Source organism: Aegilops tauschii, chromosome 7 (genome assembly GCF_002575655.3).
Source record: "Aegilops tauschii subsp. strangulata cultivar AL8/78 chromosome 7, Aet v6.0, whole genome shotgun sequence".
Taxonomy (NCBI): Eukaryota; Viridiplantae; Streptophyta; class Magnoliopsida; order Poales; family Poaceae; genus Aegilops; species Aegilops tauschii.
Genome location: NC_053041.3, coordinates 469,465,237 through 469,609,415, shown reverse-complemented (window position 1 = coordinate 469,609,415; position 144,179 = coordinate 469,465,237).

Here is a 144,179-nt window from a genome sequence, read left to right as displayed (position 1 = left end):
GGTGACCCCAGAAGTGCTTCGTCGCCTTTTGGAAACTCATTCCAACGGGATTTGGGCCAACAACCCCCAGGATGGTCATCACCATCTCCCCGACCCTGCAGCACCTCAGCCTCAACCAGCAAATCCCGACGGTGAGAACCGTGGAGAAGCATCGGCGTCCGCAAGGCCAGCCCACTTGGACATTAACGAAGTAGACTAAGTCGCTCAAAGTAGTATCGAGCCTTAGTTTTCCTACTCTTTGTAATGTGTGGCCTTGTATCGCTTTTGTTGCATGCTGTCTGTTTGAGCGCTCTTATTTTCTTGGAGTAGTAGCTATGCATGTGTACGTTGGCGTGCAGTTGCTTTTTTTTCGGGCGCAGCTGCCAAGACCAACCCCGTCGGCTCCCACAGTAATGCGTCCCATTTATGTGACGTGTATATCTGTGGCTTTGACCCGAGTACAGGATCGTCAGCCAGTCGCCTTTTACCCTGGTAGATATCCCAGCCCCGGTGCTATATAAAGGCCACTCCGTGACCTTGCCGAGCACCCCTCACCTTTGTGCACAGCGCTCACAGCCATTCCTTGCCATGTCGACCCCCAGCATTTATCTGAGAACCCCAGACGCAACCCCCGGCAGTTTTGTCAAATTATTGTGGGACTTTACCTGCAGTACTATGAGCGCCACCCGTCCACCCCAGTACGAGTTGCTCAAATCGAGGATCACTCCATCCACCTCGAAATATTGGGCAGTGGTGCACATCCCTCCCGCATACCCAAACCAAGATCCAACGGAAGTCTCCTTCATGGGGAAATCCATGCCGACTCCGCAGATGGCCATAGAAGCTGCTGCGTACGAGGCGCTCACCCGCCTTCGATTCGCGGTGCCCTACGCCAGTGAGCGAGGGTACTATTATTTTCCGAGCCGTGCAGCACCCGGAGAAGTTGCATCTTTTCCCGGTGGGCGCATCGAGAGAGATCCAGTACTGGCCAACCTTGCCCAGTACGTCATCGCTCAGGAGCGTTTAACTCAGCGAGTAATGGGTTATCTCCAGAGCCTCGCTGATTTAAATCCTCGGATCACCATTGGCAGACCACTAAGGCCTGACCAAGAAGGGCGCATTCATCGTCTGTTCAACCCGCTTCCCCCGATAGAAGAGGAGTGTGCCCCGGTGCCAGAGGCGTTTTCTCAGGACCCTGTCGCTTTACCGTTTTCCATGTAAACGCCTCCGATGTATTTATTGTCCCAGTACTTGTATTTATGTGTTGCAGCATGTTCGTAAAATCCTTGTGCGACGGATCCGATTTTTCTTTAGTTCCTGTTTTGTGAGCAGTGTTACTGCTGTTAGCTTTGTTTTAATTGCTTCTTCTCTCGCAACATATTTTCAAGGATATTTCTTTTCCCCGAGTTATTGCTGTGTATATATGCATTTTCCCGGCATAGATTTTTTTATTCGCGCATCATCGTTACAGCAAACTCTCAGCAGCCACCGCTCGACCTCGAGCACTGTTACAAATCCTTGAGCACATTTTTGCGCCTATCTAACCACACTCGAGGACACCACAGTCTCCGTAAGAGGGATTTCTGTGTGTCCATTCGAGCGCGAGCTGCCCCGGCACTCCGACAGCAGTCAGCCCCGGTGCCCGTCTAATCCAGATGATCGCCGCCACCGCGAAGAGCTAACACTCGTGTGGCAGCATCACGACGATCATCCAGGATCATCGCGCACAGGAGCACGGAGAACCCCAGTAGCACCGCCAAACCTCCACACACCAGGACCACATACCAGTCCGGCATTACCACCGCCATTAGAGCCTCGGCTCGAGCTCCTGCCAGCAGCTATGGAGAAGAAGCATGGAGAAGTGGAAGCGAGGCCGAGTGTGAGGGAGAAGAGAGGAGCTCCGCGAGCGTTTTATAGCCCGAGATCGGTGTACGGTGGGCGAGGTCCACCAGCACCACCCGTCGCTCGGCCGCCGGTGTTCGGAGGCGAGTCCGCGAGGTGAGTGCACGCTGCACCGGCAGCTCGCATGCCACGCACTACCTCGGTACGGCCTCGATACCCTACGAGCTAGGCATCGCCGGTGGAGGAAGCGCGGGAGAGTGCGCGCGAGAGAGAGAGAGCCAGAGGAAGGAGAAGAGGCCGACAGTGGGCCCTGGGCCCACCTGTCAGCCAGAGAGAGCACTGTGCTCTCGAGTGCGACCAGCGTATTTTAGTAATTTAGAATTTATTCTAAATTACTGTATCCTCGTAGAAATGTCTCGTTTTCCCTAACCGTGGATTTTTCCACGCTACGCCAATGTACCACACTGTGGTTTTACACCACTTATTGCCCTCTCACTGTAACCATTTTGTTTTTGTGCATTTGAAGGATTTCTTTGTTAAAAACCATTTTGTTTCAAAACAATTCTTGTTCAAAACAACTTTTAACAAATCTCGAGGACGAGATTTTTCTTAAGGGGGGTAGTGTTGTAACACCCAAAGATTTTTTGGCCTTGTTTTATTTATTAAAATGTTTCCAGGAAATAAAAACTTTTCCAATTGTCAAGCTTTACCCTTTTGTGATTTTGGATTTATGCCTCTTGTGGGAAAAATCTTCAAAGTGTATCTTTGACTTGTGTGCCCTCTTTATAAAATCAATCCTTTATCAGTGGGTTTATTTGCATAATTGTTTTTCATAAGTTTTAATTCTTTTAAAGTGATCTTTCTTAAATTTGGAGCTCCTTTTTGCACTATAACCATTTGATAAATGCTTCTAAAAATTCCACCAAAATTTGGGGATGTCATGTGATGGTTCCACATCACTTTTATGCAAAAATACCTTCTGGCCACTGGAGATTTTGAGCTTTTCACCAACTTTTCCAATCTGGTCCAGTAGGCACTTTTGCACTACAACCCATTTAAATATTCTTCTAAAAATTCTTCCAAGTGTTTGGAGATGTCAATGGATGTATACAATTCATCTTCAAGCAAAAACCCAGTGATGTTCCTTGAAAAATTTGAGTGAATCAACCTCTTTTGCTTTCTGGTCCAAATTGGTGATTTGTACCGCAAACATGTTTTCCTTTGCTTTAATAACCCTGAGCTTTCTCCTACTTGTAGCCCCCCCTACCAAACTCTTAAGTCCAGGAGATTGGGCTCATTGGAGATTTTGAAGTGCATGTTCTAAACCCCTTTTCTTTCTGCCCAAAACTGGAGTTTTGCAAAACTTGCACTATCAACTTTCTGTTTTTGCCAAACTGACCCTACCACCATCTCCTGTGTCTAAGGAGGCACTGATCTGGAGTTTTTGGCCACTCCAAGAGTTGCCTATGTGCATCTGGCATTCTGTCGAACACCTGGTGTGCACAGCCACTTTTGGCAAGCTCTCTGGTTTGCACTATGGACTTGAACCCCTGACCTATCCACCTTGTCCACTAAGTGTCTTGCTTCCCCCACCGTCATCTTGTGCAGTGCCAGCTCCACCCTCGAGCTCTAGAGCGCGCTGACATTGCGTCGAACAGGTGCCGTGCGTGCTCTGGGCGCGCCCAGAGCGCACGTTTTGCACGCGCGCGCACTACGCCGACACGCCGCACTGCCGCACGCGACGCGACCCGACCCTGGCCCCCTCTGCATCGCTGAGCCGCGCACTAGTCGACCCCTGCTCCATGATCTCTCTGGCGCCCTGCTACGCCGCTGGCCGCGCCCTTGGCGGCACGCCGGCGTCGGCAGCGGATTCCGCCGCGGACGGCGCCGCCCAAGCCACCAGCGCACGACAGCTGCCCCGGAGCACAGGCCGTGCTTATCCTCCCGCTCGTCGGAACGCGTTCGTCGCCGCCACGATGCCCTGCAACTAGAGGAAAGCGGTCGCCGGCGATCTTATCTGCTGCCACCGCAGAGCCAGCCTTGTCACGCTATATAAAGGGTCCCCGAGCCCCTCCGAGCACTCACGCGACTTCAGACACTCCTCGTAGAGCTTCCCGCGTAGTGAATCGAACTATAGTGGCCGTCTCCCTCAACTCCGGCCAGCCCGGCCGCCGCCAAGCTCCGGTGCGATTCGTCGCAACCGGCCACCCTCTTGCCCAACCAGCAGCACCAGTCGCTCCCTCTGGTCCTTGCGGAGCTGCCCAGCTACTCATCTTCGATCAGAGACCACCGGAGCACAAAAAGCACTTCACCACCGTAGCTTTCCCCCGCCGCAGAGCTCGCCGCCGGCGATTCCTTCCACCTCCAACGACCCTTCAACCACCCAAAGGTCCGCCTCGGTCTAGCCGTTCCATCCCCACCCGCAGATGCCCTCGAGGAGCCGCCGTCCGTCGCCGGCGATCGCCGGAGCCCCGCTCCCGTCGGGCAGAAGAGAAGAGAAAGAGGGAGACCAGTCAAACCCGACTAGTGGGCCCTCTGGACCCACTGTCAGTGACCCGCACAGCGCCCTCTCTCTGTTTAAGTGGAGGCGCAAACTCCCGAGTGCGTTTCTCTGCCGCGTAAGCGTATTTCCCTCAAAACGTTTTCCTTTTTTCTGGTTTTATTTAAAAACAGAGTTGACCAAACTTTGACTCGCTATAACTTCTAAAATAAAACTCCAAATGAGTTGATTCTTTTTCCTACCTCTCTCAAATTTTATCTAGTTTATTTTAAGATTTATTTCAAAAATATTTGAGACAGGTTTTGGTACTGTGTTTGAAATATTTGTATTTGTGCGTTTTGCAAAATAGGATTTTTGGAGGAAAAGGAAAGCTTCCAATAAGTGCATCCTTTGCATACTCTTGAAGGCAAGCATTTTTGAACTCTGGCATAATATTTGTTGTGGTGTTTGGATACGATCACAGCACCTTTTGTCTTGGAGTATGTGATAGCTTTATGTATCGATATAGTCTCGTGCATGAGTGCACTTTGGAGTTGTTTTGGGGTCAGCAATGGATACACTAATGATTTGGATCAACCTCGTGCGCTTCTCTTGCACACCGGTAGGAAGCCGGGAAAGTCATGGTCTTGGGTAGACACGAGCTTGTCCCTAATCCCTCGTCGAGACGAGTATGCCCGGCATAGCATGGTGAGGCTCGAGGAGTGGTGATTTATTTCACTAGTGGTAATATTGTTGGTGGATACTTGGACCACCTGAGTCGGTTGTAGACCGAGTCTTCATCAATAGCTTCCTTCTTTGTCGGTACCACCACTTGTCCCTGCAGGGGACAGGGTATGGTCCAGTAGGTTGTCAACCCCTTTCCAAAGCACACACCGTACAGAGAGGCCGTGATGAGGGTCCCATGGCCATGGATTAAAGCCAGTCATCCGGTCCGGGGGCATGAGTGTTTCCGGTTGTAGCCGAAGGGGATAGCTTCCCCAGTTTGCGCGCGGTATAAATTTTGTGATCCCATGCTACGTCGAGGTTGTAGCCTCCCCACTTAGAGTTTTGCTTGGCAGGTGTCGTGGGTGATTCCAGGCACTGGTGAGTTAAGCTGGTGTGTGCAGGTCAGGCATGTTTTCAATCAAAAGACCGTAGACGGAATTAGTCCCGAGGGACTGAGTAATCCCGTTACTCGTGGAAAATGGTACTCCCTCTGTAGAGGATACATCCTGTTGGATAGTCATGTTCTTGAGTAAGGACCACAGTCTGGGTTAAATCTTGATAACGGTATTCGGATGGAGAACGATTTAACTAGAACTCTGCAACGGTATTCGGATGGAGATACGACTTGACTAATTTATCGGTTTTCGGATGGAGGAACGACTGTACTTTAATATTATTTATGAATGTGGCTCGTATTGGATTGTGATCTTTATTATTCTGGACTAACCTTTATTTTATGTATATGATTGAGTATCCCTGGGACGGTTCTACCCCCTGGATATTCACCGTGATTATTCTCTTATAAGCCCTTTCTGTGGTGTCGCTCAGACGCCCGACTGCGACATGCCTGTTGTTCTTTTATCTTTTATAAGCCCTTTATGTGATGTCGCCCCGACGCCCGACGGCGGCATTATTATATTCTGCATTTTCTGCTCGAGGAGTCTTTCAGACACTCGTTTGGCACCTGTATTACTATTCCGCATTTTCCGCTCGAGGAGTTTTTCAGACACTCGTTTGGTACCAGTATTACTATTCTGCAGTTTCCGCTCGAGGCGTCATTCAGACCCTCGCTTGGCACCCAGTATTTTACTTTGAATCATTTTAACCACATGTGTGCGTTATGGTTTTTGGTATCTTTTCGTGACAAACGTGTGATCACATAATATTCTGGAGCATGTTTGATATTTATTATACCCGTGTTCTTAATGTTTGCGAGTACATTCAAACGTACTCACTGGCTTGTCCCTGGCTATTGTCTTGGCCAGATTCCTTGCTTGGAGATAAGCATCGCGGTGACAACCTCGGAATCCACGCGTTGACGTTTGCAGCCTCACGAAGATAGGAGTTATCCTGGTCAGCTGTTCTTGTGGGAAATGGAGTCCCATAGACGCAGATGTACCATAGAACGCTTCCGCCATCAACCACTAGCAGCCAAATGTTGTACCCCTAGGCCTAAATGGTCTTGTACTACATATTTTAGTACTTGCTTGGAATTCTTGTATCAAGTTGGTACCTCATCAGCTAACAGTAATCATGGGGCTGATGAGCGCACAGGCCGTTTTTCAGGGAATTTATATCCCAAAAATCTGGTCGTGACAGCCAGGTACCCCATCCGGACGTGTGCTCCTCCGGGGTCTCGTGGGCCGAACTCTCGTGGGCCGAAGGCCAGTCGACCCGAGGCTCGTGGGCCCAAGACCCGTGGACCGGAGGCTCGTGGACCGGAGTCCGTGTAGCCTCCTCCTCGGACGAGTCCACCCTAGCAGTCACGTGCTCGGGTGAAATAGCTGGGGGTGGCGGCGAGGAAGGCGCCGTAGCGGTCACCCTACCTCCTCTCCCGCGACCACGTGCCCCACCTCCTCTCTTCCTACCTCGTCCCCTGCTGGGCACCGCGGTCGACGAAGAAGGGCCCGGCAGTGTGGACATACTGTCCAGCAACGCTCGGCGGAGAGGTGCGTCTGGAATCGAAGACCTCAGACCACGCGCCGACGAAGAAGGGGCCTTGGCGCGCTCCCGACCAGCGTCCACCATCTTTCAACACCTGCCATGACAAACAGTAAACGAAATTAGTACAACATAAAAAAAGACCGACATGAATAATAATATGTGTATCACTTAAGTGTATCATCATCAAGTACAACATTACAAAATTTAATACCTGACACTACTAATAATCTCGATCAGTATCATCATTAAATGCATAATCATCATCATCACTATAATCAATGACGGGCTCATAGGGTTCAGTGGCATCAACATGTGCAAGGCCACCTTGACGTAATCGGTCAAGCAATGACAGGTCATCCGCAGCAGTAACCTCTTCTTGTTCCGGCTCTTCTTGTTCCTCCTCTGGGGTGATGTCGGATTCACTGTCGCTGTCTACTTCAATGTTTTGGGGTGAAGTATAGCGGTTCTTGAAACGCTTATTGGAAAGACGTGTCTCTTGGAAGAATTCTCCTTCATATGTGTCTGGGTTAATGTGAGGTTCATAATCCTCTTCCTTTGGGGGAGATAGTCTAGCACGTGGCGGCACTTCATAAACGACATCCCAACCTTTCAGATTTGGATTAGTTTGGCAGGCCCACGGTAGATAGAATACTTGGGTCGCCTGTTGAGCCGTAATATAGACATCAGGAACATCTAAATGGGTGCTTTGGTTGATTTCAACTAGCCCTATATGTTCATGAGTCCTTCTAGTCTCCTTCGGCTGAAACCAATAACATTTGAAGACTACGACATTCGGTGGGTTTTCACCATAGAATAGAAGTTCATAAATTGCTTCAACTTTCCCATAATACTCGGTACCTCCTTCGCCGATAGCAGATACACAACAATTTGTAGACTTTCGGTCGGCCATAGATAGCTCTTTGCCATAGGTACGAAAGCGATACCCGTTGATGTCGTATTTGTCAAATGAACGGACCTTATAGTCAAAACCATTAGCGACTTGTCTCAATTCGGTGTCCATAGACTCTGAATTAGCCTACAAGTTTAATATGAAAGGATTGTTGCATTACGCACAAATTAGCGAATGAAACCGGGATAGCCGCCTACAAATTAGCCTACAAGTCTAATAGAAATTACCGTTTGTTTGAACCAAGAGATGAAACCGGGATAGCCGGCTCCTTGCTTTGCGAGAAGCTCATACTCTTCGACAGAATCCTTTTGGATCACCGCTCCATATCAGAATAAGGCGACGTATCGACTGTATGAAATATCCAGGAATAAGAGCAGTTCAAAGGAAATAGAAGTTGCGAAACTATGTACCGAGAACTTACTCGATGTACGGCCGCACTTCTATCAGGTTGTTGAAGATATACAACGAAATGGTCCGCCATTGTTCGTTATCCAAAGATACTGGATTTGAAACACTGGCTGGTGCGAGATTCCCTTTGAATAGGCTGAGGTTGGATCCACCCTTTTTAGGGTCGTCAGCATTGTACCGAGGCTTCAGATTATGCAAATGACGATTTTTGGCTTCGTAGTGTGCTGTCACGAAGTTTGCCGCCTCCTCAGTGATGAATGCCTCAGCCATCGATGCTTCAATTCTACGTTTATTTTTACATTTTTGTCGAAGCGTCTTCTGCATCCTCTCAGTTGGGTAGCACCAACGATTTTGCACGGGCCCCCCCAATCTTGCCTCGGTCGGGAGATGCAAAATCAAATGTTGCATTGGATTAAAGAAGCCCGGTGGAAAGATCTTCTCTAACTTGCAGATCAACTCCGGCGCCAACTCTTCCATTTCTTCTAACACGCCAGGAGATAGTTCTTTCGCACAAAGAACACGGAAGAAATAGCTGAGTTCTGCCAGTACTAGCCATTCATCCTCAGGGATGAAGCCACGCAACATCACCGGCATTCCCCGCTCAATCCATATGTGCCAATCATGACTCTTGAGACCAAATATCTTCAATTTATCAAGACTGGCTCCCCTCTATAGATTCGCTGCATACCCATCGGGGAACATCAACTATAGGCATCGTATGTCTTGAACCCATTATCCCAGGCTTCTTGCAATTCGTCCTTAAGCGGTTGCATGTACACATTCATATTTTTCCCCGGATAGTTGGGCCCTGGAATTATCAACGTCAGGAAAATGTTCTTTCTTTGCATAATTTGTCCGGGGGGGAGATTGAGTGGAAAGACAAATACGGGCCAACAACTGTATTGGGCTGCCGTCATACCAAACACACTGAACCCATCCGTGCTGATGCCGACTCGAGGATGCCTCGGATCTGCCGCTTTGTCACCATGTAATTCATCAAACTTTTTCCACGCAACACCATCCGATGTGTGTACAATCATCAGATTCCCATCTGCATCTAGTTCGGTTCTTTTGCCCGTTTTGTGCCATGTCATCTGCCTGGCCGTCTCTTCGACCATGAAAAGACGTTGAAGTCTTGGTACGATTGGCATATACCGAAGAACACTAACGGGGATTTTGGTCTGTGTCTTCTCACCCATACCGTTGTCTACCACAACATACCTGGAAGACTTGCAAATGGGACAATAGTTCAAGTCCGCATAGTCATGCCTAAACAAGACACATCCTTTCTCACAGGCATGTATCTTATCATAGGGCATCTTCAGTGCACGGAGGATTTTGTCCGACTGGTACAGGTTTGCAGGCATTACATGGCCTTTGGGTAGAAAGCGTCCAAATACTGTCATCATTGCATCGTAGCATTCTCTGCCCAAGTTGAACTGAGCCTTCAGAGCCATTACTTGTGAGATGGCATCCAACTGACAAAGCTCAGTGTGCTCATGGAGCGGACGTTTTGAAGACTCCAACATTTCATTGAAGGCCTTTGCAGATTCCTCCATCTCCTCGTCCGAATCCCGAGCATCATCAAAGTCTTGCACCATGTTTTCCATCCCGGTACCATGCTCGTCGGTGCGACAACGATCCACCTCAGCTCGGTCACGTTGGGCAGACTCACCATGAAATGTCCACACCGTATAATCGGGCGTAAAACCACTCTTCTGCAGGTGTTTGCCCATTTCAGCCTCTGTCCTCTTTTCCCAATTGCCGCACCGTAAACAGGGGCACCAGGTTTTCCTCTGGCCATTTGCAAATGCGGCTCGCACAAACCCCTTGGTTTTTGTGAACCATTCAGTGCTCCATTTGTTCTGACCAGTGTGACCGGTGTACATCCACGCACGATCACTCATCTTGACTTTCAGAGCTACTAGACACACAACAAATATATATATATATATATAATTCACCATGTATATATTCATCAGTTGATCTACTTTGTCAATTTTATTACGTCCATGCAACCTACACTCTAATAGGTAATGATAGGTCCTAATCCCACCCGAGTATGTTTAGATTGGGTTCATTTTCCCATGCTATGCTCCGGATCCTACGCAAAATTTCGGCAGCACCTCCCCGCTGTTCTCCTGATACACGTCTCTGCAATAAACAGAGAGGATGTGTACCTGGAGAACAACAGGGGAGGCACTGACGAAATTTATGCGTCGGATCCGGAGCAAAGCATATGGGAAAACGAACCCAATCTAAACATACTCGGGCTGTCCATGGATAGCGTTGGACAATTCAAAAGAATCAAGGTTATAAATATGCAAATGCATGCATATTTATAACTATGACGCTTTCGAACGGGAGACACATATTGGTTACGCATACTGATGATTCAAGACACATATGTAGCTAGCTATCAAGTTTCATCGGAATAGATCAAATAATTAATGGGGGAGGAGGACATGTCATTTGTGCTCACCCACGAACGAAGGGGCAGAGCTCGTCAAACGCACGGCGAGGTCGTCGAACACCAAACCTCGCAGCGATGAAACAACTGCACATTTAAAACTACCCGATCAACACAATTATATATGATGTTTTTCATAACAAAATCGAAAGATATATGACCTAACTAATAATTCACAAATATATGACCCCGTCGGCTTCTGGAAGGCCAAAGAACACCTTTTCGGGAGGTGTCGGGGGTCTGGGTGTCGTGTCGGTCTCGGGGTGCCGTGTCGGGGTCGGGGTCGGGGTCGGGGTCTCGGGGTCGGGGTGTCGGGTCGGTGTCGGGGTCGGGGTGGCGGGTCAGGCTCGGGGTCGGGGTGTCGGGGTCAGGGTCGGGGTCGGGGTATCGGGGTCGGGGTGTCGGGTCGGGGTGCCGGGTCGGGGTCGGGGTGCCGTGTCGGTGTCGGGGTCGGGGTGTCGGGTCAGGCTCGGGGTCTCCGGGTCGAGGTCGGGGTCTCGGGGTAGGGGTGTCGGTTCGGGGTGCCGGGTCAGGGTCGGGGTGCCGTGTCGGTGTCGGGGTCGGGGTGTCGGGTCAAGCTCGGGGTCGGGGTATCGGGGTCGGGGTGTCGGGTCGGGGTGCCGGGTCGGGGTCGGGGTGCCGTGTCGGTGTCGGGGTCGGGGTGTCGGGTCAGGCTCGGGGTCTCGGGGTCGGGGTCTCGGGGTCGGGGTGTCGGGTCGGGGTGCCGGGTCGGGGTCGGGGTGCCGTGTCGGTGTCGGGGTCGGGGTGTCGGTGTCGGGGTCGGGGTGTCGGGTCAGGCTCGGGGTCTCGGGGTCGGGGTCTCGGGGTCGGGGTGTCGGGTCGGGGTGCCGGGTCGGGGTCGGGGTGCCGTGTCGGTGTCGGGGTCGGGGTGTCGGGTCAGGCTCGGGGTCGGGGTCTCGGGGTCGGGGTCGGGGTCGGGGTCGGGGTCTCGGGGTCGGGGTGCCGGGTCGGGGTCGGGGTGCCGTGTCGGTGTCGGGGTCGGGGTGTCGGGTCAGGCTCGGGGTCGGGGTCTCAGGGTCGGGGTGTCGGGTCGGGGTGCCGGGTCGGGGTCGGGGTGCCGTGTCGGTGTCGGGGTAAGGGTGGGTGTGGTGTCAGGGTGTCGGTGTCGGGGTGTCGTGTCGGGGTCGGGGTGTCGTGTCGTGTCGGGGTGTCGTGTCGGGGTGTCGTGCCGGGGTGTCGTGTCGGGGTGTCGCCTCCTCATCCTCCTCCTCCTCCTCTCCTCTTTCTTCTTCTTCTTCTTCTTCTTCTTCTTCTTCTTCTTCTTCTTCTTCTTCTTCTTCTTTCTTCTCCTCCTCCTCCTCTCCTCTTTCTTCTTCTTCTTCTTCTTCTTCTTCTTCTTCTTCTTCTTCTTCTTCTTCTTCTTCTTCTTCTTCTTCTTCTTCTTCTTCTTCTTCTTCTTCTTCTTTCTTCTCCTCCTCCTCCTCCTCCTCCTCCTCCTCCTCCTCCTCCTCCTCCTCCTCTTCTTCTTCTTCTTCTTCTTCTTCTTCTTCTTCTTCTTCTTCTTCTTCTTCTTCTTCTTCTTCTTCTTCTTCTTCTTCTTCTTCTTCTTCTTCTTCTTCTTCTTCTTCTTCTTCTTCTTCTTTCTTCTCCTCCTCCTCCTCCTCCTCCTCTTCTTCTTCTTCTTCTTCTTCTTCTTCTTCTTCTTCTTCTTCTTCTTCTCCTCCTTTTTCCACTTCTTAAACCTACCACTAAGTAACCTAAAACAAAACTAAAACTAAACTAAAAGTAATCTAAACTAAAAATATAAAACTAAACTAAACTAAAACTAAACTAAAAGTAATCTAAAACTAAAAATCTAAAACTAAAAAACTAAACTAAACTAAAAAAACAGAAAAAAAAGAAAAAAAAAGGAGAAGAGGGGTGGGGCTCACCTGCGGCAGGGGTGGGGCGCTCGCCGACGGAGGGGCGTCGGAGGGGCGCTCGCCGACGGAGGGGCGGCGGGGGCGCCGCCGACGGAGGGGCGGCGGGGGTGGCGCTGGCCGGGCGGAGGGGTGGGGGGCGACGGGGCGGAGGGGTGGGGGAGCGACGGGGCGGAGGGGGGCGACGGGGCGGCCGGGCGGCGGGTGGGGGGCGACGGGGCGGAGGGGGCGACGGGGCGGAGGGGTGGGGGGCGGCGGGTGGCGGGGCGACGGGGCGGCGGCGGGGGGGGCGGGATGTGCACGGTGGCGGGGCGCGTCGGGGAGGAGAGAGAGGAGAGAACAGAGAGTAACGGGCGGGGGGGGGTACGGGCCGTTAGGTAATCGGCTCTTTGCCATCCGCTAATCTTTGCCGTCCGCCTTTTTGCCTCTTTGCCGTCCGCTGGCGGACGGCAAAGAGGTGGGGCGTTAAGTTTTTTCAAACGGGCGGGGGTGGGGGCCACCTCCCTCTTTGCCGTCCGCCAGCGGATGGCAAAGATTCTTTGCCGTCTGCTAGCGGACGGCAAAGAGCTGGCTGATGGCAAAGAGCTTCTTTGCCGTCTGCCATTTCTTTGCCGTCCGCTTTTTGGTAGCTGATGGCAAAGAGCTTCTTTGCCGTCAGCTAGCAGACGGCAAAGAGCTGGCAGATGGCAAATTAGCTGATTCCAATAGTGAATATGTCATCCACATATAATATTAGAAATGGTACAAAGCTCCCACTCACTTTCTTGTAAATGCAGGCTTCTCCAAAAGTCTGTATAAAACCATATGCTTTGATCACACTATCAAAGCGTATATTCCAACTCCGAGAGGCTTGCACCAGTCCATAAATGGATCGCTGGAGCTTGCACACTTTTTTAGCACCTTTAGGATCGACAAAACCTTCTGGTTGCATCATATACAACTCTTCTTTAAGAAATCCATTAAGGAATGCAGTTTTGACATCCGTTTGCCAAATTTCATAATCATAAAATGCGGCAATTGCTAACATGATTCGGATAGACTTAAGCATCGCTACGGATGAAAAGGTCTCATCGTAGTCAACTCCTTGAGCTTGTCCAAAACCTTTTGCAACAAGTCAAGCTTTGTAGTCAGTAACATTACCATCAACGTCAGTCTTCTTCTTGAAGATCCATTTATTTTCTATGGCTTGCCGATCATCGGGCAAGTCAACCAATGTCCATACTTTGTTCTCATACATGGATCCCATCTCAGATTTCATGGCCTCAAGACATTTCGCGGAATCTGGGCTCATCATCGCTTCCTCATAGTTCATAGGTTCGTCATGGTCCAGTAACATGACTTCCAGAACAGGATTACCGTACCACTCTGGTGCGGAACGTACTCTGGTAGACCTACGAGGTTCGTTAGTAACTTGATCTGATCATCACCAGTAACTTCCTTAGTAATTGGTGTAGGCATCACTGGAACTGATTTCTATGATGAACCACTTTTCAACTCGAGAGAAGGTACAATTACCTCATCAAGTTCTACTTTCCACCCACTCACATCTTTCGAGAGAAATTCCTTCTCTAGAGAGGATCCATTCTTAGCAACAAATATCTTGCCTTTGGATCCATGATAGAAGGTGTACCCAACAGTTTCTTTTGGGTATCCTATGAAGACTCACTTCTCCGATTTGGGTTCGAGCTTATCAGGTTGAAGCTTTGATACGTCCATTTTGCATCATGTTTCCCTGCTGTTATTTATGATGTTTTTATCCATAATAATTATTTTTGGAGTAATTATAATGTCTTTTCTCTCATAATATGCAAGGTATACACAAAGAGGGAGAATTCCAGCAGCTGGAAATCTGGACCTGGAAAAGCTACGCCAGGCCACCTATTCTGCACTACTCCAAACAAGCTGAAACTTCATGGAGATTTTTTATCAAATATATGATGAATATTGGAGCAAATAACTACCAGAGCGGGCCCACCACGTGGGCACAATCCACCTGGGCGTGCCAGGGAGCCTAGGCGCGCCCTGGTTGGTTGTGCGAACCCAGGCCCACCTCCGGTGCCCATCTTCTGGTATATAGGTCATTTTGACCTAGAAAAAATAAGGAGAAGACTTTCGGGACGGAGCGCCGTCGTCTCGAGGCGGAACTTGCGCATGAGCACTTTTGCCTCCGGTGGAGCGATTCCGCCGGGGGAACTTCCCTCCCGGAGAGGGAAATCATCGTCATCATCATCACCAACAACTCTCCCATCTTGGGGAGGGCTATCTCCATCAACATATTCAACAGCACCATCTCATCTCAAACCCTAGTTCATCTCTTGTGTTCAGTCTTGTTACCGAAACTATAGATTGGTGCTTGTGGGTGACTAGTAGTGTTGATTACATCTTGTAGTTGATTACTATATGGTTTATTTGGTGAAATATTATATGTTCAGATCCAATATGCTATTTAATACCCCTCTGATCTTGAGCATGATTATCATTTGTGATTAGTTACTTTTGTTCTTGAGGTCACGGGAGAAATCATGTTGCAAGTAATCATGTGAACTTGATATGTGTTCGGCATTTTGGTAGTATGTATGTTGTGATTCCCTTAGTGGTGTCATGTGAACGTCGACTACATGACACTTCACAATATTTGGGCCTAAGGGAATGCATTTTGGAGTAGTAATTAGATGATGGGTTGCGAGAGTGACAGAAGCTTAAACCCCAGTTTATGCGCTATTCCGTAAGGGACCGATTGGATCCAAAAGTTTAATGCTATGGTTAGAATTTATTCTTAATAGTTTTCTCGTAGTTGCGGATGCTTGCGGGAGGGTTAATCATAAGTAGGAGGTTTGTTCAAGTAAGAACAGCACCTAAGCACCGGTCCACCCACATATCAAATTATCAAAGGAGCGAACACAAATCGAACCAACATGGTGAAAGTGACTAGATGAAATTCCCATGTACCCTGAAGAACGCTTTGCTTATTATAAGAGACCATTTTGGCCTGTCCTTTGCCTTAGAAGTATTTGGATACCTTACTACACTTTTGTTACTACTATCATTACTTGTTCATTACAAATTATCTTGCTATCAAACTACCCTGATACTTACAATTTCAGCACTTGTAGACATTACCTTGCTAAAAATCACTTGTCATTTCCTTCTGCTCCTCGTTGGGTTCGACACTCTTACTTATCTAAAAGAGCTACAATTGATCCCCTATACTTGTGGGTCATCAAGGCTATTTTCTGGCGCCGTTGCCGGGGAGTGAAGCGCCTTTGGTAAGGAAACATTTATATAGTGTACTGAAATTTATTGTCACCTTTTACTATGGAAAACAATCCTTTGAGGGGTTTGTTCGGGGTATCTTCACCTCGACCGGAACCACAATTAGCAACCCCTCAACCTACTGCACCTACCGAAAATATTGAATATGAAATTCCTTCGGGTATGATAGAACAACTGCTAGCTAATCCTTATGCAGGAGATGGAACTGAACATCCCGATATGCACTTGATGTATGTGGAACAAATTTGTGGATTGTTTAAGATTGCAGGTTTATCCGGAGATGAAGTTATGAAGAAGGTTTTCCCTTTATATTTGAAGGGAAAAGCATTGGCATGGTATAGGCTATGCGATGATATTGGATCCTGGAATTCGAATCGATTGAAATTGGAGTTCCATCAAAAAAATTATCCTATGCATCTAGTTCATCATGGTCGGAATTACATATATAATTTTTGGCCTCGTGAAGGAGAAAGTATCGCTCTAGCTTGGGGGAGGCTTAAGTCAATGTTATATTCATGCCCCAATCATGAGCTCTCAAGAGAAATTATTATTCAGAATTTTTATGCTTGGCTTTCTCGTAATGATCAAACCATCCTTGATACTTCTTGTGCTGGTTCTTTTATGACGACGACTATTGAATTCCGGTGGGATCTTTTGGAAAGAATTAAACGCAATTCTGAAGATTGGGAACTCGATGAAGGTAAATAGTCAGGTATTAAACATAAATATGATTGTGTTAAATCTTTTATGAATACCGATGCTTTTCAAAATTTTAGCACTAAATATGGACTTGACTCTGAGATAGTAGCCTCCTTTTGTGAATCATTTGCTACTCATGTTGATCTCCTTAAAGGGAAGTGGTTTAATTATCATCCACCTATTAAAGAAGAAATTAAAGAACCAGTACCAATTAAAGAAGAAACCATAATTTCTAATATTGATCCAGTTGTTCCTTCTGCTTATATTGAGAAACCACCTTCCCTGTTAGGATAAAGGAACATGCTAAAGTTTCAACTATGGTTAACAAAAGCTATATTAGAACACCTAAAACTGATGAACAAATCAAAGTAGAACCTAGTATTGCTATGGTTAAAGATCTCTTTGAAGAAGATAAGGATGGGCGTGTTATTTACTTCTGTGAAGAAGCTGCTAGAATTGCCAAACCTGATAAAAAGGATAAACACAGACTTGTTGTTGGCATGCCTGTTGTCTCAGTTAAAATAGGATATCAATGTTATCATGGTTTATGTGACATAGGTGCTAGCGTAAGTGCTATTCCTTATACCTTATATCAAGAAATTATGAATGACATAGCACCCGCAGAGATAGAAGACATAGATGTTACTATTAAACTTGCTAATAGAGACACTATATCACCAATTGGGATTGTTAGAGATGTTGAAGTCTTGTGTGGGAAAATAAAATACCCTACTGATTTTCTTGTTCTTGGTTCGCCACAAGATGAATTTTGTCCCATTATCTTTGGTAGACCTTTCTTGAACACCGTTAATGCTAGAATAGACTGTGAGAAACAAATTTTCGTTGTTGGTTTTGGTGATGAGTCTCATGAGTTTAATTTTTCCAAGTTTAGTAGAAAGCTTCATGAAAAAGAATTGCCTAGTAAGGATGAATTAATTGGTCTTGCTTTTATTGTTGTGCCACCTACTGATCCTTTAGAACAATATTTGCTAGACCATGAAAATGATTTACATATGCATGAAAGAAATGAAATAGATAAGATTTTCTTTGAACAACGTCCTGTGCTTAAACACAATTTGCCTATTGAATCTCTAGGAGGTCCTCCTCCACCTAAAGATGATCCCGTGTTTGAATTAAAACAATTGCCAGACACTTTGAAATATGCTTATCTTGATGAAAAGAAGATATATGCTGTTATTATTAGTGCTAACCTTTCAGAACATGAAGAAGAAAGATTATTGAAAGTTCTAAGGAAGCACCGAACTACTATTGGATATACTCTTGATGATTTAAAGGGAATTAGTCCCACTCTATGTCAGCACAAAATTAATATGGAAGCTGATGCTAAACACGTTGATGATCACCAACGTCGGTTAAGTCCGAAGATGAAAGAAGTGGTAAGAACGGAAATATTAAAACTTCTGGAAGCAGGTATAATATATCCCATACCTGATAGTAGATGGGTAAGTCCTGTTCATTGTGTCCCTAAGAAAGGAGGTATTAATGTTGTTCCTAATGATAAGAATGAACTTATCCCACAAAGAATTGTTACAGGCTATAGAATGGTAATTGATTTTAGAAAATTAAAAAAATCAACTAGAAAAGATCATTACCCACTGCCCTTTATTGATCAAATGCTAGAAATATTATCTAAAGCCCACACATTTTTAGTTCCTTGATGGATATTCTGGTTTTTCACAAATACCTGTTTCTCAACCTGATCAAGAAAAGACCACTTTTACTTGTCCCTTTGGAATTTATGCTTACACACGTATGCCTTTTGGTTTATGCAATGCACCTGCTACCTTTCAAATATGTATGACTGCTATATTCTCTGACTTTTGTGAAAAGATTGTTGAGGTTTTCATGGATGACTTCTCTGTTTATGGGAAGTCTTTTGATGATTGTTTAAGCAATCTTGATCGAGTTTTGCAGACATGCGAGCAAACAAATGTTGTCTTGAATTGGGAGAAGTGCCACTTTATGGTTAATGAAGGTATTGTCTTGGGTCATAAAATTTCTGAAAGAGGTATTGAAGTGGACAAAGCTAAGGTTGATGCAACTGAGAAAATGCCATGTCCTAAAGATATCAAAGGTATTCGTCGTTTCTTAGGTCATGCTGGTTTCTATAGGAGATTTATCAAAGACTTTTCTAAAATTTCTAGGCCTTTTGCGAGTCTTTTGCAAAAGGATATTCCTTTTGTTATTGATGATGATTGTTTAGGAGCCTATGAAACACTCAAGAAAACCTTAATTTATGCACCTATTGTTCAACCACCTGATTGGAACTTGCCTTTTGAAATTATGTGTGATGCTAGTGATTATGCTGTTGGTGCTGTTCTAGGACAAAGAGTTGATAAGAAACTGAATGCTATTCATTATGCTAGTAAAACTCTAGACAATGCTCAAAGAATCTGTGCAACTACTAAAAAACAATTCTTAGCAGTGGTGTTTGCTTGTGATAAATTTAGACCTTATATTGTTGATTCAAATGTAATTGTTCACACCGATCATGCTACTATTAAATATCTTATGGAAAAGAAGGATGCTAAACCTAGACTTATTCGATGGGTTCTCTTGCTACAAAATTTTTATTTACATATCACTGATAGAAAAGGAGATGAGAACCCAGTAGCTGATAACTTGTCTAGGCTTGAAAATGTGCCTAATGACCCACTACCTATTGATGATAGTTTTCCTCATGAGCAGTTAGCTGCAATAAATGTTGCTCATAATACTCGTTCGTATGCTGACTATCCTAATTACATTGTTGCTAAATATTTACCACCTAGCTTTACTTATCAGCAAAAGAAAAAATTCTTCTATGATTTAAGACACTACTTTTGGGATGACCCACATCTTTATAAAGGAGGAGTAGATGGTATTGTTAGACATTGTGTACCTGAGCATGAACAGGGACAAATCCTACAAAAATGTCACTCCGAAGCTTACGGAGGGCATCATGCTGGAGATAGAACTGCTCATAAGGTATTGCAGTCTGGATTTTATTAACCTACTCTCTTCAAGGATGCCCGTAAGTTCGTCTTATCTTGTGATGAATGCCAAAGAATAGGTAATATCGGTAAGCGTCAAGAAATGCCTATGAATTATTCACTTGCTGTTGAACCATTTGATGTTTTGGGATTTGATTACATGGGACTTTTCCTTCTTCTAATGGGTATACACATATTTTGGTTGTTGTTGATTATGTCACTAAGTGGGTAGAAGCTATTCCAACTAGTAGTGCTGATCACAACACCTCTATTAAAATGCTTATGGAAGTTATTTTCCCAAGGTTTGGAGTCCCTAGATATTTAATGACTGATGGTGGTTCACACTTTATTCATGGTGCTTTCCGTAAAATGCTTGCCAAGTATGATGTTAACCATAGAATTGCATCACCTTATCATCCTCACTCTAGTGGTCAAGTTGAACTTAGGAATAGAGAAATAAAATTAATCTTGCAAAAGACTGTTAATAGGTCCCGGAAGAATTGGTCTAAGAAATTAGATGATGCACTTTGGGCTTATAGAACAACATATAAAAATCCTATGGGTATGTCTCCTTATAAAATGGTTTATGGAAAAGCTTGTCATTTTCCTCTTGAGTTAGAAGATAAAGCATATTGGGCAATCAAAGAACTCCATTATGATTTCAAACTTGCTGGTGAAAAGAGGTTATTTGATATTAGCTCATTAGATGAATGGAGAACCCAAGCTTATGAAAATGCCAAATTGTTCAACGAAAAAGTTAAAAGATGGCATGATAAAAGAATCGAAAAGCGTGAGTTCAAAGTTGGAGAATATGTTCTTTTGTACAACTCTCATTTCAGATTCTTTGCAGGAAAACTCCTCTCAAAATGGGAAGGCCCATATGTTATCGAGGAGGTTTATCGGTCAGGGGCCATCAAAATAAATAATGCCGAAGGTACTAACCCGAAGGTTGTCAATGGGCAACGAATAAAACATTATTCCTCAGGTACGCCCATTAATGTTGAAAGTAATATTATCCAAACTTTGACACCGGGAGAACACATAAAAGTGTCCTTCCGGAACACTCCAAAATCGTGAAAATAAGGAGGTACATGATACGGTAAGTAAACGGACTCCGAAAAATCCGTAAAAATATTTTTTGTCAGTTTTGGAATATTTAGAAAAATAGGAAAATAAGAAACTTCCAGGAAGCGTACCCTGGTGGGCACAACCCACTTGGGAAACCTTCCGGACTCCCTTTTTCTATTGGTTGCTAGTTCTCCAAGATAAAAAATCTTTACATACTCCCCGAACCTATTGATCACCATATCACGGAGAAATCCTCTGTTTTTTTCCTTGCTGTTTTCTTTTAGATCCCATCTACCATGGCCGCCTCAAGCTCCTCCAAGGACAAGTTCTTCAAGAACGTCATCAACCCATATATGCGGGAGGTGGTGCAGCACCCTCAGGTCATCCAAATGCATGAGGGGGTGCTTCACCTCCGCGGTGTGCCATGTCCTAAGGGGACGGGAACCATGGAGGCCAGGCTTGAAGCCATGGAACAAGATGTCTTCCGCTGCAAGGGGATGGTGGAGCATGGACTCAATGCCAATCACCTCATGATCACAGACCTCTCCTGTGATCTCAAGGTGGATGGCAAGCCCTTTAAGGACATCGTCTTCACCCTCAATGAGCAAATCAACTTCCTTCAAAGCCAGATCTACGATTTCCAAAACCAAGTCTTTGAATATGAGGCGGTGTTTAAAGGTATGAGTTTGGCTGCTAGTTGCAGGACTCGTGAGACTCACTCCTCCTCTTATGATGGTGGACCTCTAGAAACCCGAGGACAAGATATCTTCATCACCACCACCATCTTCTTCTTCACCACCAAAGGAAAACTGAGTATCGGGTATGGGCACTCCCCTTGGCTTCCGCCCAGCTTGGGGGTGGTGCCCCGGTATCGTATCATCCCCACTATATTTTTGCCTTTACTTATTTTAGTTCGATCTTTTGCTTTAGATGAATAAAAGTTTAGTTCGATCATTTCTTCTTTGAGAGTTTGCTTAGTGATCCATCCTTGTAATCGTGCGCAAGATATATACTAAAGTTTAGTTTGAGTTTTTGCTTTCATTAATTTCTTGTTGCATTTAAAAGAAAAGAAATAAATAAAAGAAAAAGAAATAAACAAAAGAAGGGAAATGAATCAAGAAGATCATATACTAATCTTATGGTAGGTGATGGCACCACATAAGGAAAAGTATAAGTAGAAAATTTTATTAGAGATTGACAAACATAGCATTAGTCAATGATGCAACTCATGAAAGAATTAATAAGGGAAGAGAAGATTCACATATAAATATACTATCCTAGAAATCTTTTGTGATTGTGAGCCCCCATAAAAATATTATATGCCAAAATTGTTGCTGTTGGACAAGGAAGACAACTTAATGATTTATGTTTGTTCATATTCACATAGAATTAATATTGTTATAGATCCTTTAACATGTGGTGCTTTTCCCCTATCTTTGCTAGCCAAAAATTCCGCACTAAGTAGAGATACAACCTGTGCATCCAAAACCCTTAAACCCAAATCTTCTTTTCAAGAGTCCACCATACCTACCTAGGGATTGAGCAAGATCCCTCAAGTAAGTTGTCATTGGTGCAAAAAGGCAATAAAAATTGCTTCTAAATGTGTGAGATCATTTAGTGTAAGAGAAAATTGAGCGTTGCACGAACTTGTGATGGTGAAGAATAAAAGCGACAGACTGCATAATAAAGGTCGCTATCACAAGGGGCAATGCAACGTGACGTTCTTTTACACTAAGGGGTTGAGCATACAAACTAATAAGCAGATGGCAACCTCTGCTTCCCTCTGCGAAGGGCCTATCTTTTACTTTTATGTATTTACTTTTATGCAAAGAGTCAAAGTTTTCTCTCTACTCCTTTTCATTTTCTCCTTTGGCAAGTATCATGTGGTGAGGAAAGATCTTGGCACATATGTCCAGTTGAATATGGGTAGCATGAGTTATTATTGTTGACATCACCCTTGAGGTGAATACGTTGGGAGGCGAAACTATAAGCCCCTATCTTCTTTTGTGTCCGGTTGAAACGTTTTCTCATGTGTACGCGGTGAGTGTTAGCAATCATAGAAGACTATATGATGGTTGAGTTTGTGGACTTGACTAAAGGCTCCGATACATGACCCTTCCTAAAAAGATGATGAATTTTGGTTGCAAAGTTGACTAAGAACATAGTTTATTTGTTTCTAATAGAGTTTTTTGCTTTATTACTTCGATTGTGTGATGAATTGTTACTTATTCATGAGAAGTATATGATAAAACTTCTATGATAAGAGTCTTATGTTTAAGTTTGTTGTTGTTATAATAATGAACATGATGCTTCTATGTCTGTATTTTGTTTTTATCGACACCTCTCTCTCTAAGCATGTGGACATGTTTTTCGATTTCGGTTTTCGCCTGAGGACAAGCGAGGTCTAGCTTGGGGGAGTTGATACGTCCATTTTGCATCATGTTTTCCTACTATTATTTATGATGTTTTTATCCATAATAATGCTTTTTGGAGTAATTCTAATGCCTTTTCTCTCATAATATGCAAGGTATACACAAAGAGGGAGAATTCTGGCAGCTGGAAATCTGGACCAGGAAAAGCTACGTCACCTATTCTGCACAACTCCAAACAAGCTGACACTTCTCGGAGATTTTTTATCAAATATATGATGAATATTGGAGCAAATAACTACCAGAGGGGCCCACCAGGTGGGCACAACCCACCTGGGCACGCCAGGGAGCCGAGGCGTGCCCTGGTGGGTTGTGCTCACCCAGGCCCACCTCTGGTGCCCATCTTCTGGTATATTGGTCATTTTGACATAGAAGAAATAAGGAGAATACTTTCGGGACGGAGCGCTGACGGCTAGAGGCGGAACTTGGACAAGAGCACTTTTGCCCTCCGGTAGAGCGATTCCGCCGGGGGAACTTTCCTGCCAGAGGGGGAAATCATCGTCATCATCATGACCAACAATTCTCCCATCTTGGGGAGGAATATATCCATCAACATCACCATCTCATCTCAAACCCTAGTTCATCTCCTGTGTTCAATCTTGTTACCGGAACTATAGATTGGTGCTTGTGGGTGACTAGTAGTGTTGATTACATCTTGTAGTTGATTACTATATAGTTTATTTGGTGGAAGATAATTTGTTCAGATCCAATATGCTATTTAATACCTCTCTGATCTTGAGCATGATTATCATTTGTGACTAGTAACTTTTGTTCTTGAGGTCACAGGAGAAATCATGTTGCAAGTAATCATGTGAACTTGATATGTGTTTGATATTTTGATAGTATCTATGTTGTGATTCCCTTAGTGGTGTCATGTGAACATCGACTACATGACACTTCACCATATTTGGGCCTAAGGGAATGCATTGTGGAGTACTAATTAGATGATGGGTTGCGAGAGTGACAGAAGCTTAAACCCCAATTTATGTGCTATTCCGTAAGGGACCGATTGGATCCAAAAGTTTAATGCTATGGTTAGAATTTATTCTTAATAGTTTTCTCGTAGTTGCGGATGCTTGCGGGAGGGTTAATCATAAGTAGGAGGTTTGTTCAAGTAAGAACAGCACCTAAGCACCGGTCCACGCACATATCAAATTATCAAAGGAGCGAACACAAATCGAACCAACATGGTGAAAGTGACTAGATGAAATTCCCATGTAGCCTCAAGAACGCTTTGCTTATTATAAGAGACCATTTTGGCCTTTCCTTTGCCTCAAAAGGATTGAGCTACCTTGCTGCAGTTTTGTTACTACTATCGTTACTTGTTCATTACAAATTATCTTGCTATCAAACTACCCTGCTACTTACAATTTCAGCACTTGAAGACATTACCTTGCTGAAAACTACTTGTCATTTCCTTCTGCTCTCCTTGGGTTCGACACTCTTACTTATCTAAAAGAGCTACAATTGATCCCCTATACTTGTGGGTCATCAAGCTTTTTCACATAAGCATCGCAACCCCAAACTTTAAGAAACGATAGCTTAGGTTTCTTGCCAAACCACAATTCATATGGTGTCGTCTCAACGGATTTAGATGGTGCCCTATTTAACGTGAATGCAATTGTCTCTAATGCATAACCCGAAAACGATAGTGGTAAATTGGTAAGAGTCATCATAGGTCGCACCATATCTAATAAAGTACCATTACGACATTCGGACACACCATTACGCTGTGGTGTTCCAGGTGGCATGAGTTGCGAAACTATTCCACATTGTTTTAAATGAAGAACAAACTCATAACTCAAATATTCGCCTGTAACGCCCACGATGCGGCTATATCTCCCACGTGTCGAGGCATGACTTAGAGACATAACCGCATAGTGGTTTTGTCGCAAGAAGGGTCATCTTCACACAATCCCATGTAATGAACAAGAATGGGATAAAGAGTTGGCTTACAATCGCCACTTCACACAATACATAAATATAATTCATACATCATCCAAAATACACACATAGACCGACTACGGTCAAGATCCAAATGAAAATAAGATAACCCCAAATGCTAGATCCCCGATCGTCCCAACTGGGCTCCACTACTGATCATCAGGAAAAGACACATAGTAACGACCATGTTCCTCATCGAACTCCCACTTGAGATCGATCCCATCATCTGCACTGGCATCGTCGGCACCTGCAACTGTTTTGGTAGAATCTGTGAGTCACAAGGACTCAGCAATCTCACGCCCGCGAGATCAAGACTATTTAAGCTTATAGGAAAAGGTGGTGTAATGAGGTGGAGCTGCAGCAGGCAATAAGCATATATGGTGGCTACCATACGCAAAAGAGAGCGAGCAGAGAAGTAACGGAACGGTCGTCATCTAGCAATGACTAAGAAGTGATCCTGAACTCCTACTTACGTCATTCATAACTCAAACTGTGTTCACTTCCCGGACTCCGCCGAGAAGAGACCATCACGGCTACACACGCAGTTGATGCATTGTAATTGGGTCAAGTGACAAGTTCTCTACAACCGGACATTAACAAATTCCCATCTGCCTCATAACCGCGGGCACGGCTTTCGAAAGATAAAACCCTGCAGGGGTGTCCCAACTTAGCCCATCATAAGCTCTCACGGTCAACGAAGGATAAACCTTCTCCCGGAAAGACCCGATCAGTCTCGGAATCTCGGTTTACAAAACATTTCGACAATGGTAAAACAAGACCAGCAAAGCCGCCCGAATGTGCCGACAAATCCCGATAGGAGCTGCACATATCTCGTTCTCAGGGCACACCGGATTGTCCAAGCTTCCGGTAGGCCAGCCCAGAGTTGCCCCTGGTGGCCACCGGCAGCTGACAGGTTGGACCAACACTCGGAGGAGCACTGGCCCGGGGGTTGAAATAAAGATGACCCTCGGGCTCGCGAAAACCCGGGGGGGAAGGCTTAGGTGGCAAATGGTAAAACCAAGGTTGGGCCTTGCTGGAGGAGTTTTATTCAAGGCGAACTGTCAAGGGGGTCCCATAAATCACCCGACCGCGTAAGGAACGCAAACTCAAGGAACATAATACCGGTATGACAGAAACTAGGGCGGCAAAAGTGGAACAAAACACCAGGCATAAGGCCGAGCCTTCCACCCTTTACCAAATATATAGATGCATTAAATAAATAAGAGATATTGTGATATCCCAACATATCCATGTTCCAACATGGAACAAACTTCAACTTCACCTGCAACTAGCAACGCTATAAGAAGGGCTGAGCAAAAGCGGTAACTTAGCCAAACAACGGTTTGCTAGGAAAGGATGGTTAGAGGCTGACATGGCAATATGGGAGGCATGATATAGCAAGTGATAGGTAGCACAGCATGACAATAGAGCGAATAACTAGCAAAGCAAAGATAGAAGTGATTTCGAGGGGTGGTCATCTTGCCTGCAAGGTTCTCAGAATTGTCGAAAGCTTGATCCTCGTAAGCGTACTCAACAGGTTCCTCGTTCACGAACTCGTCTCCCGGCTCTACCCAAGACAAGAACACAAGCAACGGAACCGCAATCAATCACGAGAAATGCACAAGCAACATGATGCAAAACATGTATGATATGCAAGATATGATATGCGATGCATATGCGTGCTCCGGAAGGAAAATGATGAACAAGGCAGTAACTTGGCAAACCAAGCATGCCACTGGAAAGATGAGATGATTTCGGTCGAAATCGATATAAAGATCACCGGAAAGGATGCACGGTTTGCAAATGGCAAGCAAACCAAGAATGACACGAATCTGCGATTAACAGCATGATAGCACTTAAAATGCAAGAAGCAACAATGCTACAACACTCCAACATAGCAACAAAGCATATGGAAGTAATCTACAGGAGATGCTTGACAAAATATGAACACTGAGCTACGGCTAGATCAAAACATATCAAGCTCAAACAAGCATGACAAAAGTGCAAAAGATAACAGGTTCACAGACTTCGTGAAATTACTGGACATGGCAGAAAACAGCATCAGGTAGCAATGTTCAGAGCATGAAATCAACATGCTACAGGAACTTAACATGGCAAAACAAGGCATGACAGTAATCTACTAAATGCATACGACAAAAGTCCCTTACTGACCATAAGCCGAAAAGGAACAGAAGATATGATGGCAAGCATGTAAACATAGCAAGTTTCGTTATCAGGTTCCAGACTTGGCAGAAAACAGAGCATGGCAGAAATAATAATATGGAGGCATCTTGGTGAGCTTCATTCACTCACTACAGAGTAATGCATGACAAAACAAGCATACCTACATCAAGATGGCATGTTTATGAAGCTATCCATGGCAAGAACAAAAGCATACCATGTATGGATCAACTACAACAAGCTTGGCAAAATAGCATATCATGTTAAGAACCTGCCAGAAATATTTTATAGCAAAAGTAGAGCAAGATTGAGTCATGCTATGGCACTCCATAATTGCAAAAAAGGGCAGGAATGGATCAATTACAACAATATCTACAAAACATCCTTAATGAACATCTCCAAAATGTGCATGGAACTCTCTGTAGCATCAAGTTTACATGGCAACAAAATAACAGCAGACAAAGACAGAAATTACTAAGTCCCTGAAATCAGAAACATTACGGGGCCTAGTTTGCATGCTTGTGCTAGTCACCACAGAGATCACAAAAATACATGGCATACACCCTTGGAAAGATGGAATGGCAGACAACAAAACACATGTAGAGCTCATGCCCATAAGATGCACAGATTAAAAGATACAAAAATGACAAATCTCCAAGTTCTGCTAAGAACCAGTAGATAACAGCAACTAGCACTCTTGCACCAGAGATTTGGGCATCAAGATGACCTCTAATGAACATGGTGCAATTGAAAAAATGAAGAGCATCACGAGACTAACAATTTGACATATTACACGCGCAAAACGGAGCTATATGCAGAGAGTTATGGTGCTATGAACAAGGGCACATGCTGAAGAAAATTAAAGACAGATTTTCTGGGAAACGAGAAAGTCAACCTTCGCTCGTACAGTGGATCTGGATCGAGCCCGAGCCCTCGCCGGCGACGGGAGAGGAGAGGGAGGCGGCCGGAGGTCGGGCGCCGGAGGAGGAGGCCGGAGGGGAGGCGGCGCCGGCGGCGGGCGAGGCGGCGGGGACGGCGGCGAGTGCGGCGGCGGGGCACTGGTGCGGCGACGGCGGTGGCGTGCGCGGCGACGCAGCGAAGTCCGGCAGGCGGCGGGGCGGCGTGGAGGCGGCGGGGTGAGGCGATGGTCGGCGGCGGTGGCGGCGAAGGCGCGGTGGAGGCGGCGGCGCGGCGCGGGCGGCTCGGGGCCCGGTCGCGGCGCGGGCGGGCCGGCCTCGGGCCCAGGCGGGCCGCGGCGGCGCGGGCGTACGGGCAGCAGCCCGGGTGATGTGGCGGCGCGGGATTCGCTGAGGGCGGCAGCGCGATTTGTCCGGCGCGGCCGGACGTGTCCGGCGGCGGCGGGGAGAATTCTTAGGGTTTCGTCTGCGAATTCTCTCGAGAGGGTTGCAAATATATAGGTAGAGGGAGCTAGGAGAGTCCAAATGAGGTGCGGTTTTCGCCCACACGATCGTGATCGAACGAACTATAGCATGGAAGAGAGTTTGGTGGGTTTTGGGCTGTTTAGAGAGGGGGGTTTGCTGCAACACACAGATGGACTTAGCGGATGCCCGATTAACCGTTGGAGTACCAAACGACCTCCAAATGGAACGAAACTTGACCGGTGGCCTACTGGTGGTATACTAAGGCCACTTTACAAGCCTCGGTCCATTCCGAGAACGTTTGACACCCGCTCACGAAAGAAAACAAGAGGGGTGCGCCGGAGGAGATAGGAGCGCCGGATTGCAAAACGGACAACGGGGAAAATGCTCGGATGCATGAGACGAACACGTATGCAAATGCAATGCACATGATGACATGATATGAAATGCAAGACATGAAAAAATGCAAAATGAAAGACAAAGCCCGACCACGGAGGGAATATCATAGCACATAGCCGAAAATGGCAAGAGTTGGAGTTACAAATATGGAAAGTTACATGCGGGGTGTTACATCGCCCCCGCAATCAGATCGTAGAAACTTTATTTCCTTGTTACGATGATTTTCCACTTCACTCTGAAATTGTTTGAACTTTTCAAATGTTTCAGACTTATGTTTCATTAAGTAGATATACCCATATCTGCTCAAATCATCTGTGAAGGTCCGAAAATAACGATACCCGCCGCGAGCCTCAACACTCATCGGACCGCATACATCAGTATGTATTATTTCCAATAAGTCAGTGGCTCGCTCCATTGTTCCGGAGAACGGAGTTTTAGTCATCTTGCCCATGAGGCATGGTTCACAAGCATCAAGTAATTCATAATCAAGTGATTCCAAAAGACCATCTGCATGGAGTTTCTTCATGCGCTTTACACCAATGTGAGCTAAATGGCAGTGCCTCAAATATGTTGCACTATCATTATTAACTTTGCATCTTTTGGCATCGATATTATGAATATGTGTATCACCACGATCGAGATTCAACAAAAATAGACAACTCATCAAGGGTGCATGACCATAAAAGATATTACTCATATAAATAGAACAACCATTATTCTCTGATTTAAATGAATAACCGTCTCGCATCAAACAAGATCAAGATATATTGTTCATGCTCAACGCTGGCACCAAATAACAATTATTCAGGTCAAAAACTAATCCCGAAGGTAGATGTAGAGGTAGCGTGTCGATGGCGATCACATCGACCTTGGAACCATTTCCAACACGCATTGTCACCTCGTCCTTAGCCAATCTTTGTTTAATCCTTAGCCCCTATTATGAGTTGCAAATATGAGTAACAGAACCAGTATCAAATACCCATGCGCTACTACGAGCATTAGTAAGGTACATATCAATAACATGTATATCAAATATACCTTTCACTTTGCCATCCTTCTTATCCGCTAAATACTTGGGGCAGTTACGCTTCCAGTGACCAGTCCCTTTGTAGTAGAAGCACTCAGTTTCAGGCTTAGGTCCAGACTTGGGCTTCTTCCCGGGAGCAACAACTTGCTTGCTATTCTTCTTGAAGTTCCCCTTCTTTCCTTTGCCCTTTTTCTTGAAACTAGTGGTCTTGTTAACCATCAACAATTGATGCTCCTTCTTGATTTCTACCTTTGCAGCCTTGAGCATTGCAAAGAGCTCGGGAATCGCCTTATTCATCCCTTACATATTATAGTTCATCACAAAGCCTTTATAGCTTGGTGGTAGTGATTGAAGAACTCTGTCAATGACACTATCATTTGAAAGATTAACTCCTAGCTGAGTCAAGTGGTTATGGTACCCAGACATTCTGAGTATGTGTTCACTGACAGAATTGTTCTCCTCCATCTTGCAGCTATAGTACTTGTTGGAGACTTCATATTCTCAACTATGGCATTTGGTTGTAATATTAACTTCAACTCCTGGAACATCTCATATGCTCCATGAAGTTTAAAACGTCTTTGAAGTCCCGATTCTAAACCGTAAAGCATGGCACAGTGAACTATCGAGTAGTCATCAGATTTAGCTTGCCAGACGTTCATAACATCCGGTGTATCTCCTGCACCAGGCCTTGCACCTAGCAGTGCATCAAGGACGTAATTCTTCGGTGCAGCAATGAGCATAATCCTCAAGTTACGGACCTAGTCCGTGTAGTTTCTACCATCATCTTTCAACTTAGCTTTCTCTAGGAACGCATTAAAATTCAAGGGAACGGTAGCACGGGCCATTGATCTACAACATAGATATGCAAAAACTATCAGGACTAAGTTCATGATAAATTTAAGTTCAATTAATCATATTACTTAATAGACATCCCTCGAGTCATCTAAATGATCACGTGATCCATATCAACTAAACCATGTCTGATCACCACGTGAGATGGAGTAGTTTTCAATGGTGAACATCTCTATGTTGATCATATCTACTATATGATTCATGTTCGACCTTTCGGTCTCAGTGTTGCGAGGCCATGTCCGTACATGCTAGGCTTGTCAAGTTTAACCCAAGTATTCCGCACGTGCAAAACTGTCTTGCACCCATAGAGCTTATCACACCCAATCATCACGTGGTGTCTCGGCACGACAAACTGTCGCAACGGTGCATACTCAGGGAGAACACTTATACCTAGAAATTTATTGAGGGATCATCTTATAATGCTACCTTCGTACTAAGCAAAAAAAGATGCATAAAAGATAAACATCACATGCAAGCAAAATATGTGACATGATATGGCCAGCATCATCTTATGCCTTTGATCTCCATCTCCAAAGCACCATCATGATCTCCATCATCACCGGCTTGACACCTTGATCCCCATCGTAGCGTCATTGTCGTCTCGCCAACTATTTCTTCTACAACTATCGCTAATGCATAGTGATAAATTAAAGCAATTACATGGCGTTTGCATTTCATACAATAAAGTGACAACCATAAGGCTCCGGCCAGTTGCCGATAACGTTTTACAAAACATGATCATCATACAATAACGTATATCACATCATTTCTTGACCATATCACATCACAACATGCCCTGCAAAAACAAGTTAGACGTCCTCTACTTTGTTGTTGCAAGTTTTACGTGGCTGCTACGGGCTTCTAGTAAGAACCGTTCTTACCTACGCATCAAAACCACAATGATGTTTCGTCAAGTGTGTTGTTTTAACCTTCAACAAGGACCAGCCGTAGTCAAATTCGATTCAAGTAAAGTTAAAGAAACAGACACCCGCCAGCCACCTTTATGCAAAACAAGTTGCATGTCTGTCGGGGGAACCGGTCTCATGAACGTGGTCATGTAAGGTTGGTCTGGGCCGCTTCATCCAATAATACCGCTGAATCAAAATAAGACGTTGGTGGTAAGCAGTATGAATATGATCACCCACAACTCTTTGTGTTCTACTTGTGCATATCATCTACGCATAGATTTGGCTCGGATGCCACTGATGGGGAACGTAGCATGCAATTTAATTTTTTTCATATGATCAAGCAAGATCTATCTAGGAGTTGCATATCAACGAGAGGGGCAGAGTGTGTCCACGTAACCTCGTAGACTGAAAGCGGAAGCGTTAGCTTAACGCGGTTGATGTAGTCGAACGTCTTCGCGATCCAACCGATCAAGCACTGAACGTACGACACCTCCGAGTTCTGCACACGTTCAGCTCAATGACGTCCCTAGAACTCTTGATCCAACAAAGTGTCGAGGGAGAGTTTCGTTAGCAGGACGGTGTGGTGACAGTGATGGTGATGTGATCCGCGCAGGGCTTCGCCTAAGCACATCAACAATATGACCGGAGGAGTAAACGATGGAGGGGGGCACCGCACATGGCTAAGAAACAATTGATGTGCTTTGGGGTGCCCCCTGCTCCCGTATATAAAGGAGGAGAGGGGAGGAGGTCGTCCCCAGGAGGCGCGCCAAGTGGGGGCAAACCCACTAGGACTCCTAGTCCTAGTCGGTTTCCCCCTTCCTTCTTTCGGAGGGGGAAAGGAGGAAGGAGAGGAGAGGGAGAACGAAAGGGGGGCCGCGCCCCCTCCCCTTGTCCAATTCGGACTGCCCATGGGGGGGCGTGCGCCACCCCTTGTGGGCTTCCCTCTCTCTCCCCTTATGGCCCATGTGGCGTCCAAAGGGGTTGTCTTCATCCGGTTGTGCAAACTTGTTCCTTGAATCCGCCATCCTAAGAGTAGAAAATGGAGAGGAGTCAGAAATGAGTAGAGAAGAGTGACCTATGGGTTATCTTAGTGGTCGTGTCCTACACTCAGCGTGTGCTCTGATACCATCTTCTAGCGACCCAACCTCAAACGGTCAAGTCTCTGTGCTTCAGTGTCATCCCTGGATCGGTAATGCTGACACACACAGTACTCGAAGGATTTATAACAGAGTAGCAATCACACACTTATTACATCGAATGTCTCAAAAGAGAACTTATTACAATAAATATGGCTTAAGGCCACCTAATATGATAACAGTGGAAGGCTTGGAAGATAAAGTGAGTCCATCAACTCCAACGGCATAGCTGAGCTGCACGGCAACGACCTAACGAACCTTACTCCTCGTCTGAAAAGTCAGCAACATAATACGTTGCAGCCCGGAAACGGGTCAGCACATGGAATATGCTGGCAATATAGCACAGTAGAGCAAGAACAGAATAATGCTATCACTACATGCATATTTGGCTGGTGGAAAGCTCTATGGTTACAGTTTTGCGAAAAGCCAATTTTTTCCTACAACAAAGGAATAAGTTTTATTTTAACTATCATGGTAGTTGAAACATCATTGAGAAGGTTCCTCCAACTCAATCCCAATTGAAGTAATTATCAACCCAACAATATTAATTTAGAGTGATGAGATACTTAGGATACTCCAAATACTAGATACTCAAGATTGTCCATAACCGGGGACACGGCTAACCATGATTAGATTGTACACTCTGCAGAGGTTTGCGCACTTTTCCCCACAATACTCGATCTCCTCCGTTGGATTTTCTCGCACTATAGGGTGTTTGAGAAACGGATGACCGAGACACAGTCTTTCAGAAACATTAACTCTTTACTCCGGGCAGACCATACCAACCTACATCCCTCTAACTGCAACTTACTCAACTATTCTAGAGCCCATAATAGCTTGTGGCTGCACATGGAAGTTTCTACCATGAAAATATCTCAGTTCCCTTTGACCCTGGGTGGCGGACCTTAGGATGATCACACGGGTACTCCGGGATATCCTAGGACAACACTGGATTCTCTAGGTGCCCGACAAGCAATCCAGCCAGATGTGTATTAAAGTTGCCACCTTAAGTTGAACCATTAATTAACAATCTCACATCTGTCATGGATTCAATCACCCAAACCACGTCTACGAGCATAGCATAGCAATATAAGCAATACGTAGAAGTAACTCCCAAGGGTTTGAATATAACAGGGCAATAGGTTCTACCTCATCAACTACTTCCCAATACCCACAAGTTAATCATATCCTAATCATGTAGTGTTTGAGGATTGTAGCTAATGCATAAAAACTAGGTATGAAAAGAGTATGCTCAATGTGTTACTTGCCTTGCTGACGATCCGCAAAACCTAGGGACTCGTAGTAGCACGCTTCGCACTCCGGGAATTCTATCCCAAACAAACAATAGCATACATAAACAATCAAGAAAAGAAGCATGTGTAAATCTCAAATAAGAAGAACTAACCAGAAAGTTCAACTTAAGAACTCCGGTTTGCAAAATGAATCAAATCAAATAGAGCAACGAAACTCAAACTGCGAAAGAAACAAGATCCGTTTACTAATCTGGACTAAATTCAAATTTAACAGTACCAAAATCTTCTTCAAGTTGGCTAAACAGAAATAGGGTTTCGAGACGAAGATCTAGGCGCTTGAATTGCCTGATTCCGATAAACGAGCGAAAAGATAAACTGAAACGAAAATCGGATCAGAAATCGCGATCGAAAATAATCGCCAAAAATCCGAGAAAAAGAAAAACTGACGAACAAGCTAACAAACGAACGTTCGCTGTCTACGGCTAACGAGTGAACACCATTCGTTAAAACGAACGTACGGACAAACGTCCGCTAACTAAACTAAACCGGGAAAAAACCGATCTATTAAAAAAACGAAAACTATGGTTTTCTAAAAAAACCGAATCAGTTTAAAAATAAAACCGAACGGCGGCTTATACCTCCGGCGAGGTCTTGCGAGGCGGGGTGGCTCCGGCGAGGTCCGGCTATGGCGGCGGGTGGCGCGGGGCAGCGGCGGCAGGCGGCGGCGCGACGTTGGGCGGCGACGGCAGCGGCGGCGCGGGCGGAGGGTTCGGCGGGCGGCGGGGTTCGGGTCGTGGTGGAGTTGGGGGCGGCGTATATATAGGAGGGGGGCTAGCTTGGGGGAGGGGGCAAGGCGTCGCGGGGCAAGAGTCCCGGCCGAACTCGGCGTCGGGCGGCGGCGCTCGCGGTCTCCTGGAGGGAGATGAGGCGTGGGGCGGTTGGGCCGGCTCAGCTGGGCTTCGGCCCAGTCGGGCGCTGGAGATTTTTTTTAAATAATTTCGCCGAAACTTAAAAAAATCCTAGAAAATAAAATAAAAAACTAAAAATACCAAAACAAATTTTCACCGTCTAAATAAAATATTTAGAACATGATGAACATTTTCTTGGCCCTAAAATGCAACTTTGAAAAACATGCAACTTTTCTAATTCAAATAAAATAGCAATAAACTCCGAATAAAAATCCAGTATTTGATTTTAATATTTTTGCTCCAATATTTCAATTACTTTGGAGAAGTCATATTATCTCCTCTCATATATTTAATATGAAATATTTTCGGAGAGAAAAACTATTAAAACCAAAATCCTCGTTTCAATATTTGATAGAATTCAAATATGAAAACAGTGAAATCCCCAACTCTCTCCGAGGGTCCTTGAGTTGCTTAGGATTTCGAGGATCGCGGAACGAAATGCAGCAAAATATGATATGCAGGAATGATCTATGTATAACATTCCAAATTGAGAATTTGAGATGTTACAAACCTACCCCCCTTAAGATGAATCTCGCCCTCGAGATTCGGGTTGGCTAGAAAATAGGTGTGGGTGGTCTTTGCGAAGATCATCCTCTCATTCCCAGGTGGCTTCATCCTCGGTATGGTGGCTCCACTGAACTTTGGAAAACTTGATAACCTTGTTCGGGTGACTCGGCTGGCAAATTCAAGAATCCTGACTAGCTTCTCCTCATAGGTCAGATCACTGTCCAACTGAATCGCATCCAAGGGCACTGTATCTCGTAATGGTATATCGGCCATCTCAGCATGACACTTCTTCAACTGTGAAACGTGAAACACATCATGAACTCCTGACAGTCCTTCAGGTAACTCCAACTTGTAGGCAACTTCTCCCATACATTCCAAAACACGATACGGTCCTACAAATCTTGGGGCTAACTTTCCCTTGACTCCAAAACGTTTCACCCCTCGCAGATATGCTCTGTCTCCAATTTCATAGGTTACCTCCTTGCGTTTCGAATCTGCATAACTCTTCTGCCTGGACTGAGCTACATTTAGTCTATCGCGAATCAACTTAACCTTCTCTTCAGACTCCTTGATCAAGTCTGGTCCAAACAAATGTCGATCTCCAACTTCATCCCACATCAACGGTGTTCTGCACCTTCGTCCATACAGGGCTTCGAACGGTGCCATCTTGAAACTGGCCTGGTAACTATTGTTGTATGAGAACTCTGCGTAGGGCAAATTGTCATCCCAACTAGATCCATAATCCAGCGCACAAGCTCTCAACATATCCTCCAGAATCTGGTTGACTCTCTTGGTCTGTCCATCTGTCTGCGGGTGGAATGCTGTACTGAACTCCAACCTTGTCCCCAAAGTCTGGTGCAGCTGATGCCAAAACTTTGAAGTAAACTGTGTTCCTCTATCTGATACGATGGTCCTCGGAACTCCATGCAGACATACGATCCTGGTCATATATATCTTGGCCAACTTCGCACTTGTATAGGTGGTTTTCACTGGGATAAAGTGAGCCACTTTGGTCAAGCGATCAACTACTACCCCATATAGAATCATATCCTGATTTGGTCCTGGGCAATCCGGTGATAAAATCCATGCCAAGTGTATCCCATTTCTATTCGGCTATCGGCATAGGCTGTAATAATCCAGCTGGCTTTTGATGCTCTGCCTTCACTCTCTGAGATACATCACATACAGCTACATACTCGGCAATATCCTTCTTCAAACCAGTCCACCAGAAACGTTCCTTCAAATCCAAATACATCTTGGTGTTTCCGGGGTGTATCGAGTATGGTGAGTCATGAGCCTCCTGAAGTATTAACTTCCTGATCTCTGTGTTATTGGGCACATAAACACGGTCCTCAAACCATAAGGTGTCGTGCTCATCCTCACGAAAACCTTTGGCCTTTCCTTTGCTCATTCTCTCTTTCATCTCGGCAATCTCTTTGTCATCCTTCTGAGCTTCTCGAATCTTTCCTAACAATGTAGACTGAACCTCCATTGTTGCAACAAAACCTCTAGGAACAATCTCCAATCAAAGTTCCCTGAGATCCTCTGCTAACTCCTTTGGCAATCCCGTGCTTACTAGGGTGTTAGCATAACTCTTCCGACTCAAAGCGTCTGCTACGACATTGGCCTTGCCTGGATGATAGTGAAGCTTCATGTCATAATCCTTTATAAGCTCCAACAATCTCCTCTGCCTAAGGTTCAACTCCTTCTGTGTGAAAATGTATTTCAAACTCTTATGCTCCGTGTACACATCACAACGGTTTCCAATAAGGTAATGTCTCCAAGTCTTCAGCGCATGCACTACGGCAGCCAACTCCAAATCATGCGTGGCATAATTCAATTCGTGCGGTTTTAGTTGTCGTGAGACATATGAAACAACTCTTCCGTCCTGCATAAGCACACATCCAAGTCCTACGCGAGAGGCGTCGCAATACACTTGCAAATCCTTGCGTATATCCGGCAGAATCAGCACTAGGGCTGTAGTCAAACGTTTCTTTAACTCCTGAAAAACCGCCTCACATTCTTCCGTCCATTTAAATTTGGTATCCTTCTTCAATAACTCTGTCATTGGTTTCGCAATCTTGGAAAAATTCTCAATGAATCTCCGGTAGTACCTGCGAGTCCAAGAAAACTGCGGATCTCGCTAACTGAAGTGGGTGCCAACCATTCAGTGACTGACTGAACCTTGGTGGGATCTACCGCTATACCTTCTCCTGATATAACATGTCCAAGGAATCCGACTTCCTTCAACCAAAACTCACATTTGCTGAACTTGGCATACAACTGGTGTTCCCTGAGTTTCTCGAGAACTAAACGTAAATGATCCTTGTGGTCCTCCTCATTCTTCGAGTATACCATTATATCATCAATGAACACCACAACAAACTTATCCAAATATTCCATGAACACCTTGTTCATCATGCTCATGAAGTAAGCAGGGGCGTTAGTCAGTCCAAATGACATGACCGTATATTCATACAACCCGTACCGTGTGGTGAATGTTGTCTTTGGTATATACTTCTCACGAATCTTCAGCTGGTGATATCCTGATCGCAGATCAATCTTTGAAAACACTTTAGCTCCTTGCAGCTGGTCAAACAAATCATTGATCATCGGCAGTGGGTATTTGTTCTTGATCGTCACCTCATTCAACGCACGATAATCAACAGCCATTCTTAGAGACTTATCCTTCTTCTCAACCAAAAGCACTGGGGCTCCCCATGGGGATGAGCTCCGTCGAATGTAACCTTTCTCCAATAACTCCTTGATCTGCTTCTTAATCTCCTCCAGATCATTTGCGGGAATCCGGTAGGGTCTCTTTGATATTGGCCCTGTGCCTGGCAATAGCTCTATCAAAAACTCGATGTCTCGATCCGGTGGCATGCCTGGTAATTCCTCTGGAAAAACATGTGGGTAATCATGTACTACAGGCACTTCCTCCTGAACGACTCCCGTGAGGGTATTTACTTGGCTCCTCCTTGGCGCATCCCTAGATACATACTTCATCCTTTTTCCCTCAGGGGTGGTGAGATAAATTGACTTACTAGCACAGTCAATGCTTCCTCCATACTTTGACATCCAGTCCATGCCTAATATCCCATCCAATCCTTGTGACTCCAAAATTATTAGGTCTGACGGGAAAACATGGCTACCAATGGTTAAGGGTATCTGGTCGCACCATCGGCTAGCCATATACTCTGCTCCAGGTGAACTCACTAACAGAGGGGTCCTAAGGATTTGGGTTGGTAGTTTAAACTTATCCACGACTCCCCTTGATATGTATGAATGCGATGCACCGGTGTCAAAAAGAACAAGGGCGGTAAAAGACTTAACCAAAAACTTACCGATAACCGCGTCTGGCTGCTCTTCAACCTCCTCCACGTGAACGTGGTTCACTTGTCCTTTGTTGAATGGATAGGGTTTCTTCCCAGCGCTCCCATTACCGTTTCCATTCTTCGCTTCAGGGCACTCCGTGGCGTAGTGTCCAGTCTTTCCGCACTTGAAGCAAGTAATGTGACTTAGGTCTCTCTTGGCGGGTGTGGCTGGATTGGGGCGGTTCTGATTGTTGCTTGTTGTTGTTGTTGTTGTTGCCTTGGTTCTGGACTAACAATTGCATCAAGGCATTCTGCTACTGGATCAACTGAGTGTGTTCTGGCGGGAAGGCAAATCCGGTGTCACGTCTCGGAGGCATGTGGCGGGTTTAGAGGGGAGAGATTAGAATAGAAAAGGGGTCTAGTGAGAAAGCACTACCCATATGCACATGAGACAAACACAATCATTTCACTCAATCAATCAAGCAAGGGCATACAAACGGTCTAGAACTATCGTAAAAAGTGCTCAACTACTACTATATACATGGGGAAATACTACTAATCATTTGGTGGTCATCTAGAAATTTTGATCGGTGGAAGACTCCATGATGTCTGCTCCAGCTTCGTCTTCATAGTCATCTTCACTGGGGTCGAAGTCGGTGTCGTCGATGATGATGTAGTTCTCCGGGCAAGTGGAATTGACGTCCTCTTCTCCCGGCGCGGGGTCTCCCATGAATAGTCCGATCTTCTTTATCAAGTCGTCATTCTTCTCCAATAGTGTTGCAATTTCCTCCTCATATCCATCGCGTGTAGACTTAAGTTCTTCTTCCATCTCGATGATCCTTGTCTTCGCCTTCTTCAAATCTATCATATCTGCGCACATCTGGTTCTCCTCGCGTCAAATGTGTTGGTTTACCTCCTGGATGAAAGCTGCAATGGATCTGTCCTTCTTGGTGCTGATCATCTCCCATTGCTCATCTCGGCGCCCACATATCTGATAGATAGTGTCCTTAAGATCCTTGTTGTAGACTTCTCCAATGCGTCCCATGGTAATGTGGGCTGCCATCCTCTTGCCTAGGCTCCAGGTGGGTGCTTCAAAAGAAAACTCTATGGGCTTAGTGGTTGGCGAGAACGTCCTTCCTGGTACTTGAACTTGAATCATCCAACGCTCCTCTTCTGGTAAAGTGGCGTTGTAAGTCCCGGTGAAGCTTGGTATTCCGATGTTCAGGTACCTAGTGACTTCCTTCAAGTGGCGTCCAAAGGGGCTGTCTTCATCCGGTTGTGCAAACTTGTTCCTTGAATCCGCCATCCTAAGAGTAGAAAATGGAGAGGAGTCAGAAATGAGTAGAGAAGAGTGACCTATGGGTTATCTTAGTGGTCGTGTCCTACACTCAGCGTGTGCTCTGATACCATCTTGTAGCGACCCGACCTCAAACGGTCAAGTCTCTGTGCTTCAGTGTCATCCCTGGATCGGTAATGCTGACACACACAGTACTCGAAGGATTTATAACAGAGTAGCAATCACACACTTATTACATCGAATGTCTCAAAAGAGAACTTATTACAATAAATATGGCTTAAGGCCATCTAATACGATAACAGCAGAAGGCTTGGAAGATAAAGTGAGTCCATCAACTCCAACGGCATAGCTGGGCTGCACGGCAATGACCTAACGAACCTTACTCCTCGTCTAAAAAGTCTGCAACATAATACGTTGCAGCCCGGAAACGAGTCAGCACATGGAATATGCTGGCAATATAGTATAGTAGAGCAAGAACAGAATAATGCTATCACTACATGCATATTTGGCTGGTGGAAAGCTCTATGGTTACAGTTTTGCGAAAAGCCAATTTTTCCCTACAACAAAGGAATAAGTTTTATTTTAACTATCATGGTAGTTGAAACATCATTGAGAATGTTCCTCCAACTCAATCCCAATTAAAGTAATTATCAACCCAACAATATTAATTTAGAGTGATAAGATACTTAGGATACTCCATATACTAGATACTCAAGATTGTCCATAACCGGGGACACGGCTAACCATGATTAGATTGTACACTCTGCAGAGGTTTGCGCACTTTTCCCCACAAGACTCGATCTCCTCCATTGGATTTTCTCGCACTACAGGTTGTTTGAGAAACGGATGACCGAGATACAGTCTTTCAGAAACATTAACTCTTTACTCCGGGCAGACCATACCAACCTACATCCCTCTACCTGCTGATCCACCTCTTCAAGAGCTCATGCAACTTACTCAACTATGCTAGAGCCCATAATAGCTTGTGGCTGCACACGGAAGTTTCTAGCATGAAAATATCTCAGTTCCCTTTGACCCTGGGTGGCAAACCTTAGGATGATCACACGGGTACTCCGGGATATCCTAGGACAACACTGGATTCTCTAGGTGCCCGACAAGCAATCCACCGAGATGTGTATTAAAGTTGCCACCTTAAGTTGAACCATTAATTGACAATCTCACATCTGTCATGGATTCACTCACCCAAACCACGTCTATGAGCATAGCATAGCAATATAAGCAATACGTAGAAGTAACTCCCAAGGGTTTGAATATAACAGGGCAATAGGTTCTACCTCATCAACTACTTCCCAATACCCACAAGTTAATCATATCCTAATCATGCAGTGTTTGAGGATTGGAGCTAATGCATAAAAACTGGGTATGAAAAGAGTATGATCAATGTGTTACTTGCCTTGCTGACGATCCGCAAAACCTAGGGACTCGTAGTAGCACGCTTCGCACTCCGGGAATTCTATCGCAAAAAAACAATAGCATACATAAGCAATCAAGCAAAGAAGCACGGGTAAATCTCAAATAAGAAGAACTAACCAGAAAGTTCACTTGAGAACTCTGGTTTGCAAAAAGAATCAAATCAAACGGAGCAACGAAACTCAAACTGCGAAAGAAACAAGATCCGTTTACTAATCTGGACTAAAGTCAAATTTTACAGTACCAAAATCTTGTTCAAACGAGTGAACACCGGCTAACGAGTGAACACCGGCTACCCGAACTCTGGTAGGCGGCGGCGCGGCGCTGGGCGGCGGGGCGGCGACGGCAGCGGCGGCGGGGTTCGGCGGGCGGCGGGGTTCGGGTGGTGGTGGAGTCGGGGGCGGGGGCGGCGTATATAAAGCAGGGGGCTAGCTTGGGGGAGGGGGCAAGGCGGCGCGGGGCAAGAGTCCCGGCCGGACTCGGCGTCGGGCGACGGCGCTCGCGGTCTCCTAGAGGGAGACGAGGCGCGGGGCGGTTGGGCCGGCTCAACTGGGCTTCAGCCCTGTCGGGCGCTGGAGATTTTTTTTAAATAATTTCGCCGAAACTTCAATAAATCCTAGAAAATAAAATAAAAAACTAAAAATACCAAAACAAATTTTCACCGTCTAAATAAAATATTTAGAACGAGATGAACATTTTCTTGGCCCTAAAATGCAACTTTGAAAAACATGCAATTTTTCTAATTCAAATAAAATAGCAATAAACTCCGAATAAAAATCCAATATTTGATTTTAATATTTTTCCTCCAATATTTCAATTACTTTGGAGAAGTCATATTATCTCCTCTCATATATTTTAATATGAAATATTTTTGGAGAGAAAAATAATTAAAACCAAAATCCTCGTTTCAATATTTGATAGAATTCAAATATGAAAACAGTGAAATCCCCAACTCTCTCTGAGGGTCCTTGAGTTGCTTAGGAATTCGAGGATCGCGAAACGAAATGCAGCAAAATATGATATACAGGAATGATCTATGTATAACAGTCCAAATTGAAAATTTGGGATGTTACACGGACCCTACGGGTTCGAGAACTATGTAGACATGACCGAGACACATCTCCGATCAATAACCAACAGCGGAACCTGGATGCTCGTATTGGTTCCTACATATTCTACGAAGATCTTTATCGGTCAAACCACAATGACAACATACGTCATTCCCTTTGTCATCAGTATGTTACTTGCCCGAGATTCGATCATCGGTATCCTCATACCTAGTTCAATCTCGTTACCGGAAAGTCTGTTTACTCATTCCGTAATGCATCATCCCCCAATTAACTCATTAGTCACATTGCTTACAAGGCTTATCGTGATGTGCATTACCGAGAGGGCCCAGAGATACCTCTCCGATACTTGGAGTGACAAATACTAATCTCGATCTATGCCAACCCAACACACACCTTCGGAGACACCTGTAGAGCATTTTTATAATCACCCAGTTACGTCACTACTGCAGGATGCCGCTAACGCGACACTATGATCAAAGACCCTTCGACGAAACTGTGTGCAATGCCATAATCGCAAACGGTGGTATAAAATAACCGTAAAAAGGTGCAAAACGTTTGCGATGGAGGATGCATCAAACACGGTTCAGATTTTAGTTGCATGTGCGATGCATGGCATACGGTTCTGCTCAATTATCTATTTGCAATGAGGAGGAACAAAAGAAACGGGCAGCCAGATGAAGGTCTGTGCGATGTACAACATACGGTTCACTCGGATAAACTGTTTGTGATTAGGCAACACAAAAGAAACGGTCAGCCAGATCAAGGTGTGTGCGATATACAGCATGCGGTTCACTTGGATGAACTATTTGCATTGAGACAAGAGAACAGAAATGGTTCAACTTAACAAGATACGTGTGATACGCGGCAAACAGGTCTATAATCAGAAATGTGTGCGAAGACCGATAATAACGCAGACGATTGCTTCCAATAAGACGTATGTGTTGTGAGCAAACGATTGATGGTATACAATTTTGAGTGCTTGATGAAATCATCACCGACGGGTTCCATTGTTTAGTCTGTGTGCGATGTGATTTTCTTTGTCCGCGCAACATCTACGCTCTGTCTACAGAGCATCATCATATATACTTGAAAAGACAGCATTGCATAACCAAATTAAGCATACAATTACATAAGTGACTACACACATAACATTTCCACACACCAAAGAAAGCAATTACATGCATACTAAAGTAAGTGAAACGAGGATCTAATCATCTACTTATTGTTGCGATGACTCTTGCCATTGCTCTGCTTCCGGCTGGATCCCTGGCCGTTTTGGGGAAGGAGGGACTTCCTCATGTCAACGATCCGCCTGTACATGTTGATGTCTACTACACAACCGTCTTCTTGTAGACGTTGTAGGGCCTCCAAGTGCAGAGGTTTGTAGGGCAGTAGCACATTTTCCTCAAGTGGATGACCTAAGGTTTATCAATCTGTGTGAGGCATAGGATGAAGATGGTCTCTCTCAAACAACCCTGCAACCAAATAACAAAGAGTCTCTTGTGTCCCCAACACACCCAATACAATGGTAAATTGTATAGGTGCACTAGTTCGGCGAAGAGATGGTGATACAAGTGCAATATGGATGGTAGATATAGGTTTTTGTAATCTGAAATTATAAAAACAGCAAGGTAACAAGCGATAAAAGTGAGCGTAAATGGTATTGCAATGCTAGGAAACAAAGCCTAGGGTTCATACTTTCACTAGTGCAAGTTCTCTCAACAATAATAACATAATTGGATCATATAACTATCCCTCAACGTGCAACAAAGAGTCACTCCAAAGTCACTAATAGCAGAGAACAAACGAAGAGATTATTGTAGGGTACGAAACCACCTCAAAGTCATCCTTTCTGATCGATCTATTCAAGAGTCCGTAGTGAAATAACATGAAGCTATTCTTTCCGTTCGATCTATCCTAGAGTTCGTACTAGAATAACACCTTAAGACACAAATCAATCAAAACCCTAATGTCACCTAGATACTCCAATGTCACCTCAAGTATCCGTGGGTATGATTATACGATATGCATCACACAATCTCAGATTCATCTATTCAACCAACACAAAGAACTTCAAAGAGTGCCCAAAGTTTCTACCGGAGAGTCAAGATGAGAACGTTTGCCAACCCCTATGCATAAGTTCACAAGGTCACTGAACCCGCAAGTTGATCACCAAAACATACATCAAGTAGATCACATGAATATCCCATTGTCACCACAGATAAGCACATGCAAGACATACATCAAGTGTTCTCAAATCCTTAAAGACTCAATTCGATAAGATAACTTCAAAGGGAAAACTTAGTCCATTACAAGAGAGTAGAGGGGGAGAAACATCATAAGATCCAACTTTAATAGCCAAGCTCGCGATACATCAAGATCGTGCCGAATCAAGAACACGAGTGAGAGAGATCAAACACATAGCTACTGGTACATACCCTCAGCCCCGAGGGTGAACTACTCCCTCCTCGTCATGGAGAGCGCCGGGATGATGAAGATGGCCACCGGTGAGGGATCCCCCTCCGGCAGGGTGCCGAAACAGGGTCCCGATTGGTTTTTGGTGGCTACAGAGGCTTGCGGCGGTGGAACTCCCGATCTAGGTTTCTTTTCGGGTGTTTCTATATTTATAGGGATTTTTGGCGTCGGGAACAAGTCAGGGGGGGTCTCCGAGGCGGCCACAAGGTAGGGGGCGCGCCCCACCCTTGTGGGTGCCTCAGGACTCTTCTGGCCCATCTCCGATACTCCGTGGGCTTCTTCTGGTCCAAAAATAATCTCCGTGAAATTTCAGGTCAATTGGACTCCGTTTGGTTTTCCTTTTCTGCGATACTCAAAAACAAGGAAAAAACAGAAACTGGCACTGGGCTCTGGGTTAATAGGTTAGTCCCAAAAATCATATAAAATAGCATATAAATGGATATAAAACATCCACGATTGATAATATAATAGCATGGAACAACCAAAAATTATAGATACGTTGGAGACGTATCACATGTCATAGCTCGTGTATGCCTCCTTGGCCGCGTACACGATGTGAGCTTTGTCGAGTTTCTCCATCCAGGTCGAGTGTCAGGCACGCTTGTCCTTGTTGCACGAATCCTTCATGTCTATATAGTAGGGCTCGATGCTGGCCTCGGCGAGGTGAACCAGTGAGTCCGTCTCATGCTCCTTGCTGCCCCTGATCTTGTATTAGCCCTGGATGTCGACACGATTCTGGCAGGCGATGCCCGAATTCTCGAGCGCCTTTACATCCTTGGTGATGTCCACTGTAGCGAACATGTAGTGGGGGCTTTTGACAAACCTAGCGAAACGCTCGCAAGGCCTTGTGGCCAGGTAGTAGTGGTAGACAAGGACATGGTGGCGCACGCACATCTGGGCGACGGCGACCTTGCACTACAAAAAAAAGACACATCCGTGACATTTTGGGCCGAACGAAAAAAATTCTGTCATACTTATGACAGTTCTATGACGATAATTGTGACAAAACCCGGTATCATCATAGATGTGGTGGGGTCCTACTTCTATGACAAAAAATCATGACAGAAAATGGGCTTTTCGTCCTGGGCGGGCCGGAGACGCAACTGCATGACATTCTTTGGGTCGTCCATGACGAAAAAAACGTGGTAGAAGCGAGGGCGAGCAAAATATTGGGGGTGTTCCCGGTTATGGTGGGTGGTCGGGGCCGAGCGATGCACGTTTCTCTTGTACACGCACGTGCGTGGTTGCGAGGCGTTGGGCTCTAACTGAACCCGAGCGAGGCGTTGGGCTCTAACTAAACCCGAGCGATTGCACTATTGTCGGATCTGGGGTTCCGGCAAAACCCTTAAGGTTCGAACTCTGGGGTGCGCGCGAAGTCTTTCCCTCCTTCCGATCTACACCCTAGCTCGCTAAGATCTCGTGGACGAACTCGACGAACTCGCCACACTGAAAGACACGAGATTTATACTGGTTCGGGCCACCGTTGTGGTGTAATACCCTACTCCAGTGTGGTGGTGGTGGATTGCCTCTTGGGCTGATGATGAATAGTACAAGGGGAAGAACAGCCTCGTGAGGTTGAGGTGTTCTTGCGCTCTGTGAACTTGCGGGTGAGACCTCGATCGGTTCCAGCTCCCCCTCTACGGTGCTGGCTAGCTCTACTTATATAGGCCCTGGTCCTCTCCCCAAATATCGAGCGGGAAGGGAGCCAACAACGGTGGGCAATTTGAAAGGGGACAGCTAGTACAAGCTATCCTGACAAAAGCGGTCTTCGCCTGCAAAAGGCTCTGGCGTGACGCCGTCTTGGGCTCCATGGTGACCTCCATCTTGCCGTCCTTCTGGTCTTGGTCTCGTTGCACCGATGCAGAAACCTTTGCATGATGCCTCGGTACTTCGCGCCTGCGCTGGCCTCCATAGCACCAAAGAGGAAACAAGGACGCTACGCGCGCTGGCGCCCGCCTGGTGTCGATCGTCACGGCTCACGTCACTTGAGCCTCGCGAGGTTTGCCCCGCCTTGATATCTCCGCTCCTCGTGAGGCAACCTGGGGAGGCCGCTCCTGAGGAGGTCTTGCACCGTCCGCCTCGCGAGGCTTGGCCCCTCGCGAGGGTCTCGGGTGCCTTGTTGATGAAGACGGGCCGCACTGGCCTGCTAGCAAAGCCACGCCATGGGCCGCAGGCAGACAAGTCTGGGGACCCCCATTCCCAGAACGCCGACAGTATCCCCCGGGCCCAAGGCGCGCTCGGGCTTGGCTTCGAGGCGAAGCCAAAGGTCAAGTACGGAGCGCCGCGGGCCCCAAAAGCCTGCAGCCTCGGTTGACGCATGGCGGTTGATTGGACGTGGGTGTCTCTGCTTCCCCACGCAGCCTTAGAATCTGCCTGGCTGCGCGGCCCCTGCGACCTACACAGTTATTCCTCCGTCACCTACGCCTTGCTTCCCCAATCTCTCTACTTTCTCGGAACTCTGCTTCTCCCATTCAATCTGACCTGTCTCCTGCTCGCTCCGTCGCCATGGCGCCGAAACAAGCAGACAAGGGGAAGAAGCCCCTGTCTTCGCCGAGTGCGCCTCCGGCCGCCGAGCCGGCGCTCGGCCGACCCCTAGTGATCAACGACGAGGCCATGGACAAGGTGCATCCAATGCCCGCCTCCAGCTTCAATGAGTGGGGGGAGACGGTGGCTTGGCGTGCGTCTCGCGCTCGCGTCGTCCGGGCGCCACCGAGGTCCCAATCTTCATAGATGCCCTCTGGGCTGGCCTGATTCCTCCCTTCTCCGCCTTCTTCAACGCGGTGCTCGAGCATTATCAGATCCACATGTTGCACCTCGACCGCCAATCGGTGACTCTCCTTGCCGTCTCCGCCTTCGTGTGTGAAGCCATGGTGGGCATCTGACTGACCCTCGTCAGAGCTTGGGGTGCGTGAGCTTCCAGGCCGTGGCCGCGACAGCGGGCGCGGGGATCGACTTTGAGCTTCCTCCATCCACGAGCGGGTTTCGGACACGATGGGTGTTTGTCGACGCTGGTGTGCTCAGCCCTCTGCTCCATGCTCCGCCGGGGCCTGCTGTTCCCAACTCCAGTTGGGGCCACGAGAAGCTCGCGAGCCCCCGCCTTGCTCCCGTCTGGTCCAGGCCGAGGAGGTTGAAGGACCGCGGCATGACTGCGCCTATGGTGGTGAAGGAGTTCGTCAAGCGCCGAGTCGCTCCGCTTCAGCGCCATTCCCGCCCGATGTGGGCCTTGCTCAGCAGTCAGGACCACATGAGGTTTCAAGAGGAGGGGCTTCCCCTCAAGACGCGGGAGACAGTGCTTACGGTCCTGACGGGTGCCCCTCTGTCGGATGACATGCCCAGGAAGAGCTGTCTGTTGTACCGTTGCGAGAACAAGGTCAAATTTGCCGAGAGCATGCCCTCCTTTGATGAGTGGGGGCTTCGCCCGATCGGTCTGGTGGGGCCCCGCGAAAACCCCGTCGACGTGGTCCCCTTCCTCGCCGCCGGTGCCGAGCTCGCCCTAGGTGTGGGTGCTAGAGGGCGAGCTCCGACGGAGGCGGGCGGCTCAAGTGCGGAGGAGCACTTGCCACGTGGTGATCCTGGGGTGTCGTCCTCGGGAGCATGTGACCCCTCCCCTAGGACGCCGGTCGCTGAGGAGACGCGGCATGCGGCTCCTGAGGCCAAGGCCCCGGAAGCCTCGGAAGGTTGTGGTGAGACGGCGCCCGACTGTTCACCGCAGTCGGGCACCCCTGAAGCTGCCCCTCCAAGCTCTTCTTTGACCTCGCCCCGCGCTGGCCGCCACGTCCAGCCCTTCGGTCGGCTTTGCACGGACTTCAAGGAGCTCCGCAAGAGGAAAGGATCCCCGAGCGGCAACAACATCTTCGGGCCGCTGAAGCGAAGGAAGTACAGCGCCATCGACGTTTAAGCGCTATACTGCTATGGCTTCTTGCGTGCTGTTTTCATCGCCTGACGTCAGTCCTTCAGGGCTCCTTCCGTCGAGGCTGCTCCGTCTCCTGAGAAACGGCCTCCTCATTCCTCGACTCCCCCGTTGGCTTGAGCGTTCCGAGTCAACTTGCTGCCCCTGGAGGAGGGTTGGTTGAAGGAGCGCTCTTGCCTTCGTGGCGTGCTGAACCTACGGCCTCGTCGCCCCTCCCCCACGGTCTGGCGTGGAGCTTGGCGGGCGTGCCTGAGACCCCTTCTCTAGTCATGGACAGTAGCTGGTTGGCTTCGATCTTGGGTTCCCCTTCAAGCAGCAAGCCCCGATTGGCTTGGACTCCTCGCGAGGACTGGTTGACGCCAGGTGCAGCACCAGCCCCCAGCCCCCTGCCGAGAGGTGGTGCGCCGCTTGAAGTCCTGCCTGCAGCCCCTGAGGTGGAGGACGAGGTGGGTCGCGCGTTCGAGTTCGAACACGGGCGGAGCGTCGTTGGCCATGAGCTCTTCCAGGAGGCGATGGGCACGATGAGCCGTCTTGGTGAAGAGCTCGCGGGTGTCGACTCGCGCCTTGAGGCTGAAGGTCTTCGGCTGGTGGAGGAACGGCGCAAGCTGAAGGTGGCCATCAACCTTGTCCGCTACCAGTGTGATCTTGACAATGCGAAGGCCGAGGCGTCCCTCAAGGTTTCCCGTGAGGCTTGCTCCCGAGCCTTGGAGGAGGCTCGCGAGGCCGACCGCTGTCGCGAGGCTGTGGAGAAGCATGCGTGGTAGCTCCAGGCTTGGAGTGCGTCCCTCGAGCAGCAGGTGGAGGTGCGGAGAGCCGCCCTTGCGTCGCTGAGGGGGACGCTTGCCAAGGAAGAAGAGGTCCGGAAGCGCGAGGAGGCGCTGGCGCTGGAGGCCGTGGAGCGCAGCCTCGAGCTTGAGCATCTGGATACGAGGGAGCGTCTAGTTACCCAAGCAGAAGATGCCGTCGGCGATCGCGAGGCCCGGGTGCAAGAGGAAGTCGATCGTCGGGTGGCCGAGGTTCGCGCAGATCTGGAGGGTAGGTATGACTTGAGGTTGAAGCTTGCAGGGACGGAGGATGCGGGCAAGGCCGCTTCCCTCAGGCCCAGGTTGGACGAGGCGGAGAGGCATGGGGAGGCCACGGCCGCTGCCCTGGTCACGGCGCAGGCGGACTTGGCCTCCGCCCATGCCGAGCTGCTTTCTCTTCGGAAGCGGGTTGATGACGCCGAGGCCGTCGCACGGCAAAACAGGGAGGAAGTGCTCCAACGGCGGACGCTGGAGCGCGAGCACGCCCCCATGCTCCAGGACCTCCAGAACAGGGCTAATACCGCTCTAGGCCACATCTGTGATGAGAATGCACTGCACCCCCACTTGAATGACTACGCCAGCCACCTGATCTTCTTCACCGACGTGGTGACGCGCCTGGAAGCCCGGTCTGACAGGGCTCGCCTGCTCGTGGAGGAGAGAAGCCGAGGCCTGCTCGGGCGCGCATTCTCGCGCGTCTTCAGCCACCTCAGGAACACCTTCCCCGACTTCGACTTCGATGCCGCCATTGCCCCCGTACCACAGGCCGTCCGGGGCGACCTTTCGCGGTGGGTGGAGGACAACGTGGATGCGCTGGTTAGAGCCTTCGCTTCTGACGACGACGCGGTGGTGGTCATCGCAGACGAAGGCGACGTGGTTGACGACGGCGATGGAGGCGTCGCCGGAGGCGGCGACGGTGCCGGCGAAAACGAAGACGACGAGAGAGATGCGTCCGAGGACGATGTAGCGAGCGACATATCTGGCCGACCCCATGTTCTCCTATCATTTTATCTTGTACGCAAAAACTCGGGTGCGGCCCTTGGAAAACTTGTAAGAGCATTTTGAGAGGGGGAGCCCCTCATGTAAGCAAGTTGCAGCCTTCACTTCCCTATGCGGTATTGAGTATGTGCCCTTTCGAACTCATAAGTCCAGGGGCGAGTTTCCTGTCGTGGTTTACCTTAGTCAGCACCAGCGTCGAGCTGGGTCACGAGGCCACGAGTTTATGAGAATCCTGCGGAGCTTGTCGACCCATCAGAAGGGGCCTCGCGAGAGGCAAGCACATGTTGCAGCGTTTGCGTGTGCTTGGCACGCGTGCGCTTCGCGCAGTCCCGCTCGCGAGGGGCTCGTGAGGGGAAGGCAACGGACATGAGTCCTAGACAGAACGAAATCCAGAAAGCAAGAAATTGCTCGAACGAGAAAAGGCACCCCCGCGCGCATCGACAAAAGCTCGACTTCAACTTAAATCCAAATCCAGAAAGCAAGGCTACAGAAGAAGAAATCCAAAGCAAATGGCCGCGTCCGGCACCTAGTCTAGTCTTCTGGTCTTCAAGTCTTCTCACCAGCGCAGAGCTAAGTGCTGCCACTAGGCGTGGGAGGGAGCCCCAGGGCCTGAGGCCGGCACCCCTGAGACTCTGGGGCGTGTACAGCCCCAACTCATTATTACGTGAGAGTGTCACGGGCGGCGAGCTTCACAGGCACTGGGCCTTCTTCACAGGTACCAGCCTTGCTGAGGGCCCTGCCTTGCGCCACCCTCGACCACCTTTGAGTCGACCGGCTACCAGGATGACAAAAAGGGGGGAAAGGGGACGCCAGTGGTGCCCTCGGCGACCACGGGTCCTCTGCCAGGGGAAGGCCCGCCGGCACCTCCCCGGCAGAGGGCCTACCTCCGAATGTCCCCTGGCTACGCGCGTCGTAGAGAGAGATCTGGCTCCCGACCCCTCTCCTGTAGCCCCCAACACGATCCCCCTATTGGCAGGGAGGCCGCCGAGCTAGGGCCGCCAGCCGCTGTGGTGATCTGTTCCTCCTGCGACTCATGGTTAGCGTAAGCTTGCTCCTGAGGGATTAGGGGTACCCTGTAGTTGTCGTTGCAGGCGCGGTCGTGGTGTTCCCCGATGGCTCTTGGAAAGCCTCAACCCCCAGCGCCTCTTCTTCCCAACCTTCTCCGATGAACGAGCCAGGGCCATCCTCCTATGCGTACTCCTGGTCCATCATGCGGGGCACGTAGGCTTCCGGGGCCGTCACCCCGAACACCTCGCCGTAGTGCCCCACTCTCCATGTTGACCGGCCCAGCGTGGCGTCCTAAGAATGATAGCGCGGCATCCCACTGGGACCATGGGGGGCGACGCTTGCACTCATGCTTGTCGCGGGCGGCATGGGGGCAGCGGAGCCCCCGGCGCCGCCGGCTGTTCCGGTGTTGACGATGTTGGGTAACGTAGCAAGAATTCAAAATTTTCCTACGTGTCACCAAGATCAATCTAGGAGATGCTAGCAATGAGAGAGAGGGAGTGCATCTTCATACCCTTGAAGATCGCTAAGCGGAAGCGTTACAAGAATGCGGTTGATGGAGTCGTACTCGCGGCGATTCAAATCGCGGAAGATCCGATCTAGCGCCGAACGGACGGCGCCTCCGCGTTCAACACACGTACAGCCCGGGGACGTCTCCTCCTTCTTGATCCAGCAAGGGGAGAGGAGAAGTTGAGGGAGAACTCCAGCAGCACGACGGCGTGGTGGCGATGGAGCTCGTGGTTCTCCGGCAGAGCTTCGCTAAGCACTACGGAGGAGGAGGAGGAGTTGGAGGACGAGAGGGGCTGCGCCAGGCAAGGGGTGCGGCTGCCCTCTCTCCCTCACTATATATAGGGGGAAGGGGGGTGGAGCAGGCGCCCTAGGGTTCCCTAGGGAAGGGGCGGCGGCCACAGGGGAAACCCTAGATGGGTTTGGGCGCCCCCACCCCTGGGAAACTTGCCCCCCAAGCCGGGAGGGGTGGCTGCCCTAGGGGAGGCACCCTCACCTCTCCACGTTAAGTGAGAGGGGTTGGGAGGGGCGCACTGCCCCTTAGTGGGCTGGTGTGCCCCCTCCCCTTGGCCCATAAGGACCCCCAACGATTGCCGGGGCCTCCGAAACACCTTTCAGGCACCCTGGTCGTCACCCGGTACTCCCAGAACAATTCCGGACTCCAATACCCTTCGTCCAATATATCGATCTTCACCTCCGGACCACTCCGGAGTTCCTCGTCACGTCCGGGATCTCATCCGGGACTCCGAACTACCTTCGGTAACCACATACTATTTCCCATAACAACTCTAGCGTCACCGAACCTTAAGTGTGTAGACCCTACGGGTTCAGGAACCATGCAGACATGACCGAGACACCTCTCCGGCCAATAACCAATAGCGGCATCTGGATACCCATATTGGCTCCCACATGTTCCATGATGATCCCATCGGATGAACCACGATGTCGGGGATTCAATCAATCCCGTATACAATTCCCTTTGTCTAGCGGTATGTTACTTGCCCGAGATTCGATCGTCGGTATCCCAATACCTCGTTCAATCTCGTTACCGGCAAGTCTCTTTACTCGTTCCGTAACGCATGATCCCGTGGCTAACTCATTAGTCACATTGAGCTCATTATGATGATGCATTACCGAGTGGGCCCAGAGATACCTCTCCGTCATACGGAGTGACAAATCCCAGTCTCGAATCGTGCCAACCCAACAGACACTTTCGGAGATACCTGTAGTGCACCTTTATAGCCACCCAGTTACGTTGCGACGTTTGGTACACCCAAAGCATTCATACGGTATCCGGGAGTTGCACAATCTCATGGTCTAAGTAAATGATACTTGACATTAGAAAAGCTCTTAGCAAACGAACTACACGATCTTGTGCTATGCTTAGGATTGGGTCTTGTCCATCACATCATTCTCCTAATGATGTGATCCCGTTATCAATGACATCCAATGTCCATTGTCAGGAAACCATAACCATCTATTGATCAACGAGCTAGTCAACTAGAGGCTTACTAGGGACATGTTGTGGTCTATGTATTCACACATGTATTACAGTTTCCAGTTAATACAATTATAGCATGAACAATAGACAATTATCATGAACAAGGAAATACAATAATAACCATTTTATTATTGCCTCTAGGGCATATTTCCAACAGTCTCCCACTTGCACTAGAGTCAATAATCTAGTTCACATCACTATGTGATTGTAATGAATCCAACACCCATGGGGTTTGTTCATATCTCGCTTGTGAGAGAGGTTATTAGTCAACGGGTCTGAACCATTCAGATCCGTGTGTGCTTTACAAATCTCTATGTCATCTTGTAGATGCAGCTACCACGCGCTACTTGGAGCTATTCCAAATAACTGCTCTACTATACGAATCCGGTTTACTACAAAGAGTCATCCGGATTAGTGTCAAAGTTTGCATCGATGTAACCCTTTACGACGAACTCTTTTACCACCTCCATAGTCGAGAAAATTCCTTAGTCCCCTAGTTACTAAGGATAAGTTCGACTGCTGTCATGTGATCCATTCCTGGATCACTCTTGTACCCCTTGACTGACTCATGGCAAGGCACACTTCAGGTGCGGTACACAGCATAGCATATTGTAGAGCCTACGTCTAAAGCATAGGGGACGACCTTCGTCCTTTCTCTCTCTTCTGCCGTGGTCATGTTTTGAGTCTTACTCAATACTCACACCTTGTAACACAGCTAAGAACTCCTTCTTTGCTGATCTATTTTGAACTCCTTCAAAATCTTGTCACGGTATGTATTCATTTGAAAGTACTATTAAGCGTTTTTGATCTATCCTTATAGATCTTGATGCTCAATGTTCAAGTAGCTTAATCCAGGTTTTCCACTGAAAAACACTTTTCAAATAACCCTGTATGCTTTCCAGAAATTCTACATCATTTCTGATCAACAATATGTTAACAACATATACTCATCAAAAATTCTATAGTGCTCCCACTCACTTCTTTGGAAATACAAGTTTCTCATAAACTTTCTAAAAACCCAAAATCTTTGATCATCTCATCAAAGCGTACATTCCATCTCCGAGATGCTTACTCCAGTCCTTAGAAGGATTACTGGAGCTTTGCATACTTGTTAGCATATTTCAGGATTGACAAAACCTTCTAGTTGTATCACATACAACCTTTCCTCAAGAAAATCGTCGAGGAAACAATGTTTTGACATCCTATCTGCAAGATCTCATAAATAATGCAGTAACTGCTAATATAATTCCAACAGACTCTTAGCATCGCTACGAGTGAGAAAGTCTCATCGCAGTCAACTCCTTGAACTTGTCGGAAAACATCTTAACGACAAGTCAAGCTTTCTTAATGATGACACTTACCATCATTGTCCGTCTTCCTTTTAAAATCCATATGCACCCAATAGCCTTACGACCATCAAGTAGTTCTTCCAAAGTCTATACTTTCCTTTTATACATGGATCCTCACTCGGATTTTATGGCCTCGAGCCATTCGTCGGAATCCGGGCCCACCATCGCTTCTCCATAGCTCGTAGGTTCATTGTTGTCTAGCAACATGACTTCCAAGACAGGATTACGTACCACTCTGAAGTAGTACGCATCCTTGTCGACCTACGAGGTTTGGTAGTGACTTGATCCGAAGTTTCATGATCACTATCATAAGCTTCCACTTCAATTGGTGTAGGTGCCACAGGAACAACTTCCTGTGCCCTGCTACACACTAGTTGAAGTGATGGTTCAATAACCTCATCAAGTCTCCACCATCCTCCCACTCAATTCTTTCGAGAGAAACTTTTCCTCGAGAAAGGACCTATTTCTAGAAACAATCACTTTGCTTCCGGATCTAAAATAGGAGGTATACCCAACTGTTTTGGGTATTCTATGAAGATGCATTCATCCGCTTTGGGTTCGAGCTTATCAGCCTGAAACTTTTTCACATAAGCGTCGTAGCCCCAAACTAAGAAACGACAGCTTAGGTTTCTCTAAACCATAGTTCATACGGTGTCGTCTCAACGGAATTGCGTGGTGCCCTATTTAAAGTGAATGCGGTTGTCTCTAATGCCTAACCCATAAACGATAGTGGTAATTCGATAAAAGACATCATGGTATGCACCATATCCAATAGGGTGCAGTGATGATGTTCAGACACACCATCACACTATGGTGATCCAGGTGGTATTAGTTGTGAAACAATTTCCACAATGTCTTAATTCTGTGCCAAACTCGTAACTCAGATATTCATCTCTATGATCACATCATAGACATTTTATCCTCTTGTCACGACGATCTTCAACTTCACTCTGAAATTACTTGAACCTTTCAATAATTCAGACTTGTGTTTCATCAAGTAAATATTCTCAGTATCTACTCAAATCATCTGTGAAGTAAGAACATAACGATATCCACTGCGTGCCTCAGCACTCATTGGACTGCACACATCAAAATGTATTACTTCCAACAAGTTGCTTTCTTGTTCCATCTTACTGAAAACGAGGCCTTTCAGTCATCTTGCCCATGTGGTATGATTTGCATGTCTCAAGTGATTCAAAATCAAGTGAGTCCAAACGATCCATCTGTATGGAGTTTCTTCATGCATATCTACCAATAGACATGGTTCGCATGTCTCAATCTTTTCAAAAATGAGTGAGTCCAAAGATCCATCAACATGGAGCTTCTTCATGCGTTTTATACCAATATGACTCAAATGGCAGTGCCACAAGTATGTGGTACTATCATTACTATCTTATATCTTTTGGCATGAACATGTGTATCACTATGATCGAGATTTAATAAACCATTCATTTTAGGTGCAAGACCATTGAAGGTATTATTCAAATAAACAGAGTAACCATTATTCTCCTTAAATGAATAACCATATTGCGATAAACATAATCCAATCATGTCTATGCTCAACGCAAACACCAAATAACAATTATTTAGGTTTAATACCAATCCCGATGGTAGAGGGAGCGTACGATGTTTGATTACATCAACCTTGGAAACACTTCCAACACATATCGTCATCTCACCTTTAGCTAGTCTCCGTTTATTCTGTAGCCTTTTATTTCGAGTTACCAACACTTAGCAACCGAACCGGTATCTAATACCCTGGTGCTACTAGGAGTACTAGTAAAGTACACATTAATATAATGTATATCCAATATACTTCTGTCGACCTTGCCTGCCTTCTCATCTACCAAGTATCTAGGGTAGTTCTGCTTCAGTGACCGTTCCCCTCATTACAGAAGCACTTAGTCTCGGGTTTGGGTTCAACCTTGGGTTTCTTCACTAGAGCAGCAACTGATTTGCCGTTTCATGAAGTATCCCTTCTTTCCCTTGCCCTTCTTGAAACTAGTGGTTTTACTAACCATCAACAATTGATGCTCCTACTTGATTTCTACTTTCGCGGTGTCAAACATCGCGAGTTGCTCAAGGATCATCATGTCTATCCCTGATATGTTATAGTTCATCACGAAGCTCTAATAGCTTGGTGGAAGTGACTATGGAGAACCATCACTATCTCATCTGGAAGATTAACTCCCACTCGATTCAAGCGATTGTAGTACTCAGACAATCTGAGCACATGCTCAACGATTGAGCTTTTCTCCCTTAGCTTGCAGGCTTAAGAAACTTGTCAGAGGTCTCATACCTCTTGACGTGGGCACTAGTCTGAAATCCCAATTTCAGTCTTTGGAACATCTCATATGTTCTGCGATGTTTCAAAAACGTCTTTGGCGCCTGAATTCTAAACCGTTAGCATTACGCACTGAACTATCATGTAGTCATCAAAACGTGTATGTCAGATGTTCGCAACATCCACAGACGACGCTCGAGGTTCACACACCGAGCGGTGCATTAAGGACATAAGCCTTCTGCGCAGCAATGAGGATAATCCTCAGTTTATGGACCCAGTCCGCATAATTTCTACTATCAACTTTCAACTAAATTTTCTCTAGGAACATATCTTAAATAGTAGAACCAAAGCGGAAGCTATGACATAATTTGCAAAGACCTTTTGATTATGTTCATGATAATTAAGTTCATCTGATTATTTAATGAACTCCCACTTAGATAGACATCCCTCTAGTAATCTAAGTGATACATGATCCGAATCGACTAGACCGTGTCCGATCATCACGTGAGACGGACTAGTCATCAACGGTGAACATCTACTATATTGATCATACATGCTAGGCTCGTCTACATGCTAGGCTCGTCAAGTCAACCTAAGTGTTTTGCATGTGTAAATCTGGCTTACACCCGTTGTATGCGCACGTTAGAATCTATCACACCCGATCATCACGTGGTGCTTCGAAACAACGAACCTTCACAACGGTGCACAGTTAGGGGGAACACATCTCTTGAAATTTTAGTGAGGGGTCATCTTATTTATGCTACCGTCGTTCTAAGAAAATAAGATGTAAACATGACAAAACATCACATGCAAATCATAAAGTGACATGATATGGCCAATATCATCTTGCGCCTTTGTTCTCCATCTTCGAGGCGCGGCATGATCACCTTCGTCACCGGCATGACACCATGATCTCCATCATTGTGTCTTCATGAAGTTGTCTCGCCAACTATTACTTCTACTACTATGGCTAACGGTTAGCAATAAAGTAAAGTAATTACATGGCGTTTTTCATTGACACGCAGGTCATACAATAAATTAAGACAACTCCTATGGCTCCTGCCGGTTGTCATACTCATCGACATGCAAGTCGTGATTCCTATTACAAGAACATGATCAGTCTCATACATCACATATATATAATTCATCACATCCTTTTGGCCAAATCACATCACATAACATACCCTGCAAAAACAAGTTAGACGTCCTCTAATTGTTGTTGCATGTTTTACGTGGCTGCTATGGGTTTCTAGCAAGAACGTTTCTTACCTATGCAAAAGCCACAACGGTGATATGCCAATTGCTATTTACCCTTCATAAGGACCCTCTTCATCGAATCCGATCCGACTAAAGTGGGAGAGACAGACACCCGCCAGCCACCTTATGCATCAAGTGCATGTTAGTCAGTGGAACCTGTCTCACGTAAGTGTACATGTAAGGTCGGTCCGGGCCGCTTCATCCCACAATGCCGCCGAATCAAGATAAGACTAGTAACGGCAAGAAAATTGAACAAATCATCGCCCACAGCTACTTTGTGTTCTACTCGTGCATATAATCTACGCATAGACCTAGCTCATGATGCCACTGTTGGGTAACGTAGCATTAATTCAAAATTTTCCTACGTGTCACCAAGATCAATCTAGGAGATGCTAGCAACGAGAGAGAGGGAGTGCATCTTCATACCCTTGAAGATCGCTAAGCGGAAGCGTTACAAGAACGCGGTTGATGGAGTCGTACTCGCGGCGATTCAAATCGCGGAAGATCCGATCTAGCGCCGAACGGACGGCGCCTCCGCGTTCAACACACGTACAGCCCGGGGACGTCTCCTCCTTCTTGATCCAGCAAGGGGAGAGGAGAAGTTGAGGGAGAACTCCAGCAGCACGACGGCGTGGTGGCGGTGGAGCTCGTGGTTCTCCGGCAGAGCTTCGCTAAGCACTACGGAGCAGGAGGAGGAGTTGGAGGAGGAGAGGGGTTGCGCCAGGCCAGGGGTGCGGCTGCCCTCTCCCCCTCACTATATATAGGGGGAAGGGGGGTTGAGGAGGCGCCCTAGGGTTCCCTAGGGGAGGGGCGGCGGCCACAGGGGAAACCCTTGATGGGTTTGGGCGCCCCCACCCTTGGGAAACTTGCCCCCCAAGCCGGGAGGGGTGGCTGCCCTAGGGGAGGCGCTCCCACCTCTCCACGTTACGTGAGAGGGGTTGGGAGGGGCGCACAGCCCCTTAGTGGGCTGGTGTGCCCCCTCCCCTTGGCCCATAAGGCCCCCCAATGCTTGTCGGGGCCTCCGAAACACCTTTCGGTCACGCTGGTCGTCACCCGGTACTCCCAGAACAATTCCGGACTCAAATACCCTTCGTCCAATATATCGATCTTCACCTCCGGACCACTCCGGGGTTCCTCGTCACGTCCGGGATCTCATCTGGGACTCCAAACTACCTTCGGTAACCACATACTATTTCCCATAACAACTCTAGCATCACCGAACCTTAAGTGTGTAGACCCTACGGGTTCGGGAACCATGCAGACATGACCGAGACACCTCTCCGGATGATAACCAATAGCGGGATCTGCATACCCATATTGGCTCCCACATGTTCCACGATGATCTCATCGGATGAACCACGATGTCGGGGATTCAATCAATCCCGTATACAATTCCCTTTGTCTATCGGTATGTTACTTGCCCGAGATTTGATCGTCGGTATCCCAATACCTCGTTCAATCTCGTTACCGGAAAGTCTCTTTACTCGTTCCGTAACGCATGATCCCGTGGCTAACTCATTAGTCACATTGAGCTCATTATGATGATGCATTACCGAGTGGGCCCAGAGATACCTCTCCGTCATACGGAGTGACAAATCCCAGTCTCGAATCGTGCCAACCCAACAGACACTTTCGGAGATACCTGTAGTGCACCTTTATAGCCACCCAGTTACGTTGTGACGTTTGGTACACCCAAAGCATTCCTACGGTATCCGGGAGTTGCACAATCTCATGGTCTAAGGAAATGATACTTGACATTAGAAAAGCTCTTAGAAAACGAACTACATGATCTTGTGCTATGCTTAGGATTGGGTCTTGTCCACCACATCATTCTCCTAATGATGTGATCCCGTTATCAATGACATCCAATGTCCATGGTTAGGAAACCATAACCATCTATTGATCAACGAGCTAGTCAACTAGAGGCTTACGAGGGACATGTTGTGGTCTATGTATTCACACATGTATTACAGTTTCCAGTTAATACAACTATAGCATGAACAATAGACAATTATCATGAACAAGGAAATACAATAATAACCATTTTATTATTGCCTCTTGGGCATATTTCCAACAGACGAAGCCCCCAGGCACGCCCGATGGCGCGTGGTTGCGGCGAGGCTTGCCGTGAGACCCTGTAGTGGCCTGAGGAGGAAGCTGATGGCAGAAGGGCGGCGCTCTCGACGCCGCCGCATCTAGCAGCTTGGCAACGCGTTCCAGCAGTGCATCCTGGCCACGCTTCATCAGCCGGCACCGCAGCAGCTGCCGCGCCACCATGAGCGCTGCCCGCATGTTTGCGGCTCCCGCCGCGATTGCGGCGCCGTCGCTGCAGCGTGGCTTGCTGCCCTTGCAGCGGCTCGTACTTGTCGTGGAGTGAGGGCGGATGGCGCCTGGCCGCGCCGCCCGCGCCCCGCATCGTTGGGCTGTGTCCGCGCCGCCTGGAGCGCGGGGTCGAGGTCTTCTTGGGCAGGTGACACCGCTCGGGCTGGCCAAGCTGCCCAGCGGTCAGAGTCTGTCCTTGGGTTGCCGGACATTGGGACGTGTAGCGTCGGCAGGCCGATCAGCGGGGAAGAGGCTCCGGTGCACCCCTACCTGGCGCGCCAAATGTTGGATCTGGGGTTCCGGCAAAACCCTTAAGGTTCGAACTCTGGGGTGCGCGCGAAGTCTTTCCCTCCTTCCGATCTACGCCCTAGCTTGCTAAGATCTCGCGGACGAACTCAACGAACTCACAACACAGAAAGACATGAGATTTATACTGGTTCGGTCCACCGTTGTGGTGTAATACCCTACTCCAGTGTGGTGGTGGTGGATTGCCTCTTTGGCTGATGATGAACTGTACAAGGGGAAGAACAGCCTCGTGAGGTTGAGGTGTTCTTGCACTCTGTGAGCTTGCGGGTGAGAACTCGATCGGTTCCAGCTCCCCCTCTATGGTGGTGGCTAGCTCTACTTATATAGGCCCTGGTCCTCTCCCCAAATATCGAGCGGGAAGGGAGCCAACAACGGCGGGCAATTTGAAAGGGGACAGCTAGTACAAGCTATCCTGACAAAAGCGGTCTTCGCCTGCAAAAGGCTCTGGCGGTGACGCCATCTTGGGCTCCATGGTGATCTCCGTCTTGCCGTCCTTCTGGTCTTGGTCTCGATGCACCGATGCGGAAACCTTTGCCTGATGCCTTGGTACTCCGGGCCTGCGCTGGCCTCCTTAGCACCAAAGAGGAAACCAGGGCGCTGCACGCGCTGGCGCCCGCGTGGTGTCGATCGTCATGGCTCACGTCACTTGAGCCTCGCGAGGTTTGCCCCGCCTTGATATCTCCGCTCCTCGTGAGGCAACCTGGGGAGGCCGCTCCTAAGGAGGTCTTGGGCCGTCCGCCTCGCGAGGCTTGGCCCCTCGCGAGGGTCTCGGGTGCCTTGTTGATGAAGATGGGCCGCACTGGCCTGCTAGCAAAGCCACGCCGCGGGCCGCAGGCAGGCAAGTCTGGGGAGCCCCGTTCCCAGAACGCCGACAACTGTAGGCTACGCGTTACTGAACCCGAGCGATCGATCGATGGCTGTTTACTGAATTCGATCGAGCGATTCCTTCGCTACTGCTGCTAACTGAAGCCGATCGATGCTACCTCTGGATGAATAGTGCGTGTTGCTGGGGGGTTTGGATGAACAGTTCCCGGTGGGGGTGTATGAACAGGACCCCGTGGTGTTGCCTCTGGATGAACAGTGAGCGTTGCTGGGGGGTTTGGATGAACAGTTCCCGGTGGGGGTGGATGAACAGGATCCCGTGGTATTGCCTCTGGATGAACAGGACCCCGATCGATCGAGCCGCTTGGGGCTGGATGAACAGGACCCCGTGGAGGGCTGGATGAACAGGACCACCCCGTGGAGGGCTAGATGAATAGTAGACGGTGGAGGGCTTGATGAACAGTAGCCCGTGGAGAGGGCTGGTTGAACAGTAGTCGGTGGAGTAGCGCGCGGTGGAGGCTAGATGAACAGGAGCCCCGTGGATGAACAGTCGCAGGTGGAGGCTGGAGGAGGTCGACGGTGGATGAACAGTAGCCCGTGGAGGGTTGAGGGGGTCGACGGTGGAGATGAACAGTATCCCGTGGAGTCCCGTTTTGCGGTACGCCACACCCCTCTCGATGAACAGGACCCCTGTTTCGACCGTAGCGCTCCAACACAAGTCCGTTTCCTCCGTTTTGCGGTACGCCACACCCCTCCCGATCAATAGGAACCCCTTTTCGATCGTAGGAGGTCTGTTTCCTCCGTTTTACGGTACGCCAGACCCCTCCCGATGAACAGGATCCCGTTTCGAACGTGGCCGGTCGAACACAAGGCCGTTTCCTCCATTCTGCGGTACGCCAGGCCTTGTTTCCATCAGCTGTTCCGTCCAAGCCGGTTGGCTCCCACGCGTTCCGTTGCCTCCCGATGAACATGACGCATTCCGTTGCCTCCCCATGAACACGACAACGACGCAGTTTCTTCGTTCTGACCCAGCCATGTACACGAGCCCTGGCCGTATGTATGCGCGAGTAGGCGTTCTAGACCCTCCCCGTATGTACGTACGTGGCCGTATTTTCTTTCTTGCACACTGGCCGCTTTACGTACATGTACATGCTACATGCGCGCCTCTACATCGACCAGTATGTACGTACACATTCGCGACCAGAATGACAACGCTACGTACGCTTCGACCAGGTGGGTCCTGACTGTCAGGCACTTCCTTGCCTGCGAAGATGTAGCTGGTGGGTCCCAACAGTCAGGGGGGCGAATCATTTGTTTTTGCCCGGACACACTTCCTTGCGTGCGAAGATGTAGCTGGTGGGTCCCAGCAGTCAGGGGGAAACATTTTTTTACCAAATACGGTGGCCCATCCGGTGGGTCCCCGCTGTCAGGTGGAGGAATAATTATTTTGCGCGTAATAAGGAGGCACTTCCTTGCTGCGGCCGTGGACCCAGCTGTCAGCCTCTCCACGTACAGTACTCTTCCGATGGAAGTTGTTCCTTGACCACGTTGACCACGCCGCGCCGAGAGCACCAGGGCGGTGGACGATGACAAGGCCTAGGAAGGGGACGACGCGGAGCCGGGGAAGACGCGGCAGTGGAAGCCCGCGTGGAGAGGAGTATGAGGGTTCACTGGTTCGGCTGCGACGTGAGGCTGTCGTCGCTGCAGGGCCTGGCCAGCGGTGGGAATAGTAGGGGGCGGTGAGGCCTCCGCGGCAGCACAGCCGGCCACGGGAGGTAGGAGCATGCAGCACGACCGGCGCTGCTTTGGGCGGCTGGAGCAAGAAGACCAGAGGTTGAAGAAGCACTACGGTCGTTGGAAGCACTACGGCCGTTGGATGGACATCGTACGGTCACTGGAGCTAGAATCGTTCATATTGACTAACTTGACAAAGCACTCCGTCCCCGTCAACTTAGTAGGCCCACAAGTCAGCCTCCCACCAAAGTGGGTCCCAACTAGCAGGGGGTATTCATTTTTTTGTGCGTAATAAGGAGGCACTTCCGTTGGGTCCGAGCTGACAGCGGGGGGAACTTTTTTTCACGAAATACGGTGGTCCGTCCGTTGGGTCAAAGTAGTCAGGGGGAAACGTTTTCTTGCCAAATACGATGGCCCGTCCGATGGGTCCCTGCTGTCAGGTGGAGGAATAATTATTTTCCGCGTAATAAGGAGGCACTTCCTTGCGGCTGCCGTGGACTCAGCTGTCAGCCTCTCTACGTACAGTACTCTTCCGATGGAAGTCGTTCCTTGACCACGTTGACCACGCCGCGCCGAGAGCACCAGGGCGGTGGACGACGGCGAGCGGCGAGGCCTAGGAAGGGGACGACGCGGAGCCGGGGAAGACGCGGGAGTGGAAGCCCACGCGGAGATGAGTACGAGGGTTCACTGGTTCGGCTGCGGTGTGAGGCTGCCGTCGCCGCAGAATAACAGGGGGTGTGGGTGAGTGGAGGGATGGCCTGGCCAGCGGTGGGAGTAGTAGGGGGCGGTGAGGCCTCCGCGGCAGCACAGCCAGCCACAGGAGGCAGGAGCAGGTGGCACGACCGGCGCTGCTTTGGGCGGCTGGAGCAAGAAGACCAGAGGTTGAAGAAGCACTACGGCCGTTGGATGGACATCGTACGGTCACTGTAGCTAGAATCGTTCATATTGACTAAGTTGACAAAGCCCTTGGTACGCGTCAACTTAGTAGGCCCACAGGTCAGCTTCCAAAACGGTGCGCCCCAGATGTCAGGGGAGGAATCACGGCATCCGAGATTGAAGAAGAAGCACGGCATCCGTTGGATGGACATCCAACGGCCACTGCTGCTAGAACCGTGATTTGACTATAATAAGTTGACAAAACCTTGCATACACGTCAACTTCTTTTTTTAAGGGACGCGTCAACTTAGTAGGCCCACAAGTGTCAGGGGAGGAATCACGGTGCGCTAGAATATCCGAGATTGAAGAAGAAGCACGGCATCCGTTGGATGGACATCCAACGGCCACTGCTGCTAGAACCGTGATTTGACTATAATAAGTTGACAAAACCTTGCATACACGTCAACTTCTTTTTTTAAGGGACGCGTCAACTTAGTAGGCCCACAAGTGTGTGGCAAAGAACTTATAGCCCATTTCCGATTTGTAAGAATGTATAGCCTATTTTTGAATTCTAATGGAATTTACTACAGCCCATTTACAGTTTGTTAAAAGTACAGCCCATTTTCTAGCTAGGACAACGATTAATAATTTCAACCAACCGTTCAAGACAGAATTCAATAAAATTTCCCACATTTTAATGGGATCTGAAATATTTTTATCCCGAAATTTCTAGTCAGATTAAATATAAATTTGTATGACGTAAAAATCTAGAGGAGCATTGCGCGCGCAACAATTAAAAATTAAGATTTTCAAAATCCATAAACAATATTTTATAAACTAATTTCATGCTTGGTGCATTTTTTTATAGTTACTGCCGAGTTTTTATAATTACATCCAATTTATTATTTTTTAAAGCCCATTTTCCTGTTAAGCCTAATGCATCCCTCCTAGGATAGATTTACAGCCCAGCGGGGCGGAGAATAACAAGTTGAGCTTGCCTGGGTATTCCTCAAAAAAAGTATAGCTGGGCTAGCCATTTTCATCTTGAAAAAAATTAATATCTCGGCTGGATATGTGTCCTGGGCTAGACGGGCCACAGCCCGCCCAGTTTACCCTGCTCTCCTCTGAACAACAACAAAAACATTGCCAAGAAAAACTCTGCAGTGCTCACGCCTCAAAAACACAAATACTGCTCGAGCTGCTTGGTCCCAGCTGTCGGCCGCACCTTGTGCAATTCTCTCGTTTATATTGACTACATAGGTTGACAATGGTGTGGGACCGTGATGTCAGGAAACCAGGAGGAAGCAAAATAATATATAGTTCTACATAATAAGGAGGCACTTGCGTACGTACGGCTATGGCCCTAGTGGGTCCCTACTGTCATCCAATCAAAATAAAGTCATCTCCTGAATCCTCATGTTCATTGACCATGTTAACATTGCTCGGTGCCACGGCGAGCGCAACAACTCGAAGGACGACGGAGAGGACCTCGCGGGCCCTACGGATGGTATGATACAGCGCCCGCTGCTCATTCAGGAAGCCAGGATCATCGGACACCTATGAGCACCTTCGAGAGACTGAGACGGGATGAAACGGTAAGGCCGCGCTTCGGAGCTCTGGTTTATTTCACACCTGTATTAAGATACAAGTGTAATTTACTCATCATCGGAAACAACGAGTAAAATACAGGCGTAATGAAACCGAGGGCCCGAGGTCTGTAAGTAAAACCGGCGGGTTACGCGTGTAATTTGAGAGACCGGTGTATATTTTACTAGTCGAAATCGACCAACCAAGCGCTTCGCCCGAGACCGTCTGCTTTTATTTACAAGCATCAGTTTTACAAGCAGTTTTGTTTGGAAAACAACAATCCAATCACGGCCTAAGATGATGAGTTGGTCGGAAGATCATATGGTTTCACGTCTAACCTACCCGACTTGTCGTATAGGCTATGAATGAAACATAAGACGATGAACTTCTTAAGCACGGAAACAACAGAACAGGATGATCTTCCTAACAAGCAAATCACTGGTATTAGATCGACATGCAAAACAATACGAAGCATTATTCTCAGGAGGCACGGTGAACAGCTCGTGATGCCGCATGCCACAACATTCCAAGCTCAACTTTGCAATCAAAGACAAGGCCTGGCATTACATAGACAATATTCAGAACAAACTCTTAAAATATCTTACATAAGTCAACATTCATGTGACTATGCATCTCAGCAGAGTAAATATTTACTTCTGAACTGAAGACAGGAATAGGAAAAAAAGATCGACGTTGCTCACAGCAAAGGGCGTCCCACTCAAAAATATCAAATGCATGTCTTCTGGCTAACATCAATGAGGAAAAATTTACAAGGTTTTCCAATTCCAATATATTAAACTAATGTCAACTTTGACAAGCTTTTCCCATTCAAAATATGTAATGCCTATGATTGTGGAACGGGCAGGGTTTGTCATCAGTTTGTCATCTTATAATCCGGTGGCTCAAGGTGACGAAGAATGATTAGAGAACCATTCGATGTATTGTGCATGATGTGAAGTATTATGGAGGACACGAACCATCTAAACATTTTGTGCAGTTCCACTAAAATCAAGCTGAGCATCACTGTGGATTTCGTATTTATATGCTGCCAGAAAACAAAGACACATCAGCACACACATGAATATTGACCCCAGTGTCAACCCACCAATCAGTGGACTAACGAACTGAAAGTATGGTAAACAGATTACCATACCCAGATGCCCCATCATTGTTGCTTAGAGTGACATTGACAGACTTGGAGTCCTGTCCTGGCTTCTTGGTACTTGTTTGGGCACTTGTTTTCCCAGTGTTCCCCCGAACCACAAGTAAAGCAGCCATCTCTCGTTTTGTCTTTCTTCTTACCCTTCTTAATGGCCGACGCTGGCAGCACCATTCAAACATATAGTCCGGTGGCTCAAGGTGACGACGAATGATCAGAGAACCATTCGATGTATTGTGCATGATGAAGTATTATGGAGGGCACAAACCATCTGGACATTTTGTGCAGTTCCACTAAAATCAAGCTGAGCAACCCTGTGGATATCGTATTTATATGCTACAAGAAAACAAAGACACAGCAGCACACACATGAATATTGGCCCCAGTGTCAACCCACCAATCGGTGGACTAACAAACTGAAAGTACGGTAAACAGATTACCATACCCAGATGCCCCATCATTGTTGCTTAGAATGACATTGACAGATTTGGAGTCCTGTCCTAGCTTCCTGTACTTGTTTGGGCAATTTTTGCCCAGTGCACTCCACGTGTTGTAGAGTTTCCTATGCTCTCTGCAGACTAGTCATGTCACCAGCGTCTACTAATACTCTGTAAAGCTTCTCGATCATTCCTTGTGTAATGTAGCGCAAACAGTGACTGCTTCTTTCTACAAAGTGGTAAGACCAACTGGACCCACTAATGCAGCAGTTTGCCTTAGACACATTGGCTCCTTTTGTGCAGTTCAACTAAAATCAAAGTCGGAATAAAACCGAGCTTTAATTTTGATATCCCTGTAAGCAACAAAAGGTATAAGGGAAACAATTACTGAGAAATAACGGTTGATGGCTTGTACTCCCAGAAGAAAAACATCTACTGATCTACCTTATCTTAATGGGAAAAAAAGCAGGAGAGTAGCAATTCTCAATCAGTGTGATTCATTCATATTAACTAAGACATTATCTTAACAATGCCTTGTTTCAACATGTATAAAGAACGACAAAGCAGAAAAGTACCATTCCTAAAACAACGCGACTGATTCATTTTAATAGAGACATTATCTTAACAATACCTTGGTTAAACATGTAGAAAGAACTACAAAGCAGGATAGTACCATTTGTAAAACACTGTAACTGATATATAATAACGGAGACATTATCTGAACAATACATTTCTTAAACATGTACTCCGGCCGATCCCTAACAGAAATGGTACTCCCGCCGATCCCTAACAAGTGTTGCAGTTTTGAACTAAGATTCAGTAGTTAATTCTAAGGAAAGTCGGTACTGACCTTTCAAGACCAAGATTTGAAACAACTCGTGAGGAAGACCTGAGAGAGATCTCAACACATATATGGAAATCCGGTCTCATTTTGTGCAGTTCCACCAAAATTAAGCGTAGCAAAATGTCGCAATAGCAACAAGTTGAATAGTTATCCCTATTTTAACAGAGGCAAAAAAGGAATCAATTACTGGCCAATAAAGGAGGATGAAACATGCGGCCACAAAAATGGTAATCCCGCCAATCCCTAACAAGTGTTGGAGTTTTGAAATAAGATTCAGTAGTTAATTCTGAGAGTGGCATTGCTTAATTTTACCAGCGGCATTAGATTAACAAAAAGTATAAATAGTCCCAGGGAGAGTGGGCGCAACAACAACATGTGCTTCCATCTACTTATAAAGGGGGTGATGCGGAGTTTTTTGTAACAAAGCAACATGCATAATGTCTGGGTTGGTCCCATTTTTGTTCACTACTTAATGGGAAAAGACAGCAATACAATAGCTTCAATTCAACAGTTATTTAAAACAGTACCAATACAAGTAGCACAGCATCTCAAAACACACTGCACGATCATGTGGATGAAGGCAAGTACCAACCTGTCATGACGCACACAAGATCACTACGAATCTGCCAACACGAATAGGAAATCCAATCTCTTTTTGTGCGGTTACTCTGAAATCAAGTAAAGTCGCTGGTGTGACATTTAAGTTTGCTATAGCAACAAGTTGAATAGATATCCCTGATTTAACAGAGGCAAAAAAGGAAACAATTACTGCCAATAAAGGAGGATGAAACATGCGGCCACAAAAAGAAGCATCTACCTTATCTTGATGGAAAACAAAGTATAGGACAGTAGCATTTCTAAAACGGTTGCATTGATTCATATTAACAGAGAAATTCTCTTAAAATAGTTCAGTAGTTAATTCTGAGAGTGGCATTGCTTAAAATACAATAGCTTCAATTCAACATTTATTTAAAACAGTACCAATACAAGTAGCACAACATCTCCAAACACACTGCACGATCATGTGGATGGGACATGGGACATGCCAGCACCATGTGCGTCCACGAGTATAAATGGGTGATGCAGAGTATGTAGCCAAGCAGCATATCTGCGTTGGTCCCATATTTGTTCTCTTTGAAACTTTTTCTGATGTGAGGGCAGCAAATCTAGTCCTGCACAAACTACCCGACCCCCAAGTTTCTTTCCCTTTTCAACAAAGAGTTCGGTTCCTTTCAGATGTGTGTACTAGGTTACCCCCTTTTTCCCTTTTCGACCAACAAAGCGGCTGGATAGCTAGTCTATACTACTTTCACTCCATCCTTTCCTCATTGAACCATGTCCTAGATTCATGCTCCACCCCACCGGACCCTTCTTTCCTCTTTGAACCAAGACCTAGATTCGACTACAGAATCAAAAAAGATCAGCATGTAGCTAGACCAATGATGGTTTCAAAGAAACTTATACCTTAGGGTCATCGGGATGTGGTAAGGCCTGCGACGGGAGGTTGGATCTGCCCACACTACGTACGACAGCGAGGAAGAAGGGGTCGGTGGCCCTCCCGCACAGGCGCTGGGTGAAAGAGAAAAGCGCAGCCGGCAGTGGATTGCCTCCCTCGCCGAAGGCGATGGAGTGAACGCTGCACCTCCTCCCCTTCCCGGTGCGACGGGATCCGGACGCCTCCTTGGCCAGCTGTGAGGGGGGTGAGAGAGACAGAGGCCACAACGCAGTCTTGTTTAGATCTGGTGAAGAGGGTGAGAGATAGTGAATATAGCAAACCCTAGCAAAGGAACGCTGAGCCTCCAGTGTGTATATATATATGTAGTGCGGTGAGAGTGTGGAGAGTGCAAACCCTAGCGAACAAGCGCTGAGGCTCCAGCTTATATATACACTGTAGTACGAACTGAGCTCCGGTGCCTTAACTGCACCTGCTTTTGGCTGTATGACAGGTGGGCCAGCCACATTTTGGGCCCACCTGTCATAAACCCAAAGGCAGGTGCACTAAAGTCAATGAAGCTGCGTCCATATAATACTCGTGTATACGACTAATATATAGTGGAGTGGTTTTCTTATTCTCTCCATAACAATCGTTTTAAATTGTGTAAGTACGAAACGAAACTCTTTATTTAACGCCTCACTGTCCTCCGTATGTGGTAGTCCATTGCAAACCACTTGAAAGACAAATATTTAGGAACAGAGGGAGTACTTCCGATGAACTAACGATCCACGCGTCCTGGTCGCACTTCGTGTCCTTCACGTGCGGTACACTACCCTCCCTTAAGTGAACAACCACACATGCGCCAAATTATCGAAAACGTGTGAGAGTGTGTACAAATAAAGAATTTTAATTTCAATTATCAGAAAGGTTTGAGAGTATGTGCAGTTTGCCCTCCCTAATAATTATGGTTTGTTGTGTTCGGCCTAAACTTGGTCAAACTTTACAAAGTTTGACTTCAGTCAAATCTAATATGCGGAGTAAATAAAAATGGAGGGCTACTACGTCCATCCGGGTTTTTAGTCCACACCATTTTTTTAATCAAAGTTAATAGCTGGACAAATAAAATTACAGGGGAGCTGGAGACAAAGTTGTGAGAAGGCTTAGAAATCAATACAAAACTTATGCTCTTAGTACCAACGTCGATCCTTCTTCGAGGAAACATTTGGTTCATAGCCAATTGTGTGATAAAATTGCACCAACGTGAAAGACGACTGCGTCTCCAACGCAACCAAGGTGAACTGACGAAGGATATCATCTTTGTGGGTAACAAGCAAAGAGCACTGATGGAAGACAGCTTGTTTTTCATTGAAAATCGATCAGCTTCACCAGCCGACGCAACCATGAGGCGCAACCATGAGCATCGATAGGTCATCGTGGTGATGCATCATCCATTTGGCATCAAGTTTGGGTGAGGCACCTATGAAGTTCGACAAATCCTCACCGTGGTCTGTTTCTTCTCAGTAGACAAGCTCGAGGAAGGAAGAACCACGTGGCAGAGGACAGTGAGGCGGAACAACAATGGCCATCCAATTTTGTGCAGTTCCACTAAAATTGAGGAAGACATGCCCGGGTATGGAGATACGCATCGCTGTTTCCAAAAATATAAAAAAGGGATATAGTGTTGTTACTTTGTTTTACAAGATTAACAACGACATCTCAATTGTAAATAAGAATTATGAAAAGTACACCAACAAACAGAAGCATCATGATTATCTCGATGGGAACTAAACCAGGATACCCGAGAAAAAAAAAGCATTTCTTCATTTAACCAGTGATAGTATTAGATTAGCAGCAGCAATAGGAGCATATGGACAATGACCGCACAACCACCATGTACTTTTTGTCGAAACAAAATGTATACCTCCACCGAGGCATAAATCAGGACAACTTTTCGAGTGGCATTTCCCCTATAATAGTAGGTGATGTTGGACCAGCCGACGAACCCTAGCTACTACACATGGGGAGCTGGGGAGTAGTCGCATAGAAGAAAACCCGCATGCAGCGACCTGGGGAGCTAGACCAGTACAAGAAGTTATACCTCAAGTGGGCGAGATGTCGCTTAGGCGGGCGGGCGGGATCTGCCCACACGACGGCAGCAAACAAGGGCGCGGATGACCTTCGTCCGCGCCAGCACCGGCTCCAAGAGGACGGTGCACATCGGCTTCCTCCATCGCCGACGGCGACAACGTCAACGCTGCACCTCCTCACCTCCCGCAGCGGACGGGATCCGGCCAGGTCTGTGACCACCGGTGAGGAGAGAGATAGTGTGGACACTATCATCTTGTTTTGATATGGAGAGGGTGAGAGAGCGAGACACGAGAAACTCTATCAAACAAGAGGCTATAATGGAGTAAAACAATCTCTCCATAGAAGTGGTTTTAAATAGAATACGCGTGTTTCCGGAAAAAAGAAACGAAAACTGGCGGACAATTTTTTAACGTACCAAGAAAGAAAACTAGATCAAAAACACGCCCCTGCTTCCAGGTCGCGAGAGTCGTCGCGCACACACACATAGACATAGACATGCATATCCGTGTTTACGTAAAATTCCATTTCCATCTCCATCTCCAATCATATTTGTCCAACTCGCACATTATTTACGTTGTTTGCGGGCGTACGGACCACTGCCACGGCCGCTCCTGACCAACCCGAACCCTCTTCATCACCCGCGCGTGCTTGCCGCCCGAAACGGTCAGTGCCGCATTCATGCTCGGCCAGAGCGGACGCGACCTCTCACTGGCGCCGGCATTGAAGCGGCGCGCCGGCCTAGAGAGCGTCGCCCGCGCCGCTTCCTGGTGCACGCGACTGCTCCACGTTGAAAGGTCGCAATAGCCGGCCACAACATGCATGTAAAAAGTTCTTGGGAGTCCGTGCTACAGCTAGCTGTCCTCCCCCAACTCGTCAATCTCTTCCAGTAGTACTAGTACGCCATGGCGCGATCAGTCGACAAGCAGGCGGGAAAGTTATCGTATACTTGGTTTGCGATGAGTGGCATGCCGAGCGACCGTGTGGGGTCGAGCCATGGAGGAGGTGAGACACGAACGCGACAGACGTGATTAAACGTTGGTTTTGCTCGATGGCGTGATCCAACGAAACGAAATGTTGGTTTCTCTCCGTTTCCATTTTTCTCCGGAAAAACGGAAACTTTCCACTCCATTTTCATTCCTACTCCAAGGTTGCCCCGTTACAATAGTCCATCAAATACAAAGGAAAACTAACACGCATGCTGATGCATCTCAATGATTCACATATCATAGCCAATATTTACTTCACAACTAAAGACAAAAGTTGTGAGAGCGTGTACGAAAGAAAAACTACTGATGGGGTCACTACGACTTAAACCCTAAACCCTAAACAGGATTTAATTTCCTGGCCAGGTAGAACCTGTCGAAGGAAAGAAGGCTGGCACCCTCGGATCATAAGATGCTTTTGTGCAGTTCCACTAAAATCGAGCTGAGCATCCCTGATGGCAAAGATATTGAAGAAGTGTGATTAGAATAATAGTACTAGCACTAGTTCATGAGACATAAACTCATCACAAGTAGAAGCCGGTAGAAGTAGAGAAAGATCGACATGGAGATGGAGCTACGTGGGGAGCTGCGGCAGTGGAGCAAGCTGGCTCCAAAAGGAAGATGGACCACCTGGGACGTCGGGCTGTAGCTAGAAGGGCGGTTAGGACGCGGCATCGGCCCATACCGTGGTGACCCCCGATTGGGACACACCGATTGTGGATTTTCTCCCTCGCCGATGTCGACCGCGTCTATGTAGAACATTGTTCCCTTCCCCCAGCTGCGGGATCAGGCCGGATATGTGACCGGCGGTGTGGCCACCGTCGTTCAATGCTTCTGAAGAGAGCAACCCAAGCAAGCAGGCTTGTAGCTTAGGCTCCTGCTAGTGTATATATAGTGGTTTTCTTTTTCTCTCCATATCAACCATTTTATATTGCGTACGTGTCATTGAAGAGTGAAATGATGGTTGCTTCTTCCGACTAACTTACTGCGTGATTTAACTGCTCCTTTAGTGGCCCCTACACGTACTCCCCCTACGTGTATGCAACAGTCACACGTACACATGGATGCAAGAACACGCGCGACGCCCTAATGCATGCATGTCCGAGCACACGACGGAACACACACGGTCACGCTCAAGTGCTCAACCTACACATGCATGCACACATACTCAGCCAGGGTGAGCTAGTGACCGTATAAACACCGGAAAATGTATATATTGAGCGCAATGAGCGTATTATGAAGTCCACTGACCGTATTTTTACAAATATACAGTGACAGACAGTGTATTTATCTCGTTTGAAATTAAGCCATATTAACCGGAGAGGAGGCAGTATGGACTAGCATTACTTTGCTGTGTCCCGTCAACTTGCCGAACGTGCAACAGTTAATTCGGTGTCAGATTGCCAGAAGCATACACTATACTAGTACTATTATTGTTGCACTTCCCGAAGAGGCGAACAGCCAAGTGCAAAGTTTACTAGTACTAGTAAACAGGTCAGCAAACCTTGGGGCGCATCTTTGTGAGAACCGTGCTTGCTGCACTTTGAATGTGGCCGAGAGCTGGCTTGATGAAACACCTCGCTTCCTACTTCTTTTTTTGCGGGGTACCTCGCTTCCTAGTGACCAGTGTCTTGGCTGATCGTCCTAAGAATGCTTATATATGAATAAAGCTCTCTCATTTACCCGAAAAAAGATTAAGCCATATTAACCGGAAAGGAGGGAGTATGGACTAGCACTACTTGTTGGTGTGTCCCGTCAACTCGCAGAACGAGGAGAAGCTTGCAGGACAAGGTGAAGCTCGCTTACGCCTTTTGACTAATGCAACGTACCCTCGCCCAGGCGGTGGACATGCATCAGTTCATTCGGTGTCAGATTGCCAGAGGCATACACTGTAGTACTGAACATGCGGAGTACCATCATTGTTCGACTTCACGAAGAGGCGATGAGCCAAGCGCAAGGTTTAGTAGTACGAGTAGTACTACTACTAGAACCGCATGGTGGAGCCTCTGTACTCTTCTACTACGAGTAACACATTTATTCCGGAGAAGGGCGGAAAACGGCAGCCCAACATGTAATGATGATATCGATCAACCATGCTCGAATATATCTTGGCCTCCGTGCGAGCCCGTCTGTGTGTTCTTGCTCCTTTTCTCTCTCAAGGAACGGCGGGTTGGCCATTTTGCCGTCAATTGAGATCGGTTTGCTCACACTCCGGTCCCACATGTCAGTGATATGCCAAGAGGAGGTGCGTTGACCGGCTGGCCATACGTGTACTTGGTTTTGCACCTTCATACTACTCCCTCCGTCACAGTTTATAGGGCGCGCTTCATTATGATGCATTTCTCTCAATGCATTTCCACCACCAGAGAGACTTTAGACGCGTTTGGTTTAATGCTCAATTAATTAGGGCGTGGTAACCGCAATTTTCTCTCGATGTAGTACTACGGAGTGGAGTAAGTGCATGCATGTGTGTACCCGGGGTGGAAGCACTGCATGCATGTGTGTACGCATTATTTCCTCTAGTAGTAATAGACGCCATGCTATAACTACCAATGGTATTTTTTAGGCCAATCGCTAGTTGCCTTGGTCCCAGAGATTTTCTCTTTTTCTGAAGCGCGCTCTATAAACAGTGATGGATGGAGTAGTATGAGCGGATTCAAAGAAGAGCCTATTTATGGTTGCTTCTTCCGAGCAACTTACAGTGGGAAAGGTGGGGCTTATGATTTGACTGCTCATTACTCACTATTAATGCGGCGCAACGACGGGTCTGAGTCTCCCATGCAGCTGTGCACTACCCCCTCGGTTCTTCAATATACTCCGGAGTATTTGTCTTTCTAGAGATTTCAACGAGTGACTACTCAAATATTTGTCTTTTTAGAGATTCAAATGGACTACTACATACAGATGTATATAGACATATTTTAGAGTGTAGATTCACTCATTTTGCTCCGTATGTAGTCACTTGTTGAAATCTCTAGAAAGACAAATATTTAGGAACGGAGGGAGTACACATACGAAGCAAAATGAGTGAATCTACACTCTAAAATATGCCCATTTGAAATTTGTAAAAAGACAAATATTTAGGAACGAAGGAGTATAATTTTGTGCATGGCACATGGACCCGGATCCCGAAGAGGCTTATGGCAATGCTATCAAGCTTCCAGCATTTGTTTACATAATTGATGTACTATACAAATAATTTTCCAGCGACATGAAATTGTACAATGGTGTGAGCTTTCAACTTTTGTTTCGTGTGTCTTGCCATCGATGCTCTTTCGGAAACAATAAAAAACTAACTTCCTTGCTAATCAGAGCAAATATTTACATCACAACTGAAGACAAAGTTCTGAGAAGGTGTTAAATTAAAATTGATCCATGCTTTCATTGGCAGCAACGTCCCCCCAGCTCTGTCTAAATCAACAAGGCATGTTGGGAAAAAAAGTAGCTGTCTGGAGCATGCAACATTCCGATCATTTTGTGCAGTTCCGCTAAAATAGAGCTGAACGTCCCTGTTCCAAAGATAGTAAGTGTGATTACGATAATAGAGGACTGCTGATGAAACAATAAACACACAAATAGAAGCCGGTCAGTCTCTCTTAAGACTAACTAGTTGGAGAAGATTAGGCTCGGAGTTGGATGAGGAGGATAGAGCAAAACCAATCTCCCTTTGTGCAGTCGCACTGAAATGTAGAGACGTTGCCCGTGTGACATTTTGGTAGAATTGCACAAAACACTCTTAAGGAAAAAAAAGTGATTTGTGCAGTTCACCAAAAGGTCGCAATAGCAACGAGGTGAAATGGATAGCCCTGTTTGCAAAAAAGAGGTAGAAAGGAAACAATTACTGGTCAATAACAGTTGATGACACATGCGACGACAAAAAAGAAGCATATTCCTTGTCCTAAGGGAAGATAACAATACGGTTGTGTTTGTCTAAAACGGTGTGAGGAGGAGATTGCAATATGGAAAGTACACCGGACGAGCTACGTTTTGGGCAAAGAACTATGGAAGATCCACATGCAGCGACGTGGGAAGACGGGCTGTGGAGCAAGGCCGGAGGGGATACCTGGAGGTCGTCGGGATGTAACTAGGTGAGCGGCGGCGGGCAGAATCTGCCCATACTGCGGCAGCGAGCAGGAGGCGTAGGCCCTACCACGTCGGAGCTTGGTCAGAGAGGACAGCGTGTACCGCAGATCGGGATGTGTTGCCTCGGCGCCGTCGAACGGAGAAACTATGCACGTCCTCCCTTTCCACCGACGGACGGGATGCGGCCAGATCAGTGACCAACGGTGAGAGAGAGAGAGGCCACCGCAGCCTTGTGTGAGATACTCTGAAGAGAGACAAACCAGGCAGGCTCCATTGTATATAGTGGAGCAGACTACCTTTTTCTCCATAAAAATCGTTTTATATTCTGTGTACGTGCCATTGAGCGATATAACTTTATGTAATAATAACGCGGCAATGCATCAAGTCGAACTTTGTTTCATGCACGCGTGGTACACGACCTCCGTAGGTAAACAACTGATACACGTGTTCAAATTAGCACGTGGGCTGCCATTTCGTACAGAAATGAGCTCCACGGTGTACCCGCGCGGGTGTGGTTGGGCACGAAGCGTGAGTACATGCACGGTGCACCTATTCTCTTCTTGTATACGTACACCACCTACGTGGGGTTGTGTGAGAGAGATACAAACATAGAGAGATATAGTGTGTGGGTTCGTGAGAGTTTTTTGGGGGGAGGGTGTGGGGTTAATCAAAAAATGTAACATATGCAATGTGTGTGAAATAGAGTCTTGGATATATCATATATATAGAGGGGGCGATCCACGAGAAGAGAGTGGAGGTATCATCGGCTTGAGGTGTCAATAGAATCGAAGAGAGGGATGATGTGTGTGTGTGTGTGTGTGCGCGCGCGCGCGATCGATAAAGAGTGCCATCGAATTTGTGTGTGCCCACGTCGAAGATATAGAGTGGCTGGCCTACTGGAACATGATAGGGGACATGTGCAGTTTGTCTCTGTGGCATGGATACCTACCTACAGCGCTCGACTATCGGTGTGTGGTGGGCGGGAGGGAGGCCTAATTAATATAGAGGTACAATGGCTAGTATATGTGTGGAGGAGGAGAGAGGCCTACCTCATGTATTAAGGGAGATCGATCTACCTCATGTATTAAGGGAGATCGATCGGCATCCATGCATATGTGTAGGATAGGAATAAGGTTGGGAGAGAGACAGAGCTAGAGTGTTGGAGGGGGTGGTAGTGGAGTTGCTTCTAAGAAATGGTGGGATAGGCTTCCTAGACAACTAGAGGGCACGCCTGCAATATCAATAAGAGAGGGGATGGCTGCCTGTCTGTGCACGTGCGTGTGAGAGACGGGTCAGGAGGCATGCACGAATGATGAGGGGGCGATATGGCTATGGTAAGCAGACATAACTACATAGGAAGATCAATCGTCCTTTGTCAGAGAAAGGAGAGACATAACTTGTGAGGTACGTCGATCGATGGGGGGGAATAGTTAAAGTCGACCTAGGTATATGTTGGGAGATCGATCGGTATACATGCATGTGTGTGTTAGAAGCAAATGAGGCACGAGGAGAAGGATAGAGAGAGAGGGGAGCATCTAGGAGGTGGTGCGAGAGTCATACTATATCGAGGGGGAGGAGTGTGCGAGTACGAGATCGATGAAAAGAGTGGTGGGAGTGAGGCATGGACGGTGATAACAGAAGATGGGAAGCTTGTGTTTTGTGCTAGGCACACCTGGCTAGAGAGGCATATCGATCGATGTGTGCCGTAAAGAAGGAGCTGGGGGGCCTACACACACCGTGGGTGAACGACCTAAAGTGAAAAGACGAATTTGCGCGATGGAGCTAGAGAATGCTGAGGGAGGGTGAGAGGGATGCGGGCGTGTGCATGCACGAGAGGAAGTTAATTAGCGCTAGCTAGCTACAAAGATAAGAGGATTGTGTGGGTGTAAAAGACGAATAGAAATCATACTTCATTATAAAAAGCGAATTCGGATATTTGAAGAATTTATTATAGTGTTTTAAACCGACGCATGTGTGAATATATATAACGGTGATACACATGGTGTGGTTATGAACATGTTATACTACATATAATATATTTTATCTCTACTCTTATAAAAAAAAGGAGTTGTTGAGGATGGTGTGCTTGCCATCCTGCAATATAGGCTGTTTGATTTATATCTGACGGATAGGAAGGAAACTATGGCCATTTTGAAAAAAGATACCCACACCCCTCTCCATATTTGCAAATTAGGCCTCCCCTTGATCATGTTGATGTTCTGTGGAACGCATGGGCATCATGCTAGTACTACGTATAATATATAGAACATTGATCATAATTTGGGCTAATGTGTGGCTTTTGCAGCTCAGGTCTAAATACTTGTCATAATGTAGGGGGCGTGGCACTATACTATGTGTGATAAACACGGTGTACACATATGGAACATGGTTTAGATTATGAATATATAGTTAGTACATCAAATGTACTATTATTTGGAATCAACATCAAGTGTATTCAAAAAATAGAATTCAAGTTCATGTAGTACACATAGTTCATATCTATCTCTATAGTAATCATGTGGTGTGTTATTAAGGTAATACACGAATGATGGTTGAAGTTGGCAACAATCATGATTGTAGATTCTTATTGAAATAGAGAAACGAATTCAAATTCGGTTCGAATTGCTGCAGTATTATAGACATTTGGAATGCACTAAAATGTTGGTATGAGTAGGTTACATGCATTATACAGCAAGTGAAAAAATTTAATTGGACATAACATGGATTCATACTCCCTCCTTCCATCTATATAGGGTGTAATGCGTTTTTTAAGACCGCCTTTGACTATTGACAAGATTAATAGTACATGACATGCACAACGTGAAAATTATATCATTGAAAGAAACTTTCACAGACGAATTTAACGGTGTGCTTTGTGTAAGTTGCATGTCATATATTATTGCTCTAATATTTGGTCAAAGTTAGCATCGAAAAATGCATTAGGCCCTATATAGATGGAAGGAGGGAGTAGCTTTGAATAGCATTTTTATAGTAAAACGGGGCAAGACTCTCTCTTTGTGTGGTGTGAATAGTTTTATTTTTTCGTTTTCTTTTTGGTTGAGGGAAGTGCGAATTGATTTGGTACGTACAAGTACAATATTACACGTTAGGCTTGTCCCTAAAATTCAACCCGCGCCTTGTTATATCCCGAAAAATCAGATATCGTGCTCCCAAAACTGGCGCCTTCACAACCCGCGCCTTGCTATCCCGAAATTACAACACGCGCGAAAACTCCCTCCAGCTGCCAAATCCCGACACACGAAATCCCCCTTCTAACCCTGAGCCGAAAGGGCCACTAGTTCAAATCGGTGGGGGGTACTTTTGTAACACACCCTACATTTTGGACAAGCGCGTCCCTAAGTCATGGTTCACCCCCTCCCATCGCCTCCTTTTTGCCATTCAAAATCCCAGGCCACCATAACCTCTCCGCTCCAGCCGCGAAACCCCACCCTCCTCCGTCAGCCACCTCACCGCTGCCCAGCCGGAGCCTCTTCCCCGACGACGTCGTCCACCGCAACAGCTCGACGTCCCTTGTCCACCTCCCCGGATGAGGATCCGTCGTCCATCTCATCGTCCCGCCGGTTCAGCCGCCCCATCCTCCACCTCCAAGGAGCTGCTCCAACGATCGCCTCGTCTATCACGGCTGCTCCATCCCCACAGCGTCGCCTTAACCTGCTCCACCGGAACAACAGAATCCTCACCGACTACTCGGACGAAGCCGAGGCCTACTCGGCGCCACCAAAGAGGTTGTACACTCATCGCATCGCACCTTCTCCTTAGCTCGACCTCCCGGCACCGACGGTGCTCCATCCAGCACCCCCATGGTGTGGCTACCTTGAAGCCGGCGACGCGGGCAACATCTCCACGGCGGCTCTCCCCCAGTGCGAGGCCCCTTCGGTGGCGGTGTCCATACCAGCCGGATCTGCTGCTGCTGCTCCGGCTCTCGCTCGCTCGCGCTGCTGCTGCTCCGGCTCTTGCTCGATCGCTCGCTGGCCCAGCTGCTGCTGCTCCGGCTCTCGCTTGCGCTGCTGCTGCTACTCTCCCCCTCGCTCATGTTACTGCTCTACTCCGATTTAGCTACACTTCAGTCGACTAAATCAACTTTTGGGTCAGTCGATTTTCAGGGGGTGGGGGCTCGCCGGAGTTAAGGAAGAACCACCCGCAGTGGGGACGGGGGCTCACCGGAGAGATACCCCACTATCTATCTTAGGGTTCAGGGTAGGGGCGGGGGGCCTATAGGGCTGGCTGGGGTGGCGGCGGACCGAAGGTGGGGATTTGTTCGGGGCGGCGAGGCGGCGCTGGGGCCGGCGATTCGGCCGATGGTGGCTGGCGGCTCAGCGGGTGCAGGTTGAAGATGAACTGCAGGCCCTCCCTAAACTACATGTCAAGTGCCTCTCTGCTACCATTGCGTTCAGTTTCGACAGTAACATTCAGATTCCACAGTAAATTTCAGTTTCGACAGTTAAGTTCAGAGCCAACAGTTTTTACCTCATCTGTTGTAGTCAGGTGGTTTTTGGTGATGTAAATTTTACATCTATTTTACATCATCTATTGGAGATGCTATTAGAATCCCACTTGAGATTGACGATGTCTGTCTTGTGCTGCTTCAGCCTTGACGTCTTACGGCTCACCGGGGCTGCTCCAACAACAGAACAATCCATCACAACAGAGCAGTGCCCTGGACGCTGTCGGTGTCAAAACCGGCGGATCTCGGGTAGGGGGTCCCGAACTGTGCATCTAGGATCGATGGTAACAGGAGACGGGGGACACAATGTTTACCCAGGTTCGGGCCCTCTCTATGGAGGTAATACCCTACTTCCTGCTTGATTGATCTTGATGAATATAAGTGTTACAAGAGTTGATCTACCACGAGATCATAATGGCTAAACCCTAGAAGTCTAGCCTATGAGTATATGGTAATGAATCTTGTCCTATCCGGATTGTGCCCTCCGGTTTATATAGACACCGGAGAGATCTAGGGTTACATGGAGTCAGTTACATAGGAGGAAATCTTCATAATCGGTCACCTAGCTTGCCTTCCACGCCAAGTAGAGTCCAATCCGGACACGGGTATAGTCTTCGGCCTTCATGTCTTCATAGCCCATCAGTCCGGCCCAACAGATAACAGGTCGGACGCCCGAGGACCCCTTAGTCCAGGACTCCCTCAGTAGCCCCTGAACCTGGCTTCAATGACGAGGAGTCCGGCGCGCAGATTGTCTTCGGCATTGCAAGGCGGGTTCCCCTTTTCCGAACTCCAAGATAGTCTTCGGATGCGATGATTGTATCCGGACCTCTTACACACCATGCACAACCGCAGAGAGAATATATACATATGTTTACACAAGTCCCATCTGCTGACAGCTTTTTGCAACACGACATTATGTCTGTCCGGCCATAATCTCGAACCGTTTTTTTATCCGCCATCCCACGTTTCAAAACGCGGTTGCTATTGGCATGTCTTGTCGATGCAGAGGTTGTGTCCCCCTATTGTGGGATTCTCATCAATGTGGGCATGGGTAACCTAACCGCGCCGTTTGCACGGCCCTTGGGAATAGGCGAGTTCAAGGCGGGCGGGGAGGCGCTTGATATTCGCGGCCTCTATAAGGAGGTAAGGATTCCCCTCTTTTACCCACGCCCTTTATCCTCCTCAGCCCTTCCGTCTTCGAGCTCTAGCGCCCAAGCTTTTAGCTTTTCCCTCGCTTGAGAAAGTACTCCAAAGATGTCCGAATCCGGAGCTGGAGGCAAGTGGATGGCCTCCTCCGTCAAGAAGAAGGATATCAAGGAGCTCCGGGAGGCCGGGTATCTGGCCAAAGAGATCGTTCATCGACTCCCGGCCAAGGGACAAGTCATCCCACCCCCGAGCCCCATGAGAGGGTTGTGTTTCTCACACACTTCGTCCGCGGGCTTGGGTTCCCTCTTCACCCATTCGTCCGCGGGTTGATGTTTTACTATGGGCTGGATTTCCACGACCTAGCCCCCAACTTCATCCTCAACATCTCGGCGTTTATCGTCGTTTGTGAGGCCTTTCTCCGCATCCCGCCTCACTTCGGCTTGTGGCTGAAGACCTTCAATGTGAGGCCAAAAGTAGTGCGCGGTCAACAAGCAGAGTGCGGAGGCACTATGGTAGGCAAGATGCCCAACGTTACCTGGCCCGAAGGTTCGTTTGCGGAGACGGTGACGGGGTGGCAATCTGGGTGGTTCTACATCACCGAGCCACGCGACGCTGACTGGTTGGCAGCCCCCGAATTTCGATCCAGAATCCTGATGCGGCTCACCTCCTGGCAAGAGAGGGGCCTAACCTAGGGTCCCTCGGACGAGCTGACTGGGCTCCAGACGTGCATCCAGAACATGATAGAAAATAAGATCAAGCTCGTCAACATGGTCCAGGTCATGCTTGTTCGTCGGGTCCTTCTGTGACAACGCCAAGCTTGTAATTTTTGGGAGTTCGAGCCGGCCAAGCACCAGACACTACTGGAGCTCTTCGGCATGATGCACGAACAAATCTGGAAGGTGCTCTTCAAGGCCGGCGAAACGCCACCACCTGTGACCGAAGACCGCGGGCTTAGCTTAAAGCGCCAGCCCAACCCGGTCAGTTCCTTTAATGTTTTCAAGGAGTATCCCCTACTAGCATATTTTGAGAGGAAATTTAAGCTTCCTTCCCCTATTTTCAGGCCTGGATTAAGTTGGCCGAGAAGATTAACTGTCCGGCTCCGCTACCCGAGGACCAGGAATTTCCATTATTGGAGAAGATGCTGTTCCCTGCACCTTATGAGGTGCCGGAGAAGATGGCCAAGAAGGCGGCCCCAGGGGCCCAGAAGGGCCTTTGCCGGAGAAGAATTTCGGACGAGACATCTGGAAGCGAGACTTCCTCTTCATCCTCTGACGACGATGATGAAGAGGAAGAAGAAAATGACTCCCCACCTGAAGCGGGGAGGAAGAAGAGAGCGGCCCCCGCAAGCCCGGAGGCGAAAGCGCCTAAGAGGGTTAGAGGCTCCCTCGTGGATAATTCCGCATGGGATGTCGATAGCAGTCCGGAACGGCCTCGCCTGACCAAGCCTCAGGCCGCTTCGTAAGCATCAGAATTTGCGAATATCTGGCCTTTCTGGTTTGTGATATTGACATATTGCAAACTTTGTCCTTGCAGTCCGGCACGCGATGGCTCTCCGTGATCCTCGACAGAGGATTCATTAAACACGGAGGAGATGGCTAGCATGTCTCCGCCACCTGCTCATTCCCTCTCACCCAACGGTGATGACGAGGTGGTGTCCAAAAAGACTTTCCCAGGCCGGGGGGGTTCCGGAGATCATCGGGGTGACGCCCCAGGACAACTCCTCAGACGCCGGACACATGGGGGAAAAGCCCCCATGGGGACTGGTGATGGGGCCCGAGTTTCCTTCGACCCTCAGCTGGATACCCTTACAGAGATCTACACAGCTCCGGGGTCCAGCGAACGGCATTCCCCGCGAGGAGTGAGTGTGCCTGTTCCACCAGTGACCTCTGTCCACCCAGAGGCACCGGACAATCTCCTGGAGGCGATACGAGGTGCCTCTATTGTGGATGAACATCGTGTCCTTATGGACACGGTAGTAGAGAAGGTTCAGTTTGTTAAAAGCAGACTGACCGAAGCCTGCACTAGCCTTCTAACAGGCTTTGAGGTAAGTAATATGATTGTAGGAAAAGTATCACAGTGTAGACAGTAGCCCCTGATACTCTGTTTGGTGTTCGGGAAGAAAAGCCGAACAGAGGATCAAAAAATCACAGGAGTCTAACGTGAGTTGTCTATGTGAATAAGCAGGTATCCCTGCAGGCTGCCACTGCTCATGCTGCGGAGGTCTCAGGACTGAAGCAAAAACTAGAGCAGGCCGAGGAGGAGCTCGGCCGTGTGAAGAAGAAGTTGGAGGATAGCCAAGGTATGCAATAACCTGTAGGTACATTTCAAAAAATGAATAGTCCGACTTGTCTAAAACGTCATAAACTTTATTAGGGGCCATGGTCGAGGTGGCAACCCTGAAGAAGGTGCTAGCCGAGTCGGATGGTCGCGGCGGTCGAAGGTGATCGGGGATGATGACCACGGATTGAATTTCCGGGCAACGGGCTCTATCGCGTAGACATCCCTGAGTGCGCGCCTACGCTCTCTTTTTGGAATATGTGTAGTGTATATCATTTTCACCGTTTTGACTTGATGGGGAAATTTCTTTTGCCCCCCGGTGTTCGGCTGCCGGGGCTCTTCGTCGTCGTCCTCGCTCTGTGATTCCCCTTCTTTGCTTCTGCTATTTACTTTGCTGGCTTGTTTAAAGACCTGGCAATCTCTGTTAGTATAGCTGGCTGGTTTGTCTGGGGTACCATGTATTTGGCAAGGACGATCGAGTATGCGGTCCAAGTTGGATGGTTTTCCGCTGCTCCTTTTATAGGGCTTCTTTCGTTGGCTGGACTTAGAGCCACTGAATCTGGCATGAACTGTTGTGTCATTGGTGTTATCGCCATTGCTTTGGCGTTTGTTTCTGTTGCGCCGGAGCTTGCCGGCGCTATTTTAGGCCTCGGAGGGACTTATTTCATTGGCCATATTTGTACTGCGGGCCAGCCAACTATCTTCTCCCACGCAAAAGCGGGTCATAAGTGCCGTTAGGGCTGCCATGGACCCCGGTTTTTCTTGGCCAAGGTGGCGGGCGAGCCATTCGTCCCAGATACTATGCTTAAAGGCCGCTAGGGCTTCGGCATCCGGACAGTCGACGATCTGGTTCTTTTTGGTTAGGAACCTAGTCCAGAATTTTCTGGCTGATTCTCCAGGTTCTTGAACTATGTGGCTTAAATCATCGGCGTCTGGTGGCCGGACATAGGTTCCTTGGAAGTTGTCCAGAAAAGCTTCTTCCAAGTCCTCCCAGCCGCTGATAGAATTTTCAGGCAGGCTGTTAAGCCAGTGCCGAGCTGGTCCTTTGAGCTTTAGTGGGAGGTATTTAATGGCGTGGAGGTCATCTCCTCGAGCCATATGGATGTGAAGAATGAAATCCTCGATCCATACTGCGGTATCGGTTGTGCCGTCATATGATTCGATATTGATGGGCTTGAACCCCTCGGGGAATTCGTGATCCAGTACTTCAACTGTGAAGCAGAGAGGGTGTGCGGCGCCTCTGTACCGGGCCGCATCGCGGCATACCTCTGATGGAGTCCGTCCGCGACATTCGGCCCGGGCGTGGCTAGGTTTGTCACGTCCGAATAGTAGCCGTCATCGTGCCTTGAGGCACGGCCTCACGATCCGTAGATCGATCTTGTATGTCCTAATCTACTGTCCAATTCCTGCCGGAGATCGTATGTATGATCCCGAGCTTGTCTGTCCCTGTTTTTGCGAGGCGTTGGGGCGGGCTGCTGTTCGGCCTTAGTTGTCGTTTTATCCTGACCGCGTGGTGGCCGGTCCGCCACTCTGTCTCGACTACGTGGTGGTCGGTCCGCATTGCGCGAGGGAGGTATGGGATCTGGTGCCTCCTCATCGAACTGAGGAAGCAGTTTGCGTTTTGGGTAGCTCTTGGCTGGGCGCTTGAGGCTGTATTCTTCAGTTGTCAGGACATCAGTCCATCTGTCGACGAGCAGGTCTTGTTCAGCTTGAAGCTGCTACTGTTTCTTTTTCAAGCTCCTCGCAGTGGCTATGAGCTGAAGCTTAAAGTGCTCCTGCTCCAGAGGGTCCTCCGGCATGATGAAGTCTTCGTTGCCGAGGCTTGTCTCCTCCTCGGAGGGTGGATGGTAACTATCATCCTCCGAATTATCTTCTATGGCCTGTTCATCAGGGTTGTCTTGCCTGTTGTCGTGTTCTTCCTGTTCGGATGCAGCGACGACAGGGTCTTCATTGTTTTCGGCGTTGCCCGGAGTACTGTTTTCTCCGGTGCCAGTGTTGCCATCCTTTGAGCGACGAGGTTTAGAACGGCCTTTGGGGCGCCAGCGCTTGGACTGCTCAGAGGGTTTGTTCTTATCCGGCTCTTCTTTGTCGTCACCAGATCCTTTTGGTGTATCAACCATGTACACGTCGTATGAAGAGGTGGTTGTCCAACGTCCAGTGAATGGAGGGTCTTGGCCTTGCTCTCTGTCGGCATCGTCGTCCATATCGTCGATGTCTTCGGAGCCATAGTCAAGCACGTCGGTTAAGTCGTCAACAGTGGCTATGAAGTGGGTGGCAGGTGGGAAGCAAAATTCCTCGTCGTCCGCCTCCAGCTCGAACCGAACATAGTTCGGCTGTGAACCTTCTTCCAAGGACAAGTTCTTCAAAGAGTTCAGTACGTCACCCAAAGGCAAATGATGGAAGATGTCTGCGGCGTTAAATTTGAAAATTGGTAACCGATCCACCTCGGTGTCCGCAGGCGCACCTGATCCGGGACGTGTAGCCGGAGACGAGTCCGGAGTTCCATTGACGCGAGCATTGCAGGATGTCGAGTCCATGTGCAGCTCCAACACCGCGGACTTTACAGCCTCGGAGGGCACGATCTGCTTGGGTCCTGAGGTCGTCGCAGCAACAGGATCCATCTCCTGGATGTGATCCGATGGTAGATTTGAATCATTTTCATCGGAGAGAGGGGGAGCGATCGCCGCAGTCTCGAATCAATCGAATATCAAGTCTCCATGGATATCCGCGACGTAGTTCAAGCTTCCAAATCTGACCTGATGGCCAGGGGCGTAGCTATCGACCTGCTCCAGATGGCCAATCGAGTTGCCCGCGGTACGAAGCCGCCGAACACAAAAATCTGTCCGGGAAGGAAGATTCTTCCTTGGACAGCATCATTATTGACAATTGAAGGGGCCATCAAACCTTTCGTCGACGGCACAGTGGAACTCTCAATGAAAGCATCAATGTCGGTGTCAAAACCGGCGGATCTCGGGTAGGGGGTCCCGAACTGTGCGTCTAGGATCGATGGTAACAGGAGACGGGGGACACAATGTTTACCCAGGTTCGGGCCCTCTCTATGGAGGTAATACCCTACTTCCTGCTTGATTGATCTTGATGAATATGAGTGTTACAAAAGTTGATCTACCACGAGATCGTAATGGCTAAACCCTAGAAGTCTAGCCTATGAGTATATGGTAATGAATCTTGTCCTATCCGGACTGTGCCCTCCGGTTTATATAGACACCGGAGAGATCTAGGGTTACATGGAGTCGGTTACATAGGAGGAAATCTTCATAATCGGTCGCCTAGCTTGCCTTCCACGCCAAGTAGAGTCCAATCCAGACACGGGTATAGTCTTCGGCGTTCATGTCTTCATAGCCCATCAGTTCGGCCCAATAGATAACAGGTCGGACGCCCAAGGACCCCTTAGTCCAGGACTCCCTCAGACGCCGTCTACAGATTCCTCAGATCTTCCTCCACACCTCCGACGGCCACCTCTGCCTCAACTGCTTCAGCGACCAACCCAATGATGCTGAGGTCAACACGGCTACGGCAAAGAGGTTGTACACTTGTTGCATCACTTATTACTATACATTCATGTCGATCCATTAGGGCTATTTTGGTTCAACGGAAAAACATAGCAATAGGGAATTTTCTAATGGCACTCTACTATTCAATTATTCATGCATTTTGTTGAAAGCAATGAAGCAAAACATCCACCTGGACCTACTTTTCAAAATCCTATGCATGAAAACAAGACCAAGTGCATTAGTGGCAGAATAACATTCTAACTGTACACGCTTTCATATGGTTTCACTTTATTTTGGCCATGTTTCTTTGCATTCCTCTGCTCTTCCAATTCCTGTAAACCAAACACTCAGGGCTTCTTTGATTCAAAGGATTCTCAAAGGAATTTTGGAGGATTCTAATCCTTCGGAATTTTTCCTATCTTGGTTGTTTGATTCGTAGTATTGTAAACCATAGGAATTTTTCCATAGGATTCATTTGCACTAGATTTCATAGGAAACTTTCCATCCACTCAAACCTCTTTAAAAGAATCAAACACTCGTACAGTCCTGTAGGATTCAAGACGACATTCCACTCTAATACCATGTTTTTCCTATTCCCGCGTTTTGGAAATCCTACGAATCAAAGAGGCCCTCAAGTTGACAGAAATCATGTGTTTACAAATGCTCTGTTTACCATGTGCATTCCTATCCTATTCCGGTGTTTTTCCTATCTCTGCGTTTTTAGAATCATGCAAGACAAATGAGCCCTTACATAATTACTTCAGTTACAGGTAGGTGTCGAAGGGAACTTTGTGTGGTTTGTCCTGCTCCTGCCGCGACGTCGTCCACCTCAACTGAGATGCTCCATCGACAGAAACATCCACCAAACCAGACATCACGACTCCTGGCCGTCTTTCGCTGCCTCAGATCTCCTTCCCTGCCGCTGGCACCCACCGCAATGGCATCACCATCATCGACTCAGCAGATGAACCTGAGGAGTACACGGGTCCACAAGAGAGGTCGCACTCTTTTGTTTCTGCTTATGTTATGCATTGCTTAAAATTACCTGCTACTTTATCGTCCCGTTCACCTCTTGGACTCCAAGTCAGGTCCAAATTAGTGTTCAAACTTGAGTTCTAAATTAGTTGTGGGGCACATATCGAGGAAGTAATGAATAGTATCTCTGTCTAATATCTGGTTCACCTAGGGTATGCCTATGATGTTCATCTTGGGTGGGAAACAAATAGTAAAGCAATCATCATCTGTCTTTTTATTAAAGTAAAGCAACCATCAGCCTACTATCATTATTTTTGGATCCATCCACTGGTTGTTACCATCACTCTAAATTTCTGCATGCTCTCCTTACATAATCTCACCATATTTTTTCGTATGCATGTCAGATATTGTACACAGTCATGCTGAACATGTAGGGAAAAAGAGAAGAGTTTTGCGCGGCAATACAATGTCATGCAGACATCGCTCCATGGTGGGTTCAATGGCAAACCCTCCCCACCCCTCTCCAGATTGTAATCCAGAGGAAGATATCTATTCTGAGGCGGATTCAGACGCCGCTGACCACTCCTATTTACCCCCCAAGGTGTTTGCTCTACCTTCGCATGATGATGTTAGTCATATCATGCACATGTTGCCTTGCAGTGCCTACTTTTGACATCATATATGTCATCTGCTTAGTTTAGACATGTTCTGTAATGCCACCTGTTTAGTTTCTATATCATATATGGGAATTATGCAGTCTCATGTCTTTTAGCCTGCCATAATATACGTGAAATGTGCAATGCCATCCTGTTTAACCAGGCATCATATATTTGAATGATATCTTGCCCATCCTTTTCTTCATTACATTTCCATTTGTCGACAATGTTTCTACATTAAACTACTCTTCCTGTGAATCAGCCATTTGGGTGGGAGATTGAAAAATCTGGAGTGAAAACAAGGCCTTCAGAGCAGACAGTGCTACCTGTCAAAGCAGATCTCTTGTTGGGTCCCGATAGCTCCTCAGAGCTGGATTCAGAGACAGATGACCAGTCCTATTCCCCCACCGAGGTGTATGCTCTAATTTGGCACGGTTATACTGCTCATATCATGCATATGGTGTCTTGCATTGCATAGTTTAGATATCATATACACAATATTCAACACCATGTTCTTAGTTCAGACATCATATCTAATGCCCTCTGTTTAGCATATAAATCACATATGTGAATTAAATGATGCGATCCTGATTACTTAGATAACATGTAGCTGAATTATGTCATGCGATCCTGTTTAGTTATTCATCATATCTTTGAATTATGTTATGCCATGCTATCCAGTTTAGATAGACATCATACATGTGAAATTATGTCATGCTATCCATTTTAGTTAAACAATATACATGTCAACTATTTCATGCCCTCTTTTTTCCACACTATCTATTGCATGTGTCTCTCATACAATGTCTATACATTCAACTATGTTTCCTGTTTATCAGCCATTTGAATTGGAGCGGGTGATGCCAGCATCTAGCAGACTAAAAATACGGTCTTCAAATAAAACAGTGCTACCTCTTGGTGGAGATAGCACCCCAGTTGTACATGCGCGAGAACCAGCCCTACCACACATAACCCAAACTCTCGCAGATTGTACCCCTATTGCGATGGACAGAGAACCAGCTTCACCCAATCTAACCCCAACCCCAGTAGATAGTAACCCAGTTCCTGTTGACACAGCACCATCTCCACCACAGAGCTCGCAAACAAGAGCAGTTAGTAAGGTAGCTCCAGTACCCAAAGGGCCAGTACTACCACGGCGAACCCCAACTCCACCAGTTAGTACGCCTATTCCTGTGGAGGAGGCACAACCAGCTAGTCGTAGTTTAGCATCTATCGCATTTGATGTTGTTGAATCGTATCTGCGTATCTTCTCATCTTGGAAATATTATACAAAAGATGAAGGAAAATGCCAGTTGCAGGTGTTTGTCCAGGAGTTATGTGTAAGTAATGTTATTCATGGCAATTACTTTGCTTTGTCCCATACATCCTACCTCCATGATGGTTATAATACAGCAAATTTCCCATTTTTCTCGATAGAGAAGGACCGATTTGGAAACTCAGGATGAGGTAACCTGTGCTAATACCTCTGCTATCTTCAAGAATGCTTGGTGGCAGTATCGGAATTACCTGAAGAAAACGAACTTCACCGGCAAAGAAACTCATCAAATTCCCTTACGTTCTCCTGAGACACATTTACTGGACGATGAGTGGGAACACCTTGTTCTGTACTGGTCCCGAACCAAGAATGTGGTAAGGTTTATGAGCTCATTTTCTATTTTGAAGTACTATATTCTTGCGTCTTACTATACTCTGTTCATGTACAACAAGTGCCTAAACCTGAAGAACAACTGTTCTAATTTAAGATTCCATTGCTATCATAGTTCAAAAAAGCGCTAGGCGTTAATTGTGTGTTTTGCCACCGCCTTGCGCTTTACTGACCAAAGTGCATGCTTATGCGCAGTTATGCACAGATTAAGCGTAGTTATGCACAATGCGTTTCGCCAACGCCTTGAGCCTTGGCGCGCTTAAGCGCTCGCTTAGGCGCGCCTTTTTTTTAACTATGATTGCTATCGTGCATACTGCTTTGCTCTTGTATCACTGTATTTACTCATACAAACTTATTTTTAACTTGAAGGATCCAATCGAAACTCCAATGGCATAGCAGGTATGTTCACGCATGTTTCTTTAACAGGCTCGCTCTTATCAATAGCTCTGTTGATTTCAATTTCAATTGTGTATACAGTTGACTTCTCATATCATGCACATTACTAGCATCACAACAGAGCCAATAGCGTTGTTGTACATGTAGACCCGTGGTACCCATCTGAAATCTTGTTGTGTCGTGTAGTTTCCCACGCTTTGTATTCTTTCACTGCTGCTTTGTCTTGAACTGATATGATTTGAACCGTGTCTCTATTTTGATTTGGCAAGACAATGCAGTGACCATAGGACATAGATATATGTTTGTTTGATGCTTTTATTATGTACTAGTACTTGGCAATAGAAGACTTGGTAGTTTAATCCTGTCCACCTTACTAATGAACTGGTTCACCGAAATGAGTTTCATATACTGGTACATGCTAAACATGTTATGTGTCTGCTTGTTTCTTCTTTTAGAATGCTGACAGAATATTGGGAAGAGTGCCTTATTAAGCAATGGTAAAGGAAGTAATGCAGATAAGGTTCAGGATAGTGACACATCCTTGTTGGTCCAACAAAGCTGATAAAACAGCTAAGGAAGACTATCTCGAAGACAGTGAGACAACCCCAAAGTCCTGTGTTGGTTTAGTGTTCGAGTTACTGGCCACTACCGCTTGCACAAGCTATTCAAACTCACTGTCTGAATCAGTTTGGTTTCTTGAGTCTCAACTACAAGCTGAAAGACATCGATCAGCTGTGCTGCGACAAGAAGCGGAAGGACTGCGGAAGTCCCTGGAGCATTTAGATGCATACTTTCTGGTGCAACAGCAAGCGTTGGAGGATTTTAGCGCCAAACAGGACAAAGCTAATAAGCTTGCTAAGCTTATTGCCAGCATGGTGGATACCACGTTTCTTGAGCTCTTCTGAAGTTGTTTCAGTTATGCTCTTGTTTTGCTGCCGCGTTTATTTGCACTGGTGGCCAATTTTGACGGCCAGTGTATGTTATATGCTTCTTTGTTCCCTATATTTGCACTAGTGGCGAACTTGATGCCAAGTGGATGTAATATGTGTAATAGCGGTAATAGGCTAGCGTTAATTGCTTGCTTATTTATTTCCTTATTGTTCTGTTTAGTTGTTTGCTTGTAGTCACTGCAGTTCTTTTTTGTGTTTTTCTAGTGGACACAATAACCTATTTTGGAAACTAGGCCAAAACAATCATGGCAACACATGGACTGTTGTAACCATGGGCCTCCTGCGGGCCGTATGATCCATGGGCCTTCTATGGCCGTAGGATCCATTGGCCTTCTATACAGGCCATAGGATCCATGGGCCTTCTACGGGCTATACGATCCATGGGCCTTTTACGGGCCGTAGGATCCATGGGCCTTCTACGGGGCGTATCATCATTTCACCAATCATGGGTCCTACTATTCATGGACAATAACGGGTCGTTAATAGGCTGTATTTGATAACTCTATGAAAACAGCCCAACGGGTTTTTTTCGACATGAAAACAGCCCAATGTATTAACGGGCCACAAACGGGCCGACTGTAACCACGGGCTGAATTTGGCCCACATGCAAAAAATGACAGTAACGGGCCGTAAGTAACCGAATGCTGGAAATGAGCCCAAGAAAAATGGGCCCTGAGAAGGCCGAAAGATAACATGGACTGGAAACGGCCCAACGGAATAATGGGTTGTTAATGGGTATAAAGTGATACACTGTTCATAATTGGCCAGTTTTACCACGGGCGTTAAGGGGCCGAGGGTTACTAAGGGCCTCATATGGGCCGAAAGACGTCATGGGCCATACATGGGCCGGAAGTTAAAACGGGCTGGAATTATATTGGACGGCCCAGATGACGCTACTGGGCCTAATTCAGATAGGAACGGGCCCTGGGATAGCGGGCTGTAAATGGGCTATATGCGAACAGGCCATTAACAGGCTTGCTGTGGGCTGGCCCGCCACCTTTTGACCAAGTCAAACGGGCCGGCCTTTTCACAGGAATGGGCCTCTGTTGGGCCGTGCCACGTGTCGACGTAACATAGGCGCTTTGGGTCCAATGAGTGGATGACATCTGTCCCAACGGTGAGCCGACACGTGTTTCCTCCAGCCAATGATGATTTTACACGTGGAAAATCCCCATTGGTCGGGGCTGTTAATGGGTTATCGGATCCAAAACCGGACCCGGTAGCTTAACGGCGTTCCGTTACGGTGGATGCCACGTGTCGGTCACCCTTGACGAAAGCACTTCTGTGACACGCGATTTATCGTCATGGAAGTGGACACTTCCGTGATGATAATTTTGGTAATGTCATGGAACACTTCTACGACAGCATAGGTATGACTATCTTGATTCTGTCATAAATTTGTCATGGATGTACATGCATGAAAGAAAACGTGACCTACTGTGACAAACCGGGTGTATTTTTTTGTAGTGTTGGGACGAGACCCGGCACGAGCGCGGGTGTACTCAAGGTCGAACCCGACCACCTGGTACTTCTCCTCGGCAAGCAATAGCTCCATGATGTGGATGGAGTGCTCCGCCCAGACCGGGACGTTGGTGTACACCACCGAGAGGTCCATGAACCTTCTGTGGGTGTCTACCATGGCACGCATGGTGAACTGCTGCTCGTCGTCAGCAGCAGCTCGGAGCGCCATTGGAGCCGCACAGGATACCCTCTAAGAATTTCTCATGGTGGGTGTGCTTCTTGCAATGGTGGGGCGCGATCGAAAGGTTGAAGAGACACAAGGGTAGGTTAAATGGCCGCTGTAATAAATGGGGGCCGGCCGGCCTATAATCGTCACGTCTTGTCACGACGTTCAAAGCGGAGGATTCCAGAATCCAGTGCACGCTTGACAACACCGCACCCCAGGCGTGGGCTCGAAGAGGCGCCAAATGTATCGTTGGTGAGCCTGTTCCTGCGCTACCGCGCTGTTTATTGCGCAAGCTTCCCGCACGGCTAGTTTGGCCACGCGTCGGCTAGAAGAGGGACAAATCGTGGGCGTTTATTGGCAAAAAGCTTTGTAAAAACAAAGTGTGTAGAATGACTTCGGTCATAAGTTTACCCTTTGGTGATGAGGTCAAAGTTACATAGCAGGGTGATGATGGACACTTTGGCTAGAAGAGGGATAATTAATTCTGCGCTCTACAGTGCACACGGTGGAAGAAACCAACTGTGTGCAATAATGTCGAAGATCGCAGTTGAGTTAGCTATACAGATCGTGTGCTGTGAGATCGACAAGGTAAACTGATTTGAGAATGATTAATAAAATCTAAGACCATTGCATATTAAGGTCAAAATAGTGCTAGCAATATATGAGTCTCATACGATGCCATTTCAACGATTGTACCACAAAAGCTCGAAATGTTACAAGGTTCAAATTCCAGAGTTATATGGCTCAAATTCGAAGATTACAAGGTTCAAACTGATATTAGAAATGAAATTCAGCTCATCAACTGCAAACGCTCGCGCTGATGCGCTGAACATGGATATCAGAGAGGTTCAAACTAATATCACCGCTTCTAAGTCTGGCTTCGAAACCTCACAATTTTTGCAAAGGGGCCAGCCACTGAGAAGTCATGTATGGGGTTGACCCGTTGACTTCCAATTACTCTGTCATCTGAAGTTCCAAAATGAAATTCAGCATTTTTGGGCCTACTCCATTCTGCCGCAGGCCCCGGCGCTGATCAACAGACCATTCATTTTTGCGAAATAAATGTAGGGCAAACCTCATTTCCTTCAGCACCCTTGCACTAAGAACAAAGAACCTGGCGAATATAATCTCTGGTAAGGTCCCTCGGTAGGAGTTCAAAGTAATTTCTGAGAGATGCAGATCTAGGCATTCGACGTGATTGTTATATTGTATCACATTATCCACCATTGGGCCTAATCTTATCCGCAAAAGAAGAAAACGTGTTAGTGCCTACATGCAGTTTTGAACATTACTACAGGCCTAGCTATTTGGTTTGCAGGATTTGTAAAATGCACTAACATTCCATCTTCGATCTGACATGATTAACATGGGCATTTGATTACATTCTACAAAAATATAGCCTTCTTCACAAGAGGTTGGAGTGGATGAAAAGTTCCCTAAGAAACTAGTACAGATGAATCCAAAGGAGAAATGCTTATTGAATGTAACCATATGGATCAAGCAACCAATATGGGGGGCATGTATGTACCAAATCCTCCAAAAGAACCTTCAGAAATCGTAGTACATTGTCATTGTAAACTTGGAAAAAGGTGTCACAAATTGAACTCCCTTATGGTTAACATTTAACAGGAAAGGAACATCACCTCGATATATAGCTCCTCCAGGCACGGAAAGCATCTCAAGAAACTGACAACTTGCTCCAGGTCGGGCCCGATAGATTCTAGTGCCAAGACCTTCACTGTGCGCAGTTTCAGGGTCAAGCTTGTCGGAATCATTTTCTGAATGACATACAAACAAACATCTTCAAAATTAGAAATAATGTTAATTTGTAGAAGGAGAGGTAGAAGGCGGCTGTTGTACCTGAACGGGTGTGGATCCAATAACAAGTTCAGAGTATTTGTCAGATGAGTAGCTCACCACTGTCAATTTTGGCGCAGAAATGACATGGATTCTTGTTGGACCTTCTTGATCAACTACAAGTAATCTCTCAAGTGCAAGTGTGTCCTGGATGACCATACCATGGTCCACCTTTTGTGATGTCTTCCTGTCACACCAGCAACACACATAAATAGTCCGGAGAGTCATGGAGGTGCTGTGGAAGGTACTCAACCCATTGATTGCATGAAGACGAAGGTACTCGAGTGCAGTACAGCCACGAAGCAGGCGCTCCATATCACCCTTTGAGAGGCAGACGGCGACGAGCTCGAGGTGCTTCAGTCGTGGTAGAATAAGAGCGGGCGCGTCATTAAGGGGCGGGAAATGGCAGTTGCTGAACTTGGTGACGTGCGGCGTGGGCACGAGGCGGAGTGCGGATATTGGCAGCGACCGCATATGCCCATCATCAAAAGTGAGCTCCTCGAGCTGATCTAGGGCGGGGGATCGGAATCAGTCGTCAGGCTTGGCTCGGTCCTTGCCGTTGGGACGGAACTTGCCCATTATAAGGCCTTTGGTTGGGCCAAGGTGACTGCCGAGGATCTTGGAGAACGCATCCAAGCTTTTGCGATAGCCATGGCAGAGCTCGTGGGTGTCGATGAGGTCGAGAGGGCTGGAGTTCCATAGGGGGCGCCACGGCTAGGAAAGGAGGGTTGTCCGCGCCCATATTTTATTGGGAGGAGGGAGATGATGACTCTCAACATATCATCGGGGAGGCTGATGATTAAATCTAGGCCTGCTGGAGTCGCTTGCGGTTCTAGCTCGCCCTGCCTCCGCTTGTTGGCAGCCCCGTTCTCCACCTCCGGAGTCTCCTTGTCAGCGGCGCTTTCTGATAGAAATGGGAGTATAGGGAATATTTAGTTAAAACAGGGCAATAGAAAAGTGTATTGGTAACTAGAAGTTATTAGGTAGGAATATAGTAAGAAAAGGGAATAACAATTGGTTGCTTAAATACTACACAATTCATTTGACATTGCTGGGTAAGTCAACATATGCAGATAGTTGAAAAGAAAACTTACTTCGAACAAAGTCTGCACGGATGATTTTGTCAGGGAAGTTAGCATATATCTCATGACCAGGCCCTTCTATGTGTAGTGCAATTTTAGTGCCAGCTTTCGGTACAAAAAACTTTGCAATTTCATTCCAAAAGCCAGTGCCTAAATAGGAGGCACAACGTTCATCAAGTCTTACAGTAGCAACGATTGTGAATCCATGGTTTATGTGCAGTATGACATTCTTGGAGCCTTGATGTATGTAAAGGGAAAAATTGTGCACTAGATAATCTGTTGCATAGCGAGGGGTCTCCTGCAGAAAATGGTAGGATTGTTAAAGAAATATGGTAACATCCAATTATGGGCCCAAATTGAAAGAACTGTACAGCGGTTGAAATCGAAGGACAAAAGTCTATAATTAAATAGATAGGGTAAACATGATGTCATGGAAATATGAGAGTGATCGAAAGAACAATACATCATTAATTTGCCTAATATAGAAAGAAGAGGGGGAAAATCCCCTTTGACGTATATGGTGCATGTGGCACCTTTTATCCAAATGTAGCAATATTTAGAATATGTTCAGGAAAGTAGGCCATGCCAACCGATTTAGGGTGAGATTGAACATACCGCGCGCGTCCTCAAGTTATCTGGTACGATGAGATGGAATCTCTGGCAGCGATCTCCAAGTCCTGAAGTGTCGGCGCACTGTACATTCTATGAATGAAAGAAAACCCTCAAATCAGCTCGAATAAAAATGAATTCACGGTGATTTATGCCGGTGATTAAAGGAGGCAGATGAACTGGTATAAGAGATGAGATAATATCTCGTTAAATTAGTTACCTTGTCGTCCATGAGAAAGAACCCTCAGTACGGCAGATTCCCCAACCGAGCGGAGCTGGGTCGACCGCGAGCAGCGTCGAGAAAGTCGATGGCGATAGGCGGCGGCAAGCAGAAGTGGCGAAATGCGGTGAGCTTTGCCGGCAGCCTGGCGGCGGCTGCAGGCGGTGAGCTAAGTGTTTACCGCCGCGATAGGCGGTGTCAAGGCATAGACGCGGAGGAGCTTGTGCAGGTGTGAATAGGGAACGTACCGGAGGGGCCGAGGGGGTGGCGGGCGGGGTGAGGATTTTTGTGACGTGGGGATGCTGAGGGTTTTCTTTTTTCTTTTTTGAATTGGGTGGTGAGGGTTTTCTGTCCCACAAAGAATTTTTGGGGCGACGGTTTGCTAGATCGAATCGTGTGTGATTGACGTAGCAGGCAAAATGAAAGTCATTGCACACGGTTCCAATTTTGGGAACCGTGTGTGATTGACGTACTACCTTCGTCCTGGTTTATTGGTCCCCAGTTGTAATTTTTACCAAAATTTGGCGAAATATTTAACATACTCAGACATAGATAATAAGCGTACACATACATAAGCATAGTTCAACCATAAGTACATAGTTCAACCGTCATCAAGCATACTCAAGCGTACATAGTTCGATCCATCCCACATCTCATCTCACATGCGGCCGGCACGATCCCGAAGCTTCTCCGGGCACTCCGCGTACGCGTCGTGCGCCACCCTGCGAGAATACTTCTGCTTGAAGGAGCCAACGGCCCGTCCTCTTGCATGCGCCAGAACACTTAGATACGCGTCATGAATCTTGTGGTTGCAAAATGGGCATCCATAGCCGTCGTTCCAGGTCCTAATACGCCTGTTATGCATTCCCGCATAAAGCTCCCTCGGGGTTCGCCTCTTGTACCTCCTCTGGGCATCTTCATCCTCGCTGTCCACATCGTCAGAAAGCACCAATACAAATAGTAAAACAAATTTGGCATCGAATCACTGATTACATGCCATGAAGTAGGATTAGGAATTTATGGCTATTTATTTATACATATCCAGAGATTATGGTTCGATTTTTAAGCATAGTCGTCTATGTACAGACCAATCTTCAAGAAAATAATGGCACAAACATATGTAGGTCATTCAAAATCAATTGTCAAGTCCTGGCTAGGAACTATTAGCACGAGCACTAACCCTAGTCGGATTACTAGCAGAAATCATTTGCACAGATGAAACAACTAATCACTTATCACCTGTACCATTCAAACAATCAATACACTACACGGATCTAACGAAACTTACTCAGATTTCATGGATTGGGAGAACATAACCACATGATTTCTATTCCAAATGGGGGGAGGCAGGAGTAACCAGAGAAACCCTATGATCTATTTGACACATAAATGGGTATAGATGACTAACTAGCTGTCCGTCGTCGTCGGAGTCGTCGCCGGAGTGGTCGTCGGAGTCGTCGTCGGAGTGGTCGTTAGAGTCGTCGCCGGAGTGGTCATCGGAATGGTCGCCGGAGTGGTCATCGGAGTCGGTATGGAACACCGCCTCCGGCTGTGGAAGCTCGACGCCGTCGACGATGTCAGGGTGCATCGATAACTCGCCGGCGGTGACGGCAACCTCTGTCTCCGTCTCCACGCCGTGCTCCGGTGCTTTAGCAGCCCCGACGTTGCCACTCCCTCTGATGGGGCGCTTCGGCGGCATCCTCATACACTGACGGCTTTGAGGACTGAGAGCGGCGTCGAGGATGCAAGCGGAGAGAGAGGATTGTGTGTGCGTAGCGAGGATGGGGGTGCGGCCGCTTGGGCGCACCATTAATATGGAGTAGTGGAAGTTGTGGGAGAGAGGCGGGCAGCGGTCAAACCGATGGCTCGCCTCCCGGTGAGCCTACGCACTGGACTGATGGCATGCCTACCAAAGTTTCACACAGCTACTCGCACGCCTCCCGATGACACTGCGCAGCGAGCACGCCTCCGTCAATTCACACACTTGCACGCATGCCTCCCCGTCTGCCTACGCGACGGGCTACTTGCATGCGTCCCGTCAACTCACGCCTGCTCACACGCCACACGGGTCGCGCGGCGGCACGTATATTGTTTTTCTATTTGGATGATTAATGTTGTCGCTTTATTGCTTAACCGAAGCATGGCACGTATCCATTGTTGTTCTAACGCTCACGGTTCGAATAAATAATCCGTTTGGGATATTGGTTCCCAATTATTAATAATCTCCCGTCTGTAATTAGATAAAGACTACATCAAAACTGGTCTCAAATTTGACAAAAAAAAGTACAATGCCACTTTGTATTGGTGTCCATATGACAACACAATAAGTTTCATGAACTTCAAATAAGTTTTGGATGTACTAGAATTTAAAAATCAAGATTCTCAATGTTTGAAATTTGTTGCACGAGGAGTAAACATGCACCCAGTGAGACACATGTGTTTTTGCAATCCATTTAGGTGCACTGTCACGTGTGCATGTAGATCAAATTTGATTTTTGCACATTATGCCCATAGAAAATCAATCAATCAATGTACTAAAACATCTTAATGATCTCTGTGATTTTTTTGAAATTAAAACGTCCCTCCTTTGGTAACATGTATGTTCACCGCGGGATAATAATTTAACATGAATTGTAGTTGCGATGGATTCATGGTGTGTGTGTGGGTGTGTGCGTCTAAGGGTGGCGGGTGGCTCGCAGTACACTACGAGTTGTGAGCCACCGTGTGGGTTGGCCGCTTTTTTAGGCAAGCTGGTGCCACATCAGAGTCGTGAAATCGTTATTTAAAACATTACACAACCCTTTTGTACATAAATGTTTTGGCCACTTGCAGTCGATGGTTGTCCTACACGACACTCGATACTCGCGTGTGACGCTTTCTGTGGGCCCGCGAGGTCGTCCTCCATCACTTTGACGAACAGCCGGCAGTGAGGTTAATTTGACCAGCAAGGTAGAATCTTTTTTGTTTGTGCTATGGTGGTATATAGTACTGATACGTCTCCGTCGTATCTACTTTTCCCAACACTTTTGCCCTTGTTTTGGACTCTAACTTGCATGATTTGAATGGAACTAACCCGGACTAACACTGTTTTCAGCACACTTTCCATGGTGTTATTTATGTGCAGAAACAAAAGTTCTCGGAATGACCTGAAACTCCACGGAACGTCTATTTGGAAATAATAAAAAATCCTTGCAAAAGATGAAGACCAGGGGGACCACACCCTGTCCACGAGGGTGGGGGCGCGCCCCCCTACCTTGTGGGCCCCCTGGAGCTCCTCCGACCTCAACTCCAACTCTATATATTTGCTTTCGGGGAGAAAAAATCAGAGAGAAGAATTCATTGCGTTTTACGATACGGAGCCGCCGCCAAGCCCTAAAACCTCTCGGGAGGGCTGATCTGGAGTCCGTTCAGGGCTCCGGAGAGGGGGATTCGTCGCCATCGTCATCATCAACCATCCTCCATCACCGATTTCATGATGCTCACCGCCGTACGTGAGTAATTCCATCGTAGGCTTGCTGGACGGTGATGGGTTGGATGAGATCTATCATGTAATCGAGTTAGTTTTGTTAGGGTTTGATCCCTAGTATCCACTATGTTCTGAGATTGGTGTTGCTATGACTTTGCTATGCTTAATGCTTGTCACTAGGGCCCGAGTGCCATGATTTCAGATCTGAACCTATTATGTTTTCATGAATATATGTGAGTTCTTGATCCTATCTTGCAAGTCTATAGTCACCTACTATGTGTTATGATCCGGCAACCCCGAAGTGACAATAATCGGGACCACTCCCGGTGATGACCGTAGTTTGAGGAGTTCATGTATTCACTATGTGCTAATGCTTTGTTCCGGTTCTCTATTAAAAGGAGGCCTTAATATCCCTTAGTTTCCATTAGGACCCCGCTGCCACGGGAGGGTAGGACAAAAGATGTCATGCAAGTTCTTTTCCATAAGCACGTATGACTATATTCGGAATACATGCCTACATTACATTGATGAATTGGAGCTAGTTTTGTGTCACCCTATGTTATGATTGTTAAATGATGAACCACATCCGGCATAATTCTCCATCACCGATCCAATCCCTACGAGCTTTTCACATATTGTTCTTCGCTTATTTACTTTTCCGTTGCTATTGTTACAATCACTACAAAACACCAAAAATATTACTTTTGCTACCGTTACCATTACTATCATATTACTTTGCTACTAAATACTTTGCTGCAGATACTAAGTTATCCAGGTGTGGTTGAATTGACAACTCAACTGCTAATACTTGAGAATATTCTTTGGCTCCCCTGTGTCGAATCGATAAATTTGGGTTGAATACTCTACCCTCGAAAACTGTTGCGATCCCCTATACTTGTGGGTTATCAAGACTATTTTCTGGCGCCGTTGCCGGGGAGCATAGCTCTATTCTTTGAGTCACTTGGGATTTATATCTGCTGGTCACTATGAAGAACTTGAAAGACGCTAAGACAACAATTTATCCCTCAACTACGAGGGGAGGTAAGGAACTGCCATCTAGCTCTGCACTTGATTCACCTTCTGTTTTGAGTAAGCTTGCGACACCTAAACCTGCTTCTGCTATTCGTTCTAATATGTCGCATGTTATTGATGATGCCACTTCTGCTATGCATGATACTTATGATGAAACTACTTCTATGCTTGATACTACTGTGCTCCTTAGTGAATTTCTTGATGAACAAATTGCTAGGGCTAGAGAGAAAAAAATTATTGAAACTGATTATATTGATGAAAGTGATGATGAAGACTTGCCTGTTATTCCTGAGGGTTATGTTTTCGATAAAGAAGCTTCTTTAGCTATTTTAGCTTGCAAAGATAGATATGAACTCAAGAGATTATTAGCTAAATGGAATCAGCAATCTCTTAATGATAGAATGAAACCAGACCCTGCTTTTGCTACTTCACCTATCTGTGTTACCGATAAGGATTATGAATTCTCTGTTGATCCTGATATAATTACTTTGGTTGAATCTGATCCTTTTCATGGCTATGAATCTGAAACTGTTGTGGCACATCTTACTAAATTAAATGATATAGCCACCCTCTTTACTAATGATGAGAAATCTCGCTACTTCTACATCCTTAAAATATTTCCGTTCTCATTAAAGCGTGATGCTAAGATATGGTTTAATTCTCTTGATCCTGGTTGTGTACGTAGTCCCCAGGATATGATTTATTACTTCTCTGCTAAATACTTCCCTGCTCATAAGAAACAAGTTGCTTTGAGGGAAATATACAACTTTGTGCAAATTGAAGAAGAGAGTCTCCCACAAGCTTGGGGGAGGCTTCTCAAGTTACTTAATGCTTTGCCTGATCATCCTCTCAAGAAAAATGAAATACTTGATATCTTTTATAATGGACTAACCGATGCTTCCAGAGATTACCTGGATAGCTGTGTGGGTTCTGTTTTCAGGGAAAGAACACCGGATGAAGCTGAAATTTTATTGAATAATATGTTGACAAATGAAAATAATTGGACACTTCCTGAGCCAGCTCCTGAGCCTATTCCTAAACCAACTCCGAAGAAGAGAGGTGTTCTATTTCTCAGTCCTGAAGATATGCAAGAGGCAAAGAAATCTATGAAAGAAAAAGGTATAAAAGCTGAAGATGTTAAGAATTTACCTCCCATTGAAGAAATACATGGTCTTAATCTACCACCTGTTGAAGAAACATATGATCGTAATCCATTACCTATTGAAGAAACTCATGGTCTTGATAACCCGACACAGGTAGTAAAGGTAAATTATCTCTATAGATATGATAAAGCTGAAATCCCTCCTACTAAAATTGCTAGCCAATGCTTGGATGAGTTTGATAACTTTATGGTTAAGCAAGAAGATTTCAATGCTTATTTTGGTAGACAATTAAAACAAAATGCTTATATGATTGAACACTTGGGTGATTATATGGCTAATGTTAAAGGTGAACTTAAACTCATTAGTAAACATGCTTCTATGGTTACAACTCAAGTAGAACAAGTACTTAAAGCTCAGAATGATTTGCTCAATGAAATGAATAGTAAGAAAAATGATTATGCTGTTAGAGTGGCTACTAAAACTGGTAGAATGACTCAGGAACCTTTGTATCCTGAAGGCCACCCTAAGAGAACTGAGCAAGATTCTCAGAGAAATAATACACCTAGTCCTTCTAAAAGGAAGAAAAAGATAAATGATAGGACTTTGCACGCTTCTAGTGAACCTATTGCTGAACCACCTGAGAATCCAAATGATATCTCTATTTCTGATGCTGAAACACAATCTGGTAATGAACATGAACCTAGTGAAAATGTTAATGATGATGTTCATGAAGATGCTCAACCTAGTAATGATAATGATGTAGAAATTGAACCTGCTGTTGATCTTGATAACCCACAATCAAAGAATCAACGTTATGATAAGAGAGACTTTGTTGCTAGGAAACATGGTAAAGAAAGGGAACCTTGGGTTCAGAAACCCATGCCTTTCCCTCCCAAACCATCTAAGAAAAAGGATGATGAGGATTTTGAGCGCTTTGCTGAAATGATTAGACCTATCTTTTTGCGTATGCGATTAACTGATATGCTCAAAATGAATCCTTATGCTAAGTACATGAAAGACATTGTTACTAATAAGAGAAAGATACCGGAAGCTGAAATTTCCACCATGCTTGCTAATTATACTTTTATGGGTGGAATACCAAAGAAACTTGGAGATCCAGGAGTACCTACTATACCATGCTCTATTAAAAGAAACTATGTTAAAACTGCTTTATGTGATCTTGGAGCCGGTGTTAGTGTTATGCCTCTCTCTCTTTATATCGTAGACTTGACTTGAATAAGTTGACACCTACTGAAATATCTCTGCAAATGGCCGATAAATCAACTGCTATACCTGTCGGTATTTGTGAGGATGTGCCTGTTGTGGTTGCAAACGTTACTATTTTAACGGACTTTGTTATTCTTGATATTCCTGAGGACGATAGTATGTCTATTATTCTTGGAAGACCCTTTTTGAATATTGGAGGGGCTGTTATTGATTGCAACAAAGGCAATGTCACTTTTCATGTTAATGGTAATGAGCATACGGTACACTTTCCGAGGACAACCTCAAGTTCATAGTATCAACTCCATTGGAAAAATTCTATCGATTATATTTGGAGGTTTTGAATTTCCTCTTCCTACTGTCAAGAAGAAATATGATATTCTTATTATTGGGGATGTGCATATCCCCGTTGAGGTAACATAGTGTTATTCAAAATTTCTCCGGTTCCATGTTATTCGGAATGAGTTTGTTAACAAGACCTGATCAACCTTGTTAGTGGATTCCTTTTGATGAGCATGAGATGGATGAAACTAGAAGGCACAACCTTCTGTACCCTCCTTCTACTTTCTTTTATTTATTTGAAATAAAGTAAAAATAGTATTTTTCTGTCTGTTTTCTGATATATCCGTGCAATATAAAAATACCCCGAAAATAAAAGTTCTCCAAATGCCCTGAAAATGGAATATGATATTTTTTCTAGAATATTTGAGAATTTCTGGCACTGAGAACACAGCAGGAGGGGCAAGCACCTGGCCACGAGGGTGGAGGGCGCGCCCTACCCCCCAGGGCGCGCCCCCCTGCCTCGTGGGCCCACGGTGGCCCTCCTCCACTTATTCCTGCACCCATACACTTCTTCTTCCTCCCACAAACACCAATATCCAGCTCAAGCACGAGTTCTAGCTCATTTTGCTGCGATTTTCAATCTCCTTGCTCAAAGCACCTCCCACAAAACTGCTTGGGGAGATTGTTCCTTGGTATGTGACTCCTCCATTGGTCCAATTAGTTTTTGTTCTAGTGCTTTATTCATTGCAAATTTGTGTTGCCTAGGTGACCATGTTCTTGAGCTTGCATGTCGAATTTATATGGTTCCAAGTATTTCTAATGCATGATATAGGCTCTAGGCATTTGTAGGAGTAGTTGCTATCAATTTTATTGAGGTTGGTTCACTTTTGTTTGAAGTTACTAAAAATTAGAATATTTCAGAAAATAATGAAGAGATTTTTGAGGGGCTCGTCGAGCCGAAGCTCGAAGGAAAAGCAAAATGAAGAAGCACAGAGGCCCAAATATAATTTGCCTCGCACCGCGGAGGTCCGGCCGTGTGAATGACCCTCCGATGATTTCTTGAGAAAAGCCGGGATTTATGATGATTTCTATTCATTGGCTGAGAATGCTGGCCTCACCGACTTCCTCCGCGACCAACGTCGTCAGTATCTCTTACTCACCAATACTTTTGTGCTAAACTTCTACTATTTTCCTAAGGAATCACCTCCTGCAGTAGAGTTTCATTTATATGATGTTGTTAAGAAGATGCCACTAGATGAATTTTGCGAGGTTTGCAAAATACCCTTCAAGGGTACCTTAGATGAACCACATCGTAAAGATGTGGACGGGTTTATTGACACCATTACTGTGGGGGAAACCAGGAAGGTTTCCGATGCAAGAATCACTAGCATACATTTTCCTGTTTTACACTACTTTGCTATATTTGCTAGTCGTTGCTTAATTGGTCGCGGAAACTGTGGAAACCTTAGTGTCCCTTATCATTTTGCTCCATGGTTTATATTCCGATAACACGGTTAGTATGGGCGGCATTATTGCTAAACGGTTAAGTCTGAACCATACTAGGGGTCCCATCTTTGGAGGTATTTATGCTTCATGCCTAGCTGCACATTATAACATACCTATTAGGCTCTATGAGAAAGAAGAAAAATTGTTGCCCAATGCTTATTTAGATTATAAGAGTATGTTAGCGCATGATGTCGGGTGGTAGGTGCGACATATGCCAACGGGTGGCTTATCATGGTGGGAGCCAGTAAGACGTCGCCGGTGCCTGGAAAAGGGATGAGACGAAGACATGCACGCCGGCGAATCTTACCCAGGTTCGGGGCTCTTCGTGGAGATAACACCCCTAGTCCTGCTCTGCGGGGTCTCCGCATGATCACTAGATCAGAAAGAGTAGCTACAAATGTTCCTAGAGCTGTCGGGTTCAAGGGAGAAGAAGAGCAAGGCTAGCTCTCACTTCCCTCTCTATATGGTGTGTGTGTAACTCTAAGAAGCCCACCCTTTGCATGGGTGCCCCGGGGGATTTATATAGGCCTACCCCCCGGGGGTACAATTGTAATCCGGCTGGGCGCGGGTCCCAGTCGTCAGTGTCTGCGCTCGCCGGCTTCTCCGCCGGCCGTTGGGGCCCGCCGACTGGTGGGTCCCGCCGGCTGCCGGCCTCTTGGTCGACAGGCCGGCCCCACCGCCTAGGGGTCTTGTCGGCGGCTGCTTACTGTAGCCTCGTCCCTGATGACGAGGGCTTCGTCGAGGTAAGCGTGGCTACAGCGTGCCGCCTCGAGGGCTCTCACTGTAGCCTTACCTCGCCTTGTCTCCTTAATGTGGCACATGCTTCGAGGGAGGGTGGTAGCCGGCTTCTGGGGGCCGGCTACGCCCTTGGCCGACTGGGGGAGGCCGGGCCGCCTTCGCGCCTCTCTCTGGCTAAAGGGGCCCGCCGCCCGTGGGCCGTACTGGCGTCTGTCGTGGATGACGTTGAGACCAGCATGGCTACAGTGCTGAGCGGACGGGAGATGGCTGACCCGTACGGCGTCCTGTGGCCATGCCTGCCTCGGGCTTCGGGGGTAGTGGGCCGCACTGTGGCCACACCCCGTCTTGTCACCGTTATGTGGGTGTAGTTTTGGTGGGTGCGGTCTTGGCCGGCTTTGTGGAGTCGGCGTGCTTCATGGTTGGCTCTTGGAAGTCGGTCCTCTTGGCGCCGGCTTCCTGGAGTCGGCCATCTCGCAACCATCTTGGGGGAGATTACCGGGGTCGGGTCGCCTTTGGAGAGCCGGCCCCTGCGGTAGTCGGCCAGGGGAAGTCGGCCCAATGCTTCGAACGCTTGAAGGCTCAATCGTCCTGATAAGTTTTGAAGAACCATGGGTAGTCGGTTAGGCTACCCGTGGCCATTTACTCCGACACATGACTTTATTGTTAAGAATAGGGAAGGGGAGCTTAAATACAAATTGTTCTTTCATAAACATCACCCTGAGACTATTACCTTGCCTGCTCCTTCCTTATTTAATTTATCTAAAGGTCCGTATCTCGTTCCGTGGGCGGCCATTCAAGCCTACCGGAACCCTACACCAGCCCCGGAGCCGGAACCACAATTTGAGCCTCCACGACAGTCTGATTACTTTTGGGATCCGGAGATGACTGCCGGCCAGTGGCAGTCAGAGTCCTCTTCATCTCAGTACGACCCCGGCTACAACTACGGATATCCGCCAGGCCATCCGTGGCAATGAACCAACTTAGGCCAAAAGCCTAAGCTTGGGGGAGTACGTATTTCCCACCGACATTACATTTATGTTCACACACACTCATTGCTAGATGTCGGTGCTCATACTCTTTCACTGTAATATCCATGCTAGTTTATTTTATTTTTCTTGCTTTCTTCTTGTGTGTTTAATAAACCTTAAGAAAAACCAAAAAAAATAGTAATAGCTTCTAGTTAGTTTACTTTTCTTGCTGTAGTAGTAATAATTAAAAAGAAAACCCAAAAATATTTCCCGTTCTTCTTTTGCTTGTTGGGAGCTTTCCCGTGTAAATAGTTTTTATTTCTTTTCTTTCCTTTGGGGGTCGATAGGAGAAGACCATAATTAAATTGTTGAAGTGGCTCTTATATGCATTATTGTTGATTTAACCAAGAGCCCATATTGCCTTGTCTTCTCCTGTTTATTGAATGCTCGCAGATTCCAGCTTAGTCCAATGCACATGCACTCTTATTATTATTCACTTCGTTCGGTCGTGCAAGTGAAAGGCAATTATGATGATATATGATGGACTGACTGAGATGAGAAAAGCTGGTATGAACTCGACCTCTCTTGTTTTTGTAAATATGATTAGTTCATCGTTCCTGATTCAGCCTATTATGAATAAACATGTTTGCAATGACAATTAGAGATCATAGTTGCTCGTGCCATGCTTGATTAGCTATGAGTTATAATGGTTTACCTTGCGTGCCAACATGCTATTAAAATGGTTGTGATGTGGTATAGTGGGGTGGTATCCTCCTTTGAATGATTTAAGTGACTTGACTTGGCACATGTTCATACGTGTAGTTGAAACAAAATCAACATAGCCTTCACGATATTTATGTTCATGGTAGATTATATCCTACTCATGCTTGCATCCAATGTTTATTAATTTTAATGCATGTTCATGACTGTTGTCGCTCTCTAGTTGGTCGCTTCCCAGTCTTTTGCTAGCCTTCACTTGTACTAAGCGGGAATACTGCTTGTGCATCCAATCCCTTAAACCCCAAAGTTATTCCATATGAGTCCACCATACCTTCCTATATGCGGTATCTACCTGCCGTTCCAAGTAAATTTGTATGTGCCAAACTCTAAACCTTCAAATAAACATTCTGTTTTGTATGCTCGAATAGCTCATGTATCAACTAGGGTTGTCTGTATCTTCCATGCTAGGCGGGTTATTCTCAAGAGGAGTGGACTCCGCTCCTCATTCACGAGAAAATGGCTGGTCACCGGGATGCCCAGTCCCATGCTTTATGCAAACTAAATAAAAATAATTGCAAACAAAACTCCCCCTGAGACTGTTGGTAGTTGGAGACACTCGTTGTTTCGAGCAAGTCATGGATTGATGCTTGTTGGTGGAGGGGGAGTATAAACTTTACCATTCTGTTTGGGAACCGCCTATAATGTGTGTAGCATGGAAGATATCGCCATCTCTTGGTTGTTATGTTGAAAATCAAAGTATGCCGCTCAAAATATTATTTATCTCTATTTCAAAACCGAGCTCTGGCACCTCTACAAATCCCTGCTTCCCTCTGCGAAGGGCCTATCTATTTACTTTTATGTTGAGTCATCACCCTCTTATTAAAAAGCACTAGCTGGAGAGCACAGCTGTCATTTGCATTCATTACTATTAATTTATATTGGGTATGACTATGATTGGATCTCTTTTACCATGAATTACAATGTCTAGTCAGTCCTTGATCTTTAAAGGTGCTCTGCATTTATGTTTTGCGGTCTCAGAAAGGGCTAGCGAGATACCATCTTGTTATATCATATCATGATTGTTTTGAGAAAGTGTTGTCATCCAAGATTTATTATTATGGCTCGCTAGTTGATTATGCTATTGATATGAGTAAACATGAGACCTAAGAGTTATTGTGAATGTGGTTAGTCATAATCTTTGCTGAAAACTTGAATGCTGGCTTTACATATTTACAACAACAAGAGCAAACAGAGTTTGTAAAAGTTTTTCTTTATCTCTTTTAGTTTATCAACTGAATTGCTTGAGGACAAGCAAAGGTTTAAGCTTGGGGGAGTTAATACGTCTCCGTCGTATCTACTTTTCCAAACACTTTTGCCCTTGTTTTGGACTCTAACTTGCATGATTTGAATGGAACTAACCCGGACTGACGCTGTTTTCAGCAGACTTTCCATGGTGTTATTTATGTGCAGAAACAAAAGTTCTCGGAATGACCTGAAACTCCACGGAACGTCTATTTGCAAATAATAAAAAATCCTTGCGAAAGATGAAGACCAGGGGGCCCACACCCTGTCCACGAGGGTGGGGGCGTGCCCTCCCCCCTAGGGCGCGCCCCCTACCTCGTGGGCCCCCTGGAGCTCCTCCGACCTCAACTCCAACTCTATATATTAGCTTTTGGGGAGAAAAAAAATCAGAGAGAAGAATTCATCGCGTTTTACGATACGGAGCCGCCGCCAAGCCCTAAAACCTCTCGGGAGGGCTGATCTGGAGTCCGTTCGGGGCTCCGGAGAGGGGGATTCGTCGCCATCGTCATCATCAACCATCCTCCATCACCAATTTCATGATGCTCACCGCGTGCGTGAGTAATTCCATCGTAGGCTTGCTGGACGGTGATGGGTTGGATGAGATCTATCATGTAATTGAATAAGTTTTGTTAGGGTTTGATCCCTAGTATCCACTATGTTCTGAGATTGATGTTGCTATGACTTTGCTATGCTTAATGCTTGTCACTAGGGCCCGAGTGCCATGATTTCAGATCTGAACCTATTATGTTTTCATGAATATATGTGAGTTCTTGATCCTATCTTGCAAGTCTATAGTCACCTACTATGTGTTATGATCCGGCAACCCCGAAGTGACAATAAACGGGACCACTCCCGGTGATGACCGTAGTTTGAGGAGTTCATGTATTCACTATGTGCTAATGCTTTGTTCCGGTTCTCTATTAAAAGGAGGCCTTAATATCCCTTTGTTTCCATTAGGACCCCGCTGCCACAGGAGGGTAGGACAAAAGATGTCATGCAAGTTCTTTTCCATAAGCACGTATGACTATATTCGGAATACATGCCTACATTACATTGATGAATTGGAGCTAGTTCTGTGTCACCCTATGTTATGATTGTTAAATGATGAACCGCATCCGGCATAATTCTCCATCACCGATCCAATGCCTACGAGCTTTTCACATATTGTTCTTCGCTTATTTACTTTTCAATTGCTACTGTTACAATCACTACAAAACACCAAAAATATTACTTTTGCTACCGTTACCATTACTATCATATTACTTTGCTACTAAATACTTTGCTGCAGATACTAAGTTATCCAGGTGTGGTTGAATTGACAACTCAACTGCTAATACTTGAGAATATTCTTTGGCTCCCCTTGTGTCGAATCAATAAATTTGGGTTGAATACTCTACCCTCGAAAACTATTGGATTGACCTATACTTGTGGGTTATCAAGTACGCGTCGAATAGGTGGGAGGGGACTAGCATATATACTATACGTATGCGTCCGTAAACAAGTACACCTCACTCAGTGTCGGGACTTTTTGGTTACCGAGGCGCGTGCCACATCAAAATTGTGAAATTGGTTATTCAAACATCACACAACACCTTTTTGGGCCACATGCATATATATCCTAGCTAGGACACTCATGTGTGACGCTTCCATCTGTGGGCCCACGAGGCCATCGTCGATGCATGCATGCATCACTTTGACCTACATCAGGAGAGGTTAATTAATTTCACCATCGATGAGGATTCATTTGGGTTGTACATATGTTACGGCAGGAGCATATAGTATGCGGTGAAGAGGGGGGAAGGGGACCATCATATGTAGTACGCTCGATATGAACCTCGCTCTGTGTGGGTGCATGGTTTACGGTTTTGAGGCATGTGGCACATCAAAGTTGTGCATTTTGGGTATTCAACATATATATATGTTTGGCCCACATGAAAAGCGGTGGTGGTTGTCCTCTCGCACCCACTTAAGCGGTTATCAGCGATATCGATGCTTTCCGTCTGTGGACCCGCTTGGTCCATCACTTCTTTTTGCCTGACAACAAGAGAGGTTAATTTCACTTAGGAGGGGATTATTATTTTTGCTCTGGGATGACATGCATGATACACTTTGAGCACACACACATGCATGTGTACGCATGAATCCCTCCCATCGAGTCGAAGTGGCTAGTACAATGACACCATCATGAACCGATCTCGCTCTGTGTGGGGAGCTAGTGTATGATTTTTGACACACGTGCCAGATCAATATTGTGTATTCAAACATGCATGCACGCATCACCTCCATACATATGCATGTAGTGGTTTCGAACGATACACTCCCTCGCGTAGTTATCAACGACAAGCCTATATATTCGTGGGCCCGCGTGGACATCCATGATCACCTTGACCAACAACAAGATAGGTTACCATGGCGGATTCTTCATTTGGTTCGTGTTATCGTAGTATAGGTCATGGTGAGATTCAGACCTAATTAAGTTTGAGCGCATATACTATGCATGCATGCATATATGAATCCCCGTCGTTGGCTTGAAGTGTGGTGTAACATACATATGCATCGTCAACCTAACCCTCACTCAGTGTGGGGATTTCTAGTTCGAAATCACGGTGCCACATCAAAGTTGTTCCATTGTTACTCAAAAACACACCTCTCCATACATATGTTTCGGATACATGCATGCAGTGGTTGTCTTCGGGGACTAGCTACTTGCGTGATTATTGGCGAGCTAGCCCATCTCCGGGGTCGCATGGACGGCCATCACTTTGACCAACAACAAGAGAGAGGTTGTACGATCAAGGTGGATTATTCTTGGTCTGTTTTATGATCCATCTTGGTGAGATATATGCCTCTATGGCCCGCCGACTGAAAGTGTGTGTGTGGGGGGGGGGGGGGGGTCAGTGTCAAAACCGGCGGATCTCTGGTAGGGGGTCCCGAACTGTGCGTCTAAGGTCGATGGTAACAGGAGACAGGGGACACAATGTTTACCCAGGTTCGGGCCCTCTCTATGGAGGTAATACCCTACTTCCTACTTGATTGATCTTGATGAATATGAGTATTACAATAGTTGATCTATCACAAGATCGTAATGGCTAAAACCCTAGAAGTCTAGCTTGTATGTCTATATATGTTTCCGGACTAAGCCCTCCGATTTATATAGACACCGGAGGGGACTAGGGTTGTACAAAGTCGGTTACAGAGAAAGGAATCTTCATATTGGGTCGCCAAGCTTTCCTTCCACGCCAAGGAGAGTCCCATCCGGACAAGGGAGAGAGTCATCGGTCTTTGTATCTTCATAGCCCATTAGTCCGGCCCATGTCCAACAGGCCGGACGCCCTAGTACCCCTTAGTCCAGGACTCCCTCAGTAGCCCCTAAACCAGTCTTCAACGACGAGGTGTCCGGCGCGCAGATTGTCTTCGGCATTGCAAGGCGGGTTCCCCTTTCCGAATACTCCAAGATAGTCTTCGGACACAACGAACGTGTCCGGATCTGCAACACAAGTACCACACACACAGCCGTAGAGAGGGTAATATCTCACGAGTCCCATCTGCTGACAACTTTTCGTAACGTGACATCATGCTTGCTCGGTCATTATTTCGAACCGTTTCTTGTCCTGCCGTTCCATGTTTCGAGGCGTGGCTTTTACTGGCACGTCTTATCGAAGCAGAGATCGTGTCCCCTTATTGCGGGATTCTCATCAATACAAGCGTGGGTAACCAAACCGTTCCACTGGGAAGATTCCTTAGGAATAGGCTGGTTTTCAGGCTTAGGAGGAGGCGTTTGATACCCGTTGCCTTTATAAAGGAGCCAAGGGTCGTCTCTTTTTACGCCAAACCTCTCATCAGCCTTTCCAACCTCGAGTTCAAGCACCCAAGGTTCAACTTCATTGCTTCAAGCTTCCCAATCATGTCCGGACCCAGCCCACAGGGCCAATGGGTGGCTTCCTCTATTACAGAGGAGGACATTGCGAAGCTTCGGGCGGCCAGATACCTGACCGCGGAGATCCCCCACAGGCTTCCTGCTCAAGGTCAAGTTATTCCGACCCCCAGATCCGGCGAGAGGGTCGTATTCATCTCTCACTTCCTCCGAGGGCTAGGGTTGGCTCTTCACCCCTTCGTCCGGGGGCTCATGTTTTATTACGGACTAGATTTTCACGATCTAGCCCCAGATTCTTTCCTCCACGTCTCGGCGTTTAGAATCATGTGCGAGGCCTTCCTCTGAATCCCCCCACACTTCGGCTTATGGCTCAAGATCTTTGGTGTTAAGCCGAAGGCAGTCGACGGGGAACAGGTGGAGTGCGGTGGTGCTGTAGTAAGCAAGCTTGCCAACACTCTCTGGCCAAAAGGCTCTTTCACCGAAACTTCCAACCAATGGCAGCGGGAGTGGTTCTACGTCACATAACCCTGCGGTACTAAGTGGGCAGCTATACCTGCATTCTGTTCCGTCCCTCCGTTACAGCTTGCATCATGGATTAATAAGGGGCTGGACTGGAGATCAGTTGATGAAGTGCAGACTCTACAGAGTCGCCTCCGAACCCTCCTTGAGAAGGACATCGATCTTGTCAACGCGATTCAAGTAATGCTAGTCCGCCGAGCCCTGCCATGCCAGCGTGGGCCTCTCTGCATGTGGTAGTTTAATCCGGAGGGACCACGAACCCTCCAACACTTCTTCGGCACTACGCACAAAGGGATGTGGAAGTTGTTTTTTGGGAAACGAAAACAGTAGCCGGACACCACCGAGCACATTGGCCTCGACTGCAACCATCCGGATACCTCGGTAAGCACTTGACTTCCGAACACTTTGTAGTTAAGTATGCCATAATATGTTACTAAGCAAACTATCTTCTTCCATGGCTGGATAAATAAAGCGGAGCGAGTTAGGTGTTCGGCCCCCCTCCCCGAAGACTCAGCGGATCCCGTACTAACAAGGATGCTGGCCCCGGCACCATACCAGATGCATGTGGAGGAGGACAAGGCCGAAAGCGGGAGGACCAAAGGTGGCCTTCATCTCGAAGGTATATCAGAAGTTGTGTCCGGGGGAATCAAAATTCCATCGTCTGAATACAAAAGTGAAGGAGAAGTCAACGTCTCTTCCCCCCATGGTAAGAAAAGGGCTGCCTCTGAAGATTGGGAGGAAAGGGCTCCAAAGCGAGGCAAGGTGCCCCAGTCGGGCGGCTCGGGCTTGGAGGATGGCGTCTTCGCACAGTCCCATGATGAGGACAGGCCTCTAGCCGAATCGTAAGTGAACAAGGATGTTTTTAAACATATCACGTTCCTTTCCTGTTACCAAGGTAACATCTAGAATATATGTTTTTGCAGATCGGCATATAGTCTTCTTCACCAATCCTTCTCGTCGGGAGATCTTCTTCCGGAGATGATGGAAAGCGAGACACCTCCATTGGTCTCCTCGCCCAATAAGGCGGACAACTTTGAGGTGTCGTCCCGGAGGGTCTCTCCTGATCAACAAGTGGTGCGAGGGGTCATGAAGACATGCTACCTCTTGAGCACTGCGTTGGTTTTCCCTTGAAGAGGAAAGGGTGATGCAGTAAAGCAGCGTAAGTACTTCCCTCAGTTTTTGAGAACCAAGGTATCAATCCAGTAGGAGGCCACACTCGAGTCCCACGCACCTACACAAACAAATAAGAACCTCGCAACCAACGCGATAAAGGGGTTGTCAATCCCTTCACGGTCACTTACGAGAGTGAGATCTGATAGAGATGATAAGATAATATTTTTGGTATTTTTATGGTAAATACTAAAAGTAAAGAAAGCAAAATAAATGGTAATAGAAATAGCTTGTTGGCGGGAGATTAATATGATGGAAGATAGACCCGGAGGCCATAGGTTTCACTAGTGGCTTCTCTCAAGATAGCATAAGTATTACGGTGGGTAAACAAATTACTGTCGAGCAATTGATAGAATTGAGCATAGTTCTGAGAATATCTAGGTATGATCATGTATATAGGTATCACGTCCGTGACAAGTAGACCGAAACAATTCTGCATCTATTACTATTACTCCACATATCGACCGCTATCCAGCATGCATCTAGAGTATTAAGTTCATAAGAACAGAGTAACGCTTTAAGCAAGATGACATGATGTAGAGGGATAAACTCATGCAATATGATATAAACCCCATCTTTTTATCCTCGATGGCAACAATACAATACGTGCCTTGCTGCCCCTGCTATCACTGGGAAAGCACACCGCAAGATTGAACCCAAAGCTAAGCACTTCTCCCATTGCAAGAAAGGTCAATCTAGTAGGCCAAACCAAACTGATAATTCGAAGAGACTTGCAAAGATAACCAATCATACATAAAAGAATTCAGAGGAGATTCAAATATTGTTCATAGATAATCTTGATCATAAACCCACAATTCATCAGGTCTCGACAAACACACCGCAAAAAGAAGAGTTACATCAAATAGATCTCCAAGAGAATCAAGGAGAACTTTGTATTGAGATCCAAAGAGAGAGAACAAGCCATCTAGCTAATAACTACGGACCCGAAGGACCGAGGTAAACTACTCACACATCATCGGAGAGGCTATGGTGTTGATGTAGAAGCCCTCCGTGATCAATGCCCCCTCCGGCACGACGCCGGAAAAGGCCCCAAGATGGGATCTCACGGGTACAGAAGGTTGCGGCGGTGGAATTAGGTTTTCGTGGTGCTCCTCGATGGTTTGGGGGTACGTAGGTATATATAGGAGGAAGAAGTAGGTCGGTGGAGCCACGAGGGGCCCACGAGGGTGGAGGGCGCGCCCAGGGGGTAGGCGCGCCCCCTGATACGTCCATTTTGCATCATGCTTTTATATCGATATTTATTGCATTATGGGCTGTTATTACACATTATGTCACAATACTTATACCTATTCTCTCTTATTTTACAAGGTTTACATAAGGTGGGAGAATGCCGGCAGCTGGAATTCTGGGCTGGAAAAGGAGCAAATATTAGAGACCTATTCTGCACAACTCCAAAAGTCCTGAAACTCCATGAAAGTTATTTTTGGAAATAATAAAAAATACTGGAAGAAGAATCTACGTCAGGGGGGCCTCCATCTGTCCACGAGGGTGGGGGCGCGCCCTACCCCCTGGGTGCGCCCCCCTGCCTCGTGGGCCCCCTGTTGGCCCTCAGGTGCCCATCTTCTGATATATGAAGTCTTTTGTCCGAAGAAAAATCATAAGCAAGCTTTCGGGACGAGACTCCGCCGCCACGAGGCGGAACCTTGGCGGAACCAATCTAGGGCTCCGGCAGAGCTGTTCTGCCGGGGACACTTCGTGATCACCAACGCTCGTCTCATCGGGAGAGGGCAATCTCCATCAACATCTTCACCAGCACCATCTCCTCTCAAACCCTAGTTCATCTCTTGTATCCAATTCTTGTCTCATAGTCTGGGATTGGTACCTGTAGGTTGCTAGTAGTGTTGATTACTCCTTGTAGTTGATGCTAGTTGGTTTATTTGGTGGAAGATCATATGTTCAGATCCTTTATGCATATTAATACTCCTCTGATTATGAACATGAATATGCTTTGTGAGTAGTTACGTTTGTTCCTGAGGACATGGGAGAAGTCTTGCTACTAGTAGTCATGTGAATTTGGTATTCGTTCGATATTTTGATGAAATGTATGCTGTCTATCCTCTAGTGGTGTTATGTGAACGTCGAATACATGACACTTCACCATTATTTGGGCCTAGAGGAAGGCATTGGGAAGTAATAAGTAGATGATGGGTTGCTAGAGTGATAGAAGCTTAAACCCTAGTTTATGCGTTGCTTCGTAAGGGGCTGATTTGGATCCATATGTTTCATGCTATGGTTAGGTTTACCTTAATACTTCTTTTGTAGTTGCGGATGCTTGCAATAGGGGTTAATCATAAGTGGGATGCTTGTCCAAGTAAGGACAGCACCCAAGCACCGGTCCACCCACATATCAAATTATCAAAGTACCGAACGCGAATCATATGAACGTGATGAAAACTAGCTTGACGATAATTCCCATGTGTCCTCGGGAGCGCTTTTCTCTATATAAGAGTTTGTCCAGGCTTGTCCTTTGCTACAAAAAGGATTGGGCCACCTTGCTGCACTTTATTTACTTTTGTTACTTGTTGCTCGTTACAAATTATCTTAGCACCAAATTATCTGTTACCTATAATTTCAGTGCTTGCAGAAAATAGCTTGCAGAAAACCACTTATCATTTCCTTCTGCTCCTCGTTTGGTTCGACACTCTTACTTATCGAAAGGACTACGATAGATCCCCTATACTTGTGGGTCATCAAGACTCTTTTCTGGCGCCGTTGCCGGGGAGTGAAGCGCCTTTGGTAGCTAGGTGGAATTTGTAAGGAAAAATTTATATAGTGTGCTGAAATTTACTGTCACTTGTTACTATGGAAAGTAATCCTCTGAGGGGCTTGTTCAGGGTATCTTCACCCCGACTAGTAGAGCAAAGAGTTGCTCCTCAACCTACTGACAATGAAAATGTCTACTTTGAGATTCCTTCGGGTATGATAGAAAAACTACTAGCTAATCCTTTTGCAGGAGATGGAACAAAGCATCCTGATGAGCACCTAATATATGTGGATGAAGTTTGTGGATTATTTAAGCTTGCAGGTGTGCCCGATGATGTTATTAAGAAGAAGGTCTTCCCTTTATCTTTGAAGGGAGATGCATTGACATGGTATAGGCTATGTGATGATATGGGATCATGGAACTACAAATGATTGAGATTGGAATTTCATCAGAAGTTTTATCCTATGCATCTTGTTCATCGTGATCGCAATTATATATATAATTTTTGGCCTCGCAAAGGAGAAAGCATCGCTCAATCTTGGGGGAGGCTTAAATCAATGTTATATTCATGCCCCAGTCATGAGCTCTCAAGAGAAATGATTATTCAGAATTTTTATGCTCTGCTTTCTGATAACAATCGCACCATGCTCAATACTTCTTGTGCTGACTCTTTTACGATGAAGACTATTGAATTCAAATGGGATTTATTGGAAAGAATTAAATGCAACTCTGAAGATTGGGACCTCGATGAAGGTAAGGAGTCAGGTATGACACCTAAGTTTGATTGTGTTAAATCTTTTATGGATACCGATGTTTTCCATAAATTTAGCACTAAATATGGACTTGACATTGAGATAGTAGCTTCTTTCTGTGTGCCACGGCCCTAGATTCATGTTTGTAAATAGTGGCATTGCATCCATGCATCATGTCTAATTTTATCCGAAACCTGAAATGGGGACTGATAAACCCTAGCAGCAAATGAAATTCAACTAGGGTCAAAATTAAATCTTTTCAATGAACCCAAAATGCCCTTGATAAATGTTCATCACTTTTGTATTGGTCTAGAACCTCTGACAAAAATGATGCACACTTTTCTAGGTCATTCCTGGATTTTTCAATTAAATCATATTGTATTTGACTTTGGGAATTTAAACATTATAAATAATTTAAATGCTCAAGTAATGCTGAAATTAAATGTGGGCCACTGGAGTGATCCATGGAGCGTCCACAAATTATTGCAGCATTTTGCAAAATGCTTTAGTATTTTTACTAAAGCCAAAACAGCAGCAGAAAAATAGAAAACAAAACAGGAATAAAACAAAGAGAGAAAACCTACCTGGGCCTTACCTGGCAGAAGAGGCCCAGCCCACCAGGGGTTGAGTGGTCTTCTTCCTCCTACCAGGAGGACAGACAGGTGTGTGGCTTGCGCGCCGACGACGCCTTGCCACCTCCTGCTTCAGCCGCGCAGCCCCGACCCCTCCAGACGTGCCACGGAGACGCCCCGAGACCCCTCTCTCCTCTCCCTCACTCGCTGCTCTCTCTCCCCTCCTCTGGTTCTCTCCCCCTCGCTGTTCCCCACCTCACCGAACCGCGCCGCCGCCACCGACGAATTCCACCACGGCCGTAGCCACTCCCTCGCTCCCTCTCCACGTCCCCGAGCTCCGCCACGACCCCGTGGAGCAACACACCCGACGCACGCGACCAGAAGAGGCCCTAGTCGACCGGAGCGTCGTCGTCTTCACCTCCGGTGCCCGGAGATTGACTCCGTCGATTCGCCTTGTCCAGAGCGTCCCCGAGGCCGCTGACCTACCCTGCCGCATCCCCGTGAGCTCCTCCCCGTTTCTCCTCCATCCTCATGCTCGTTTTCGCACCGCAGCACCGCCCACGCTCACGCCCGAACTCCGGCCGCCGCCCAAGTGGTCGCCGCCGTCGACCCCGGCCTCCCTGCGCCCAGCTGTGTGCACCCCTGGATGCGGGCGAGCGAGGGCTTCCTCGTGGTGCCCTCAGCCCGCCCAGCCGCTGCTCTAGCGCCACCCCGGCGAGCCGCCGCCGCGCTGCAAGGTCGCCGGCCCTTAATCCGGCGATGCTGACGTGGCTAAGGCATTAGCCGCTAACAGCCCCACTAACTAACCCCCTCGCTCGCTAACATGCGGGCCCCACTGCCTAACTAACCAGCTAACAAAAATAGTTTAAGTTTAATCTAAACACAGTGGCCCCACGCGTCGGCGTTGACCTCGCTGACGTGGCCGTTGACCGGACCCACCTGTCTGTGACACTAAATGTCACAGGGTCACTGACCAGTGGGTCCCACTGGTCAGGTTTGACCTGGACCGTGCCCCGTTGACCTGCTGACGTCATGATGATGTCAGGCTGACGCAGTAATCCTTTTCTGGAATTTAAATAAATCTTAAATGATTTGTTTAATTCAGAAAATATCCAAAACTTTGAAAATCATAGAAATTAATCTATAGCTCCAAATGAAATAAATTATATATGAAAAATGATCAGAAAAATCCAAGGAATCTGAATATGGCATTTTCATGCATGTTTGAACAACTTAACCTCACTGTTTAGTCCAAAACATGATAATGCACTATTTGAATTCATAGTTTGAATTTGAATTTGAACCTTGAGTTCAAATCAACCCAAACCTTTCTGTTACTAGTTGCATTAGCTCAAATCACAACATTTTGTCATGTCATGATCATGCATCATATTGTGCATTGCATTGATTGTGCTCTTCCTTGTTTGCCGGTAATTGTCCCCTCTCCGTAGACGATGTGATCATTGACACTGATGAAGACTCAATGTTATCTTCAGAAGTGCCAGGCAAGCAAAACCCCCTTGTTCATTCCGATACAATCCCACTCACTCGCTCCTACTCTCTTTTACTGCATTAGGACAACATCGATTCAACTGTTACATGTTGCGGTAGTTGAACCCCTTTCCTCTGCATGACCCGTCATTGCCACAGTAAATAGATGAAACCCACTAGTATGAGTAGGAGTTGTTTGAGCCCTGATGTGCCTACTCATTCATGCTTGTTGTAATGCCTGCTATTGCTTAGAGTTGAGTCAGGTCTGATTCATCGGGGATGAATTGGAATGTGGTGAACATGTCCTACCGTTGAGAGCTAAGTGTGTGAACACGATTTGGCAAAGGTAGCGGTGGGAGGCCATGTAGGAGTACATGGTGGGTTGTCTCATTGCAGCCGTCCTCAGGAACTGAGTTCTGTGTTTGTGATCCATGAACAGTTACTACCACACATTAGGCTCCGGGCGCTCCAAGCTCTCTCGACTTATTAATCAACCTGATCTCTGTCCAGGAGTTGCAACTAGTTTCTGGTGTTTGTAGGTTGTGTTAGTAGTCTACCAAGTGGTACCCGGTACAGGTGGGCTTGGGACAGACTAGGCACCGTGGCACGGTGTACCAAGCATAGATCCATCCGTCGAGGTGGGCTTGGGAACCCTGCACACATCGTTTGGGGCTGTGAGCGACACCCCGGCCGGATCTCCTTGCATATGGAACCCGAATAGGCGATAACCCTGGACTAGAGACTTGTGTGGTTAGTCAGGTCGTGGCTGACTCCCTCGCCAGGCTTCCGCTTGAAGGTTGCCGAGATACACGATGTGTACATGGTGGTAAGAGGCGAGAGCGTGTGTGAAGAAGTACACCCCTGCATGGTTAACATCATCTATTCGAATAGCCGTGTCCGCGGTAAAGGACTTCTGGGTTGCCTGTACAGTTCATAGACAAGTGAAAGTGGATACTCTAAAACTCGCAAGATAAGCGTGAGTGCTATGGATGGCGTTCTCGTGAGGAGACGGGAGCAGATCCCTAGTGGTGTATTGATTGGTGAATATGTGGACTCGTGTGCGCCACCTCAAAAGAGTTACTTGCAGTCGTAGTTCAGGTTAGCCACCGAGTCAAAGCTGGCTTGCTGCAGTCAAACTCCACCACCCCTTTTGATTCTGATGCGTATGTAGCTAGTTCTGATGTAAGTCTTGTTGGGTACATTTGTAATCACGTTTGCCTATTTTATGTTTTGCAGAGAGACGTCAGTCTCGCTAGTAGTTCCGTGTGGACTTCGATGTTTAGCTTGATACCTCAGCTACGATCTTGTGCCCTCGGCAGGATCTGATAGATAGTCAGGCTTCTCAGCCTTTTTCATTTGTAGATGTCTGTACTTAGATATGTTAAGCTTCCGCATGTGCTTTGACTTGTATGCTCTGAATGTTGGGTCATGAGACCCATGTTTGTTATATCTCGCTCCTCGGAGCCTAATGAATAAATACTTTGAGCCGTAGAGTCTTGTTGTGATGCCATGTTGTATTTACACATATCGAGCATATTGTGTGTATGATTGAAATGCTTGGTATGTGTGGGATCCGACAACCTAGTTGTTTATCCTTGGTAGCCTCTCTTATGGGGAAATGTAGTCTTGTGCTTCCATGAGCCATAGTAGTCCGCTACAGCCCGGTTCACCGGAGTCCTGCTAGCCCAGCACTACTGCTTCGGAACACTTGACTGGCCGGCATGTGATTCACATCGTTCCTGTGCCTGTCCCTTCAGGGAAATGTCACGCAGTGACATCCAGAGTCCTGCCTAGCCTGCTACAGCCCGGTTCACCGGAGTCCTATTAGCCCAGTGCTACAGCCCGGGTTCGCACGCTGCTGACCGACATGCTCGATGTTGATTCATGTATGCCTGTCCCCGTAAGTTAGTTCCACTTTGGGTTCACGACTAGTCATGTCGGCCCGGGTTCTCTGTCATATGGATGCTAGCGACACTATCATATACGTGAGCCAAAAGGCGCAAACGGTCCCGGGCCATGGTAAGGCGACACCCGTGGGAATACCGTGCGTGAGGCCGCAAAGTGATATGAGGTGTTACCGGCTAGATCGATGTGACTTGGAATCGGGGTCCTGACACTGTGAATCTTTTGCTACTCATGTTGATCTCCCTAAGGAGAAGTGGTTTAAATATCATCCTCCCATAGAAGTGAAAGTAGATGCACCTATTAAAGTTGAAGAAAAGACTATCACTTATAATGATCCTATTGTTACTACTGCTTATGTTGAGAAACCACCTTTCCCTGTTAGAATAAAGGATCATGCTAAAGCTTCAACTGTGGTGCGTAAAAGCAATATTAGAACCTATACACCTCCTGAGAAAGTTAAAGTTGAACCTAATATTGCTATTGTTAAAGATCTCTTGTCTGATAATATTGACGGGCATGTTATTCATTTCCGTGATGAAACTGCTAGAATTGCCAATCCTTGTGCTAAAGATAAACATAGACCTGTGGTAGGCATGCCTGTTATTTCTGTTAAAATAGGAGATCATTGTTATCATGTCTTATGTGATATGGGTGCTAGTGCTAGTGCAATACCTATTGACTTATACAAAGAAATTATGCATGATATTGCACCTACTGAGTTAGAAGATATTGATGTCACAATTAAACTTGCCAATAGAGATACTATTTCACCCATGGGAATTGTCAGAGATGTTGAAGTCTTGTGTGGGAAAACTAAATATCCTGCTGATTTTCTTGTTCTTGGTTCCCCACAAGATAGCTTTTGTCCCATTATTTTTGGTAGACCCTTCTTGAACACAGTTAACGCTAGGATAGATTGCGAAAAGGATATTGTTACTATTGGTCTAGGTGATATGTCTCATGAGTAACTTTTCTAAATTTCGTAGAGAACACCGCGAAGAGGAATTGCCTAGTAAAGATGAAATTATTGGTCTTGCTTCTATTGTCGTACCTCCTAGTGATCCTTTAGAACAATATTTGCTAGACCATGAAATTGATATGTTTATGAATGAAAGAAGGGAAATAGATGAAGTATTCTTTAAACAGGAACCCATCCAGAAACACAATTTGCCTGTTGAAATCCTAGGGGATCCTCCTCCAGCCAAGGGTGATCCCATGTTTGAGCATAAACCATTGCCTAATACGCTTAAATATGCTTATCTTGATGAGAAAAAGATATATCCTCCAGCCAAGAGAGATTATTGAAAACTCTGAAGAAGCACCGAGCTGCTATTGGATATACTCTTGATGATCTTAAGGGCATTAGTCCCACTCTATGTCAACACAAAATAAATTTGGAGAAAGATGCCAAACCAGTTCGTGATCACCAACAACGGCTGGATCCTAAGATGAAAGAAGTGGTAAGAAAGGAAATACTAAAGCTTCTTGAGGCAGGTATTATTTATCCCATTGCTGATAGTCATTGGGTAAGTCATGTCCATTGTGTCCCTAAAAAGGGAGGTATTACCGTCGTTCCTAATGACAAAGATGAATTGATTCCGCAAAGAATTATTACAGGTTATAGGATGGTAATTGATTTCCGCAAATTAAATAAGGCTACTAAAAAGTATCATTACCCCTTACCTTTTATCGATCAAATGCTAGAAAGATTATCCAAACATACACATTTTTGCTTTCTAGATGGTTATTCTTGTTTCTCTCAAATACATGTGTCAGCCGATGAACAATCAAAGACCACTTTTACTTGGCCTTTTGGTACTTTTGCTTATAGACGTATTCCTTTTGGTTTATGTAATGCACCTGCTACCTTTCAAAGATGCATGATGGCTATATCCTCTGACTTCTGTGAAAAGATTTGTGAGGTTTTCATGGACGATTTCTCCCTTTATGGATCGTCTTTTGATGATTGCTTGAGCAACCTTGATCGAGTTTTGCAGAGATGTGAAGAAACTAATCTTGTCTTGAATTGGGAAAAGTGCCACTTTATGGTTAATGAAGGTATTGTCTTGGGGCATAAAGTTTCTGAAAGAGGTATTGAAGTTGATAAAGCCAAGGTTGATGCTATTGAAAAGATGCCATGTCCCAAGGACATCAAAGGTATAAGAAGTTTCCTTGGTCACGCCGGTTTTTATAGGAGGTTCATTAAGGACTTCTCAAATATTTCTCGGCCTCTGACTAATTTATTACAAAAAGATATACCATTTGTCTTTGATGATGATTGTGTAGAAGCATTTGAAATACTTAAGAAAGCATTAATTTCTGCACCTATTGTTCAGCCACCTGATTGGAATTTACCCTTTGAAATTATGTGTGATGCTAGCGATTATGCTGTAGGTGTTGTTCTAGGGCAAAGAGTTTATAAGAAATTAAATGTTATTCAATATGCTAGTAAAACTCTAGACAATGCTCAGAGAAATTATGTTACCACTGAAAAAGAATTCTTAGCAGTTGTATTTGCTTGTGATAAGTTCAGACCTTATACTGTTGATTCTAAAGTAACTATTCACACGGATCATGCTACTATTAAATATCTTATGGAAAAGAAATATGCTAAACCTAGACTTATTAGATGGGTTCTCTTACTACAAGGATTTGATTTGCATATTATTGATAGAAAGGGAGCTAAGAACCCCGTTGCAGACAACTTGTCTAGGTTAGAAAATGTTCTTGATGACCCACTACCTATTGATGATAGCTTTCCTGATGAACAATTAAATGTCATAAATGCTTCTCATACTACTCCATGGTATGCTGATTATGCTAATTATATTGTTGCTAAATTTATACCACCTAGTTTCACATACCAGCAAAAGAAAAAGTTTTTCTATGATTTGAGTCATTACTTTTGGGATGACCCACATCTTTATAAAGAAGGAGTAGATGGTGTTATTAGACGTTGTGTACCTGAGCATGAACAGGAGCAGATCCTACGCAAGTGTCACTCCGAGGCTTATGGAGGACACCGCGCTGGAGATAGAACTGCGCATAAGGTATTGCAATCCGGTTTTTATTGGCCTACTCTCTTCAAGGATGCCCGTAAGTTTGTCCTATCTTGTGATGAATGTCAAAGAATTGGTAATATTAGTAGACGTCAAGAAATGCCTACGAACTATTCACTTGATATTGAACCATTTGATGTTTGGGGCTTTGATTATATGGGACCTTTTCCTGCCTCTAATGGATACACACATATTTTAGTTGTTGTTGATTACGTTACTAAGTGGGTAGAAGCTATTCCAACTACTAGTGCTGATCATAACACTTCTATTAAGATGCTTAAAGAAGTTATTTTTCTGAGGTTTGGAGTCCCTAGATATTTAGTGACTGATGGTGGTTCACATTTTATTCATGGTGCTTTTCGTAAAATGCTTGCTAAGTATGATGTTAATCATAGAATTGCATCTCCTTATCACCCACAGTCTAGTGGTCAAGTAGAATTGAGTAATAGAGAGCTCAAATTAATTTTGCAAAAGACTGTTAATAGATCTAGAAAGAATTGGTCCAAGAAACTTGATGATGCATTATGGGCCTATAGAACTGCATATAAAAATCCTATGGGTATGTCTCTGTATAAAATGGTTTATGGAAAAGCATGTCACTTACCTCTAGAACTAGAGCATAAGGCATATTGGGCCATTAAAGAGCTCAACTATGATTTCAAACTTGCCGGTGAGAAGAGGTTATTTGACATTAGCTCACTTGATGAATGGAGAACCCAAGCCTATGAAAATGCCAAGTTGTTTAAAGAAAAAGTTAAAAGATGGCATGACAAAAGGATACAAAAGTGTGAGTTTAATGTAGGTGATTATGTATTGCTATACAACTCTCGTTTAAGATTTTTTGCAGGAAAACTTCTCTTTAAATGGGAAGGTCCGTACGTTATCGATGAGGTGTATCGTTCCAGTGCTATAAAAATCAACAACTTCGAAGGCACAAATCCGAAGGTGGTGAACGGTCAAAGAATCAAACATTATATCTCAGGTAATCCTATAAATGTTGAAACTAATGTTATTGAAACCGTAACCCCGGAGGAATACATAAGGGACAATTTCCAGAACATTTCAGACTGCGAAAAGGAATAGGTATGTGGTACGGTAAGTAAACCGACTCCAAAACAGTTCTAATGGCAATTTTTCTCCGTTTTGGAATATTTAGAAAAATAGAAAAATAAGAAGCAGTCCGGGAAGGACACGAGGGTGGAGGGCGCACCCTACCCCCCTGGGCGCGCCCCTGCCTCGTGGGCACCTTGTGTGCTCTCCAGACTCCGTTTTCTTGCACGATACGTATTTTGGTCGGTAAAAATTCATTATATAATCTCCCGAAGGTTTTGACTCTTGTATCACGCAATTGTCCGTTGTTTTCGTTTCGAGCTGTTTTTCTGACAGATCTAGATCATCATGACATCTCCAAGCGCCCCCAAGGACAAGTTCTTTGAGAAGGTCATCAACCCTTACCTCGCGGAGGTGCTGCGACACCCTCAAACTATTGAGATGCGTGATGGGTTGCTGCACATCCGCGATGTTGAGGGACCGAAGGGGACCGGAAGCGTGGAGACAAGGGTCGAAGCAATGGAGCAACAAGTTTTCAAGTGCCAGGGGATGGTGGAACGTGGACTCAACTCCAACCATATGATGATTGCAGAGTTCACCAACAACCACAAGCTGGATGCCAAGAACATTGGGGAGACCATCTTCAAGCTTCACAAGAAGATCGAGCACCTTCAAGCCCAAATCTATGACCCGCAAAACCAAAACTGTGAGTATGAATATAGATTCAGAAGGATGAGATTGGCTGCAGATTTGAGGATCCCGGAGACTCGATCATCCTTCTATGATGGTGAGCCTATGCCTTGGAAGATGGACGACAAGACCACATCATAAACAACTCCGCTACCTTCCTCACCAACAAAGGAGACATAATCACACAGGTATGGGCACTCCCCTTGGCAACTGCCAAGCTTGGGGGAGGTGCCCCGGTATCGTATCACCATCACATCTCTATCTTTACCATTTTTCTTAGTTCGATCCTTTTAGTAGTATCTTGATCTAGTAAAATAAAGTTTTGGTATGATCTAGTTTTGAGTTTTGCTTTATGATCCCTCTATGTAATCGAGTCTGTGAGCTATATAATAAAGATTAGTGTTGAGTAAAGGGCTTGATTATCTTGCTATGATCTTGAGAAAATAAAAGAAAGGACAAAAAGAATAAAAAGAAACAAAGAGATCATATTAATCTTATTGAGAGTAATGACTTCACATAGAAAGAGTATGATGATTAAAAATTGTTGGGAGTTGACAAACATAGCTTTGGTCATTGTTGCAATTAATAGGAAGTAATAAAGAAAGAGAGGTTTCACATATAAATATACTATCTTGGACATCTTTTATGATTGGGAGCACTCATTAAAATATGACATGCTAAAGAGTTGATGTTGGACAAGGAAGACAACGTAATGGGTTATGTTTTCTTATATCTGAGATAAAGTATATTGTCATGGATCATCCAACATGTTGAGCTTGCCTTTCCCCCTCATGCTAGCCACATTCTTTTCACCAAGTAGAGATACTACTTGTGCTTCCAAATACCCCTAAAACCCAGTTTTACCATGAGAGTCCTCCATACCTACCTATGGATTGAGTAAGATCCTTCAAGTAAGTTGTCATCGGTGCAAGCAATAAAAATTGCTCTCTAAATATGTATGATTGATTGGTGTGGAGGAAATAATCTTTATACGATCTTGTGATGTGGAAGAAATAAAAGCGACGGACTGCATAATAAAGGTTCATATCACAAGTGGCAATATAAAGTGACGTTCTTTCGCATTAAGATTTTGTGCATCCGACCCTGAAAGCACATGGCAACCTCTGCTTCCCTCTGCGAAGGGCCTATCCTTTATGATTACATTCTACCTTATGCAAGAGTCATGGTGATCTTCACCTTTCCTTTTTACATTTTATCCTTTGGCAAGCACAGTATGTTGGAAAGATCCAGATACATATATCTAATTGGATGTAATTTAGCATGAATTATTATTGTTGACATTACCCTTGAGGTAAAAGGTTGGGAGGCGAAACTATAAGCCCCTATCTTTCTCTGTGTCCGGTTAATACTCCGTAACCACAAGTATTGTGTGAGTGTTAGCAATTATGAAAGACTAAATGATAGTTGAGTATGTGGACTTGCTAAAAATCTCTGACAAAGACTCTTTCTGATGTTATGATAAATTGCAATTGCTTCAATGACTGAGATTATAGTTTGTTGATTCTCAATAAAGTTTCTGATTCATACTTTGCATTGTGAATATATTATTACTTGAGCATAAGAAATCATATGACATTATCCATATATGTTGTTGTTATCAGAACAATCATGATGCCCTCATGTCCGTATTTTATTTTTTCGACACCTCTACCTCTAAAAATGTGGACATATTTATCGTTATCGGCTTCCGCTTGAGGACAAGCGAGGTCTAAGCTTGGGGGAGTTGATACGTCCATTTTGCATCATGCTTTTATATCGATATTTATTGCATTATGGGCTGTTATTACACATTATGTCACAATACTTATGCCTATTCTCTCTTATTTTACAAGGTTTACATAAGGAGGGAGAATGCCGGCAGCTGGAATTCTGGGCTGGAAAAGGAGCAAATATTAGAGACCTATTCTACACAACTCCAAAAGTCCTGAAACTCCATGAAAGTTATTTTTGGAAATAATAAAAAATACTAGAAGAAGAATCTACGTCAGGGGGGCCTCCACCTGTCCACGAGGGTGGGGGCGCGCCCTACCCCCTAGGTGCGCCCCCTGCCTCGTGGGCCCCCTGTTGGCCCTCCGGTGCCCATCTTCTGATATATGAAGTCTTTCGTCCGAAGAAAAAACATAAGCAAGATTTCGGGATGAGACTCCGCCGCCACGAGGCGGAACCTTGGTGGAACCAATCTAGGGCTCCGGCAAAACTGTTCTGTCGGGGACACTTCCCTCCGGGAGGGGGGAAATCATCGCCATCGTCATCACCAACGCTCCTCTCATCGGGAGAGGGCAATCTCCATCAACATCTTCACCAGCATCATCTCCTCTCAAACCCTAGTTCATCTCTTGTATCCAATTCTTGTCTCATAGTCTGGGATTGGTACCTGTAGGTTTCTAGTAGTGTTGATTACTCCTTGTAGTTGATGCTAGTTGGTTTATTTGGTGGAAGATCATATGTTCAGATCATTTATGCATATTAATACTCCTCTGATTATGAACATGAATATGCTTTGTGAGTAGTTACGTTTGTTCCTGAGGACATGGGAGAAGTCTTGCTATTAGTAGTCATGTGAATTTGCTATTCGTTCGATATTTTGATGAGATGTATGTTGTCTATCCTCTAGTGGTGTTATGTGAACGTCGACTACATGACACTTCACCATTATTTGGGCCTAGAGGAAGGCATTGGGAAGTAATAAGTAGATGATGGGTTGCTAGACTGACAGAACCTTAAACCCTAGTTTATGCGTTGTTTCGTAAGGGGCTGATTTGGATCCATATGTTTCATGCTATGGTCAGGTTTACCTTAATACTTCTTTTGTAGTTGCGGATGCTTGCAATAGGGGTTAATCATAAGTGGGATGCTTGTCCAAGTAAGGACAGCACCCAAGCACCGGTCCACCCACATATCAAATTATCAAAGTACCGAATGCGAATCATATGAATGTGATGAAAACTAGCTTGACGATAATTCCCATGTGTCCTCGAGAGCGCTTTTCTCTATATAAGAGTTTGTCCAGGCTTGTCCTTTGCTACAAAAAGGATTGGGCCACCTTGCTGCAATTTATTTACTTTTTTACTTGTTGCTCGTTACAAATTATCTTATCACCAAACTATCTGTTACCTATAATTTCAGTGCTTGCAGAAAATACCTTGCTGAAAACCGCTTATCATTTCCTTCTGCTCCTCGTTGGGTTCGACACTCTTACTTATCGAAAGGACTATGATAGATCCCCTATACTTGTGGGTCATCACCCCCTGCCTCGTGGCCTCCTCGGTGATTTCTTGACGTCCACTCCAAGTCCTCTGGATCACGTTTGTTCTGAAAATCACGTTCCTGAAGGTTTCATTCCGTTTGGAGTCCGTTTGATATTCCTTTCCTTCGAAACACTGAAATAGGTTAAAAACTGCAATTTGGGCTGGGCCTCCGGTTAATAGGTTAGTCCCAAAAATAATATAAAAGTGTATAAATAAGCCCATTAAACATCCAAAACAGAATATATAATAGCATGGAGCAATCAAAAATTATAGATACGTTGGAGACATATCAAGCATCCCCAAGCTTAATTCCTGCTCATGCTCGAGTAGGTAAATGATAACTACAGAATTTTTTATGTGGAATGCTACTTAGCATAATTTTCAATGTAATTCTCTTATTTGTGGTATGAGTATTGAGATCCGAAAGATTCAAGTTAAAAGTTTAATATTGACATAAAAATAATAATACTTCAAGCATACTAATAAAGCAATCATGTCTTCTCAAAATAACATGGCCAAAGAAAGTTATCCCTACAAAATCATATAGCCTGGCTATGCTCTATCTTCATCACACAAAATATTTAAATCATGCACAACCCCGATGACAAGCCAAGCAATTGTTTCATACTTTTGATGTTCTCAAACTTTTTCAATCTTCACACAATACATGAGCGTGAGCCATGGACATAGCACTATATGTGGAATAGAATGGTGGTTGTGGAGAAGACAAAAAGGAGAAGATAGTCTCACATCAACTAGGCGTATCAACGGGCTATGGAGATGCCCATTAATAGATATCAATGTGAGTGAGTAGGGATTGCCATGCAACGGATGCACTAGACCTATAAGTGTATGAAACCTCAACAAAAGCAACTAAGTGGGTGTGCATCCAACTTGCTTGCTCACGAAGACCTAGGGCAATTTGAGGAAGCCCATCATTGGAATATACAAGCCAATTTCTATAATGAAAAATTCCCACTAGCATATGAAAGTGACAACATAGGAGACTCTCTATCAATGAAGATCAATGTGCTACTTTGAAGCACAAGTGTGGTAAAAGGATAGTAACATTGTCCCTTCTCTCTTTTTCTCTCTTTTTTTCTTTTTTTTCTTTGGGCCTTTTCTCTTCTTTTTTTATGGCCTCTTTTTTTCCTTTTTTTTATTTTTCGTCCGGAGTTTCATCCTGACTTGTGGGGGAATCATAGTCTCCATCATCCTTTCCTCACTTGGGACAATGCTCTAATAATGATGATCATCACACTTTTATTTACTTACAACTCAAGTATTACAACTCAATAATTAGAACAAAATATGACTCTATTGAATGCCACCGGCGGAGTACCGGGATATGCAATGAATCAAGAGTGACATGTATGAAAGAATTATGAAAGTGGCTTTGCCACAAATATGATGTCAACTACATGATCATGCAAAGCAATATGACAATGATGGAGCGTGTCATAGTAAACGGAACGGTGGTAAGTTGCATGGCAATATATCTCGGAATGGCTATGGAAATGCCATGATAGGTAGGTATGGTGGCTATTTTGAGGAAGGTAATGGTGGGTGTATGATACTGACGAAAGGTGCGCGGTATTAGAGAGGCTAGCAATGGTGGGAGGGTGAGAGTGCGTATAATCCATGGACTCAACATTAGTCATAAATAACTCACATACTTATTGCAAAAATCTATTAGTTATCAAAACAAAGTATTACGCGCATGCTCCTAGGGGGATAGATTGGTAGGAAAAGACCATCACTCGTCCCCGACCACCACTCATAAGGAAGACAATCAATAAATAAATCATGCTCCGACTTCATCACATAACGGTTCACCATACGTGCATGTTACGGGAATCACAAACTTTAACACAAGTATTTCTCAAATTCAAAACTACTCAACTAGCATGACTCTAATATCACCATCTTCATATCTCAAAACAATTATCAAGTATCAAACTTCCCTTAGTATTCAACGCACTTATAAGAAAGTTTTTACTAATCTTGGATGCCTATCACTTTAGGACTAATTTCACAACTTAAGCAAATTACCATGCTGTTTTGTAGGAATCTCAAAATAATATAAGTGAAGCATGAGAGATCAATAGTTTCTATAAAACAAAACCACCTCCGTGCTCTAAAAGATATAAGTGAAGCACTAGAGCAAAAACTATATAGCTCAAAAGATATAAGTGAAGCACATAGAGTATTCTAATAAATTCCGAATCATGTGTGTCTCTCTCAAAAGGTGTGTACAGCAAGGATGATTGTGGTAAACTAAAAATCAAAGACTCAAATTATACAAGACGCTCCAAGCAAAACACATATCATGTGGTGAATAAAAATATAGCTCCAAGTAAAGTTACCGATAGACGAAGACAAAAGAGGGGATGCCTTCCGGGGCATCCCCAAGCTTAGGCTTTTGGTTGTACTTGGATTTTACCTTGGGGTGCCTTGGTCATCCCCAAGCTTAGGCTCTTGCCAATCCTTGTTCCATAATCCATCAAATCTTTACCCAAAACTTGAAAACTTCACAACACAAAACTTAACAGAAAATCGCATGAGCTCCGTTAGCGAAAGAAAACAAAACACCACTTCAAGATACTGTAATGAACTCATTCGTTATTTATATTGGTGTTAAACCTACTGTATTCCAACTTCTCTATGGTTTATAAACTCTTTTACTAGCCATAGATTCATCAAAATAAGCAAACAACACATGAAAAACAGAATCTGACTATAACAGAACAGTCTGTAGTAATCTGTAACTAACGCAAACTTATGGAACTCAGAAAAATCTACCAAAATAGGAAGACCTAGATAATTTGTTTATTGATCTACTACAATTGGAATCAGAATTTTATCACGTTCTGGTGATTTTTAACAATTATTTTCGTGAACAGAAAGTTTCTGGAATTTTCAGCAAGATCAAATAACTATCATCCAAGAAGATCCTATAGGTTTAACTTGGCACAAACACTAATTAAAATATGAAAACAAATCTAACCAGAGGCTAGATAAAATATTTATTCCTAAACAGAACCAAAAAAACAAAAACTAAAATAAAATTGGGTTGCCTCCCAACAAGCGCTATGGTTTAACGCCCCTAGCTAGGCATAAAAGCGAGGATAGATCTAGGTATTGCCATCTTTGGTAGGCAATCCATAAGTGGCTCTCATAATAGATTCATATGGTAATTTAATTTTCTTTCTAGGGAAGTGTTCCATGCCTTTCCTTAACGGAAATGGGAATCTAATATTCCCTTCCTTTATATCAATAATTGCACCAATCGTTCTAAGGAAAGGTCTACCAAGAATAATAGGACATGAAGGATTGCAATCTATATCAAGAACAATAAAATCTACGGGCACATAGTTCCTATTTGCAACAATAAGAACATCATTAATTTTTCCAATAGGTTTCTTAATGGTGGAATCTGCAAGATGCAAGTTTAAAGAACAATCATCAAAATCACGGAATCCTAGCAAACCACACAAAGTTTTTGGAATCATGGAAACACTAGCACCCAAATCACACAAAGCATAGCATTCATGATCTTTAATTTTAATTTTAATAGTAGGTTCCCACTCATCATAAATTGTTCTAGGGATAGAAACTTCCAACTCAAGTTTTTCTTCATAAGATTGCATTAAAGCATCAACGATATGTTTGGTAAAAGCTTTATTTTGACTATAAGCATGAGGAGAATTTAGCACGGATTACAACAAGGAAATACAATGTATCAAAGAGAAATTATCATAATTAAATTCCTTGAAATCCAAGATAGTGGGTTCATTGATATCTAAAGTTTTGACCTCTTCAATCCCACTTTTACCAATTTTTGCATCAAGATCTAAAAACTACAAATTTTTGGGATGCCTTCTAACTAAAGTTGACTCATCTCCAGTCCCATCATTATCAAGATTCATATTGAAAAACAAATATTTAATAGGAGACACATCAATAACTTTTAGATCTTCATCTTTATTCTCATAAAAAAATCCGGTTTAACGGCTATCTTATTAACTAAGGTGGCCTGCTTATCCGAAATTTCAGCAGTTAATTTTTCGAGATGAGCAATCTGAGATTTCAGACCATAAAATTCCTTAGACATATCGTCGAGCTCTTTATTCATGTAACCCATAAAGCTTTTTTGTTCCTTAAGCTCATTTCTAAAGAAATTGTTATGCTCAAATTGTAAAGTCATGAAACTTCTGACGTTGCTTTCAATCTCTTCTAACCTTTACAGTGAAGATCACCAAATCTAGGTAGAGCCATCATGACAAGCAAGCAATCCAACACACGAGCAAACAAGAACCAAGTGAAAAAGAGGCGAACGGAAAGAGAGGGCGAATAAAACGGCAAGGGTGAAGTGGGGGAGAGGAAAACGAGAGGCAAATGGCAAATAATGTAATGCAAGGGATAAGAGTTTGTGATGGGTACTTGGTATGTCTTGACTTGTGCGTAGACTTCCAGGCAACGACGCCAGAAATGGATCGTTGATAGGAAATCAAATCTTGACTTGACTTGGTGTGAGCTTCCCCGGCAACGGCGCCAGAAATCCTTCTTGCTGCCTCTTGAGCACTGCGTTGGTTTTCCCTTGAAGAGGAAAGGGTGATGCAGTAAAGCAGTGTAAGTATTTCCCTCGGTTTTTTAGAACCAAGGTATCAATCCAGTAGGAGGCCACGCTCGAGTCCCACGCACCTACACAAACAAATAAGAACCTCGCAACCAACGCGATAAAGGGGTTGTCAATCCCTTCACGGTCACTTACGAGAGTGAGATCTAATAGAGATGATAAGATAATATTTTTGGTATTTTTATGATAAAGACTAAAAGTAAAGAAAGAAAAATAAACGGTAATAGAAATAGCTTGTTGACGGGACATTAATATGATGGAAGATAGACCCGGGGGCCATAGGTTTCACTAGTGGCTTCTCTCAAGATAGCATAAGTATTACGGTGGGTAAACAAATTACTGTCGAGCAATTGATAGAATTGAGCATAGTTATGAGAATATCTAGGTATGATGATGTATATAGGCATCACGTCCGTGACAAGTAGACCGAAACGATTCTGCATCTACTACTATTACTCCACACATTGACCGCTATCCAGCATGCATCTAGAGTATTAAGTTCATAAGAACAGAGTAACGCTTTAAGCAAGATGACATGATGTAGAGGGATAAACTCATGCAATGTGATATAAACCCAATCTTTTTATCCTCGATGGCAACAATACAATACGTGCCTTGCTGCCCCTGCTGTCACTGGGAAAGGACACCGCAAGATTGAACCCAAAGCTAAGAACTTCTCCATTGCAAGAAAGATCAATCTAGTAGGCCAAACCAAACTGATAATTCAAAGAGACTTGCAAAGATAACCAATCATACATAAAAGAATTCAGAGGAGATTCAAATATTTTTCATAGATAATCTTGATCATAAACCCACAATTCATCGGATCTCGACAAACACACTGCAAAAAGAAGAGTTACATCTAATAAATCTCCAAGAGAATCGAGGAGAACTTTGTATTGAGATCCAAAGAGAGAGAAGAAGCCATCTAGCTAATAACTATGGACCCGAAGGTCTGAGGTAAACTACTCACACATCATCGGAGAGGCTATGGTGTTGATGTACAAGCCCTCCGTGATCAATGCCCCCTCCGGCAGGACACCGGAAAAGGCCCCAAGATGGGATCTCACGGGTACAGAAGGTTGCGGCGGTGGAATTAGGTTTTCGTGGTGCTCCTCGATGGTTTGGGGGTACGTAGGTATATATAGGAGGAAGAAGTAGGTCAGTGGAACCAGGAGGGGCCCACGAGGGTGGAGGGCGCGCCCCCTGCCTCGTGGCCTCCTCGGTGATTTCTTGACGTCCACTCCAAGTCCTCTGGATCACGTTTGTTCTAAAAATCACGTTCCCGAAGGTTTCATTCTGTTTGGACTCCGTTTGATATTCCTTTCCTTCGAAACACTAAAATAGGCACAAAAAAACAGCAATTTGGGCTGGGGCTCCGGTTAATAGGTTAGTCCCAAAAATAATATAAAAGTGTATAAATAAGCCCATTAAACATCCAAAACAGAATATATAATAGCATGGAGCAATCAAAAATTATAGATACGTTGGAGACGTATCAAGACACTACCCGAAGGTGATACTTCGGTAGCCCAGGATCCGGGGGCCAACAATAAAGGCCCCGGACTGTTCGATTTACAGCCGGAGACTGCTCTAGGGACAGATAAACGGATCCCTTCGAAGGGAGGCCGTACTCCTACAGCAGCTTCCGGAGGTCCAGAAGCGCTGGATATATTGACGAACATGCTGCGACAGGCGTCCATCTCGGAGGAACATCATACCTTGATGGGTACGGTGGTTGAAAAGGTTCTATCCGCGAAAAGCGGATTGAATGAAGCTTGCGCGAGCCTATTAAGAGGCTTCGAGGTTTGTACTGAAAAATCTTTGAGTGTGTTTTATTCACAAACTGCACCTGTGTATAGGTAGTAGCCCCTGAGACTCTGATTGGCTACCCAAGGGAGGCGATCAGAGGATCAAAAAGATATGCCCAGGGAATAATCTGATTAATTGGAACACAGGCTGTTACCTCCCTGGCAAATGCCCAAACTACGGAGGTTGCAGATCTGCAGCGGAAGCTTGATGTAGCGGATGATGACATTACGCTTATCAACAGGCGGCTTGACGAGGTGCAAGGTATGTCTCGGGTGTAGTCATTACATGCACGTGCTTGTAATTGATCATGATGCTAAGAATTGTATACTGAAATATGCATGACTGCAGATGGTGCCGCCGCAGTCGAGATCCTTTGGGCTTAGCTGGCCCGGGCCAAGGAGCAGGCCCAGATTGATAATGCGGCTGCCAAGAAGGCATCTGCCGAGTTAAAGGCCGATCAGGCTGCTCGGCGCCAATGCGAGGAGAGAATATCCACGATGGCGCGTGAGCTAAAGGATGCCGCCAGCCGCTGTGAATTCCTCGAGAGGGATAATAAAGCCAAAACGGTTGATCTTAACAAGGCCTTACGAGAGGCGAAAGAAGCGCGGTCCGAATCTAGAGCGGCCCGGGAGGAGATCCGACAAGCAGGGGAGATCGCGGCTGGTAAGCCCTTTTTATTGCAAACTAAGTTCGGCGATCCGAATTATGCTTCGCTTAATCAAGTGTGGAGTTCTCCAAATGCATTATTGGACTTGCCGAAGAGTGCTTCCGATGCGGCGCAGTTTTACCAAGCGCAAGAAGGGTATGCAACGGAGAAGCTTTTCTGGTCACAATTCGGTGCGTCAAAACGTCCACTGTTGCTAAACGAACAGATGACCCAATGGGCCGAGCTCCATAGACTATCCGGTTCTGCCATGAAGGACGCCTTGATCGGGCTGTGGCCGAACGAGCCAATTCCGGATAGTTATTTTGGTTTGGTGCGGCGACTTGCTGATGCGGTGCCGCGTATCGACGTCGTTAAGCGGTCAGCGTGCATTGAGGGTGCACGGATGGCCTTTGCCCGTGTCAAGACATACTGGGCGAAGATGAAGGCCACTGATGTTGCAGCGAAGGGTCCACCCAAGGGCAAGGACCATCACGCACCAGAGCATTATTTCAAGGATGTCCTGGAGGGTGCCCGCTTAATAGAGGGTCAATGCTCGAAAAACATGACATTCGAGTGAAATGTATGGAAATTTGTAAAAGACAATATTATAATAAGGCTATTTTCTGTAGTTTCGCGTAAAACTTTTGTTCCTCCTATGCGGCCGTTTTTGTATTAATCTGAAAGTTTTCCAGTCGTCGGCTTCAGCCCCCTCGTATAAAGTACGGGGGTGTTCAGAAAAGCATTTGATCACTCTTAACCCAACGTCTTGGTCCATTAAGGAGGTGTCAATGCGGTGAACTAGGCAATCGGACTATAGGGCGTTAACACTTTCACTTAGCCATAGGAGTTTTATGGGGGGACTACAATATAGCCCCGGGTATGTACACGGCTTATTCCAATATGGTGCGTTACATATATGACCTGAAGAAGAAGGTCCTTCGTATAATACGGAGGGAATCGCGAAATATTCCGATAAGTCATCGAGTGGTTGACCAGCTCTCGCGGCATCATGACAGTCAGTTTTCGGCTTTCTCTACTGAGGTGCTTGACCAGATGAACCGGAAGCACAATCGCAGTAGTTCTCCCTTTACTACCCTAGCCGATAGAGCGGAACGTAAGGTAGCAAGCACAGGAGCCGGGCAACCCAACTATTGACCCAAGACATGATTCGGAGCTGATGCATATAAGGCCAAACTCGCAACGCCGAAGTACGCTATAAAGCTGTTCAGACTTGTCGGCAACTCATTTGTTCCCATACCGAGCCCCTGGCAAGTTATGCCGAGGTGTATGTGTGAAACAACCACAGGAGCCAAATTCAGTTCTTTTAGAAAAAAGCGAATGCTGGATGCGGATTATGTTTATTGGGACCTGAGTGATATGCCAATCGTTATTTTATAGATAACAAAGCCGCAACCCCAGCTATTTGACATGCCCGGGGTCGAAGGCGGAGGAAAAAGGCACTTTACAGGCTCAAAATAAAGAGTGCAGTCTACAAAAAGTTATTTTGGACCTCCTGTCGCACGTCTGCGCCGCCTGTCCTCGGTGAGGGGACTCCCTGATGGAAATAGCCCTTAGATGAGTGTACGAACCCGAACTCCGATGGAGTCCATGAGATGAGCAACCTTTGCGTCACCTGTGGTAAAGGATAATGAAAAAGAAAGAGTAGTTAGAAAAGAAACAGAGGTTATGTGGGTACTTGCAGGCTCGTCCGTATTGTGCTTCCGCCGATGCCCAGGGTATCTTAAGTGCATAGTTATGTATGCGCGGTACAGATTTCGCAGGTATATGAGGTGGACGGCGGAAGCCAGACTGCTAGTCCAGCTCCGGAATTGGTCGATCATGTTGAATGGAGACAAATGGCTTAATGGCCGACAAGGTATGCGGTTTAATAAGACCGCTTTGTACTTCGACTGAGGTTGCCATAGTATGATCCTCAGTCCGGAGGGAGTGCTTCTCCTGCTCCCCTGTAGAGTTGTGTGTCACGTATACCATGTTCACTGTTTTTACTTCGGGGGGGGGGGGGAATTGCTTCTGTCCCCCGGTATTTGGTTGGTGAGTCTCTTCGTCGTCACTATCAACGGGCGGCCTCCTCCCCTTGTGTTCGGCGTTGAGCTTGCCGGCCTGCTTGAAGACCCAACTTCTGTTGGTATGATTAGCTGGTTTATCGGGGTGGCCATGAATCTGGCAAGGCCGATCCAATATCTTGTCTAAATTGGATGGTCCGTTTCTATTTGCCTTGAATGGCTTTTTCCGTTGACTGGGTTTGGGGCCGCTGAATCCGGCGTTGACCGTTGTGTCATGCGTTCTTTCATTATCATTGTGACGTTTGTGTTTACTGCGTCGTGGCTTGCCATTGCCGTCTCGGACTTCGGAAGTGCCCGGATCGCTGGCGCTGTTGCTTCTACGAGCGAGCTAGTTGTCTCCTCCCGCGCAAAAGCGGGTCATCAGAGCGGTAAGGGCTGACATGGATTTCGGTTTTTCTTGACCGAGGTGGCGGGCGAGCCATTTGCCCCGGACGCTGTGTTTGAAGGCCGCTAGGGCTTCTGCGTCCGGACAGTCGACGATTTGGTTCTTTTTAACTAAGAACCTAGTCCAGAGCATCATGGCTGACTCTCCGGGCTGCTGGACAATGTGACTTAAGTCATCGGCATCTGGTGGCCAGACATATGTACCTTGGAAGTTGTCGCGGAAGGCATCTTCCAAGTCCTCCCAGCTGCCAATAGAGTTTTCCGGCAGACTGTTTAACCAGTACCGAGCTGGTCCTTTGAGTTTTAATGGGAGGTATTTGATGGCGTGGAGGTCATCTCCACGGGCCATATGGATATGGAGAAGAAAATCCTCGATCCATACCGCGGGATCAGTTGTTCCATCGTATGATTCGATATTCACGGGTTTAAACCCGTCTGGGAATTCATGCTCCATTACTTCGTCAGTGAAGCAGAGTGGGTGTGCGGCGCCTCTATATTGGGCCACGTCGCGATGTAGCTCAGATGGAGTCCGTCTGCGGTGTTCGGCCCGGGCGTGACTAGACTTGTCACGTCCGAATAGGTAGCCGATGTTGCGTGTCGAGGCACGTCCTCGCGATCCGTAGATCAATCTGGTATGTCCTGCTCTATTGTCCAGGTCCTGCCGAGGGTCGTATGTATGACCCCGAGCTGTTTTATCTCTATTTTTTCGTTGGGGTGAGGCGGGCTGCTGTTCGGCTTGAGATGCCGCTTTATCTCGACTGCGTTGTGGTCAGTCAGCCGCATTGTCCCGACCTCGTGGTGCAGGTTCTGTCACCTCCTCATCGAACTGAGGTAGCAATCTGCGCTTTGGGTAACCCTTGGTTGGGCACTTGAGGCCGTATTCTTCGACTGCTAGGATATCTGCCCATCTATCGTTGAGCAGGTCTTGGTCAGCTTGAAGCTGCTGCTGCTTCTTTTTCAGGCTCCTTGTAGTGGCTATTAGCCGGCGTTTAAAGCGCTCCTGCTCGAGAGGTTCCTTAGGCACGATGAGATCCTCGTTGTCGAGGCTCTCCTCATCCTCGGAGAGCGGAAGATAATTACTGTCCTTCGAGTCTTCGTGTATGGCCTGTTCATCAGGGCTAACGTGCCCGTCTTCCCGTTCATCCTGTTCGGAGGTTGCCCCAACAGGGTCTTCATTGTCTTCGGCATCGTCCAGAGTATTGTTTTCTCCGGTGCCGGTATTGCTTTCTTTTGCCCGACGTGACTTAGAGCGGCGCCGCTGACGCCGGCGTCTGGGCTGTGTCTCAGGAGGTTTATCCTCGACTGGATCTTTTTGGTCGTCGTTGTTAGGTTCTTTAGGTGTATCCACCATGTACATGTCGTACGAAGAAGTGGCCGTCCAGCGTTCGGTAAACGGTGGGTTTTGGCCATGCTCCTCATTTGCATCGTCGTTCATACCGTCAATGTCTTCGGAGCCGTAATCGAGCATGTCGGTTAAGTCTTCGACAGTGGCTATGTAGTGGGTGGCGGGTGGGAAGCAAAATTCCCCGTCATCAGCCTCCAGTTCGAACCGGATATAGTTCGGCTGTGAGCCCCCTGCTAAGGATAGATTTTTTAATGAGTTCAGCGCGTCGCCTAAAGGCGAGTGCCGGAAGATGTCCACTGTGCTGAATTCAGCGATCGATGACCGACCCAGCTCGACATACGCAGATGCACATGGTTCAGAACTTACCGCCGGAAACGAGTCCGGGGTTCCGGTGACACAGACATCACTCGAGGTTAGGTCTATGTACGGCTCCAACGCCGCGGAATCTGCGGCTTCCGTGGCGGGGTTGAGCTTCCTGTCCTCGGATGGCGCAATCTGCTCCGGATCTAATGCCAGAGCGGTTACCGGTACAATTTCCTAGGTATTGCCCGATGACATATTTAAGTCATGTTCATCGTGGTGACGACTGTCGTGGTCTCGAATCCGTCGAAGATCAAGTCTCCGCGGATATCTGCGACGTAGTTCAAGCTCCCGAATCTGACCTGACAGCCAGGGGCGTAGCTATTGATCTGCTCCAGATGGCCAAGCGAGTTGGCCCGCAGTGGGAGGAAGACCTCTCCTTGGACAGCATTGTTGTGGATGATTGAAGGGGCCATCAAAGCTTTTGAGGACGGCACAGTGGAACTCTCAATGAAAGCACCAATGT